The sequence below is a fragment of the Aquila chrysaetos genome, chromosome 3, assembly GCF_900496995.4.
Source record: "Aquila chrysaetos chrysaetos chromosome 3, bAquChr1.4, whole genome shotgun sequence".
Taxonomy (NCBI): domain Eukaryota; kingdom Metazoa; phylum Chordata; class Aves; order Accipitriformes; family Accipitridae; genus Aquila; species Aquila chrysaetos.
The window spans coordinates 48,210,678-48,354,856 of NC_044006.1; the positions used below are offsets into that span (position 1 = coordinate 48,210,678).

At 39.5% G+C, this 144,179-nt stretch overlaps 3 protein-coding genes across 13 annotated transcripts in view; 1 reads left to right on the forward strand and 2 right to left on the reverse strand.

The window, feature by feature from the left end:
- Positions 1-38,222: 38,222 nt before the first annotated feature.
- Positions 38,223-80,883, forward strand: VWDE (von Willebrand factor D and EGF domains). 10 transcript variants are annotated; one of them, XM_030009988.1, is made up of 31 exons: positions 38,223-38,707; positions 43,701-43,885; positions 46,756-46,987; positions 49,008-49,073; positions 49,793-50,052; positions 51,533-51,622; positions 52,974-53,118; positions 53,806-54,020; positions 54,345-54,418; positions 56,392-56,665; positions 58,081-58,289; positions 58,745-59,730; positions 60,963-61,099; positions 64,028-64,183; positions 64,788-64,892; positions 65,256-65,370; positions 67,291-67,541; positions 67,659-67,878; positions 68,424-68,561; positions 69,158-69,220; positions 70,745-71,425; positions 71,753-71,848; positions 71,933-72,028; positions 72,589-72,684; positions 74,000-74,095; positions 74,435-74,530; positions 75,036-75,131; positions 75,231-75,326; positions 76,614-76,709; positions 77,275-77,378; positions 78,954-80,883. In XM_030009988.1, the coding sequence occupies exons 1-31, from the start codon at positions 38,620-38,622 to the stop codon at positions 78,972-78,974; spliced, it is 5,583 nt and encodes a 1,860-aa protein (XP_029865848.1). In that variant the 5' UTR covers positions 38,223-38,619; the 3' UTR covers positions 78,975-80,883. The 10 variants fall into 10 exon arrangements, with proteins under 10 accessions (XP_029865848.1, XP_029865850.1, XP_029865851.1 ...); XM_030009990.1 differs by lacking the exon at positions 76,614-76,709; XM_030009991.1 differs by lacking the exons at positions 76,614-76,709; positions 77,275-77,378.
- Positions 80,884-85,203: 4,320 nt separating this feature from the next.
- LOC115339918 (von Willebrand factor D and EGF domain-containing protein-like) lies at positions 85,204-95,498 on the reverse strand. Its single transcript, XM_030010548.1, has 5 exons — positions 95,141-95,498; positions 92,166-92,261; positions 87,752-87,856; positions 87,241-87,336; positions 85,204-85,646 (listed from the first exon to the last, which is right to left on the reverse strand). The coding sequence occupies exons 1-5, from the start codon at positions 95,382-95,384 to the stop codon at positions 85,537-85,539; spliced, it is 651 nt and encodes a 216-aa protein (XP_029866408.1). The 5' UTR covers positions 95,385-95,498; the 3' UTR covers positions 85,204-85,536.
- Positions 95,499-130,536: 35,038 nt separating this feature from the next.
- TMEM106B (transmembrane protein 106B) overlaps positions 130,537-144,179 on the reverse strand; it is a 17,984-nt gene continuing 4,341 nt past the window's right edge. For both annotated transcript variants that reach the window (XM_030009225.1, XM_030009226.1), the window contains exons 3-8: positions 141,456-141,519; positions 140,027-140,186; positions 139,058-139,198; positions 138,910-138,959; positions 135,430-135,483; positions 130,537-134,684 (exon numbers count right to left, since the gene is read on the reverse strand). In XM_030009225.1, coding sequence (XP_029865085.1) covers positions 134,546-134,684; positions 135,430-135,483; positions 138,910-138,959; positions 139,058-139,198; positions 140,027-140,186; positions 141,456-141,519 — 608 coding nt within the window. In that variant the 3' untranslated portion in view covers positions 130,537-134,545. The remainder of the gene's footprint in view (positions 134,685-135,429; positions 135,484-138,909; positions 138,960-139,057; positions 139,199-140,026; positions 140,187-141,455; positions 141,520-144,179) is intronic.

The window sequence follows — 144,179 nt, forward strand, 5'->3', positions numbered from 1 at the left end:
TTCTGTGGGAAAACCCAAGTCCTGAAAGATATATTTATCAAGCTGGAAGTCACAATACAACCTTTACGTTCCTTTTAAATTCACTACAGGCTTTACACTATGTGAATTTAATTGAAAATTTTGAAATAAATCAACTATTTATTCCCCTTTCAAAGTTAGAAAGTTGTCTAGGTGTATCATGATCACTGGAATAGTCGAAGCTTACCTATGTCAAAGACCTTAAATTTAATTAATTTTGTTAAAACATTTATGGCAGGTCACTGGTTCACAACCCACTTCAGTTCACAGCTGAATAGTTCCTGTTCTTGCATATATGTGTACATAGCTGAAATCCACCTAACTAAGCCTTGTCAACATCAGAAAGCTTTTTACAGCTCCATGACAAAGGGCACTTGAAAAATTAGTTCTCAGTAACCAACGCCCCTGCCTGTTCTGACTTGGAACACCTGTGAAAATGCACTTAGTTTGTGATGGTAATGATGTATCTGTGATTTGCTTTTTCAGTGTCCTGAGGCCACTTTTTGATTTTTTAACAAAGTTGCAGATATATACTATGCCAAGAAAAAACACAGTTTAAGATATAAAATAGTAATCCTTCATTTTGTATAAAAGAATTAGTAATTTACTGAAAAATAGTCTTTGATATATCCCTAATTCTATCATAATTATGTAGTGTAACAATATACTTTGTTTTTTCTAATGGCTATTTTTCCAACTTTGTTTACAAAATTTAACCATGCATATATTTTAACACAAGGAGAAACCACTCTTCTTTGACCTGTTACATAAATAGGTCTCAAGAACTTCCTTGTTTTATTACTGCCTGTTAAAGCAAAGGGTTAAGATAATTATTTTACACTGCTTGTAATTTTCTGTTAGAGAATTCTGGTGTTTGCTATAAGGTAAGCTGCCTTAAAAAACGTAGTATCCTCCTTTATAAATGGTGTAAATAAAATACAGATCAGACTAACACAAATTCCTGCAGCAAGTCTGAGAAGGAACTGGGAATTTTAAATTTAGTTTTCAAGATGAAAGCAGCTGTTTGCTTTTAAGACTAAATGGCACATTTTAGAGGGAGCACAGGTGCTTGACTTACCAGCACAAATAACTAGATTGAGCAGAACATCACGCTAAAGCCACTGCAGGGTGTCCAGAACTACAGTCATTTGTTTTCACTTCTCTCTAATATATCAACACTTGGACATTTCTAATGCCTCAGTAAGACATCTACTACCAAATGTCACTGAGATTAAAATCTGCACTTTCTCACCAAAGCTTATCTCAAGCAAAGCCTGGACCCCTATTAGCATAAACCAATAGCAGCAGCCATATGGGGTTGCTCATTCACTCTTCGGTGTTTCCATCTGTAGTGTCTGACTGTCTTACACCTTACCATCATAAGGTGCCCCAAAGTCAGGGTATAACTGCCTACATTTTACATAAAAGCACTTGGGACACAGAATGTCTTGGTCAGGTAATGTAATTAGAATCATATGTTGAGGTTAAGTCTAAAGCAAGTTTTCAGCAAAATTAGGAATATATGCAGAAGAGTCTTGTTTCTAGCAGGAAAAATATGTTGTATTAAAAAAAAAAAGTGAAAGAATGGGATGAGTCTAAACTGGCACTTTCCTTGGTATATCCTCCTAGTTTTGGCAGTCCTAACGTTGGGTGATGCAGATGTCTTTAATAGTCCTCAGATAGCTCTTTCTTTGATGAATTTCTAAACTTCATTTTTTGAACTATTTAACCATTTGGTATGCCAAACATTCATTTTAATTATGTAGTTTGAAAAAAAGACTTTTTTTTTAAACTGGAAACTTGATTATTTGACCAAATGCTTTCTAGTCCTTGTTTTATGAGAAATATTTTTTTTTCCTATTTGTTTTCTTCATCCCACTCAAGTTTGATAAACCCCTATCATATTCCTCACCTGAGTCACTTTTCCTCCAAGCAGAAAAGTCCTACCTTCACAGGGACTCTCCCCTGACCTGGAAGCCATTCCTTACCATGGGTGTCTTCACCACCCTTCACTGTATATGAATGCACACAGACTCTGAAACATGTGAGCACCCCACAGACTCATGTAGGCTCATAGCAATGTTTCCTTTTCCCAGTAAAGCTAACCATTCTGCTTGCTGCTTTGTGATTGTAGCTAAGCTCTAAAAGTATGTTTTCAGAGAACCATCTACAATAACATGTTCTCTTTTCTGAGTGGCAGTAAGTGGTAAGAGCCCTTCATGTACAGTTAATTGCCTGGTCCCGTGTTCATTACTGCATATATCAAAGCAAAATTTCATCTGCCAGTTTACCATCCAGCCATTCCCTATACTTCTTCATGTTCCATTTCATTTTGACTACCCTGAATTATTTGGATCATCAGCAAATTGTCATCTTCCTATTCACTTTTTTTCCCAGCTCATTTATGCCTATATTGAAACCCATGCTACAGGTACAGATTCTGTTTCTTACTGATAACCTCTCTCTTTTATAATAACTACTAATTCCTGCCCAGTGTTTTTTCAAATATTTTAAACAGTTGTTATCCCATAAAAACTCCATTCCTGCAGGAACATCTGGAGCTAAGACCAGAACGTCAACCACAAGGACCCCATGCTCAGCTTCAATTGCCACATACTCCTAGGTGCCCAAGAAACTTCAAACAGCAATAAGCCTACAAATTTATGTCAGCATTTTCCCAGTCCTTTTGGAAATGAACAGCTGGGCATCCAAATCACATTATCAGAGTCCAGAAACACAGAACTATTACACCTAAGATACCAGTAGGCTTTATTTGCTGGGTACTCTCGCATGTGTCTAATAATCTTCTATGACACGGTTCCCTTTAAAATTCAGTAGCAGCTTCCACTTCCCTTAAGTGTGTGGCCAAAGGAAGAGATGAACATATTCTTGCACTTTTTTTATTTGATGAATATGTGGATTATATGTCTGTCACTGGACAAAAAATAGTGCAAGGTCCAGGGCAAGGATTAGGTGCTTTCAGGTGAGTGTTCACATAAGCATCAACAGTAAACCCAGGCTTGGACCTAACCCCTAGAATCATAAGGTTTTTCAGACAAAGTCCCATTTTCAGTGTTTTTCAGTGTCTCTAAGCTCAGTGCATTTCTCCCATGCAGAAGGGTCAACATGTCTTTTTTGCTTTTAGGGATTTCAGGCACAGCTCAACAGTCAGCACGGTAACAGTATTCAGCAGTATTCCAGGGTTACCTCTATGTTACTCCATTGATTTCCAGTAGTTTAGCCTATACCTTCTACCTGTATTCCATTAAGAAAGGGAAATGTTTTTGATGGAAGTAGAGATATTACTGGCCAAAAGTTTGCTCTCCTGCTGGCATCACACTAAATGAAACATGAAACCAATACTGAAGGGATGAGGGATAGAGATTGTCAGTTTCAAGGGGCAGTTTCTTATTAAATGTTCAAAAAAATGTTAAAAAATCACTTTTCCATTTCAAATGTTTACATTTTGCATTGGATGAGCCTGGTTCAGTGGAACAAACACTGTCTATCTAACAGGAGGTAGACTCCTCTTGTAAAGTATACTGGTAAAACAGACCTTATCTGAGAACCACGGGGTCCATCTACTTTGCTAATCCTTCATTCTTTCGTCTTTAACCAAAGAGAATGATTTTGTCCCAGCAAACACTATTCAATGAGCCTTTTCTTTGGGAGAGAGGTTATACAAAAGGAAAAAAACACCTTAATCCAAACCAAACATTCTTACTCTGTCAAATTCCTTCCTGCCATTGCTGTCAATGGCTGCTTTCACTAAATAAAGATTAGATATTACTTATATAGGGTAGGTGCAGAATTGTTTTCAATGAAGCCAGTGTACTTGGCATCTCAGAAAAGAAACTTATTCTGCATCTTATTTCAGTACAACTCTTCCAACTAAACTGTTGGAGCTGGGGAGCCAAGCTGTGCTATATACCTGAGGCACAATCAAAACTCTTCAATTTGTAGACAATATATGCAATTTGTAGATCAGCTTTTCTTAAATATGGGAGAACTTACAAATGTTGCAGAAGCGATAGAGAATTTACAGATTAGTACCAAAACAACACAGATTTAAAGATTAGGTGTTGTGAGTCTAGGAGGAAACCAGTATATCTGTTTGACCTACCAAGACCTTGGGTCCCAGTGTGAAGAAAAAATGTGTATTTTCTTTCCTCAGTGGTGACAGGGAAGGTGCTGCTACATTCTTGCTGACAAGCACACTTGAGAAGAGGCCAGTGGTATATTATTTACCTCTGGAGGGGGAAGGCTGCAAATGTCTCTTATGACTTACTACTGCTTCTGAATGACTGTGATTCCCACAGCTGCTAGAGTTGGTGACACACCTTGCTCCACAATGTAGCTCATTGTTTGTAAAGATGGTGCATAAATGACATTATAGCTTTTGGTTACAGCTTGTGATGTCATGTGATTACACTGCATTCCAGAAACTGCATATTAGCATGTATCAACTAAACATATTGCACATTAATTAACTAAGGAAAATATTGTCTGTTGGAAAAGAAAGCTGGACAATTAATGCTGTGGAAATCCAACCATAAAGAAAATTATTCTAGCTTAGGTGTTCCTGACTCAGACAAACAATTATTGAGTTAACAGGCCCTAATCAGCTGCTATTCCAGAATCAGAATGGTCCACAGGTCAGCACTGACCTGATGCAGTAATTTGGTGGGGTTTCTTTCCCATGTCTCTAGCCACCATCCTTACTACGGTACCTGTTTGTCACCTTGTCACCTACCTTTCTTTTCAACAAAATACAATGGCCTCTACCTCCCTTCCTTGCAGCAGCAACTCAGCTGCCTATTACCTCTTTGTCTACAGAGACCACCTACCTCTGAAGTCTGCGTGTCATGCAGCATGCAGAGACAAAGCTGTGGCTGACTCTCAGCTGCTCTGCCATCAGCTGTGACTGCCCAGTTGCAAGCTGCCTGGCTGAGCAGCAGTGCATTCCCTTGCTAGCCATTCCTGCCTACATTATCTGCTCAGAGTGGTAAGTGAAAGAAAATGCTCAGCAGGACATATGAGGCCCATCTGCCATATACCCTGCAGATACATTCTAAAGAAATGTGTAAAAACCATAAATTATGCATACAAACAAAAAGACTTCCCCCTAGGCACCTTTCCATAGTTCCATAGTCCATTAGATTTGGGTTTTTTTTCCCTGTCCCTTTGCAAGGCAAAACTTCTAAGAGTGTAAGGACTTTAGGAACAGACTAAAATATCCAGACAAATTTAGAAGCAATTTCTTAGTGCGAACTGCAAAGCTGAGGAGACTTCCTTATAATATTTCATATTTACACTGTAAATGAAATATTGTACCTTATGTGTTATTCTCCATATATCAACAGATGTGTTACCATAGTTTAAAAACTACAATAGGTCACTTAGATGAATTAACACTCACTTTGGAAAAACAGCAGGCCTGTAATTCAGTTTCTGTATATAAATAGTGCCAATATAGTGTTAATCTGTATTTCTTTGTTTCCACATACCGCCCTCCCATAACTGTTTTGAATTAATCTTATGATTGTATTTTCTGATTCTTTGTAAAGAGGAATAAAAGGTGCAAAGCATTGCACATATCCAACAATACAGACCCATGTTCCAACACTTTTACTTAGATTTAGTAAGATCTTATTTTGGAAGAATGTACATTAAAAATAGTAGAACTTGGTTCTTCATGACTGACTAATCACACACAAGCAACAGCTACAATTACAGTTACAAAGGAGTATGTGCAAAAGCATGAAAGAAAATGGACAATAAAGAAATACTCCAGGAAAAATTATGAAGTAAGTTCTTGAGCATCTCCAAATAAAATTTGCTCTCTATATATGTATTTATTAAAAGATGATGACATGAAACACAGGCCTTTCACAACATTACCATCCTTTAGGTTTGCAATCATAGAATCATTTAGGTTGGAAAAGACCTTCAAGATCATCGAGTCCAACCATCATCCATGCCCACTAAACCATGTTCTGGAGTGCCTTGTCTACCTGCTTTTTGAATACCTCCAGGGATGCTGACTAAACCACTTCCCTGGGCAGCCTATTCCAATGTCTGACAACCCTCTCAGTAAAGAAATTTTTCCTAATATCCAGTCTAAATCTCCCCTGCTGCAACTTGAGGCCATTTCCTCTCATCCTATCACCAGCCACCTGACAGAAGAGACAAGCACCCACCTCACTACAACCCCCCCTTCAGGTAGTTGTAGAGAGTGATAAGGTCTCCCCTCAGCCTCCTTTTCTCCAGACTAAACAACCCCAGTTCCCTCAGCCGCTCCTCATAAGACTTGTGCTCCAGGCCCCTCAGCAACTTGGTTGCCCTTCTCTGGACATGTTCCAGCAACCCAATGTCTTTCCTGTAGTGAGGGGCCCAAAACTGAACACAGTACTCGAGGTGCGGCCTCACTAGTGCTGAATACAGGGGAACAACCACCTCCTTGCTCCTGCTGGCCACACTATTTCTGATTGTCCTAGTTTCAGCTGGGATAGAGTTAACTGTCTTCCTAGTAGCTGGTACGGTGCTATGTTTTGAGTTCAGTATGTGAAGAATGTTGATAACACTGATGTTTTCAGTTGTTGCTAGTAGTGTTTAGACTAATGTCAAGGATTTTTCAGCTTCTCATGCCCAGCCAGTGAGAAAGCTGGAGGGGCACAAGAAGTTGGCACAGGACACAGCCAGGGCAGCTGACCCAAATTGGCCAACAGGGTATTCCATACCATGTGACGTCCCATCTAGTGTATAAACTGGGGGGAGTGGGGGCGGGGAATGGCCACTTGGGGGACTAGCTGGGTGCCGGTCGGCGGGTGGTGAGCAATTGCACTGCGCATCATTTGTACATTCCAATCCTTTCATTATTGCTGTTGTCATTTTATTAGTGTTATCATTATCATTATTAGTTTCTTCTTTTCTGTTCTATTAAACTGTTCTTATCTCAACCTGTGGGTTTTGCTTCTTTTTCCCGATTTTCTCCCCCATCCCACTGGGTGGGGGGGGAGTGAGTGAGCGGCTGCGTGGTGCTTAGTTGCTGGCTGGGGTTAAACCACGACACTGATACAGGCCAGGATGCCATTGGCCTTCTTGGCCACCTGGGCACACTGCTGGCTCATATTCAGCTGGCTGTCAACCAGCACCTGCAGGTCTTTTTCTGCTGGGCAGCTTTCCAGCCACTCTTCCCCAAGCCTGTAGCACTGCATGGGGTTCTTGTGACCCAAGTGCAGGACCTGGCACTTGGCCTTGTTGAACTTCATACTATTGGCCTCGGCCCATCGATCCAGCCTGTCCAGATCCCTCTGTAGAACCTTCCTACCCTCAAGCAGATCGACCCTGCCTCCCAACTTGGTGTCATCTGCAAAATTGCTGAGGGTGCACTTGATGCCCTCGTCAAAATCATTGATAAAGATATTAAACAGAACTGGCCGCAACACCGAGCCCTGAGGAACACCACTTGTGACCCGCCGCCAACTGGATTTCACCCCATTCACCACAACCCTCTGGGCTCATCCATCCAGCCAGTTTTTCACTCAGCGAAGAGTACACTTGTCCAAGTCATGAGACGCCAGCTTCTCAAGGAGTATGCCATGAGAGACAGTGTCAAAGGCCTTGCTGAAGTCAAGGTAGATAACATCCACAGCCTTTCCCTCATCCACTAGGCGGGTCACCCGGTCATAGAAGGAGATCAGGTTGGTCAAGCAGGACTTGCCTTTCATGAACCCATGCTGGCTGGGCTTGATCCCCTGGTTGTCCTGCACATGCCATGTGAGTGCTCTCAAGACAAACTGTTCCATAATCTTCCCTGGTACTGAGGTCAGGCTGACAGGCCTGTAGTTCCCTGGATCCTCCCTCCGACCCTTCTTGTAAATGGGCGTCACATTGGCAAGCCTCCAGTCCTCTGGGACTTCCCCTGTTGACTAGGATTGCTGATAGATGATGGAGAGTGGCTTGGCAAGCACCTCAGCGCCAGCTCCCTCAGTACTCTTGGATGGATCCCATCTGGTCCCATAGATTTGTGAGTGTCCAGACGGTGTAGTAGGTCACTAACTATTTCCTCCTGGATTAAGGGGGGTATATTCTGCTCTTCGTCCTTGCCTTCCAGCTCCAGGGGCAGAGTACCCTGAGGATAACTCATCTCCCTATTAAATACTGAGGCAAAGAAGGCATTAAGTACCTCAGCCTTTTCCTCATCTCTCGTGGCAACGTTCCCTTCTGTATCCATTAAAGAATAGATATTCTCCTTGGGTTTCTTTTTACTGTTAACATATTTGTAAAAACATTTTTTGTTGTCCCTTACAATAGTGGCCAGATTGAGTTCTAGCTGAGCTTTTGCCTTTCTAATTTCCTCTCTGTGTGACCTAACAAGATCCCTGTACTCCTCCCAAGTTGCCTGCCCTTTCTTCCAGAGATGATAAACTCTCATTTTTTTCCTTGAATCCCAGCAAAAGCTCCTGGTTGGTCATCTTCCTCGTCAGTTCAACTTGCAGCACATGGGAATAGCCTGGTCCTGAGCCATTAAGATTTCCTTCTTAAAGAATGTCCATCCCTCCTGGACCCCTTTGCCCTTCAGGACCATCTCCCAAGGGACTCTCTCAACCAGTGCCTCGAAGAGGCCAAAGTTTGCCCTCCAGAAGTCCACAGTGGTGGTTTTGCTGACCCCCTTCCTTGCCTCACCAAGAATTGAGAATTCTATCATTTCATGGTTGCTAAGCCCAAGACGGCCTCCGACCATCACACCTCCTATTAGTCCTTCCCTGTTCATGAACAGTAGATCTAGCAAGGCTCCTCTCCTGGTTGGCTCACCTACCAGCTGTGTCAGGAAGTTATCTTCCACACACTCCAGGAACCTCCTGGACTGTTTACTCTCTGCTGTGTTGTACTTCCAGCAGACGTCTGGAAAGTTGAAGTCCCCCACAAGAACAAGGGCACATGATTCTGAGACTACTGCCAGCCACTTGTAGAACGATTCATCCGTCTCTTCAACCTGGTTGGGCGGTCTATAACAGACTCCCAGCACAATATCTGCCTTGTTGGCCTTCCCTCTCATCCTTACCCATAAGCACTCCACCTTGTCATCACAATCATGTAGCTCTGTACGGTCAAAACACTCCCTAACATAAAGAGCCACCCCACCACCTCTTCTACCTTGCCTATCCCTTCTGAAGAGCTTATAGCTGTCCATTGCAGCATTCCAGTCATGGGAGTCATCCCACCATGTTTCCGTGATGGCAACTAAGTCATATCTATCCTGCTGCACAACAGCTTCCGGCTCCTCCTGTTTACTGCCCATGCTGCGTGCATTGGCATAGATGCATTTGAGCTGGCCTATCAAATCCACCCCTAACATTGGCACGCTGCCCCCAGGCTCATCTGTGGTGCACCTAGTTTTATCCCTTACCCCCTTCAAACCTAGTTTAAAGCCCTCTCTATGAGCCTCGCCATCTCACGAGCGAGGATTCTTTTACCCCTTTGAGACAGCTGGATACCATCTGTCGCTAGCAAGCCCGGTGCCGTGTAAACCTCCCCATGATCAAAAAACCCAAAATTCCACCAATGGCACCAGCCTCTGAGCCACGTATTAACCAGGTGTGTTTTCCTGTGTCTTTCAGTATATTTCCCTGCCACTGAAGGGATTGAGGAAAACACTACCTGTGCTCCCGATCCTTCCGCTAATCACCCCAGTGCCCTGAAGTCCCTTTTGATTGCCTTTGGATTTCTCTCTGCAATACTATCACTTCCAACCTGCACAACCAGCAATGGGTAATAATCAGAGAGAACCAGACCAGGGAGTTTCCTGGTAATGTCTTTTGCCCGGGCCCCAGGGAGGCAGCAGACTTCCCTGTGGGATGGGTCAGGTCTGCATATTGGGCCCTCCGTCCCCCTCAGAAGGGAGTCACCTATGACAATTACCCTCCTTTTTCTTTTTTCAGAGCATGGGAGAATGCATGGGGCTGCCCGACTGAGCCTAGGCACCTCCCTAGATAGGGCTTCATCTACAGCCTGATCTTCATTGACCTGGTCCTCAAGTTCCAGAGCCTCATACCTGTTGCGTAGGGGCAACTGGGAAGGTGAGGGAGACCGGGAGGGGATTCACCTGCCTCCCCAAGTAGGCACGTGTATCCATTCCCCTCCATCTCTTAGGTCCCCTCCTGCCTGGTGGCAAGCGGGCAGGGGAACATCCACTTCTTGCGGAGCCTCCATCTGCTGCCTCTGCCTCAGGGATGGCGGGGTGTGGGTCCACCAATCTATCTCCCTCTCACACTCCCTGATACTCCTCAAACTTTCGACTTCCTCCTTCAGCTCTGCCACCAGGCTGAGCAGATCATCCACCTGGTCACACCTCACACAGGAGGTGTCTCTGCTGCCCTCCAGCACCAGTGATAGACTCAGGCACTCCCTGCAGCCAGAGACATGGACAGCTGCACGTTTACATGGGAGCTCTGTCTGCATCACCACATTTTTCCTAGCAATGGCTTTCACCCAAATGGCAACCATACCTGGGTCTCCTTCTGGGCCAATGCCCACCGCTTGAGTAGCCTTCTCGAGTTGGGAAGAGGGGGGCTGCGCCCTACCTGCACTCCCTGCCTGCACAAATCCATATGATATGCAATCCAAGAGGCTTGCATGCTCCATATACTTGCTCCATATACGTGCTACGTACCACTTCACCACTGGTTAGATACTTTCTGCATACCTGCTATATAACCAACAAAAGATATAACTTTCAAGTCCACTAGGTAGGCATCAGCCTCTCATCCTACGACACAGAGCCACTCCTCCCAGCAGATCCATTCTTCGTTCCCAACCCAAATGACATCTTACTATTTTTCAATCTTTCCTCTCCACACCACAGACAGTCACCATCTTGCATAGTCCAGCACACCCCACACTTGTAAGTAATGCAAGAGCTACCATCCATTCAGACCTTTTCTCTGTTCTTTTACCTCTGAAACCTTTACTTCAGTTAACCAAGGACTTCTTCTGTCTGTTAGTAGGGATCTATTCACAAAATCTTGCAGAAAGCATGGAAATTAGGATTTTTTAAAAGCATTCAGTCGTGGCATTCAGTCCTGTCCCTACTGCAATCTATGGTAAAACTCACTTGGATTTCAATGCGCCCAAATTTATTTTGCCATAGTTTGAGAGATGTATAAGAAAAAAACAGGAGGGGCTGAAGTGATCCAGGATTTCAGAAAACTGAAAAGTCATGCAGAGTGGTAGAGATAAGGGGTACTGGAACCGATGTTCTCCCTAAATATGAGCCCATCATTGCACGCAACTGTGAATAACCACAAGTAGCAACTTCTCCCATGAATTTTAGAAAAGCCTTGTGCTGTTTTTACTATTGCTGCAAGAAATTGCCTAGCCAACAAAAGAGATTGTGACAGAAATCTTATGCTTAAAGAGATTATAGATGAGGTATTTAACATGCATAGCACCTGGGATCCAGTTAAATGAGGAATGTAGACTGCAAATGCTCGAGGGGATCTATTAGCAACAATGTCCTGCAGTGAGAGTACCCAGCAAGGTAACAAAATCATTTGTAATAAGGATATTCCCCAGAAAAAATAAATCATTAATGTGTTCCTGCTGTGCTAAGAGTATTCATGACTTATGGAGAGACAGCAGTGGTAACTGGGCCGGAAGAGGAAAACAAGGGGTCCTTTTTACAAGATTGATGGTGTTATTTTATACGAAGCAGGTATACAGGGGGAGTAAAACCAATATGTATAATGACAGCTCACTAGAGAGGTTATTTATGCTGTGCCAAAAGATTTCAGATGCTGAATTTAAACAGCCAACCACCAAGGAAAGGTGGAGTAAGAAAAATAAGTTATAAGACTTCAGACCTAGTTTTGTTTCCAGGCTAAAAAAGATGTTTCTTGATTTTGTATAAACAGTGAGATTTGATGGGTGTTTGATCTTTGAGTTTCTTTCTTAACCAGTAGCTTAAGATCATGGTGTAAAGACCAGAGTTCAGCAGAGGCTTGGCACATAACCCAGACACTGCAAAATTTTGGAAGGCTTCTACCTCACAGTCACTATTCCACTGTACATGACCAAGGGTGAGATTCCAGTTCTAGATTAAAAAAATGGCACCATTTCAGATGCTCTTATTGTATCGGTCAGACCAAATTTCAGAACTCTTTCTGAATGTGGGAGTCAAGTCCCATGAAAATGAGTGAGAGAATTCCTATCAACACTAATGAGCACTTAATCAGAACCTAAAAGGAAAGGAAACTAACTGCATACATCAGCTCTTTCTCAAGTTATACTCTTTTGACAGTAAGAGTCTGTGTAATCTGTGACTGACTTTCTTCTAACATACTCTATTTTTCACTGGCTTACTCTGGGATGCCCTTTGATAATAGAGAGTTAATGGATTTCCTGGCACTTACAGGCTTTTGAAAATTCTGACTATCTGCTTCACAGAGAATTACTTAGATTCCCTGATGTTTACTGAATGTTTTTGAATCCTCTGAAGGAAAGGATTCCTTTAGATAAGAGATGGTATTTGTTTTTTTCATCTCTGATAGTTTAACTTGGGATTTGCCTTGACGCTGAACAGAACATTCAGCATATAGCTATAAAGCTTCCGGACTTCGGAAAGATTCAATCTTACTTCTTAAGCAACAGAAGGAAAAAATGTTGGTATTCATTATTTTTAACCCCCTGATGATATATGCAGTTTAATCTTAAAGTTCTGAGAAACCAAACACTGATATTTGACAGCATCTCTCAATAGTGTCCTTTGAAAATGGTCCTGGGAGGGGGGACAAAATATTATTGATTTATCCCAGAAGCTCAGCATTTACATGAACAGGAAATATACCCCATGATGGTCTCTTATAAGCAACTACCTAGAGCCAGGAAATTGAATGCATTACTTTATGCTTTTCAACATGGGCTTTAGGAATTTAGATAAAGAGTGATTCTCTTTATGGAAGAACATGAAAATTTGTCATTTCCCATTCTTCTTGAGAATTTATTTTCCTTTTTTTCCAGTGCACTAGTGTTGTTGTTTTTCCTATTCATCCATTCTGTCATGTCAAAATATATTAGCATTCTTTTGAAAAATTATAAAAAAAATGAAAAGACAGATGCTTTTAGCATACTCATTAACTAGTTCAATAACTCATTTTATTCCTCTCTCAGGTTTTGCTTCCTGGGGTACAGTAGGTTAGCCATTGTCTTCTCCCCCCAGCCACTGCATCTGGAAAAGGGAAAATATTGAGTAAAAATGTTGATTAATTTTTTTTTTTTCAGCACCACAGCAGTATAATATAATTTCTAAACCTTTCTGTTGCAAAGATGATCCAAAATGTCCAATGCAGATTTCTGGTTTGCATTGATTTCTCTTAAAGAAAACAGTTATTTCACATTTTCTAACAGTCACTTTTGTTTAAGTTTTGCAGCCCTTGTAACCCACAGCTCTGGTACAGTAATTCAGGTGGTCACACATGATCATTTTGAAAAGTTGCTTTGGAGCTTCTGCTATATTTTCTTTCCTATCTGCCTTCTAGTTGTTAGTGATATAACAATACAGTGTCCACTTCTGACCTCCTCAATACAGGAGAGACAGGGACACACTGGAACAAACCCACTGAAGGGTCGTGAAGATGATTAAGGGGATGGAGCATCCTTGATGTGAGAAGCAGCTGAGAGCTGGGACTGTTTAGCCTGGAGAAAAAGCTCAGGCAGATCTTACCAGTGTGTAGATTATAGACTTGTTCTCCATGCAGCTTCAATGTTTCTTGCATCAGTGCTTCAGGGCTGCTTGTGGCAGTTAAAAGGTAAATGTTTAGTGTAGCTCTGATGTTTCTAAAGTAGTATCCCATCAACACCTTCTATTTTTTGACACTTCTGTGTTTAAGCGACTCTTCCATTCTGAAAAGTCCAAGACCCTGTGTCAGGATAGCCACATTGAAAAATTTAATCTAATCATTTAGCCACAAACAAAGCAAACTCTGTCTCCATGAGACAATGTGTTAAGGAATGCCTGTGAGCTGTGTGTGTAAAGTAATGTCCTGCAAATACCACAATAAGAGGCAGAGTGGAGACAAACGTAATTGAACCATATAGACTGGGGAAAAAAAGAAAGAAAGGAAGAAAGGAAGCAAGAAAAAGGAAGAAAGGAAGAAAGGAAGAAAGAAAGAGAAAGAAAGAAAGAAAGAAAGAAAAAGAAAGAAAAGAAAGAAAAGAAAGAAAGAAAGAAAGAAAGAAAAACTACTGGTTAAGCTTTCATTTTCTGTCTTACAGATTCACTTCATTTTAGAGTAAACATAACTGTCTTCCAGACAGCTATATCTTTCTTATTGTATTACAGGAACATGTGATCAGATGAAAACCTGTAGGCTAAGTGTCTTCTTTTGTATGACACTTTTAGCAACCCACTTGTTTATAGCTGTATTTGCAATCATATTTCTACAGACCATTTTTTCCCTTCTGTAATCTGAATGCATGTTCAGGGACTTAAATGGGAATTCTGTTCACAAGCAATTGCAGAATAAAGTCTCTAATGATAAAGTTGGAACACAGCTATCAAAAAAATTTCAAGTATATACAGAGCTGAGACTGAACTCTGGGCTGCCTTGTACTGTGTAAGGCATAAACCAGAGAGCAAAATAATGGATATTTCAGAACCTATCCAAGTTATCTGCTATTTGGTTTTCATCTGCTTTTGGTTTAATTTCTTAATCCTTTGGACCAGAAAGCTGTCTGATAATATGCCTAAGAGGTAAGTAACGCTCTGTATTGTAACAGTTATAAAACAAATTACAATTCTACATGGAAGGTTCTGCAAAGAATATTGTTTACTAAATTTTCAAAATTGCATCACAGGTACCACCAGAGAAACAAGAATAAGAAGGAAACGGCAAAATGTTAGGAACAAGAAAAGAGGACTGAAAACAGCTGTGGAAACAAATACCATCTCTACAAATAATATTTTTAATGTCATCTTCCAATTCTTTTATGTATAGCAATATCTGCTTGAGGCAGTGCAGAAGGGTGCAAATGAATATATCCTCAGCATGCCAGCTGTTGCTCCACAGTTAGATATGCTATTTTATGTCAGGCAATATTTAGGTTTATAAGAAACCTCCATGCGTTGTTTTGGAGTAGGTGGCTCAATGGGATTCCATTGCCAGGAGCAGCAAGATCAAATGTACTATCTTGGATTACAATTACCAACTCATATTGCAGAAGCAGGAATTAAACCCACAGTCAAGAATATTAGGATGCAAAGGCAATAATCCCACCCTATGAAGCCACCCTACTGTTCTTTTTAAGCAAAATTAAATGGGCAGATATTCATTAAACTGTTCAGAACGTGGTAACCTGCCAGGTCCACTGACCACACTTGATTTGGGTGGGTGGGCACCTCGGTGAGAAATCTGATTAGTAGGAGATAGCTCAAAAGCCTCAATGAAATGTTTTGTGAAAAGAGACAGCCCTGCTGTGCAATATTGTTATATCTCAGCCATGCCCTGCTGGGATAACAAATAAAACAGGAGTAGTTATAGCTATAAAAATTTACCATATGACTACAATGCAGCAAAAGGATTAAACTTCTTTCAGTGACGGCACTCAACTTTAATTTTACTAACATCACCAGAAGGGGGAAAGACTGCTGAACAGTGAAAAGAGCCATAGTTTTCACACAGTTTTCAACATGGCTACCAAATATGTGGCCCAACTCTGGTGTAACCAAGTTCTTGGCCATTTTGAGTTTTTATATCTGGGAAATTATTTGTTGCACATCAAGACAGTTATCCAATTGGTATGAATATGGCAGAATTCAGACTGTAAAAGAGTATAAACTTTTGAATATACACACTAACATGCTGATGTAAAAGTATGTCTTGCATACTTTCACCTGCAATGTGCTTTTTGTCCTAGGATAGGGTATATTAGGGTGCATATCAACAACTTTAACTCATCTCATCAAGTGCTTTGGCTTGATCTGTTTGAACAATGTCACTTGTAGTCCTGTACTGTCAAACCTCAGGGCTTTTGACACTCATTTTTGAAAATTTTTGAAGAAAACAATACAAAAATACCTCTGTGAAAAGCTATTTTAAAAGCTAGTGTCCCTTAGTGTCCCTCCTGCTACTGCTGATATGTCATTAAGAAAGATAAAGGCATAACCAAGAAAGAAAGTGCCTTAAGCTCCTAAAACCAATTTTACCTGTTGACACACAGCATCTGGGAGTATCAGTAACTCAGTGGGCCCTGTCCGAGTTCCGTCCTCCTTTAACTGACAATGTAGTCTGACATTTACTCTCAGATTAGATCCAGACTAGATAGGGCCAATTTTATATTCATTGCTTTGTTAGGTTCACTCTGAAGGAAATCACAGCAGTGATGAAAGCTTGAGTGAACACTACTTTATTATTGAAATCCAAACAGCTGCATCAAGGCAAAAAACACAGCAACCAGAAAATACTCTTACATATGTCTGTACTTCACTACAGACAAAAGAAAATTTTTCATGCATTGAAGTGTTGGAGCTTTAATTGCCTTAAGTTGCACAAGCAAAGCTGCTGAGAAAAATCAGGTTCTATAGAAGTACTGTTGGAATTTGACCCCCCCAAATGTCCCATTTAACAGCTTTTCTACATAATTTGTGCTATAGGATTCTAAACCTCAGCCCCTGAGGGTTAGCTTTTTTGTCTGTAATTTCTTCCTGCAGGAAATGAAAGTACAGACTTTTTTTAGCAAGGTACACAATACACTTGCAGACCTAGACACAGAGGAGAAATGTTAGAAATGTTGTCTTTAATAAGACGTGGAAAGTGACCTTAAGATCTGGGAACTCACTTTCCTCCTGAAGAGCTAGGATAAATCAGCAATGAAGAAAAAGTCCAAGACAGTAATCCCTAGGGAGACTGCTGAGTTTTCTTTATCTCTAGTTTGGCAACCTAATGAAGTATTTAAGCCACACTTTCCCTGCAGCAATTAATTAAGGGAACTCTATTCTAAAGAAAGAAGCCTACCCTATGAGCACTAAAACCTACATGTTCTAAATACTGCAAGTCTGTAAGCCATAACCACAAGGAACCCAAATGTATTTGGTTGATGCACCAGGTGAAGTAATGTCCTCATTTCATATTTAATGTCCATAAGAAATGTTTTCATGCTTCTTCAAACAACCAGAATCAATAATGTCGTATCTATTATGTATGCAGTCAAAGAAAGCATACAGAATATTGTATTAAAACCTACAGACATCCTCCTTTGGAACATGAAGACCAGCCGACCAGCCTATTAAGAACCTTGTCTGGGAGACTCCGTTTCAGGACTGACTAATTCAAACGTGTTTATGCCATTTACATGTAGATGTAATGTTAGATTGGTAGAAGCCCTAGGCATAAGTTAAAACCTGTCCCCTTTTCCTCCAAGCCACATTGCAGACGTCATACACAGTGCTATCTAGTTGTTCCTGAGAACCTTCTCTTCTTCCCTGTGTCTTGTGATTTGGTAGTTTGCTTCTAAATGCAACCTCAGCTTTTGTACATAAATAAAATAAGACTGTGGTTGCCACTGAGTTGGCAATCTGCAAAGTCAACAGGGAAACTGCTGAATCTTTCATTGACCCCTTCTCCTCAACTGTAGAGCTGGGCAACTTGCAACACCTTCTTGGGACTCTGGAAATTCAAGTATGTGCAATATGAGTTTCAGTAGAAGATTCAACTGTACCCACAGGAAATTCCTTGTAAAAGTGAGACTCTACTTTCCTCTTTCCCCCCTCTTTGATGTGTACATGAGAAGGTTAAACCCTAATGCATGGCACTTTCCACAGAAAACAGATGCGACATTAAATTACACAGTAGTGGAGGAGGTATTTCTGTGTGGTATGTTTCTTTCCTCCTCATTCAACAACATGAGCTGTATTGGCATCTATGACTAGTGCACTAGAAGGCTTAAAATACTCTTATAGAGTTATGTTTCCACTTATGAGAATCAAGAAGTAATTTTATTTTCCTTGAGGAGAGTAACTCTGATACTGTTTATAGTGATAAAATAGCTGTTCTGTTCATCCAGTACGGGAACTGAGGGATTATAATAAATGTCATTCTATGTATTATATCAGCTTATTTTTGTGATAGTACTTGTTTAAGTCTACTCCTCATGCTCTATTTTTTCTGTCAAGGTTAGCTTACATGCTACTAATTATACTTTTTAATTAAGTTAAATTTTTAACTGTGTCATCAATCAATTCTGAGAAATTTAATTTTCTGTAACAATGGCTTTAGGAAACTGGTACCATCTACAGACAGAATAGCCATTAGCATATGTAAATGGAAAAACATGGAAAAGAAGATGAGACCTGTCTGTGGGCTCTGAAATTATCAATCTCCAAGACAAGATAAAAGAACAGCTTCCCTGTGGGAGACAATGACTTACTTCTTCATGATAGTTATTTAATGTCAATGTACGTTATTCAGATAATAAATAAGAGGAGTTCCCCTGAGCCTGATTGCTTGTATAATGTGTTCTCATATATAATTATAAAAAGAATGAAAAGCCAAGCTTATGTGTGAGGAAGCAGACTAACTTCACCACCCACCAGCTCTTCCCATGTCATTGGCTGCTCACCTGGGCAATTAGCAATGTGTCTGTAGCTGATATAGAGTTTTTCATCTGCAGGCTGTATTTGTGACACATTTGTGAACTTCATTTCTCTAACAAAACAATCTTTAAAAAAAAAATCCATTAATTTGTCCTTAATAGAAGACATTATTAGTACATACCTGAAAAGCATGCAATAACCCCTAATTCAGGAAACTAAAAGAACATTTAAGGAATGACCCTATAGGACAATTAACAACAAGTTAGATAACCACTATTGCCTTCAGCAGATTTCAAGTGGGATTGATTCTGCTTTAAGATAAGAATACAATAATCTTAGCATCCCAATTCTGAAAGCCACATAGTAACAGATGTTTAAGACATACCAAAATAAATAAGATGCTAACATCCTCAAAAGCTGTTTAACTTCCAGTGAACAGCTAGGTGTTTATATTTAGCTAGAGATTCAAAATTTTAAGAGTCTGGCCCACAGTCCACAATGTGTGAAAGTCAGTACAAAGCTAGTGCATCATTTAAGTCCTATTAAACCATCCATCTGTAACTTTAATGATACACAAGCCTCATGCTGACTTCTGCAGAAATGATTCTCATGCTGCATTCCTTCCCTTTCTACACTACCAAGTTATGCAGGTACACATCAACTATACAGAAAAGGGGGTTGGAAACTCAGGCAGGGGAAAAATAGTGAATAGCATACAATAGCTAAACCTAAAAGCTGTAAATATAGGATAGTTTTCTTAACTTCTACCTTTTTGGAAAACATGCATGAGAAGGAGAAGTTACAACTAACAAACAGGTTATTTGCAAATATGAAGCTTTTACTGTTGCAAGCAATCACCATTTCCTAGTGAAAACTGGGGAAATTGGCAAAAGTGTTTTGATGTAATATCCTAGTATTTTCCTAGGGAGTTAGGGTGTTAGTACAGAACAAAAGTACTCTGTCTCCCCTAGAAAACAGTTACAACTGACACAGCACTTTTTTGTGGAATGCAGGGCCAAACACTTTTCAAAAATCTTGTTGTACAGGGGGTCATGAGGATGGAGTTAATTTTCTTCGTAGCAGCCTGTATGGTGCTGTGTTTTAGATTTGTGACCAAAACAGTGTTGTTAACACATCAGTGGTTTTTGGCTGTTGCTGAATAGTGCTTGCATAGTGTCAAGGCTCTCTTCCCAACTACCCCAGCAAAGGCCAGTAGGCTTGGGGTGGACAAGAGGTTGGGAGGGGACACAGCTGGGACAGCCAACCCCAACTGGCCAGAGGGTCCATACAACGTCATGTTCAGCAATAAAACTTCAGGATAGTTTTTCCAAAGTAGCTTTTGCTCAGAGACTGTCTGGACTTCAGTCAGCTGGTGATGAGTGATTGCTTTTGCATCACTTGGTTTTTTTCCTCTTTTTCCCCTTCACTTATTAAACTGTCTTTATCTCAACCCACAAATTTTCTCACTTTTGTTCTTCTGATTCTCTCTCCCATCCCACTGGGGGAGGACTGAGTGATCAAGTGGGTAGGGGCTTAGCTGCCAGCTGGGGTCAACCCACCACACTTAGCTAAAAGTCTTCTGTACTTCTAGCTTCCCTGTTTTATTGTTTGAGATTCTCAGCCTCAGAAGAAGTCATGATGAAGCTGTCAGGGACCACAGACTTAGGAAATCCGGTCTCCTAAGCAGCCGTGCCAGGCAAAGAACCAGATTATTGCTTCACTGAAATTTCACAGGAATTAAGGTATTTTTCATCAGGACAAACTGTTTTCTTGGAAGTTTTGCCAACCTGCTCTAATGTGGACTAGATTTTTCTTGTACCATGCATTCACAGACCTCCTGCTAGGAAAAGGAAAGAGCTGAAAATAGGCACAGTTGGGGACCTAATTACAGCATAATTGCAGACCTGTCCGTGTTGATATTTTGGGGAGCCTTAGGATGAATACAGCATAGTTATCTGTACTTCACTGGAATTTTATGTCATTCCCTCAGAATATTTCATCTGGCTTTTTGGCAAATAAAATCCTGAGCCCACTGCTATCCCACCCACACCAGATAGGAAGGAGCACACAGTGCTGTCCTGTGGTCTGATTTTTCCCCTTCCATACATTTCTGGATATGAAAGGCAGTAACAGTTCTAACAAAGGAGTCAGTACATATTATGCATCTCCTCATGAATCACATACAGCAACAATTAATGAAGCTCCTTTTCAAACAGAAATACACATGAGAATATGCATTCATTACTAATGAACAGATACAAGTTTAAGACGATTGAGTGGAATTAAAACATGTATATCCAAAGTTGAAGTCAGGGATATAACCAAAAGATTTCATAGACAAAGAAGTATCTATCTATCTACAAACAAAGGTACAAATCAGGTTTCAACAAAGATATTTTATTTTACCACACAACTCAAAATCAGAGAGAGACATTTTGACTGAGTAGAGACAAGAGAAAACTCTACAGTTGCTTCTAGCCTCAAAGCACTTCAGATGCAGTAATACTCACTGGAAGATTTGAGCTTTATTCTTAGATCTGCTAGATGTGCTATCATCTCATAAGTACAATACTTAGAGACAATAACCATGGGAGGACCATGACCATGACTTAGAGACAATGACCTCAGGGTTTGCTGGGGAGATAAATTCTTGTGATAATGTTTGTCAGTGTGGTTTACTACTAATACTTTTCAAAAGGCAAAAATATACTCTTGCTCTCATCAAAGGTAATACCAAAATTACCATTAATTTTAGCATAGATGGAAGTGTATTTAAGTAATGGAGAAGTCAGTGGTACATTCACAGTACGGCTCAACCAAGACACTACAAGAATAATCAATTACAAAAAGAAGTAACAGTTTACAAATCTTGAATCCTCTTAGACTTTTGTTGTTCAATTTAAAATAATTCCTTCATAAATAAGAATATGTCAAACTAGACATAAAAATGTATAAGACTGTAAGTTTAGGATATACTTTTCTTCATCTAGAAGAGCCCTTTAAAATCTTTTTTTCTGTCTTTCATCCAACAACTGGAGAATTGCAAATATTTTCTGTAACATCAAAGCATTTAAAAATTTTCACACTAAATTGTGAGTTTTTAAATCAATGTTTTAGACTTTCCCTGAAAGCCCAACTTAAATGCAACCCAAAACTTCAATAACGAAACTGTTTGGCGTGGCATAATACAAGTTAAAGAAAATACACCAGGTCAATCCTTTCTGGAAGATATCTATGTTAGCTAGCTGTCCATTTTATCCCAAAGGGACAGTGAGCCCTTCAGCTATTTCCAGTTTCACTGCAAAGCCAATTTTTTGCATATATAATAAATGTGAAGATGTATTTTATAAAACTTTGCAGATAAAGGATTTAACTTGCCCATTGATATTTCCAAGGTTTTATTTGCTGCAATATTCAAATTAAGCCTATCATGTCCATAAATGGCATAACAGGGGAACAGTTCTCTTCTCTTCTATGGGGACTCCATAAAAGGTACAGGCAAAGATCACTACAGTATGTAGAATCCTTTTACAGGGGCACCAGAGGCTGAACAAAGTTTTGTCCCCAGTAAATTCTGTTGCTGCTGGTGTTGTCGTAAAGGCAAGCAGTAACTAGGATATGCACTTCTTTTTGAGTAATACGAGCTGAATGCCAAGATAAGCTGTGAAGTACCGCATTGCTTCATTCAGTAAGCAGGTTTGCCCATTTGCTGAGCCACGTGTTAGAATCCTTCACAAACACACTGTTTTTCATTAGTGCTGGAAGCAAACCACCACTCAGTCTGTCTGTACTCATGGCCGAAAGAAAAGACCATCAGGAAAACGTGTGCCCTGGAGCAACATTCTGCATTTGACTTGGTCGAGAAAAGAAGCCAGTTTCAAAGCCATCATTATTGTCTAAAGAAGATCATCATTAAAGCTGTTTTTTAAATTGCATCCTTCACAAGAAGCTACTTATGCTCCAAATCCTTACAGCATTCTTCATGCCTTCTGCATTTCTACTTAGTCCTGTCCAGAAAGAGCTTTTGAGATATGTGAAAAGTTGTCATAGAATTTTGATTTTTTTTTTTTTTTAAGTATAACATCCTCAACTAGTTAAATACTGACATCTAAGTAAAAGAATGCTATAATATGTAAGGAATGGTTTTCATGTCTATCAAGTATTCAGACTTTTATTAAAACCAATTCCAGTTATAGCAATTCAGCATATTACGGTTTTGCTTTCTAGGAAAATGAAGTTACTATAGGGGGTGACCTCCACGCCCAGTCACTGCTTTCACCTAGATCTAGTTTAGAAAGTCACACAAAATTAGAGATATTGCTATACATATAATAAAAGAGGTCTTGTCTGAGTGACTTTAAAAAAACCTGTCTTTAAACTGAGTCATAATATTAAAAAAAAAAAAAAAGTGTTGTCTCACATCTCATATTTCATATGGGATTTTTATTGAACAGGATTTGTAGTCTTCCAAGATTCTTTCAAATATCCCATTCTTTAAATGATGGTAATACTTTACTCCATAAATGCTTAAAGTGAAGTAATCTAAATACCAAGGTGTGTGGGGGAAACATGTTGATACTGTTCCAGATTTGTGGCAGCTCTTTAAAGAGCCTGAGGATCCTCCAGGAGATGGTGTTTAGAAGGGAGGAAGAATTATTTCATGGCAGGATGCTGCTGGAGCTCTGTACACATGATTTGCATGAATTGGAAAGTTTGTAATCAAAATGTTTGTTCTTACATTTCTGTAGAATCTGGGCCTAAAGTGCTCTGTCTACTTGAGAAAACATGACAGAATTTGTCCTTGAGATATTTTGTTTGCAACTACTTCTAGAGACAACTAACCTTTCTGTCTGAAAGGTTCTCTTCTCTTCTACATTTTTACAGAGGAATATACATAAGAGACAAACATTTTAATAGGGGGAAAATCCTATCCTACTGATAACAAAAATGTAGCTTTTATTTCATTACCATGCTGCTATGAGTAATGGCATACATCCAGGTTTTTTTTGGTTTCTATTGTTTTGCTTTGGTTTTCTGAAGCGTATGTTTGAAAAACCCATGATAGCAGAGCTTTTAAAAAAATAAACATATGCTTTTATTTTCTAGTGCAAATGACTCTCAGTGGCTTACAGCTATCTCTTCTAGGGTTTTTAAAATGGCTTTAATGTTTATTCAGTAAGCTTTTATGGAACTATTTTTACTGAAAACTACCTGTAGAACTACCACTGAAACAACCACAAACACACATGCACACACGCACGCATGCAGCCCCCTCAGTCCTGCAGAGTTATGGTGTGGGACATCTTCAATCATGTCTACAGCACCAAAAGGTCATGCTACACAGTGTAAGGTTAATGCAGAGCCAAGGTCAGAGAGCACGTCTTTGTACTGAACTGCTGACAAAACACACCATTCTCAAGCAGCTGAGAAATGTTTCTCTAAATAGTTTTAATGATATCTATTAATCATTTGACCCCTCTAGAGCCCATGGGTTACAGTTACAAAAACTTCATGAGCAGGTAAAACAGTACATTCTTTGTGCTTATATTAGTGAAAATCTGTAAAACCTATCTACTTATTTATGATCAGTTTATTTAAAAACAAGCACTTTGCAGGTATATTCCAGTACTTTGTCTTCATTCATGGAGATATGACTAGACAGTTATTGCTATTCTGCAAGCTTTAAGAAAAATCAATCAAATTTATAAATAGTGTTAAAACTAATGAATTTGCACTTTTACATTAAACTTACAGTAAACTGTAAGCAATTTCTTGTGTTCATTTAAAGATGTGAATTTTGCCATGGAACAAGACAGAAGGTCTCATACATGAAGCTTGATTATTGTATTTACACATAGCAATGTTTTTCACCATTTTAAGTCACTACTATGCCCTATTAGACTGACAATATCTTGTTAGCTATATTTTGTTTTTACTTAGATAAATTTCCAAAGATTGGAAAAGCAGCCTTAATATTTACTGCACCAACCTGATGGCCTTGTGTAGCAAAATGACTATGGGAGAGCAGTGGATTTTGTGTATCTCACCTTTAGCAAAGCTTTCAACACTGTCTCCTTTTACCTCCTCATAGACAAGCTGACGAAGTATGAGCTAGATAAACAGACAGTGACATGGACTTAAAACTGTCTGGACTGCTGGGCTCAAAGTGTTGTGATCAGTGGCACAAAGTCCAGCTGGAGGCCAGTGATTAGTGGTGTATTCCAGGGCTCAATACTGGGGCCAATACTGTTTAATACCTTCATTCATGACCTGGATGATGGGACAGAGTGCACTGTCAGCAACTTTGCCATTGGGAAGAGTTCTTGATGAACCAGATGCTTGTGCTGTCATTCAAAGGGACCTCAGCAGGCTAAGAAAAATGGGCAAACAGGAATCTCATGTTCAACAAAGGGAAATGCAAAAGTCCTGCCCCTGGAAAGAATAATCCCATGTAGGGGGTGTAGGGTGGGGAGCACCTGGCTGAAAAGCAGCTTTGCAGAAAGGACCTGGAGGGTCCTGGTGGACAAAGTTTGGACATGAGCCAGCAATGTGCCCTGGAGGCAAAGGCAGCCAACAACCCCTGGGCTGCACTAGGCAAAGCGCCACCAGCAGGTCGAGAGAGATGATCCTTCCCTGCTACTTAGCACTGGTGAGACGTGGCTGGAGTGCTGGGTCCAGTTCTGGGCTCACTGGTGCAACAGAGACATGGACATACTGGATTGAGTCCAGTGAAAGGACAGGAAGATGACTAAGGGATTGGTGCATCTAACATATGAGGAGAGGCTGAGAGCTGGGACAGTTCAGTCTGGAGAAGGGAAGGCTCTGTGGGGATCTCCATGTGTACAGATACCCAACGGAGGGGGAGTAAAGAAGACAGAACCAGACTCTTTTCAGTGGTGCTCATTTAAAGGACAACAAGAAATGGGCACAAATTGAAATACAGGAAGTTGACAGTGTTCAAACACTGAAATAGTACTGAAGGACTTACTTCTCTCCTTTGCTTAGTGTGGCCACTTCAGAAGTCTTTCAGTCTTTGGTTTCTGTAGAGGCATTCAACTGAGTATTATCCCCTTCAAACCCCAGGATCTGGGAATCTTTCCAGAGAAGGCAACCTGCAGGACTGCAGGTAACAAGGAGAGGAAGACTGAACTGGTTCCGTGGTGCTACCACTGTTCTGTGATAAGGGCAAGGACTGAAACACTGGACAATACTTCCAGAGCTATCAATGTAACCTTTTTGTGATTCACAAAGCCTACACAAAGAAAAAGCTACAATTTTCTTACAGGGGGCTTAAAACATCTTTGCAGAGAATTGATAGTATCAGGTGATATATGTCATGAACACAACCCCCCTCCCCCCCATATATTAAAATTTGGTGTCTGTAATGTGACTTACACTCAACACAAAATTTCATGGCATCATGCAGTAAAAATTGTGCATAGATGCTCTAGGCAGATTTACAGTTTAAACCATAGGACAAAACAATAAACCTCTTACATCCACCAATATCATTATGTATCCTCTGTATGTGAAAGGCACATGTGTATATATTTACACACACACACACACACACACAGACACACACACATGTATATTCTTCATATGCATCTATAAACACATATATATACACACACACAAATATAAGTTATGACAAACTGCTTCAGACCAGCACTGGGGGGAGGCCCAAAGAAGTAAAGATGAAATTTCAGAAGAAAACAGAAAAGGAATATTTGGTGGGTTTGGTGGGTTGTTTTCTAGTTTGTACATTAAATGCTAATAAATGGTCCGGAATATTGAAAATTGCCCTGAGCTTTGCTAGGCAGACAAAATACAGGGAAGCAGTGGATAATTTATAGAGCTGGCCAGAAACCAAAATGTTTTAAAATTTCCACAAAATGTGGAGAAATGTTTTAAGGAATATTTGGCAATTCCTTCCCCTGCTTGCTTTTTTCCCTCAGCAAGCTTATTCTGGTCATTACCTTGTCTACATATTTAAGTGCCTGAGTACACACATACACACTAAGGAGATTAGATCACTTAAACAAGATGAGAAATCCCAGATGCAAGCCATGGATATTCTCCATTTATACATAAAAGACAACCCCTTGGGGAATCTAACCACTCTTCAATTGCAAATGGTGCAGAGAAGATGTGGATCTTGATCCTGCAAACACTTAAACATGTGCTGCAGTGTAAGCTGTTCAATAGTCCAAAGAAGTCAAGTGTGTAAAGCTAAGTACATAATTTAGTTGCAAATTGAAGGTCTTAAAACACTGCAGAATGTATTGCTTTTAAAACTTCCAGTATTTTTTTCCTTTAGCAATACCACACAGAGCAGGAAGAGATAATCACAGCTTCAAAATCTTTTAGCAGAATTCTTGTAAACCCAAAGATTACACTCAGAAGGGGCAACTGTCATAACCTTTATGTTCACAGATGCCGAAAAGATGCTGGTGGTCTAGGGATTATCTTCAAATACACAAAGCTAAGGCTCCAGTCAAACAGCAGGACGCTTGTTCTTAGCGTAGCAGCAAGTCTTGAAACAGAGAGGTAAAAGCATCACTAAGAGTCACAGAGCTGTAGAAGGGGAATTCCTAGTTTTACAAATCAGCAAATGCAGTATCTCTAGGTTAAATCTGCATCATCAAAGAGGAAAGATGTGAAATAAGGTCTGGCTGATTATACTGGCTTTGCAGAGGGCTTAGAGACTGAATGTTCTAACTTCAGTAAACCTGCTGTTAATGGCTTGTGGACTTTAAAATGACCCTTCATCCTCAAAATACAGATGAGCGGGCTTCTACATATGCAGGGGTACTCTGAAAAGAGAAGCCAAGGAGGTTATGAGGGACTGAGTGGGAAAGAAATGCTATAGAGGACATCTCCTGCTTAAAAATATGTTTTTAGTTCTAAGACTGTCATTACACACAAGGCAAATAATCATCTTTTTGCCTCCCCTACATTATCTTTCTTCTTCTTGATTGACAGTCCCTTTTCCTATGAAGAAGTCTATATCACTATGAGGACAAAAATGAACAGATTTTAAACAGCCTGTTCCTTTGTAACATATGTAAGCTCAGACCAGTCTAAATGCAGCAGAATGAAGCAAAGGAAATGTTTCATTGTATTGATCACTTTTAACTCTGAATATCTTCACTTCTGAGCAATAATCACTTTAGGTTAGTAACTAAGCAGATCACATTTGCTTTCCGACAGTTAAAGAACAGCATTGACCAGGATTATTAATCTTTTCACCTAAATGTAGAGGGCATCAGCTTGGAATAGTCCTGGTGGGACACAGTAGATGTGTTTGAGATACATGTTACCTGTCAATCTGTATGTGAAGCTTTAAACTGTGATATTTTACTTTTTCACAAGGGACTCATAAGCATTAATCTCCATCACATTTCAGGGCAGGTTACAAAACAAATTTCTGACAGGTGTTTGAGGACTGCTGAAGATATGAGAAGTTTTGTTATCTAGTGTTTTTCATTAGCTCCTGTTTTGATTTTATACTTGTGGACTGTATTTTGAATTCATGACAGTAGAACCTGCAGAAGTATTATATGCAATGGAAAACTAAAAACACACAGGCAGGGCTGAAAGAAAACCCACTTAAATGCAAAGTCTTCTCTCCCTAATTACTGGAACTGTATTAAAATTGTGTAAATCCTATGACCAACTTTTACCAGCACAAAGTCATGTAGTTCAGTGGGGCCCCACCAGTGTAACTGGGCCTACTACAACACCCAACCTTTTCCATTCTTTTCAAGATTTCTCCCCCAACTTGCATTCAGACATTGCTGTAGTATAACAGCATAATTTGCTTTTTACAGTTTTTTCTGGTATCTTTTGTGTTGATTTCATCTGACACTTTCAGCAATGACCTGCTGAAAGCATTCTCCAAGACCATGGGTGGTCTTTGAACCACACAGCAAAGGAGTTGAAACCTAAACAGTATTACAGACCAACAGGCCTAACAGGAGATTATTAGTAATAAGATACATTTATTTAATTTTATATTTTCATACCTCAGGCTCATAAAGAAGGACACTTAGAATACCAATAGTAGTAGGATGCTCTACTACTGACAGTAACAGAATATTTCTGTAGCTCCTTAAAGCACAGTAGCTCAAAGCTCTTCCAGCTGATGAATTTCACTTAATTGAAAAATGAGATACAGCAGGAAATAGGACTGTGTTTTACCTGCACTAGCCTTTCTACTGCTGACAGAAAAGACACAGAGATTCATGGCTTTGTTCTGTTTACCTATCAAAATTGTCAGGCATTTGTCAAAACCGTATTTCTTCATCAGAAAGAGCATGAGCTGCTGACATGTCTTCTGAATATTTTCAAGTTTGAAGGAGTGTTGTATGATACTAATTAGATGAGGACTTGACTTTAGTAATTATGTCAAGGACATCCATACTGTAAAATAAAGTATTACAATTCTAGCAATGGCGTTCAATATCTTCCTCTTTATCAGTTTTATATCCACACACGTACATTGTTTAATACATCCATTTATTTAATAATTAGTTTTATTGAACTAATACTTTGTTAATTCTAGATAGAAATCAGAGTTTTATATATCCTTATAAAATATTTGGTGCATTATAAAAATACCACCTATGACATCAGTTTAAAGATAATATCTTCTTTACTGCAAAGGAGGTAAGTTGCACCAACAGGTTGGAATAATGAGTCTTTGCTTAAGGGATGTGAAGAAGGTGTTCACCCTTAACTCACCCACTTACATGTTTTCTCAAACACAAACAATACCCTACCAAATGTAACAAGTTAATCATCATTTCCCTTTGTCCGGACCATAGATGTAAACATAGCAACTCTGAAGCCAGACAGCTACGATACAGCAAGAGTGCATTTTTAACTGGAAAATATAAGAAATTGTGTTATAATCATGGGTTTTGGGGAAGGATTAAGGCAGGGACAAATGTCTACAGATTGTGTAGGAGAGGCAACTTGGGGGAAGCTGATGCACTACAGCCTTGAGCTAGCTGGAGAAATGAAGTAGCTGGTTTCTTTGTTTTTTTCAGTAATAGTACCATCTCTGCCTAAATTGTATTGCAGAAGTTACCATTTTATTCATTCTTGACCTATGTAGTCATTGGAACAAAACTTGTATCATAAAGAAAGATGCCACAAGGATTTATTTTTTACCCACTGACCATTTGGCTTTCATTCTCAGATCTACTTACAATCTATTTCTAAAATGACAAAACTGAGATGATTAACAGTATTAAACATCAGAATACAGAAGTTACATTTTCTTTATCTTTACCCAAAGCACTGTCTCCATAAGCCGTCTCATTATCCCATACAGTTCATATCAGAACTCCTAACCACAGAGGAAGAAAGGTAATGGAACAGAAACTTCAAATTATAGTAAAACTGAAGAGAGTACTTAAATCAACATTATGCCAGAAAGACGTTCAATTAAAAAAATTACATAGCATTTTCCACAGTTCCTTATACTACCAATAAAATGTGAATTAATCTTTTAAACTACTCTAATTGAATTAGATTAGTTTCTCCCTTCCATTTCCAGCTGTCATCTGTAGGAAACTGAAGCTTATGTATCTGTACTGTTATCAATATACCTGTGCTATTTTGCATAGGTTTAGATTTGATCCATTACCTATAAAGCAGATTGCCTTCTGGCACTTAATTCATACAAATGTTGACACCTCATTACGAAAAGCTACCTTTTAAAATTTTATTTATAAAATTTTACATCACATAGGGAAACCACTTAATAAACTCTTCCTTTTTCCAGAATAAGATTTTCCTTGAAACAGATTCTTGACTGCATTTTCAGACCTCTATTTAAATGACTTAAATAAGGCTTTTGCAATTCTATGCTGAGATTTTTCTAGATTTATTTTTGCTCTCCCTTTCAGAACCTCTCTGTAGAGTTTTCCTTTCTCAACATTTCTGTTTCTTCCTACTGTTAGCTTCAAAACCTGAGGTTCTTTTGAAATGTAATGTTAAATGTAATGTTAAATGTTAAATTCAGATCTACTCACTTCAGTTGTTGAAATAGGTGTGCAAAAAATAAAGCCACTGCCTTGAACAAACTTGCTGACAGGAAGATCGGGCAACCACATAAAAGAGTTTTAGTCCAGAGGAATCCATTGAACGCTCAAGGGACTCTTTCCAATCTCCACTAACAAACTTATGATCTGTAGTGATAGCCGAAACTATAATGTTCCACAGGAAGGTACGAGGAGAGAATGAGGGACAGAGAGAAACCAAACCAAACCAAACAATAGCAGTTCATGATTCCTTGCAGTAGGGGATTGGTTGAGATCATTGCCTTCTATTTCTCTATTGTTTGAGTCATGTCTATATCCTAGGGTATCTCATTAACAATGTGACTCAAAGAAAAATCTTTCCTAACCTCAAATCTTGTGATTTGTTTAATACTGAAATTATGAGCAAAACACCCCAAGCCTGATCTTGGAGACATCAGTACCACCTTGCCTCTTTATCATCGGTTTCTACAGAGATTCTAGTAAATAAATTTTCTGTTTATGGAATCTACATCTTGTAAATTTGTTTTAATTAAGAAACACTTTGCGCTAGTAAACTTATCCAGTTTAGCCAGAAAATGTGGGAAAGTAAATAAAGTATAAATCTGACAAACTTGTAAAATGATAAACAGACCTGAGGCTGGAAGCTTTGCTGTGATTTCAGTGCCTGGCAGTTGAATGGTCCTCCTTTCCTTGGATACAGAAGTGTGAATATACACATGCATATACTTTGGAAAGATCTGGATGTTAGAATCAAATTCAGTCTCGGGTAAAGCCTATGCAAAGACTGTCACCTCTCCCAGGGGCACTGAAACAAACCATAGGAACTACTAATGTTGATCCCAACCTGCATTGGTTTGATTGGGGATTTTGTTAGTAGCTTGGCTTTGTTTTTCTTTTTCTCTCTTCAGATGCCCATGACTGATCTGATTCAGAAATACTAATTTGAAATTTTCAGGCTGACCCTCACTTTAGCTGAGGTTGGCTTGTAACTTCTCTCCTTTCCCGCCCTGTAATACTTCCTAGTATTACCTGGGCAGACTTCTCTTCCCACTCCATTTAGATCACAGTTTCTCCAGCCTCGCACTTTTATACCCTTTCCATTTTAAGACACATTTTTACAACTCCAAAGTAGTAAGTGTCCAGTAGTAAGGATCCATATGCACGTTTAATCTTAAACTCAAAGTCTGCCAGATGTCAATTAAATTATGTATCTGTCAACTAGGGAGAGAGAAAAGGTATAGATTCACAAGCCATCTAAGGTTTCCCACATAAATCTGGCAATGGTTAGGTAGCTGCTTGCCTTGTTATTTTATGTATCCCTATTTCTGTACTTCCACCCCTTGCTAAAGATTAAGAACATAAGAAAAGTCAAACCGTATAGCTCAGTACCAGTGCCTGAGAGTGACGAATACCACATTGCTAAGAGAAAACAGAACATACAAGTTAAGTAATTCCTTGTCCTGTTCTCAATTTTCTCCAGTCTGATGCTTAGCGCTTCCAGAGCCAGACACCGTAGCTGCATCATGTTTAACACCTCTTGAAATTAATAGCCCTCAAAAGAGTTCAGTGTAATTAATTTAGCACCAGGCTTTTAAATCTGGTGTACTGAAATAGTATGGTAGTGGATTTTCACATTGTTTGATTTTTTAGAAATCCAACTAGCAACACTACCTCGTACAGTTTTGTAAAATAGTTTTTGAACATTTTGTTTATTACTGCTTCAAAACAAGGTCTGTGCTTTGTTCCTGTGCCAAGAGATTTCTGTCAGATCAAGTCATGCTCTGTTCTTTTAACCATTGTAAAAACCAATGATCTTAACCTAAAAATTCAAATGGCCAAACTTCAGAGAGGAAAGTTAACAGGGCACCAGACAGAGATTGTCCTTCCAGTTTCTTCAAACTACAGATGATAAAAAACATTTTCATAATTCGTTGTGCCAAGAAAGTAGTATCTGCAGTGAGATATCTTACTCCTATCCAAGAAAAATACATAATTTTATCTGGGAAACAGACAGGAAACCTATTTTCCATTAGCGTGAGGCAGGGGGAATCTGTATTCCTCTAAATACTTGTTTAAAGCCTCAACAAAGCCCAATGAGAATTGGGAGGGGAAAAAAAAAAATCACATCTGCTTTTCTCTGTGAGAATGCTTCTCAGTTTCTTCTTAGTGTTTAAAGATATACATGAAAACAGGAATTCTGGGTGAAATCCTCAGCAAAAATCAGTGCAACTCCACCGAGCTAAAGCTAATTGATGATCGTTTTAGTCTTTAGACTAAATCCGAGAATTTGAGAAAAAAATTTAATTATTTGTTCATCATCTGAATAGGTTATATATTTTAAGAATATTTTTTCTCACCTGCTTTTTAGTAGAGCACATAATTTAGTCAAGACTTTTACCCAGTAATGTTAATTTTTATTTGACAAATAACAAAAATAGTAGTGCAAATACAAACAGGCTAAGGACAGTAAGACTATGAGTATGAAGTACATGGTTACCTACAATATCAATGCTTTGGACTTTACTCAAGTAAACTTTATTCTATATAGGCTAAAGAATTAATTCCATGGTTTTTCTACTTTTTTAAAATTACAACTTACTAAGTTGTACACACACAAAAACAAACCATGGGAGACAGAAAGAGAAGAAATAATATGTGACAGTTGTATCACATGCAAGTGATCAATGTAATTACATGTCAGTGCCACAGTTCAGTATGGGTAAACCCAAGATTACTCCATTAATATTCCACCAGCCAAGGGACATTCCAGACTTCAAAATATTCTGGCACTTTCTGAGTAAATACAGCTGATAGACCTTTGAGTTAAGTTTCAAGCCATTATGTAATAAAGGATATAAAAACACTTGAGAACCATAGAAGAGTAAGGGGCTGATCCAAAGACAACTGAAGTTAATGGAAAGCCTACCACTGATTTTATTTGGCTCTTAATAACACCTGGAGATAGACTTCCTGTGATTTATATTAAACGTCATACTGCTTATCCAAGCCAAGTTACATTAGATTTTTATACTGAAGTCATTTACTACATAAGTTGAATATAGTATATACAAGAGGTCAAATATGAAAGAGAATTAGGAGCTAAAACCTACTAAAGATGTCATTACTTCTGAAAGCTAAACAGACTGTCAAGACTGAGTACATTTACATGGCAGTTTAAAAAATACCCTCTACAAATTTTAAAAGCATTTTGAAAAACAAATGCCACTCAAAAGCCATGCAGTTTTCAGAAAAAGCTGCCAGCAGAGTAAACATGAGCAAATGTAACCTCTTGTAATGCTGTGATGTTAGCCACAGAATGACCAAAATAAATAAATGCATATGACCAATATTGATTCTCTGTTTCTATTTATTTGGTGGCAAAGATAGGGATGGGGGATGCCCCATCCCACTCAGTGGGCTCGGGGAGGTGATCCTTTAGATAGTCTGTTGCTGCACACAGGAGTCATGACAATGACTCAGGATGGACAGGGAAAATTTCAACACCCCGTTTCACTCGGTGAATCCCAGGGCAGGATTCATGACAATGGCTCCTAAATGCTCAAAATATGTTTTATTTAACATTGACTTATAACACCAGTGTGGCTAAATTTGGCATAGCAGACACTTGACACCTAACAGCTGTAGCAAAATATTCCTAACAACGAGGTAGGAGGAAGAGAAGAGAGAAGAAAGAGAAAAAAGGAGTGGTAAGTATCACCACCCTTGGATCCAGTGAGGAAAGGGTCTCGGTAGTAATTGTCCTGATTCCTCAGGTGGTGGGCCTGTGCCTCTCGGTCCCTCACAGGGGATAGAACCAAATATCTCATTCTGAACTGGAACTGGTAATGTGTCTTAGTGTGTCTTCCTGTCTTAGTGACGTTTCAGGACATTAGTTTCAGAGCTGTTAAACCATGTTTTTAAATAAATGAACCTCAGCTAAGTTAAAAGTCACACAACCCACAATTTGAAGGGAAGATTGGAATTTGACTTTATGGACAAAATTCATTAGATTAGACAAAGAATGTTAACAATTTATTGATCAGAAAGGACAAGTTCACTTACCATTCACATACGTGAACTGGCACAATCAAAAAGAAATTATTATTACAAACAGAAAAAACTAAAAACATTAAAGGGCAACTGCAAGAGAACTCACTCCTCTCTGATGCTTTTGGATCTGCCCAGAGCTGTGGGCTATCTCTCAGCCATCTGTACCTTACAGGAGGGGTGTTATCTGCTGAAGGCAACTCTTCCCAAACATTCAGCACTTGGCATTACTACAATAAACCTTTGAAGCTCTGCAGGGAAATTTCTCCCAGCTTCCAAGTTCTGCTCACAGCTTCATTCAGAGTTATCATCCATGCTCTATCTCTGCACTGATAACAAATACAGCAACATAGGTTTAAAGGGCTTTTTCAGATTTACCATGCCTACAATAGAGACAGGCTTAATGGTACAGCACAGAGGATTCATTTAAGAAAGACTTCCATTCATACTCTTAGCTACACAGTTTCAAAGAAAAGGCTTATAATAAATCAGATATAGTGGGCAATTTTAGTTTAAACTCAATCAGATTCTTCTCTAATTGTTTTCCTTAGTTTAAAAAATATCGCTAAGAATCTCTAAGTGTCAAAGCTGGGGATTCATTGTTCAGGACAGCATCTATCCACCCAGCTGCTGCCCTCAGCTCTCAACCTCTGCTTCCCCTCTCTCTGCACCCACATTCACACTAATTACTTGTTATTCCAAGTAGCCTACCACAAGCACTGCCTTTGTTCTAGGTGATCCCCTTATTTATCTTTAAGTTTAGGGCTTGGGTATGACTACAAAAAACATTTGTGGCTTTGTCTGGAGCCAAATACTTTTAAAACTCAAAGGTGATTTCTTATTTCCAGTTCACACCTGAACAGCTATGCGCACTTATTTGTGAATGTACGTATTTTGGCTAACACTGCTAATTGTTCTTCCTGACTTAGTTACCTAAAATACTAAGGCTATTACTGCTTTATCTTTAATCAGCCTGCTATCCGCTTGCCTGCTGCCCACTCTGGACTGTTTCCCCAAATGCAATTTGAGATAACGTCATCTTGTTAAATACTGTATAAGATGTGTATATCATATATATTAAGTTAATGATCTAAGGTGCACTGTTACAGAGATCACACTAGCATGTTGGCAATAGAAGTGACAGATGAAGTCAGAAGTTGCTATGTTGGCTGCATTTATGGGAAAGTTCCCTTTTTTCTCTTTCACATTTATTTTAGGATTCCTGTTATGCATAGACATACACTGGAGCTGCACAGTCACAAACTTATGCAGATAACCATTAAACCAGAACAATCTAGTAGCAGCAGCAAGGACTTAGCATCAGCAGAGCCACCTTGTTTTTCATTTGAATTTTTAAACTGCTGCAATGACTCTATTTTCAGCATTGTCCAAGTCCCTGCTCCTTGTCATCCAACACGTCTGTTTTCTCCGATTTATCACTATGCTCTTCCCTCCCTAATAAGTCAGTCCTCAGTCAGCAAAAGCACTTCTAGTCAGGCTTCGTTCAAAAAATAATTTATTTCATTCATAGACGAAACTTAAGAATCCACCTTAAATTAAATACATATTTAAAAGCTTTACTGAACAGACTGAGATTACTAAACTGGAATTTAGCCTTGGAATAATTTTCAAAACCAACCCTACATCTCTCTTTCTTTATTGTTATTCATAAAATCCACTCTGGGATATACTGCTCTGTGCTGCAATGTCTAAATGCTCCCTAGCATTGATACCATTGCTCCCTGTATTGTGTTTTCAGTTGAACTTTAAACTGTTTACAGTGGTAATGACTTGGACTAAATAATCATTTATAGTATCTTAAATTCTTCCTCCATTCGACAGTCTTGGTTTTTCCTCCCAAACACCCTGCTACTTAATAATATGTACATACAAAATTGTAATTTGACTTCATATTCCATTGTAAGTGAAAGAGGTATTTTCAGTCATGCAAACTGATTTTACATTGCCTGTGATTTACTTAACTAAAACTATGTAAATTACTGTCTAAAACTTTCTGGAATTGTAACCTGCTGGAAAGACCTAAACTCCTATTATAAGCATGAGGCTGCCCTAGAATTATTTTCATTTTTCATAAATTCACTGTCACTGACAAAACCCTGTGACCGACACAACCCTGTCACCGTGAGCGCCAAGTACTACTTTTGGCAAGTTGTCAGCTCTTTTAACCACAATATGCTCTTGCTCTGCTGTCACTGTAAGAGGCTACAAGGCTGATAGTAGCAGAGGGAGCTGGCAGAGGAAAACCAGTGCAGAAAAGATGAAAGGTATCTTTACTCCAGCAGCCCATATTGCCACCTCTTTTGGTCTCCTGCATGATCCGTGATGAAAGGTGTTAATCCTCCTGTAAATACCACTCCGTCATAACTAGCAGGGGTCAAAGAAGTAGCTCGATATTTAAATTTTGTCAAGGCTTCTCTCATCTCTCTTTCTAGGTCTTTATTTTGTAACTTGTTTTGTAAAATACACCTTTCTTTAGTTTTGTCTTCTTTACAAACATGCAGTTTGGGAAAAAAATAAAAATAAAACCCAAACTAATTTCAGTTGTATGCAGCTTTTCAGGACAAAAGTTCATCAGGTCCGGTAACAAATAACCCAGATAGTTGACTAAACAATTAAGACAACTCATTGTTAAAACTTCCCTGAATGCTTAGGAGAAAAGTAACTGCCTCAGAGAACTGACAGGAATCCAAGACTCTGAATTCAACTCTCAGGCTGTGCCAGCGATTCCTTTTAAAAACTCGCTGCTGTCATGGAGCTGAACTGCTTCTTGCAATGAAGAGGCTCAGGGTGTGTGAGCAAAAGAGGACTGAGGTTACCCACACAGCGCTGCTGTGTCTCTGCCTCGACTCCAAGCTCTGATAACGTCCTTCTGCAGGGAAACCTGCTCTGCAAAGAGCCACCCAGGTCAGTACCTCCTGGAAGCAGTCCTCACTGAACATTTTACGCTTGCAGATGTTCAGTGGATGGCAGTAAGCTGTGTTTTAGTGTCAGCAACATTTATTTGTTTGATTTAGGTCTACATATCCTACAGAGAATGTGAAACATTTCTGTGGACTGCTGTGCACCCTGGTGTGTGCGAAGTAGTTCAGTGCCTGCACAACCTCAGGCCTACAAAGAAAAATACCAGCATTACCAAATCTTAAATGCTGAGATTTGTCCTCTGCCAGCCATTTCTGAAGAGGAGCATGTCCCAGCAAGCCTTGAAACTTGGGTGCTTGAAACTGTTAAATATTTGCTAAACTCATTCTGCATTAATGGTATCAAACACAGCAGGTTGCAATTACTGCTAAAGCAGAAGTATAAAACACTCTTGGGTGATCTAAGGAAACGGCCAAAGGATTCACAGCAAACCGTTTGAAACTGGCTCTTTTTCAGCATTTTACTGCACATTAGAAAATAAATGCGACTAGGGGTCAGAGGACAGTAGGACGTTGCTCCTTCATGACGTCGACCAGCTTTGGGTCTCTCCGGGATCCAGAAAAGGATCTTCACAAAGCCCCCGACAAGAATCACTGCGTGTTTCAGTTGTTTTCTTGCTGAAAATCTCCCCCATGGAGCACCCGCCCAGAGGATGCCCAGGCGCACATAGGAACCGCTGCCGCCCAGGGCCCACGCCCCCCGCGCCGTGCCCGGGCGCAAGCCGTGGTCGCCCGCCGCCGCCCAAGCGCCGGGAGCGGACACCCCCACCGCGACCCCCGGCGGGGCCGAGCCGAAGCCGGCAGGGAGGCGGGCAGAGGGCCGGGCCCCGCCGCGCACCCCCCGAGGGAGGGGCTGCACTAAGGCGCGGGGTGGCCGCACGGAGCCGCCAGAAGAGCGCGGCGGCGGGGCGAGCGGGGCGGCGGAGGGGAGCCGAGCCGAGCCGGGCGGCCGGTCGGTCGGCGCGGCGGGGCCATGCCGGGGGCCGCCCCCGCAGCCTGCCGCCTCTGGCTCTGCGCGGCCGTGCTGGGGTGCCTGGCGGCGGCGAGGCCCCGCCGGCGAGGTAAGCGGGGCCGGGCCGGACACGGAGAACGGGCGAGCGGCTGCAGGCGGGGGCATCGCCGCCAGCAGGTGAACGGGAGGGTGCCGAGGCGGGCGGCTGCTGCGGGAGGCCTAGCGCAGGGAGGGGAGCCCTTGCCCCCGGCCCCTTGGCGGGGAGCGTTCTCCTTCTCCCGTCCCAGGGAACGGCTCGGGTCAGGCCCTTCCCCCGTGCCCGCACATCGCTTGTTTTCCAGCCGGATAGCTACATCTAACTAGTTTCGCTGGAAGAGGCTTGACTTTATGAACTGACAAAACAGGAATTGTCGCTGTCACAGCGCACCTGCAGGGAAAACCTACCCAGCGAAAATCGAGGACCCACTCTCTCTTCCTTGCTCTCTTCTCCCTGTGTGCTGGAGCACATGCGGTGCATCGGCACACTCTGCCCTGGGACCGCTGAAAAATGCTTTGCAAAACCTGTGCAAAACCCGTATCTGTATTGTTTCAAATTTCTGAGAGAAGGTCAGCATAAAGAGTAGATACAATTGCATATTACATTGAGAACTACTAGGAAATGCTCTATAAGCATGTATTTTACATTTTTTAAAGGTTATGCAGCTATTTACAACGTTTACAAAGCACCCCTTAGGGTGTGGACAGGAGGGATTGAAAAGTGTTTTAACACCCTTTCAAATAAGGTTATTTATCAAGATGTATTAATGTGTGCGTGTTGATTCTATTTTCTTCATTGTTCTGTGTAGAGGAGCATTCATATTGCTGTTCCATTGCATTGCAATACTGTCATTGCTACAGCGTTTGTGATCATGTTCTTTTATATGTCTCATCCAAACAAATGGTATCTTTTAGGTAGTTACAGTCATTTTTATATTTTGCTTTAAAAGTGTTACCCTAAATAATTAGTTTAGGATAACTTCTTCCAAAAAGTGAACTTCTTTCTATTTTAGCATTTTGGAAGAGTTTAAATCCACAAATACATCTGAGCACTTTTGTTAAATGCAGTCCTAGTTCTAATTTCTGCCTTGGGATGTTGATATGCTGCATCCTTTGCAGACAGTAGATGCAAGAAAAATCACATTGAGGATCAGAGTGGGCACTGACTAATGGCACTATTTGTTTATCTGTAGTCATTTGCCAGACCCTGGCCTTTGGACAGCAGGGACTTATAAACTGATGAGCTGTTGGTACCTGAGGAACTGAGTTGCCAGTCCCGCCACTCTGCCCTTGCCTGCCTGTATTCCGCAAGTGGCTCCTTTTCCTGTCTCTGCTCTGGTTTGCGCCCAGCAGTCCTCAGTCCCTGACTGCTCTGTATGCTGGAAACATGGACAGATGGAAAATCATCGGCCCCTATCTGCACATGGATTGGAACAGAGATGTGAACAGGGAATTGAAAAGTCCTTCCTTTGTGGAACTCCTTTTCCTCCAGAGTGTCTCAGAGGCAGTCATCAGGAGCCACTTAAATATCTCTTTGTGGAAAATGACCTCCTGTGTTGATTTCAAGAACCAGTTTGACTTTTGGTTAAAGTGTGGTGTTCAGAGTACCTATTGCCTGACCCAGTCATGGTACAAACTCCAATGTGTTGGCAGAGATTTTGTCTATATCTCTCCCAAAAGGCTCATCCACCAGCACAGTGCTATCCTTGTGTTTAAGATGTTGCAAAAGTTGAATTCTTTTCCCGCTTAGGGTCACATTTCTCAGTATCTGGCAGGACCAAGTAGCTCTGGGGTGGATCCAGGAAAAGCTCACTGTATTAACCCTGAAGACAGTCAGGAAAAAGCAAATATGGAATCAAATTCTTCCTGGCATGCAGAGACCTCAGTTAAAGAACAGTAGAGAGCCATATACAATGTATAGGGTGTTTGTGGAAACAAGCACAGAGTAAGAGAAGTAAACTCAAATTCTAGGGAAACAGTTGCATATTCTCCCGTGATGGATTGCTTTTTCAGCAGACAGTATGTAGTATCTGGACCTCCAAACAAAATGTGAGAGTTTGACTTTCTAGAAATCAGTCTCCCCTCACAGCCTATCGCATGTGTCTCCGCTAGGTTAAGTTAAACCAGTGGTGCACAATCTACAAAGGAGGCTGAACTTCATGGTCTTAATTCTCAAGTATTCATTTATGTATTTTATAATTAGAATTTCATTATTCTAAAGCAAGTATTTAAAGTTATTAAATCACTAATACATTTAAAGGTCCAAAAAGAAATAATTAAAAAGAATATTCCGATATATATGGAAAGATTTCCATCAAGAATAATCATGCTTAAATGATAAATTCTGTTAAAACTAACATGAGTTTCCATTTTGTGTTAGAGATTGTGGATGAAGTCAACAGTAGCACATACAGCTTCCCATGCTTTAATGTCCCTCCCATACTAGGCAGAGCTGGTAGGTAAACGTGGCCTGTAGGTAGCACTTTCAAGTTACCAGGCCCTGTTTTCAGTTCCTTATTTTTTTGCCAGCCTTGACTCATTGGGCTGAAAATTGCTGGATGTTAGACACAGGCAAAGCTTTTCTGGAGCATTGCAGCAAAATCGGTATTCTTCATTCTGAGAATGAATTTTGAAAGAATGCTTATATCAAAATTACTCTTTTTAATACATCCTGAATAAGGAAATCATGATTTCAGTGGAAAATTTGGCCAACTCCCCTCTTAAATGCCTGTGATTTGAGCAGATCTGGTCTGCAGGGATAACTTTTTAACAGAGAACACAACATTCATTTCTTGTGTATGTGTACATAAATATGATAGTTTTATTTGTTTCTGCGGTTGCTAGAGTTAGACAGCACCATCAGTTACACTCAGATGTGTAATAAAATATTTTAATTTGTATTATTGATGATGGCAGTTAGTTTCAGTTGTTTTGCAGAATGGGTAAGGAAAAGAAAAGAAAGAAAAAAAAATATCAACCAGTGTTACACACAATATGAGATTTCCAAGCAATAACTATGGAAATATTAGCATACTTCTAAAAAGAAAGAAAGAATACACAAAGAGCTGGGTGACATTTTAAAGTGATGTGCATAATAAGAAGAAACGTATAATTTGATCTTTAGTGGAATTTACAAGTGAGTACAGTCAGCTGTTTTAAAGATCTATCAAACGATGATCTAATTAAACTGTGGAGGAAAAGAAAATAAAGACTTGTCTCATGTCTAGCTTGATTTATTAATGGAAAAGGTAACAGATACTAATTGTTTCAGGAGTGATTCAGTTACAGGAAAGAAAACTAATGAGGGTGCTATATGAAAGGGAGAATTCCAATAAAAAATAGAAGACAGAAAGAAACTTTCACCATGGTTCATAAACTGCTTGTGCTGTAGCTTGCTTGGGAAACATTTCAATAACACACATGACTGACCTGTGATTTTTCAAGGGCTTTTCTTCAGATTCCAATGAAGGATAAATTCTCAATAAGGTCAGCTTGTATGGACACGAATAGCCTACAGGCTACTACAAGCAACTCAGAAGCACAGTGGTGGCACAGTCAATCACATTGACTTCCATCTGCCCTTAGAGGATAGAAGATAAAGCTATTGTTACCTGCCTGGGTAGCCTAAAGCCATATCAGATTAAATCTTCAGGTTTTGAAAGACTATAGGATTCTCATACTGTGCTTGAAAGAGATGAAGTCTGTTCTTTCACTGGGGCATCTTCTCCATTTAAAGGAGGGGAATTACCTGATTTTGAAACTGTTTTATAATTGTTGTTATCTGGACAATGGCATGAAAAATGTGGAAGATATTGTATTATTGCATGATTTGAACCAAAATATGTTTGTAATCAGTGACACAATTACACCATGCAAAATATGGGACAAATACAGAAAAACCTGGGAGTGAAAACCGAAAATTGGAGTATTAATATTCAAAATGTAATGTCATAGAGCTTTGCAGGTGGCTGCATTTTTTTAATTCATTAGTAGCATAGTAGAGGCAAGAATTAACTGTGTCATGCAATATAATCTGAAATTACATTCACAGTCAGCATCAGTCAGTATCCATTTTTAAAAGCAAGATAAATAGATATATTGTAAATCTTATTTATTTATAAACATTATCTGATTTTATTTTCCCCTACTTTCACTTCCCACGCACATTCTTGGGCAAGAATGGCCATTCAGTACCTTGCATGCAAATATGCCATTAGCGAGAACTTTTACTGTCACTGTCTTTGACAGGATTCAACTCAGCTGCCAGATCAGACTCAGAAATTCTGACATTCTGCTTGATTTCTGAATGAGTCTGGATTTTAAAAAAGACTGTCATAAAGCCTTCTTCAGATTCTGATCCTTCATTTTACCTATCAGCAATTTTGAGATTTTTTTTTTGAGGCCACAAGGTCACTTAGATGTCCCAAAATATGTTTGTCAGTTGTCTTTATTAAAATTTAGCATGTCAGTCATGCAAATTGACTTAAAATGTGTATCTAAGTATCTACCCATTTCCATACACACTTGCTATGATCGGCGTGTATACTTGCAAACTGTATGCAACTACCTCTCATCCATTTGAAGGAGCTCTTCCATTTCATGCATAGGAACCCTGTAAAGTGGTAGCCTATTTACAAAAGACATAATCCTTACTCCTCTTGAGGTGAGATTTTGATCCTCTCATATATCTGACACCCCATTTTTATTCAGGTTGTTAGGTTTCATAAACATCAGTGGAACTAAAAAGTCAAAATCCAGAGAGAAAGTATAAACATAGTCCTTTCCACTGTTTTTACATCTAGGGTAAATACCTAATGTGGTTATTAATTTACATTTATTGTCCACTTAAAGAAGGGAAGGTTACCACATGATGAATTCTATTAAATTTTAGAGTGCTAACATACCTATTTGTTGTTGTTACTAAGACTTCAATATGTTTTTCAGTAAAAGTAGCTTCACATCATATTGTGATATATCCATATTTTCCTGTTAAAAATACTTACCGTCTTTTCTAACATACTTATTAGGCATTCCATCTTGATACTCGAAATACTCTTGCTCCACAGTTCTTGAATGCTCTCCTGGTGGACATCAGATCCTGCAGAGCCCTTACCGAAGCATTGATTTTGATTCATCCCACCTCCAGCAATCAGCTATTCAGGATTTAATATGTGACCATTCCCTAACACCAGGATGGTATCGCTTTATGATTTTTGACAAGCCTGCTGAGATGCCGACCAAGTGCGTGGAGGTATTGTTACAACTCATTTGATTATGAGAAATACATATTTTTTCTTAAGAATTTTTCGGTAGGAAGTGTAAAAAAAGAATACGGTTATGGAGACTGATGTGGAGGAGTACAGAGTACCTATTCTCTCTAAATACTTGAGTATATTAAAATGTGTTAACTGGACAATTAGGTCTTAAGTGTTGAAAATTTTACAGTGAATGGGCAATAGCAGAGGATGATAAATTACATCCCTTTTCAAGCACTCAAAAACTGTCATTTGTAGTCACTGCTAAAGAAGATTTTCTCAGTGGCAGCATAGCAGGGATATCATGTTGTAAAGCTGCAACTGTGTGATGGTCAGTCTGTTAGGAAGGCCATGTGAAAGCCGTATAAAGACTTGGAGCCACATGAATCCAGTAATTGTGGACCTTTTAAAGTGAGCATATTAGAGAGAAGAGATTACTCCTAAAATGACTTGAACTAACAGAGCTAACTGAAGATTAGTTGCCTTGTCATCTGCAAGTCCCCTAAGACTCAAGAATTACGTGGAATATTTAATACTTTAGACTTGTAATGCTTTATTTTGGAACGTAACAACATCTCTGTAATTGTTATATTCTAAGGCGGTATATCTTTTTAGTTTCCCACTTTAACACATTTCCTTGTTTAAAAAAAAGAGAAATGTCATTAGAATATTTTAGCCGTGATTTTTCTAATGAATTGAAATTGCCTGGTCACAGTCTCTTAAAAAAAAAAAAAAAGAAAGAAAAGAAAAGCCCAACAATGAAACACTTTTAAAGGAATACAAAACAGTTAAAACATACTAATAAAATTAAATTGAGTTTATAGCAGGCCCTCTTTATTTATTTATTTATTTATTTAAGTTTAGTTTTTATTAATTTTTTACAGCAGTATAAAGCCACTGAAGTACCTTTAATGTGCAGGTGACTCAAGGACTCAGAAAGCTGTGTTGCAGAGGCTACTGTTATCCACGCTTTCATACTGCAAAAAACTAGCAAAAAGTATGATTTCTGAAGACCTTCCTCTCAGTTAGATTTAATACAAAGAAATTAATTAACTAGTATATTTTTGCAAAATGGATACTTTCTATGCAAAGAACCAGCATGATAACCAGGGGAAAAAACAATGTGTTTTTCAGAACAGAGGTTAGGCTAGCAAGATACCTGCTCAGATCATCTAGGAAAGTTTTAGAAATCTGACCGAAGTTCTCAGTGCTTAGTAAGTATTTGGTAAAAGTAGGCTACCATCCTAATACAGAGGAGTCCAGATGATTACAGTTGGAAAGAGATTGATTCAAAACCTATTCAGCAAATGAAATTTATGCATTGACATCTGCTTCTTTGCATCTGTTGACAAAAACAAGACATTTATTTTGAAATCTCAAAACATTAAAACCAAACTAAAATGGATGTCTTGTTTGGGAAGCTTTCTTCTTTCTTTCCCTTTAGGAGAACTTCTATTATAGCTATATTTAATCCTTGTCAAAGATTCAGACTCTGTTAAACAATCCATCCCATTAATTCTGTCTGTCTGATGGATTGATGGTGGGCTCGGATATTCTAGATTAAGAAAGAAAAGTGTACTTTTGAGATGAGTAATTGCTTAATGAGTCTGCAGTAGTCTTTAGACCAAGAGGTCTAAAGACAAGATGATCTGAGACCTTGTTTCACTATCAGGTCAAAGAAAGGAATACTTGATACAATGTATGAAGGAGGAGAGGTTCTCAAAATCTCACAATTTCAGATTATAGTTTTCATGTAAATATTTTCCAAATTCTGACTTTAACACGCCGTGTCCTAGGTGTTTCTCCTCAGTTTGCCTTCTGCAGCACATGAAAGGCAGGGGGTGATCTTTAACTCATTCTGGTAACCCAAGAACCAGATTCCTTCTTTGTCTCCTTTTCTCAGGATTCATTTTTCTGTATTCCCCTGGTAAACTCTGCTCTATGCTAAATCAGACTTAGGCTTCGGTTACCATGATTGGTGCTACTGTTAAGTTGTGACCTGTGTGGCGGCTTCCTTGGCCTGAAGACCTCACATAGCCACAGTGGTGAGGGGTGAAGGAGACTATTCCACAGTGCACTTCTCAATCTGTGAGGAAAAGCACTGAACAAGGCTTTTGCTTGCAAGGGAGGGAACGAGAGCCCTCTTAAATCACCTGTTGAACCAGCATCTGAACCACAGACCTTGTGAAGCCCACTGCTTTGTAAACACCAAAGGATTTAGGGTTGCTACAAACTCACTGTGGTGGTTACAGGCGGTGCTACAAGCATATCTATTTCTAAAGGTGGGGAATTGAAAGACAGACAGGGCTTATCGGGTGTCTTGCATTTTTGGCTAGGGCTGCAAGTCAGTAACCTTGCATCAGCTGGCCACATCTCTTAGAAGTCCAGGAGGTTAGCTGAGCCTTCAGTCCATGGCAAAGGGCAGATAAAATGTGTCAGCTTTAGCACCTTTAGTTGATACTCAGTGTAAGTATGTTCTGCCCTGTATTTGCTGTGCTCTGATAGTGTTCACACAGTCACTTACTGAAGGTTAATGGATGTAGTGTAACTCACTAAGCCATAACACAGCTGTTAGCTTTTTTGGGCAAAACACTCAGGTGTGGCTCCCAGTTAAGTTCTTCAGGCTTTAAATTATAGCCTGTCTTTAGAAACACAAATTCATCAGACTCAAGGACTTGAGTCTCTTTTGTGTGGATTTGTAGTCAACCTTGAGGAGGAAAATAAGCAAGCCCTCAATTATACTGTCTAAAGTTTGCTAAAAGCTCATGCAGGAAATTAATTGAATACATATGTACCTCTCATTAAAGCACAGCAACAGTTTGATATAGCATTAACCATTTTCTGATGTTTTTCTCTGGTGCTGAAGATGAATCACTGTGGTACTCAAGCCCCTGTCTGGTTGTCTCTGAGGGAGTCAGAATCCATGCCTGGACCCGGTGAGATCAAACAGTTAACGGCTTGTGCTACATGGCGGTTTTTCTTCAGCACTTCAGAAGACTGCTGTCTTTTCCGAATCCCTGTCAGTGTGAGGAACTGTGGAAATTTCTTTGTTTACTTACTGCAGCCCACCCAAGGATGCATGGGGTATTGTGCAGAAGGTGAGAAAATGCATGCTCTAACTCAGCTAAGTGTGTGTGTTTATGACTAAGTGTGTTTCTCTGATATTGGGCTGAGAGGAAATGTCTGGAAGTACTTATACATGCTAAAATGTCTTGCAATCCTTACTTTTAATATTGATACTATAGAAAAATGATTTGGTATGGTAAGGTGGGTTCACACTACCCCTTTTTAACTTACATTTAGCACTCCAGTGTTGTTGAAAGCCCAGAAACTTAAGAATTGAAATCTTCCATATAAGACACATCTAGAAATCAAAACTCAGAGTACCTGCAATGGCACTCATACTCTGCAAATACCCATTACTGAATATACGTAAAGTTATGTATCAGAGTAAATTTTGTTTAAGAACTTGACCAAACTGTATTTTTATAGATTATTGTTTAGCATCATCAGGAATATTTTTCTTACTGTAAATCTTTTATCATCTTTCTGGAGAGTATACATGTTGTTGCTAGAAGAAAATTCAACACAGAAATAAATGCTCTACTGGTAAGTACTTTATTAGTACTATGAGAAAGAGCTGAAGTGGAGTCCTTTTGCAATGCCCTGCGTTGTCTTGGACCCTTGTGCTGCAAAAGTGCGTTGGTGTTCACAGCTCAAAACTTCAGTATTTAATTATTCATGCCAGATGTTTTAGATAACTTAAGGAAAGCATGGTTAAATCCTTACAGTTATAAATACTGTGAAATAGTGACAAATTAGTGTAGTCGGAAATTCTTATTAGCTTGTATAACACACTATTGTGAAAATACTAGCAGTATTTTTATGCATCATATACTGTATTGCTCTAAATCATATCCTCTAGTACTGACTGCCTTCAAAAGTTTAATAGCAGACTATCAGTGGGTTTTCTGGTGCTTTATTGGCCCATCACTATACCTTTAGGTCCAATTGTTAAGGCATTATCCAAGGGTTTATTGACAGAAGAAAAATACCAAAAATGGGACATTTGAGCATGCAAGTGACTGAAGCAGTGAAGAACTTCTGCACTATAGAACTTTGCATTTACTTCGGATGATGGCTTATGAAGAGGAAAGAGGATATAAAAACCACAGGCAGCCAGCTAGCAAATTTTTACTGCTTCAAAACAAAGTAGGCAAGAAACATAACTCTGGTTTGGCTCCGCTGAATACTGTAAATCTGAAACACATTTTGAGTTTAAAAGCCCTCTTTTAAGATGATGTTTTCATTCGAAGTGTATTGTACTCTTGTGCTGCTTTTTGTGTCTAGGTTACCATGTGTACTGTGTTTTCTCTTTAACACTTGATAGCTGTAAACACTTGATGCAAATTTTCAAATAGTCTCTTTTCTACATGCTGAGGAAGTCAAATGTATCACTGAAATGTGGAACATCAAAATCTGCTCTTCGTTCTTCTTGCTGAATGGGATTTCCAGTGTTGCTGCTGCCCTTTTGACTTAGTTTGAGTGGGGTGACTAACCTCTTTCTACTCCTGTTACAAATGCACTGGTATTTTCATGTTTAATCAAAGTTCCACTTTTTTTTTTTTTTATAATGATATTCAAAGTACCAAACAATAGCAGTGCACAAGCACTTTTTCTTAGGCCCCTGTAGGAAAGATGATTTTTTTTCAAAGCAGGTCTGCACTGAATTTGGCTGTCCAGGGTTACAGTTAATGAATAAGCATTCAGATGTGGATTTGGGGAGACAAAATAAATATTCAAGAGAATAGTTTAATTCCTTTTTATTCACTAAGAACCCCTATAAGTATTGGCTGGGTACATCTGCAGTAAAAGATATAGAGGTGGTAGAATGTTCTGTATCCTTCCACCTAGGTATAGCCAATCTACTTGTGATTTCCAACCCAAGGCTTTGTACTGACTGGTACCATAATTGTATATGGATTGGATTACAACAGTGCTTCTGTTCTGCTAATTTACTCTTCCATTAGTGTCTTGTGATATTTGGGCATTAATTTAAAAGCATTGGTGTGCATACTCTGTATGCATGTGAATATACAATTTAAGAACAACCCGTAGTTCTTTCAGATGCAAAGCCACAGACCTGTGATCCTGAGGGAATGGAAGTTCAAGGCATCTGTAGCAGTGAGTATTTTGTTTTGATTTTCAAGTTCTTCTCTGCATCTATGACCCAATAATGTCAACATTTAGTCATATTCTGTCTTGAATAAAAACATGTTCGTGTTATCAACAATATTGCTCGGTCTGTTGCAAAATGAGCAGTTTGGAGGTGATTTCAGACCTTGGATTACAAAAGTACTTTCTCAGCATAATGTTCAGAATAAGTACCAAAATATTAAAAAGTAATTTTAATAATGCTGATTTATAGATACTTTGATTCTTTGGAAGTCAAATATAAAATGAATCTACAAATCATACTGTTGCTTATTCTGTTCCTTTTTTTTCTCCCCCCGCCCCCCCCCCCCCCCCCCCCCCCTTTCTTCATATGTAGAGAAAATATTCTTCTGTCAGGCAAATTCCCTTGCATGTTGCTCTCTCCTGTGTGGTAAAATAATTAATTGTATTTTATTCCCTTGATTTTGTTGGGGTTTTTTTTCCCCTCTTCAGCACCTTCCTATAGGCTAGAATATAACCAAAGGCTGATAAAGAATTTTTTGTCCTTTTAATAATTCATAAAAGGAACATACACATTTTCTCTGATTCTCTAAGCAATTATGTAATGTTTCCACATATGAAAAAAATAGTATTAGTGTATTAATTGGCAAAATACATGTAAATGTCATTTCATCCGATACTGGTTTTGCACAGAATAAAAAGCACAAACCACACTTCTGTTTGACTAGGTAACCTGGCTCCTTCATCATCTCCATCTGTGTCACCACCACTACCAGCCATTCCTGAAGTTGTAGCGGAGCTGATCAAAGGCAGCATTTACCTAAGGTGTACCTTTGGCATTCCTTTTGCAAACAGCTCAGTCGGATTCATTGTCACTTGGTCAATACTTTCTCCTGAAGGTATCAAAGAAGAACTGAAACATGAAACTGCAGTTCATACGTTCTCACTTCTAGAACTAGATGGGATAAACGTCAGACTTGGAGACAGAGTATGTTAAAACATAATCTCTTTGTATCTTTGTAAATATGGCTCAGTAGACATAAACAGTTGTTAGAAATGGAGTTCCAGCACGCTGCTGTATAATTTTTCTTGGCAGAAGCATACTGCCTCTCGTTGTTGTTTACACTAACAGTGCCCATATGAATGTGGAAATACCACAGAATATATCACTAATTTACTGCTGTTAAGGTTTTGAGACTGTCTCAGTACAGTATAGTGTGCCTCCAGGAGATAAATGTTTATTCAAGTTGCGTCTTCTTCACCCTCTACTGTGATTCTGTTTGATACTGTAAATGAAGAGGATTTTTGGGTGCAACTGCATCTAAGTGGGAGGCTGTAAGAGCCACAGGTTGTGAGAAGCTGTGTTGTTGATTCATTAGACAGATTTCTTTTCTCTGAATCAGTAATGAGCTGCTGCTTGATGGTTTTGTCTCTAGGATCGGATTTAAATGGTTTAATCTCTGCCATCAAAAGCAGTGGGAGTACCTGCATTACCTTCCATGGTAGCAGAATCAAGACCTAGGCTCTCATGGTAACTTTGAGAAGCTTAAGCATTGGAAAGTCAATAAGCTTTCTACCTGTATATACCAAAATACAGGTTAATTTTTCCTGGCCAAAATAAAAACCCAAAAAGCACATGGCTGGTGTGTGTGTGCATGTGTGTTCAAGCCAAAGCCAGGCTGCTTGGACAGCAATAGCAATTGCTAACCCTCAAAAATCCTGTGGGGACTTTGTGATTACTTGCCTGACAGTGTTAGCTCAGTGACAGTCAAAAGGAAAGGCACAGTCTCAAACTACCTGCTGCTGCTATGAATCTTGGGTTTTGTCAGGATCTGAAATATTGCATGTGTGGTCAACACATCTAAAAAGGGATACAGCAACATAAAAGAAAAAATGCAAAACCACAGTGTCTAGTAGCATGGAACTGGTTCAGTGGAGGGAAATCACAGTAAGTTCTTCAGCTTGAAAAAGATTGTCCAGGCCCATAACACCAGGAAAAAAGTATAGTACGAAGAGGAGGAGGAGGAGGAGGAGGAGGGGATGGTTGTTTTGCATAATCTAACATTTCATGGGCACTCAAGAAAATTAAAAGGCAAAAAATGTGAAATGGACAAAAAGAAGTAAACAACATGCAATGAAGTATAGAATGCATTTCCACAAGATGGGCTCCAGAAGGGATTTATTAAATCCGTGGAGACTTAGGTGCTTGTTAAACATGCTGGTTTGTATGTGGCCTTTAGTTCAAGAAGTCTGCACCACTGGTGGAGTATGTCAGGAAAAGGTCTTAGGATGCTCGACCTGTTTCTATGTTTTTCTTAAGCAGCACCACTGGCAATTGGTAACTTCTGGTGCAAACAGAAGACTGGGTGTGATGAATCCATCAAACCGACCCATGATGGCTGGGTTTTGTCTTCAAGTGACCACTTCATACCAAAAATGTATTTTATGATGCTGGTTTTGCCCTTCAGGTCTATTGTAGCAGTTCTGCTTTTTTCATGGAGAAGCCGGATATACAAAGCTCTTCTGTTGAGAGCAAGGAATTTTTTGCTGGCATTAAGGTAATTTTGAAAGAAAATAATGTTTTACTTTATTGTACTAGGAATCTTTCTGAGTATTGCTACAGCAGTCAGTCCTCTGAATAGAAGGCACTCAAAATGTATTAATTGTGAATTAATAGAGCCTGTTGTTGGCTGTAGTGAGCTTAAATTTGTCAAAAAGCAGAAGGGTCAAAGTTGTTTCTATGCTGCCCATGTACTCAAGGTGCAGGAAGGCTGAATCGGCAACTCACACATGTAGTGAAAGCCTTGATTTCCAGCAGCTGGAGTAGACTCTGACACTGTATTTGTAAACTAGGAGGGCCACGGCTCAGACCTGAGCTCTGGCACACTGTTGTCCATTATGTTTAACTGCTGCTGCCTTTTCTGACATGGTATTGGCCTATGCCAGTAGTCTCTCCCAGCACATGGCTCGTGGGATAGCCCAGGTCAGGGCCTCTTCCCAGCTGTCCATGGGGGTAGGGGAAGGGTGAGGCCAACCTGGTCTGGGCTTAGAGAGGGAAACTGGGACATGAGCCACTTGGTCAGAGGCCAAGCTCCAAACTCATTTTAATTCCTACTATGGCTGTAGCTAAAGGGACCCATTCGCTGGCTGGGAATGGGACCCCAGTCCCAGAAAGACATACTGCATGTCATTACATGTTGGGAATAGTCCTGTTGACTTAGGGTTCTGCACTTCATAAAGTTAAGTCTGAGCTTATGTTTCTGCAGGATCAGGGCACAGATTTATCTCATGTAAGTGCAAGTCTGTAGTGCACACTGCAAAGTGTGAATGCATTATTTTTGTTTTCCTGTGAGGCTGTGTTCGGGATTTCACCCAGTGTACAACGCTCAGTTGTAGGCCTCTGTTACTGATGTCTCGTTGCATTTTTGATTATGTATCTATGGTGAGCTGTGATGGAGGTTTACGGAGAGGAATCCCGGGAGAAATACGGGGCTTCCAAATTCTTTTGGGATATTGTTGCTTGTAGGTAGCTTCCCCCTCCCTTCTCCCCAGACAATACACCAAACTGTTTGTATTTTAGCTTCCAGAAGTTACCCAGAGAATACATTTTTGTGGTGTTAATGTGGTTTGCCAATTCCTTACCTTTCTAGCTAGCCTTTACTCTTGCCTTTACATTATCCTTGCCCCTTATTCCCACCTCTTCAAGACTCTTGCTGCTGTGTCCTCATCTGCTCCCTAGTATGCTGTTGCTCTTCAGACCATCTAAATAAGCCTGATCGAGTGCAGCAGGCCATGCACCGTGCCATTCCATCTCTTTAGTTTTTTATATTGTACTCCAAGCTGGTTAGTAAGCAGTGCTGTAGTTTACTCACAAAGCTTGCATTTTAAGTACAATTTCTTCTGTGCTAGATACATACAGAAACATATGATATATCAGAAGATGGGAAGGAATACAGACTGACAATAGAAAGTAGCATTCCTGTTCCTTGTCCTGAGTTTAGCCAGCTTGAAAGTGACTGCAAAATCTCACTAACATTAAATACTGTTGATGAAGGTAAGTAGTATCCTGATCTGTTGCATTTTGTATGTTTAATGTGTTTTTCTAAATATTCCCACTGGTATCCTTCTTGCAGAAGCTGTTACATTGCAAAATACTTTCTAAAATGTTAAAACAAAATATTCACAGGCTGTATATATGGCTGCTGAAAGTATGGAATAATGTGTCCATAATACATTACTTGTTGAAGTTAGCACGTGTTTTTGGAAGCTATGGATATTGGAGTCATATTCTTTAACTTGAATAGACAGAATACCATAATACCTACAAAGTTCGTAATTCAGTTAATTTTGTTGACTTGTTTTGTTGCAAGTATTGTATATGCAGTCATGAAGTCCTCATTTTTTACTATTCTTACTGTTTTCTGTAGTACTTTCTCAAGCACAAGTCCTGTGAACCCCAGGAGGAGCCTTGCCTATGCAGACAACCATTTTTATGTCACATTAGCAAGCCTATAATGATTTCCATTTGTCTATCAAACTGGAAAATTCAAAACCATTTTCTTGCGCGTGTGTATGAAGATGTAGAGAGGGCGTTTTGCATGACCAAACCCAAGAAAAATGCATAATTATTTTAATTTATGAAAATGTTTGTAAATCATTTATGTATCTACCTTAACAGTAGTATACAAAATGTGACTTATTTAGAGGAAAACTCACTAACGATGTGTTTTCATTAAAACAGGTAAAGAGCAGTTAGGTTTAAACTTGGCTCTTTCTTCTTGTCACGTGGATCTTCTCCAGAAACCCTGCAATAATGGAATCTGTAGTCAAGCTGTAATTTATTTCACTGCTGTGACAGACTTTATGCAGGATGGAGACAGGATTACCAGAATTGCAGTCGAACCTATATCCAGTGAGAATTTCCTGTGGAATGGCTATGTTCCAGAAAGCACACAGGTTGAAAATCTTCATGTTAAGCCCTGTAAACTGGCCAGAAATGTGGCTGATGTTAATGAAGCTTCTATTTCAGTTGTGACTTGCTGACTCACACCAAGATTTTTAAGTGGTCGATTTTCTTTTGTTTTATTTTCATTGAAATGCTGCGTTTTCATTTGAATTAATTTTTTACATTTTAATACTGATATAACTACTCAGATTGATTAAAAGTATAATATAATATATTTATTAGAATGTAAACTAGTATCATAAGATAAATAATGCACCTGAGTCTGTTTATTTCCTAATCTGACATGGCTCACTATGTGCTGCTTTGTTTTGAAGATTACAGTAAAGGATCTACCCACTGCCTACTGCTACTCATTTACTGACCCTCATATAATTACATTTGATGGAAGGTAATCACTGGATTGCTGCTCTTAATTTTAAGTGTGTTGGGATTTTCTGTGGGTGTTTTTTGCAGGGTTGTTTGTTTTATTTATTTTAAATCTGTGCTGGTGATACCCGTTAGCTGTAGTTTTCTATAACTGCACTTGGTATTTTACATTCTTTCTCAGACAATAAGGATAAATGTGCTTTAGTTAGTAAAAGCTTGCCAGTCATGATGATGTTTATAGTATTTGTATTTCTAAATGCAAGTTTTGGGGTTGTGGCAAAAGAGTGAAGCAAATGGACTATTTTCCTTTTTAGAAGAGTATGCCAAGAGAGGAGTGGTTGCTGTACATTCTGTTGACTATGAAAGATAGAAATGTTATTAAATATGAACAATGATAAAATGATTGATTAGGCAAAACTCTTTTAATGCAAAGGTGTTTCCAACCTACAGCATAGTTTCCCTGTTTCTGGATGTCAGTATCTGAATCCTTGTGAGGATCAAGTTGCTAAAAGCTATCTGCTGTCTGTGTAACATTGTGCTGAGCTCATTAATGGCATTGAAAGCGACTTATTCACTGCTGCCACTTGCACATCACTAACCTTCTTTCTAAAGTGAAGACAGCTTCCCTGGCCACAGCTGGCATGTTTTTGGTATGCCTCTGTGTTTCAAAGTGTTTCTAATTCATGGAAGGTGTCAGAACAAACACAAGTTCCACACCTGGGACTTTTATATTCTCTGCTCAGCAGAAGCACATTTCTTTAAGTGGCAGGATGAGAAGAAGAGGATAGGTTGCCTCCAAATAAGGATGTTCAGCCCACTACCCCACTTTTCTTCTGAACTTGATAACAAAAAGGAAAAGACAACTTGTAATTGCTTCTCTGATAGCACTGTGACTAGTAATAATAATAATAATAAAGTTACTGGGGTTATCCTGAGCTTGCAGTTCCTCCTTCAGTGGAAGTTATAGGGATGACTTCACTGGGCATTTTGACCATCGATACGTTGTGATCAAGCTTTCTTATGAAGCAGTGATTTACTGTGATATGGTCTGGCTGGAAGCATGATGCTGCAGGGAAAGAACTTTCTTTTTAAGGATAAAGTCTGTTGCTACTTTATTTTACAAATTGAGGAAACAAATAGAAAAGGAACTGTCCTTACTGAATCATGGGTAATCCTGTGCAGTCCCAGTAGGGTAGCCATCTGCAGTTTGTCTGCTGGCCCATTATACACAAAGCAAATCAGATTCTGCAATTAACTGTCAAATGCCATTTATAGCCAAGAGGCTGTTAAACTTCCAGCAAAAGTTTGAAGTTTTTTCTTCCTCTCCTCTCCTCTCCTCTCCTCTCCTCTCCTCTCCTCTCCTCTCCTCTCCTCTCCTCTCCTCTCCTCTCCTCTCCTCTCCTCTCCTCTCCTCTAATTTTCAAATCTCAGGGAATAAGCACTCCCCATCTTCATCTTAATAAAGCAGACCTTTTTAAAAGCATGTGACTTTCTAAATCATTTTGTCAAGGGTACTTAAGCAGTTTTCAGCAGCTGCCCCCCACATGCACACTGCTGTGCATCTTGTTGCTCTTGCTGCATAGGTGTACTACCATAGGAACACAAAGGTTGAGAAGTACTCTCCAGTTCTCTGTCATAAGCACTGTTAAAATGTCAAAGAATGGCAGTGGCTTCATGGTTTTGTTTCCATTCACAACCTTTGTCTACATATAATCCAGTCATGATCCTTCTTTTATTCCTTATTTTTCTGCTGTGAAACAGGTTTAATTTTTTCAATTCAGAGCTGCACAGAGGAAGATATGATGGTGTTTGTTCAGAACAAGGTTGTGTGTTCGTTTGTGGGCTGTAGTGTTTGGTTTTTCTGATGCAGGAAAATTAGTTGCAGTATCAAAGATCACCAAATATCAGAAATTTGTTTTAAGATAAAGTTGCTGATCTGGTGATACAGTTATTTTATAACCAAAGTGATATCACATGCTATTCTTTTGATTCCAGACTCTATGACAATTTTAAAACAGGAACATTTGTTCTCTATAAGAGTACATCTCGAGATTTTGAAGTTCATGTTCGCCAGTGGGACTGTGGAAGTCTTCGCTACCCAGCATCCTGTAACTGTGGCTTTGTTGCCAAAGAAGGAAGTGATATAATTGCATTGGACATGTGCAGTGGTCAGCTACGTGAGTCACAGCCACACTTATCTGTAATAAATAGAGACACAACAGGAAGCAATGTTAGAATCACTGAATCCTACCTGGGAAGAAAAGTAACAGTAAGTAGTAAATAATTGCTTGCAGATGTAATGGTTATCTCAGCAATTATTTTTACCAATTCACACCAATTTCAGAACTAAAACATGTTTTATTTTCTGCAGTTAAGCAATAGCATAATGTTTATTTTACAGCCGTAGTCCTTTGGCCAGTGTTTTGCTTGTAAGTGAAGGATGTTGTCCTCAAAAACAAGGATGTGTCAACATGCATACCTTTCTGGAACCATGTTGTCAATCACAGTGTACAACCCTTGTGTGGAAGGTGCAGTTTTCAGATTCAGATATGAGCTTATTTAGCAGCCCTGGTGTTCCAGAATGAGATCTCTGTGGGCTCTTTTTCACTCATGCCAGTGCAATATAGGAAGGCTGTGCATGCAGATAATTAAGTATGCCAAATGACATCCATAGAATTAGAAGTGTAGATGGTTTCCCTAGAGAATGTGGCCCTCAGATAAAACATTCATGTTTACTTTTGTAATTTCCTGTAGATTTTCTGTTGTAGATAGAGTTGCTGTAGGACTCCACTGAACTTCAAGTGAAGCAGAATGTGAAAATGAAGCCCTCATCTGCTCTTTTATCACTCTGTTGGTCTGGAAGGCAAGCCATAAAAACAGATAACGCCTTTTCAACTTGGGTTTGGCTATCAGTATAAGACTATTTTAAATATTTAACTTTTATCTGAAGCACTTAATCTGAAGACCTCATATGTGAAATATTAAGATGACTAGGCAATAGAGAAATTAAAAGGACACTGAGGAACCAGAAAAATTAAGTCACTTGCTGAGATTTGTACAGCAAGTTATAATAGAAACAGCATTTAAACTTGCAGTGGATTTTGTTCTTGAGACTTCTAGTATTTCTTTCAAGAGATTGTAAAGTTGCCTAAAATTAAATAGTAAATATTTGAGGCTATTCTGAGGTATCTAGAACAATGAGGATCAGCTTTGCAGGTAGAAAGTGACTCTATATTAAGCTACTAACACAGGGAATCCTGTAGCTGACAAAAAGTAAGTTGAGAAGGGTGCTGTCAAAGAGTCTATTCATATTAGCAGAATCATCCCTTTCCATATGCTAGCGTGTGAAGAGTGAGCAGCCTAGCTGATTTTTGATTCTCTGTGGTTTTGCCATCACTGACCTTCCACAACATACCTGCTAATGATGGATGAAGTTTATGGACCTATAGTGCACCATCTAGCTGCCTGCTAAGGTTGAGATGTATAGGGTTTTTATTTACAGGGCTTCACATGAAGAAGAAATAGTGAAATTTGTCTGATCCAGAATAGTTAGAGCAAGAGTTTAATGGGATGTCTTTATATTCCTGGCCTTTTCCAATTGTTCCTTGCCAACAAGCACACCCGGTTTTATTAGGTAAAATAAAAATCATGTTTCTCATGATGATATCATCGATCTCTTTCTAGGTTTTGTTTTCTTCTGGAGCTTTCGTTCGTGCTGATGTGAGTGAATGGGGAATGAGCATAACACTTAGGGCACCCAGTTCAGATTACAGACATACAATGGGACTCTGTGGCACCTTTGACGGAATTGCAGAGAATGACTATCACACTGCAAGTGGGGTGGAAATCCCAAACCATGCTAATGTTCCTTTTTCTTTTATTAAGGAATGGAGGTAACAAAATACTGTTTCAGTCAAATGTCATCATTTTTGGTTCAACCTTTCCTTCACTCTCTTAAAAACTTGTCAAAATGATAATAATAAAAAATCTTCCTAAGTTTTTAAGTTAATGTTAGAATGCCATCATTACATTCCATAATTAATTTCAGAGAAAATTGAAATTGAAGTGCCAAATTAATATTTAAGTGGTATGATATAAGATGAGTTTGAGTAGGTTTTGAACAAAGTATCAAGGTATACAGAAAATATCCACTCTTCTCGATTCTTCTATTGTAAGTTACCCTCATGGTTTTGTGATTTAACTGGTCTTTAAATATAGCTGTATGCTGCAGATTCTGTGATCTATGCTGTAGAAGTATGAAACGACAAAAAGCAAAAGAAATGTTAAAGCTTTACTAAAACAATGAAAATAGTTCAGATACAGTTTCATCTTTTTCTTTCTTCTCTAGAATTTCACCGGGAGATAGCTTGTTTGACAAGACACCTGCTTCTTTAACATCATCTAGAAAAATAGTCTTCTGCGACTGTGCACTTGAAAATACTAGATTATATCCATCAGTGAATAAACTAGAGACAGTTTCTCAGTCAGAACTTCCTCTGTCTTGTAAAGAAAGTGAAAATGGTAGATTTCTTTCTTTGATACCAGGACTGGATGTCACTGCTGAGTTTCTTGGTCCTGTCGATCTTGTCAGAGGGTTAGAGAAACGTTCGTCTGCGCATGAAATGGATTCATCTACACTTCTGCAGAGGGAGGATAATCAAACCGAACTTCACAAAACATCACTAGTAAATACACGTGTCTCTGCAACCTCAGTGGGAAATACTGGTGTAGGAAGAAAAGGAACTTCAAGCTCAGGCATTAGAAGAGATTCTCACCGTTACAGTAGTGATCTTCACAAAAGTCAGTCTGTTACAAGTAGGGGGAAGCGCCAAAATTATTATGAATACCATCCAGTATTTCTATTCCAAAGTCTTAGCCAAACAGACTTAGAGGGATATAGTTATTTTTTCCCAGAGGACCATGCCACTGACACAGACCAAAAGTTTCTTCCTTCTTGGCCCACACCTTCTGGCCTCACTGAGTCTAGCACTTTGTTACTATGCCAGCAGGCAATAGCTAATTCCAGTATAGGAAGATCTTGTCGTGGCCTTCTTGGCCGGCGAATAGAGGATGCGATCAATATATGTGTTAAAGATTTGCTGCTGAAAGATGACCTCAGTTGGGCAGAAGCTTCCTTAGCTCTTCTAGAGAATGAATGTGAGAAAAGAGTTTTAGAAGAAATAAATTACAACCAACAGGAACTTGAAGGGTCGGTTGAGAGCCTACTTATTGCATTAAAGTGTCCCAGTCTCTGCAGTGGTAACGGGGAATGTACAGAATGGGGCTGTGCATGTTTTCAAGGCTACAGCTCATATGACTGCAGCATACTGTCTGGTAAGTGGGGGGAGAAAAAGAGATTTACTTAAATAATGTTCTCAATGTTTGTGCAACATACATTTATTTTTCTGCCTTTCTCTCCTGCTTTTGTATGCTGACAAGGGTTCCTTACAGTGGCCCTGTTCGTTATCCAGCAATTTAGTTCCAGTTTAATGCAGCCATAATTGTTTTCTATTCAGCTTTCTTGTTTCTGAAGGGCAAAACATGGGCTTAGTTTTTGGTATGTCAGATTTAAAATATTTACCACTTGGCAACTTTGCAGTCCAGAACATTGCCCCAAGAGATTAGAAATGTTTCCATACTCTGTCTTCTTCAGGGAAGATCTGCCACATCCATCCATTCCCTAATTTTTTATAGTCTATGTGATCCTGTTTATTAACTGTAAGTGGGATGTTTTTCTCTTTGGTGATGTTACATCTCTGTAAGCTAACTGTGTCAGAAGTGGTGGGAGCAGAATTGATGGTGAAGAAAAAAGTAGTGCAGCAAATAGAGGTGGACAGGGTTGTTTGTTTGTTTTTCTTTAATAAATAAGGCATTCACTAAAAATTCAGTTAAGCAGGTACACTGGAAAAATATGAGAAGTACTACAAAAATCAAAACTCTTTCAAAACAGAACCTGTTAATATTTTGTTTTGCAATGGTGTTTTTGTTTTAGTGACCCATTTAAAAGCAAATAGAGAAAGAGGTAAGAGAATAATAAAAAGAAATATTTTATTCCTCTTGAAGTCAAATAAACTGGTTTTACTTCATAAAAACTATTTTGGAGTGTTCTAATCTTTGTCAGTTTATTTCCTGAAATAACTTCCACTTGAGATGTTTTTGTTTAGTCTCTAAACAAATATTTCCCATTATAAATTATTGCATAACTGTAACCTTTCCAGTTCCTATTACTAGGGCCTGAGTTTCATTTAGATTTTATTCTGCAAGTGTGATGTAAAGAACCATAAATGAGAAAGCAAAACACATATTCACAAGTGTTTGTTACCAGATGAATGTTTTCTCTGCTTCATAACACTCAAGTTCCAAGAGAAGACAAAAGCTTAGCTTTAAAGTTAAGGTTCATTTTAACAATAAAAAATGTTTCTGTTTATGCCTTTCTTCAGCTGGGTCCAGATTTCATTGTTTACATAGTTTTCTTAGTTGGATAGAGAAATAAACATACTGCTTAATGTCAGTGCATATGAACGAGTTAATATACTGACATTCATTGTGTAATCTCTATTTCAAAGACCAGGCTCCAGAAATTACAGAGCTGGAGAATGCTGGGCTGTGCAATATTCGACAGTATGACTGCACATCGGTAAGAGCTTTTGGACATGGCTTCAGGGAGTCATTGAATCTGAAATGTGAAATTATCAAATTACAGGTAGGTCTGCCTGAATAGTAACAATTACATTTTAAACTTCTCAGAGAACGAGGGAAAAAATGCCTAACATATTATTCATCGATGTGGGTACAACCCAATGCTTTAGTAGAAGCTAAAAGCAAAGGCACTCAGCACTTTGCAGCAGACACTCAAGTCTTTGCAAGATTGCTGTTTCCTCCATGATAAGAGAAATACAAAACATAATGGGAATGTTCAGCAGCCGAGAGGGAGATAACAGCATATGGCAGCTATCCATCAGAAAAGGGCAAGGGCAGCCCTATTAGCAGCAACCAGTACATCATTGTTCGGTTTTTTAAGTGCTTATGGAGAGGAATTGAAGTACCGGCTCTTTGAAAAAGGACAGCAAGGTTAAAGACATTGTTGCTAGATTTCTGTCTCAAATCTAATGCTTGAAGTAGCCCTTTTATAAACATAATAAATCTGTTACGAAAAGAGAAAGGCATTTTTGATGTGTTGTCCATTTCCCTGGAGTAGAATACCACGGCTATTTAGTGATGTATGTGAGCTCTATACCCCAGGTTTGAACAGGAGATTAAAAATGTTGCACTGTAAACTAAGAGGAATCTGTACAGAGAGACTGTTGTTACTCAGACCTAGAATTTGCTCAAGGCAAATTTACAGGAAGTTTACAAGTGTTAGCCTGGAATAAACAATTGGCAATTGTTTTTATGTCAGGTTAAACACGAGAATAAAAAAAGCTTCAAAGTAAAATTGGGTTTCATTGATGTGATGATGGTGGGGGGTGAGGGGGGAGGAGATGGTGAAAGGGAAACCATTCAATGGGAAAATTTTGTTCTTGAGGCAAAAGCTTTCCTTAGCTAGTTCCAGCAGATACTAAATTTATTTGACAGATTAAGCAATGCTGGCTATAGATTTTTCTTAAACACAACATGTATCCGCTTATCTGCAAGTTGGCAAAGTTGAGAGTAAGTTCACACTCCATCAGGTTAAAAGACTTTTAGACCAAGATCACAGTGAGACAATTATTGGGAGTTCACTTATCACAGTTTGAAATGTCTCAGTTTTAACTCAAGGCAAGATATTCTGATATAACACTCTTTGTGGTGGTGTATTTGGCTCCCAACTACAAAAACTTTCTATTTGATCACATTCATTGATGATCTTCTCACTGACAAGAGCCAGGTAAGAAAATGAACACTACTGCTGTTATCTGTAGTTGAGGAGGAAGCTGAGACAAAAGAAAGGATGTTTGGGTTTTGGGGTTTTTGGGGTGGGGGGTGTTTGTTTGGATGTTTTTTTGTGTGTTTAGTTTCGTTTGTTTAATTTTCAGGCTGGAGTAATAGTGACTTTATGCAGATGTCAATGGACTTGCAACAGTATAGAACTCTACGTATTTTGAGATTAAACTTAAATGATCAAAATTTCATAGAAGAGGCATTTTGGCAGAATTTAGAGCTAATACACACTGAATTTCTTATTTTTTATATTTCCACTTTTGAAAATTTAAATCAAATCCATTGTCCATGGACTGTCCTACCATGTTAGGAAGGATGTAGGTCTCATGGATGATGCTAAAAGAGGTGATTCAGAGAATTCTATATTGAAGTACCTCACAGATGCAGGACTACGGCACACCTTTTGGTAGAGGTTTGGGTAGGACATGGCCAAGGAACCTATGGTTACACAGATCCAGAATTTACTAAGATTTTTGTAAAGGATGAGAGTGTGTTTAACCTCCCCCAAACAAAAATACCATTTTAGTTCCTTATTTATGTTGAACTGCAGAAGTTTTTCTATGAACCTAATAAATGCTAGTAGATCTAGAAGGTTTTTTAATTGGTTTTTGAAAGGTTAATTTGTTTCTGAAAAAATTATCTGAACTTGCCTCCAGCTAGTAACAAAATGTTTCTGGAGAAATAGACTGCATCATATTTCAAAAGTTACGGTACTAAATGCACTCAAAATGACACATTTAGAAATATTTAGCTGTTACACTTTTACTCACCCTTGCTGTGAATTCCTTAACTGAGTGTGGGGTGAAAGAAGAACAAAATGTTTGGTTGGAACAAAAATTGCTCATATGTCTCTTCAGCAAAAGATTTTATTTTTCTGTCATTTTACTGTTTGTAAAAATAAATAAATAAATACAAGGCCTATCAGAAGATGACTCCCCATGTCAGGATTGGTATTGAATAAATGTCTTGATTGACTCCAGTAGTTGAAAAAATGTGCCACTCAGTAAAACCTAGTCAAACTCAGATTTATTTTGATTTTGCTGTTCTCTTGATTCTTAAGTCTGTCTGTATTCTTACTTCCATCTAACTTTATTTTCAGTATGCTTATGCCTGCTTCCACATCAATACTTCAGTCAAATAGTATTATCATCCCTATTCTGTTACCTTGAACTCTCAAGATAGATCCTTGGATGACTTGTCCTCACTGCAGTTTAGAAGTCTACAGGGTTAATGGTGTAATCTATTGGCTTGTGCAAGGGCTTAATGGCTGACTGCCAGTATTCCCCCAGCACCCAGAATGATACCTGAGCCCTGCCAAAAACCTCATCTGTTCCTTGGACTAAAGGTTGTCCTCTCATGGGAGCAGAGATGGAGAGGGATAGAGGCACTTATACATCAGATCAGTGCTGTTAGAGCATCACCCACTGCTTAACCCTCCTGTTACCCTCTAGCTGGAAGAACTGTTTGTCCTTGGCAATGCAGTGCCAAAGGGCCGTGCAGCAGGAAAGACTTCTCTGCCTTTTCTTCCACAGTAGCAGGCTTAGGTAGAAATCTATGTGGGCAAATAATGGCATTTAATATTTCCCACTGCGTTCTAATCCAGAGACATTAGACTTGTTCAAACACCGTGTAGTACATGTTTTTTTTCTCTGATAAAAATATTTTCATTATGTATTTCACTGAAAAACAGATTTTCTGTCTTAACTTTTAGTATAGTGATAGACAATGGATTCCTGGAGAACCTCTAACTATGCCAGCTGCCTTCCAAAATGCCAGGACTGTCGAGTGCCAGTTACCAAATGATGGCCGGCAGTCTGATGTCATGGATCTGGTTGATGATAAACCCATTGCCAAGTGGCAAATAAAGGTACTTGCAGAAATTTCAAATATTCACTTACAGGTATTCCTATTAAGATGAAAATATATTACATAGATATTATCGGTTTTTTAATCGTACTAAATGTGGAACTCAGCTTGCTTAACTTGGAGTCTCAGTTTCATCACCTATGCTTAAGTGTTGAGTGCCATTTGAGAGTGTTCTTCTGCAAGGGGACTGGTAGATACGACCTAGGACCTACAGAGACACATGTTCTTCAAGAGTAGAAGTTAAAGGCCAGGTGGTTACCCTAGAGCATTTCAAATGACATTAGACACATTTATGGGAAAAATGAGTTGAGCCCAGTCTACACGTACAAATCCCTGTGTGAGATAGATGTCTGAGCTCTCATACAGATTGAGTTAATGAAGACAATAGAGCCTACACACTCTTCAGTTTACCCTAAAGTAGACACCTACATGTGGTTGGTCAAATATCTGCCTAGACTTATTGGCAGGATTAATTAGGTTTCTGATGACTATTATGAGAGTTTAAACGGCTAAATGTAGGTTGAGTCGAAGCTCATGCTAGCAGTCGATGCGGTGATACTTTGATACCTGGATGGGTTAATCAATTTTTATTTTACATCTTTCAGATTTCTAATGATGGATTCATTTATAGCAACTCTAAAACAATGATATTATATGACGGAGCCTGTCAGGCATGTGAACCACAGGAATCTGGTTTATGTGCATTAAGGGTATGTATTTCCATCACTCTCTGTTATGAACATATGCATCTTTTCAGGCAGAAAAAAATCTAGAAAAATCAGCAGAACGTACCCTGTTCTTGTTTCCAACAGGGATTTTCCATGCACAGAAATAAGCACAGAAAGAGAAGCTGGGATGAGGCAATTTTGAATTAAAAAAATCAACCCAAAACCACTTCATATAATTACCAAATAAAAACAAACATGCTGTCAGTTGTTTAGATTTAAAAACAACCTTAGTCATTTAGTGGAAGTGCAGAATAGATTAGATTTTATCTGACACTTTAAAAATTCATCCAGATTTATTGTTTGATAACCAAAAATTAATGAATCACATTGTCATTTCTCTAAAAGGAGAAAACATGCAACATAGATGGACTCTGTTACGGTGAAGGTGACACAAATCCAACCAGCCCTTGCTTACTCTGCAGACCTGACATATCAAAGTTAACTTGGTCAGTTGTTGAAAGTAAGTTCTAAATAGTTTTTGGGTTTTTTTTTAGTAGCAAGAAGTTGAAAATCGACTAAGTTTTTAAATTTATGGAAATAGTGAAGTTTTAAGTTTAACTAGTTAAGTGTTTCATTTAAAGCTTAGTACCCGCTATTTTAGCCTGTAATTTGATTTTGGTTTTCATCTGACATTTCTCCTAATTTCTGAAAATGATATTTTGTTTTCCAGACCATACATGTAAAAGTCATGCTTTTTTTTTTTTTCTTGCCCAGCTCCCCCCAGTAGCCGTTACAAATAACTAATGAAAATTAACAGCTCTCAGCCTAATTGGCACTTTGAATTCTTTTGATATTTGGCACAGCTACATCCACAAATGTTTGTCTTCAACATTTTGGAACAAAAGATATTTTCCAACAAATGACTGATAGCAAACAAGAGGAGAACACAAACTGAATTAAATGGCATGTCATATTTATTATCCACTTAATATTTGGACATAATCCACATTGATGGCATAGATACGTGGCCTAAACAAATACTTGAAAGTATATCCAAGGCTGTCATGCTTCCATCCAGTTAGAAACCACACTATGAAAAGAAGACCCAAGTCTAGATTCTTCGTTTTCCTTCTCCATAGTACAAAGTTCTAGCCTAGAAGTTGTAGCTCTTTTGGCTCAGATCTTAGTCTTTGCATATGCAAATCATATTCGTCCCTTCACCAAATGGGACATCTTTTGGGGCTTTACTAGTAGCCATCCAGCCTGCCCCATCAACCCCAGTCTATAACATCTCAAATACAAGTGTTCCATCAGTGTTTTCATGGGTGAATGTGCTGGCAAGACTCTGCCTGGATTGGGAGGGGTCCTGTATGAGTGGGACTTCTGGTGCCTGTCTTGCTGAATCTTTTCCTAGTTCAAACTTGTACTGAAAGCCAAGGTAGCTATACCTATTCCAAAAGAATGAAACCTGAATGAAATGAAACTCATCCAGCAGTCAGGGAGTCAAGGGGTTTCCGTGTTACAGCCACAGACTGGAATTCAATATTGCCAGAGTCAGAAATGGGAGAAGAATGTAAACCAGAGGCAATTCCCCAAAACCAAGGAGCACCTCTTCTCCAGAGTGGATGACATTAGGAACGGGGTGTCAGAATCTAACTGCTGAGACACCGATTACAGCTGCTTCTCCCTTCATGGTTTCTGCCACAGTGGGTGGGTTCCTGCTTGGAGTTGTCACTTCACTGTAACCCAAAACTTAGCAATCTTAATCACCTTTCTATGTCCCACCTTCAAAACCTACACTATCCTCAGGGCTTCTGCTTCTTTCTTTCACAGAACTTGTCCTGGTGCTGGGGTTTTGTTTGTTTGTTTTCACCTGGTATCTCTAGAAATCTAGCTATTCCTGCCAAATAGGTTAGAGCTCAACAGTGCAGTCTAAATAGACTTAAGGCTTACTAGTAAGTTGTTGTGTGGTTGAAATCCTTCCTAGGAATCGTGCATGAATAACTTATTCCATCACCTCATGCTCAGTTTTGCCAAGATAGTCACAGCAGCCCATTACCAAGTATCGCTTAACAATATCTATTCATTTGTTAAAGGAAACCGCAGTCACCTCTGAGTTTTATGTCTTCCTGTACTTTAATCTGCAAACTATCTCTGCATAGGTAAAGTATAGTGGTTAAATTTGATAAATTCTGAGTTCTTTCTATGTATATAGATGCGCTGCATCTTTACAAGCTCTTGCGTAGTATAAGTAATTTCTTGGTTATGTTGTTACAGTTATCATGACAATATCTAGTGTTTTTCCTGTGCCATTCAAATGACATTAGAATTTAAGAGAAGTAATTACATGACTTCCTTAATAGAAAGATAGGCTCCTTTTAATTTTTATAAGTATATTGCAACTTTTGCTTAAAAAAGGAAAATATCTCCTTTGTTACAGACAACCAGCCTCCAGTGCTTGAAACTTTTCAGGGTATGCTACAGACTTTTTATGGAGAAGATTTTGTATATCAGTTTTTGGCTTCAGATCCAGAGGGCTCTGCTATTCAATTCACATTGGATTCTGGTCCAGAAGGTGCCAGTCTATCCCCATCAGGTCTCCTTTTGTGGAAAGCTGTGTCAATGAATCTCCAGAAAATAACATTTTCTTTGACAGATGACTGCAACGCAAAGACTAAGGTAGAAATAGAGGTAATGAATATTACAGTAAAATGACACCTACTAGTAAGATGTTTAAGATACCTGATTACAAAACTCATTGCTAGTTCATTAAAAAAAGAAAACTGTCTTATTGGGCATGTCTTGTAGGTCAGTGTAAAATCGTGTGATTGCCTAAATAATGGCTCATGTGTGACAAACATTAATTTCCCACCTGGAAGTGGAAGATATCTTTGTGTGTGTGTGGCTGGATTTGAAGGTGATCTCTGTCAAGTGAATACTGATGACTGTAAACTTAACCAGTGTGGTATTGGCAGATGTGTGGATGGAATAAACAGCTATTACTGTGAATGTCCACCTGAACTTCAAGGTAAATTACTACTTTATTTACACACATATATCACATTTAGTGATAAATAGGAGTTTCTAATTTTATGTCAACAATTTTTGTAAAAAATTTTTGACTATAAATAGCTTGCTGCTAGGGTTTGAGGAAATTTTATGGTCTTGTGATAAAATTATAAGATATACTTCAAGATTTTTCTGGCATGAATACAATGGTTGTTCATATTATGAGAGCAAATTTCGTCTGCAGAGGTAAACTCAGCAACATGGTGAAACATAGGAGTGATGAATTTCATTACAGTGTGATTCCTCCTATGCCTGCAGATAAAAATGTAGTCCCCACAGACCATCTTCTCCGTATTCCGCAATAAGCAAGATACTTGATATAAGATGTAAAAATGTGAATAGCAAACCTAGTCAGCTGTACTTATTAGATGTACTGAAATAGTTTGCACTTGATAGATGCCCTTTTTGTATTCAGCACCTGCATACATTCTACTTTTATAAACACACTGTCAAAGTCTAGTGACACGAAATTACAAAAAAACCCAAATCTGTATTTCATTGCAGGTAAAAATTGTCAAGATGATGTGGATGAATGTGTATCCAGTCCTTGCTTCCCTGGAGTATTTTGCTTCAATACTTTCAGTTCTTACTATTGTGGTCCATGCCCAAATAATCTGCAAGGAGATGGGAAGTCATGTTATGGTAAAATTATTTGTTTTTCAGAAGAATGCTATTACCTTATTGTCATTCAGATAAGGTATCTTTGGTTGTGCTTCATGTTTCTAACAGTAACTTAGAACTCTTTTCAGTAGTCAGCAAAACAGGACTGTGTCTCTGATTGTGGATGGCTGGGACAGGATCTCAGTTGATGACAACATCAGACTGCACTGAGTCACATAGTTGTAAAACACTTTTTCAGGTGACTGGAAAAAATAGATACAAAATAGCCAAATTCTTTTATATCAAAGTAGAATACAATGAAATGTTGGGGTTTTTCTGCATTATTTTCATAATATGAACAATTATTGACAAAATATTTTTCTATCAGATTGCTTAACATAGAACCCAAATCAAGGCACTTGCCAAATAAGGTGCCCAAACATTTATTTAAAATGCAATTACTGAATAACTTGTATTTTTAAAATACTCTACTGAAAACTTTTAAGAAGCAATTTTTACTCTTCATCTGCTTTCTGAATTTTGAGTTATTTTTATGTATTAAAACTTTTAACTCTGTAATTTATTTGCAGTTGAAACAAAAGTAACTACTAATGTGTTTTCACATCTTTTGTTTTTAGGAAGCTTTGAGGACACTAATGTTGAAAGAAAGGATTCCTCAGGAGAAACTGGAGGGAACAAAGGTGATTTTTTTGTGAAGAAAATGGAATTTCTGATTCACATACTGTTAAGAATATAGCTGGGAAATAAAGGTTCTAGTCAGTTTTATGTTATTCACTTTAATTTTTCAGTTTGACTCAGTTTAATTCATTATTGGCGTTGTATTCTGATGTGAAAAATGAGACTGAAATGTCAATATCAACAAATCCCTTAGGTCAGTCAAGTCATTTTATTGACAGTGTGATGTATGACGTTCTTATCGTTGCCTTTTGTTTTTGTGACTAACCACTGACATGAAATAGGTAACGTGGGGATAGGGACATCTGTTATATGAGATAAGCAAGAGTTTATGGCATTATGTTGAATGCCATTTTCCTGCTTTAACTCAAAGGAAAGGTGAAGGGTATGGCAAGTGAATGTCTTAATTCCAAAACTCCATAAACGCTGTTGCTGGCATTTCTAGCTCTGTGCCTGCTGGGGCTTTCTTTGCAGGAAATTTTTGTGTGTCTTTTCCCTTTAGCTCTGAATTGTTAGTGGGGGAGGAGGAAAACTCTCACTCTGCTGCCAGTGCTGGATAATTCTTCATCGGCTGCAAAATGGTTTGCTTTTCAGCAGTGGGAGACAGCACTCTGTGATAAGATTCAGTGAAGTTTAACCTTTTGTAGACCATTTTCTAGTACAATTCTAAATGGAGTTAGGGACAGAGGTTAAGTTAGGTTGGATAATCTCCTCCAGTTTCATTCCTCCTCTGCCCCATAATGCTAAAAGCCCATATATGGCATTCTGCTGTTCTGGGATTACAGTGCCATCCTCCTTCCCACAACCCATCAGACCACCTGCTTTTTCTGGGCAGAATATGAAGAACTTTTCATTCTCTTTGCACTCCTTTGAATGAGGAGACTGAGTCAGTCTCTGTTGTTATAAAACACATGAAATATCCCACTAATAAAACCCATGCAGAAACTTTAAGAAAGTTTGGAGAGTAAAACATGGTAATACTTTTTCTACAAGGTGGTGGATTATTCACCTAAAATACTGTCCATGGTGCATCAGTAAGTATAAGATGCACATACTTGTGATTAAATATCTGCTTCTAGACTCTAGGTTTATTACTAGCAGTTAGACATACTGGTGAACCATAAGAAGTATCTTTTCTTTAAACTCTGTTTCAGTTTTCTAGTTGGAAGCAGTATATGGAGCTGGTAATTTGCTCTGACAGTAAAGCTGTTTATTGACCCAGTATGGGAAAATCTCTGCTGTCTGCCTCATATATATGGTGCTTTCTCCTTATCTTCCAGCCAAGAAAAGGCCATGGTGAAGGGTGGGAAAGGACATACCCAGAATACCTTGATGTCTCCAATTCTGCCAGTTAGGAGTTAGGTTCTACTGCATATGTTCTGATGTAGCACACAGAGAGAATTCCTGAAGCACAGAATGAATGGGCTGTATGTTTTCTGATCAGAAGACATTCCCCACCTTCAGAAGCAAAAAAAAGTCTCATAATATTCCCATACTTTTTTCCCCTCTTTCTTTCTAACATGCTGTAGGTTTTCAACAATCATCCTTTGAGAAGGTTTTAAGCATCTCAGGCTATATTCCCAGTTCTACAGATGTCCCTGAGAGATTTATTTCTACAGAAACAGTCAGTAGCAGCAATCTGCTAGGCTCCACTGTAAAAACAATCGCCACTTGGAAGTCACTTAATTCTCAGAGAAGTGCTTCTGTACAACCTGCTGTTACTGGAAACATTGCTCATGCTCTCAGCGCCATCAGTGGTCACCTTGCTAACATTGAGGAGAGTTCTTCAGTACATGCTGTGATGACTGCATCTTCAAGGAGCCATGCTGTATCACCTGAGAAGAAAACAAGGGCACAAGTTGAGGCCTACAGCTATTTTGAGACCAGCAAGAAGACTTCTCCTAGCAGCAGAACAAATATAAGCAAAGGGCTTGCTTTGCCAAGCAAAGTGTTCAAAGGTGGAAGTGCTCAGAGAGTTCAGCACCTATTAGCCAAGCATAAAGCGAGTCCTTTACCTTTTGTCCTTGTTGAAGTCACTGTCCCACCAAAAATGCTTCCTGAAGAGCTGAGTGAAATAGTGATTCCTAAAGCAGTAACCTGTACTGATTTACCCTGTTTTCCTGGTGTACCTTGTGAGCCAAGTCAGGATGGGAGCATCAAGTGTGGTCATTGTCCTTATGGTTATTATGGAGATGGCTTCACTTGCAGAGGTATTTCAAATGACTGCACTAAATGCTTTGCAGAAAAGAATCTTGCGACATCTTTATAACTTGAGAGTACATTGTTACTGTGCGATTAGTGAAATGCATAGAGTATTGAATTTTCTCATTTTCATTATTAACGTTGCCATAGCCTACAGGCTTTTAGTTTTGTGGATGCACTTAAAATATTTTTTGGATTTGTCTCAGGATCCCCACTTATGGGCAGGGACCTAATGGATTCTATGTGATCTGTTCATTATGTTAGGCAAGACACAGTTGTGCTGAAATGCCACTTTCGTTTTCTTTATTCCTTTCTTTTTCTTCATTGCCTTTCAGCAAGATGTAGACAAACATGTGGCAAAAATATGGAGTGTGTGGCACCCAATATTTGCAAATGCAAGCCTGGTTATGCTGGTTATAACTGTCAGGCCGGTGAGTATGGCATTTTGATTTAGCCTGTGGTAACTTGTATCCACAAATTAATGATTTGAAGATCACTGTTGATTTTTTGCACAGCTCTATGCAGACCTGATTGCAAAAACCATGGGAAGTGCATTAAGCCCAATGTATGTGAATGCCTACCAGGATACAGTGGCTCCACTTGTGAGGAAGGTAAATAGAAGATTTTTCAGTTTTGAATCCATAAATACCCAAAGGATGCTGTAAATAACTTCCATGACTGTTCATTCTGACAGCGAAAAGGTGTGTTCATTTTACTTTAACAGAAACTCTGTTCTCTCAGAATCTCTGAATCTCTGAGAGATTCTCTCAGAATCTCTGAGTTACATGTTGGTATATACCCTGCTTTTTTTGATATACACTGTAAAAGTTGCTTGTGATTGGATATTTCTAAATTTAGCTTTCACAGTAAGTAGAGGAGTTGACCAGTGAATGTAGATGCTTCTAAGCTAAACACTCCCAAAGAGTGGGAAGTCCTGTCTGGAAATTGTCTCAGATTTCTTTTCTTCAGGATGACTGTTGGGCCTCTCTGTACTCTGTTGGAATTAAGTTGTTCTTGTTACTTATTCTTGTCAAAAGGCACTGCATACGTCTCATTATTTCCAGTTCTTTGCTCACTGTCAATTATTAACACTTCCCTTTTTCTAAAGCATAACCAAACCATGCATCTTTTTAGAGGTGATTTCTTGAACAACATAATTCTATATCTGCAGCACATTGTAAACCACCCTGCCAAAATGGAGGCACATGCTTGGCCAGAAATCTCTGCACCTGCCCGTATGGTTTTGTGGGACCAAGATGTGATACAAGTAAGCAAAAAAGGCATAAAGGAAGAATACAGAACATTTCTCCTGTTCTTCAGGAGCAAGAAAGCAAATTATGGCTTAAGTTTTTGATGCACTCTGTCTAATGCTAGCAAATGCCATAATACCCGTGCCACTTTGAAGGCTCCCATACTTGGGCTTTTCAAACATTAGTTAGATAGTATTTGCACGTAACTTTGAAAACATAACGTACTATAAAAATCGCAGATAGTTTATTATTTATGATTCATGAATGTGGAAACATTGAGCACATTGCATGTGTGATACTACCTTCAGAACGAACACAGTTGTTTAATATGTCCTTACAGCTTTTTAACTTCTATCATCTTAAATTGGTTACATGCTGGGGTACATTCAGAAGTTGGTATCAGTGAATGGTGGGTCAGAAAAACTGGGATACAGGAAAACTGAATTCAGAACCACATTATGGGGTCTTTTCTTTTTACTTGACATGAAAATTGGAAACTTTGCTGCGATCATAGCTGAAAAATTGGAGTTAGTCTCATGTAAATTGTCTTTTATGTATCAAATTCTACATGCTGCAATTTGGCAACTCCAGATTTTGGGTAGATGTCATACTGGTAATTTTTATCATTCAGAGAGTCCAAATTTAGACATGCTGTTTATATGTCATTCACCTGAATGTGCCACTGCATTATTGACCCCAAATTGAGAAAATCCTTTGTTCATCTCCTCCTCAAATCCCAGGACTCTTCATTCTTAGTTTTTCTTGTTCTGGTTTCACTTGTGACACACACAAAAAATTGGTGCTCTTTGTTAAGCAATACTAAAGAGAATGAGATGTTGTCTTGAAGAAGTGATTCATGGTTTTCCACAGCAAATGTCTTTGCTTGTTAGTCTTGTGTCACTCTATGCATGCAGCTGCACTTGCTGAAGTGATGGAGGACACTGGAGTGAACTTTCTTGGAGTCCATCAAATCCATCATGTAACATGGTCCATTTGTCTCTTGGTATTGAATTTCCCATTTTTTTTAGAATTTATATTTGACACTTTCTAGATTTTTAACACTGAATATAACCAGACTGTGGATAATTACATGGAAATGTAGTTACATTTTATTTACCTTTATAGTCTGGTGCTAGCTTTTTATGGCTTTGAGACTGGATTAATCTATTCAGCAATTCCTCTTCAACTAGTGGAATTGTATGTTATTTCCAGTGTTAATATTTGGGAAAGAACTGAAGGATGAATCAAGCATGATTTGTAACATAGCTCTTTCTCTCCCCCCACACCCCGCTTCCCTCCTTCTTTGTTTCTGCCCAACTTCTTGGATGGTAGTGGTTTGCAACAGACACTGTGAAAATGGTGGTGAATGTCTTACTCCAGATATCTGCCAGTGTAAACCTGGGTGGTACGGACCTACATGCAGTACAGGTAACACTCCTGCAACTTCCATGTTCCTGGGAAAGCATCCATAGGACCTCCCATAGTTTGAAATTTGGAACTGTGTGGCTCAGACAGCAGCGGTGGGCAGCTGCTTACTGCCGCAGAGCCCCCACACTCTCTCTTGTCTCTGCATGTTAGTTCTGCTGCCAGCAGCACCTCCAGAAAGTCTAATACTGATCCTAAAATTCTGGGTAAAGATTTTATGTGAATGGTGTTACCTGCAGTTATCTTAGGTGTTTAATTCCTGTCCTTGCAACAGAAGCACATATTTTGTAGAGTTTTATTTGGGTGTCATGCTTCCCACTCTTCCTGACCCTGTTTCTGCAGCAATTTGTGACCCTGTGTGTCTCAATGGTGGTTCGTGTGCTAAGCCAGATGTTTGCCTCTGTCCACATGGATTCTTTGGTGCCCAGTGTCAGAATGGTAATCTTTTTTTTTTTTTTCCCCCCTCCTCCCTGCTTAGCTGCTGTTATGAGGAAATCTGTGAGAAAACATTGTTACCTTAAGACACAAAATTCACAATCAAGTCAGGTACCTGAGAAGTGGTGCAAAACAGAGATTACATTATTTTTTAGATTTTATGGCTGATTCAGTGAATGTCCAAGGAGAAAGGAGACTCAAAATTTGCCGTGTCTTCCACTCAACTTTTGAGCAGTGTTCAGCCAGTTCCATTGTATATTCTGTAGTCTGGTTACTCATGTACACGTACAGTTGCCAGCCTTGACCACTTTTTATCCGATTTTGTCTTTACTGTTGACATAGGCACCAATCACAGTAATATGATTTTTACAAGACCTGGCCTGATAGTGCTGAACATTTGTATAAGCTATCAGAATTTTAGTGTTGCACTCTTGTTTCCTAGAAGTATATTGCTAAAAGTAAAACAAAATGCAAACTACAGCCTTTTCCTCCTGTTTGTATCTTTTAGCTGTCTGCAGCCCGCCTTGTAAGAATGGTGGTCATTGCATGAGAAATAATGTCTGTACTTGTCCTGATGGGTACACAGGCAGAAGATGTGAAAAAAGTAAGCCAGTGTTAAAATCCTTCCAGGATCCGAAAGTAACCAGTAAATTACTCTGTAATCAGTTAAATGTATTAAACAGCAGATGTTTTTTATTTTAAGGTGTCTGTGAGCCAAGATGTATGAATGGAGGAAGGTGCGTAGGGCCAAATGTTTGCTCTTGTCCTTCAGGATGGAGAGGAAAAAGATGTAACACTCGTAAGTATCTTGTAGCTAACAGCAGAACCATACCTCAGAAGTAATATATGACTAAAGGACACCTCTGTCCACACAAGTAATATGAAGTTAGTGCCAAAGAACTCAAGAATATACACACATTGAAAAAATAGTGGTCTATAACTTGGCAGCAAAATTTAGCATGGAGAACTAATACTGTGCAGTTCTTAGGCTAAATCATGAGACCAAAATATCTTTTAAATTTTTGTATAGCAAATAATACTTGTTTCTTTCTTAATTCTTGTCTAAGTAAGAAACATCTGTATTTCTGCAAAGAGCTGAGTCATACAAGTGAAAGAATCTCAATTTGTACTGGAGGATATAAAAGTAGATATAATAGAAAAAGAAGTACAGTGAAAGACTGGAAAACTGTGGAAACATAGTGGGAAATGATTGGAATAGAAGATGCAAAGGACACAAGCTCTTTAGGAAAGGTAGAATACCATCACAAGTCTGTGATGGTAGTACAGCTGTGGGTCACATTGTATCTTAATGAAGATATTGATGGTGCATAAATAAAATGTGGCAGCGTGGATAAAAGCACAGTCTGCATGAAAATCAACATGAGGATGAGTGGTAGAAATCCAATAGATAAAGTGTTAGTGTCTGTCATAGTACCCACCCGAGGCTCGGATATTGATACGGCCAATGAGCTCTCTAATGGCATGGAGGAAAAACAAATTTCCCTGTATTACTTTCTGTAATTATTGGAAAGTTTTCTTGAAAAAAATATTACCCATATTGACAGGGGTGAGATATTCTTGGACACTATGGAAGAGAGATTTGATTATGAAACAGTCGATTAACCAATGAGAAATAATAGTGGTTTCAATTATGGCTTAATAAGCAGGGATGAATGTGCAGAAAAATGTGTCATAGAAAAGAACTTTGGATCAAATGTTCATGAGCTGATTCACCATGTGTTAAGTTGCATGACAAACAAAAGATCTCTCACTAAGGTGTGGGTTTTAGAATGGTAAATTTGGAAAAAAAATGCTATTTAGTGGTGCTGACTTAATTCAGTATTTCGGGCTTTTGTAGCAATCTGTGATGCATCAGAACATCTCAATGCGTGCTTTGGCTGTAGGGCTTTTTGTTTCTAGTTGCCCTTCTTTAATATCTTGTTGATCTTAGACGGATTTTCAGTGAAGATGATGTGACTCTTGTGTATGGAAAGCACTCAACCTCTCATGGGCATCCTGAAATGTAAATAATAAGTAAAAGTAATCACTTGGGATATAAAAAAACTTTGTGATGATGTTTGTGCAGCAATCTGTCTTCAGGAATGTAAGAACGGTGGGGAGTGTATTGGACCGAGTACATGTCATTGTCTTCCGCAGTGGGAAGGAATCCAGTGTCAAACACGTAAGAATGATGTGACCTGTAAACCTTGTGCTTCAGCACAATTAAGACTGCTTCAGCAATACATAGTACCTCGAAGTCCTACACCTCAGTTATATTTTAACCCAAATCTGTGTCAAAGGCAGGATAAAGAGTAGAGACTCCTCTGCCCCTTCTGAAGCCCTCCAGAATACGATGGTAGTCTGGGACCATGGCAGTATGTGGTGGCTTGCTCCAACACCATATGCTGCTGCAACAGCCCTGAGAGGCTGTTGCAATAGCTTGAAATAGTAGGATGCCTTAAGAACCACCTTACTCATGTCCCTATTTGTGTCTCATTCATGCCCTCAGCATGTTCCCATGTCAAATCTGCATCAAAGCGTAAGGGGGATGGGATAGGCATAAGAACATCGTTGGCTCCACATGACTCTGAAGTCATCTTACACTGAGGGATGCTTCCCTGTGAAAATACCTTCCAAGTTCTCAGCTCCTATAAGCAGGCAGAATAAGTATATAGAGATAGCAGTTGCTTTTCCTTCACCAAGTTGTTTTTCTGAATAAAACCACGTATGTACCTCTCTTGCTTTAGCTGTGTGCAACCAGAAGTGTCTGTTTGGAGGCAAGTGTATATTGCCTAATGTATGCTTTTGTCGTCCTGGTTATACCGGAGTCCTCTGTGGGAAGAAAATTCAGGTAATTGTAGAGTCAAGACACCATCACAGATACAGCTATTTGGGAGTCATTATCTAGTCTACCCTTGTCCAATGAAGCAGCACGAAATACACCACATGTGGTTGTCTAATTTCTTCTTTCAGTCTCCAGTGAGGGAAAGTTCATAAAATTCCTAAGAGCTATTCCAGTAATTTATAGGCTCTAATACTTAAAGAATTGTTCTCAATACCTAAAGTAAATTCCCTTTGTTTCAAATTAAGCTGGTGAGCTCTTGTCATTCCCTAAGCAGCTGCAGCAGGAATTGATAACTATCTTCTTCCTAACAACCACTATTCTCTTTACCAGCATCTGGCCCCATTTTGGGGAAGAGCATCCCACTGCTGACTTTCTTAGCTTGCATCAAATCAAGTCCTGATCTTTGTCAACTAACTCACTACACTGTCAGTCAGTTCATCCTTGTTTTATACAAACATTCCTTATCCCCAAGTATTACGTTGGGAACAGCTTTACTTTATTGCAATATAGTGAATGATGAACATTTCTCTGTTCTGTCACATAATCTTCTGTTGTATTACTTTGCTTGAGTGCTGACAGTCATTCACTGAAGTAACTCAATTAAACATTTCATTGCAGCTAACTATTTTGTGACATGTGAAGTAGAAAGCATTCTACTCTTCTTGCGTCACCTTCTCCTATTTTCATTTCAATGTATTTAGACACTTTTCTGGTGCCAGCAGAATTCATTTGGTGGAGTTGGGACATAGCTTAGCTGATTTTAGCACTGCATGCTGGTGCTGTTCCTTTACGTTCATCTTTAATTACATACCACTGTTCACACGGGTACCATTTTCCTTTAAAAGCAATTTAGTTCTTTGGTCTCCTGCTGCAGCCAAAATAGCATATTCTATCCTTCACATCTTTCCTTTCTTTTTAGTACTTTGCCACATTATGTCTTTTAATGTAAAACCTATAATGTGACTGCTAGATGTGCAGGCATTTTTAGTGAGAAATGGGTAAAAAACAGGGAAGATGGCAATGGTTTAACTTTCATCCAGCCTCAGTTTCTCCCAGTTGAAACTACTGTGAGTTCAGATCTTTTTCCTACTTTATCAAGTCCAATATACCATGTCAATACCATTTGTGGTCAGATAGCAGATAACTTGCTAGAGGGGCAAATATGTTTAAGAAATTGAAATTATTAATAAATGCTCATACACATTCTTAAAATACAAAACTACACATCCTATAAAGATAAGACTACAATGTTTGCAATGAATTTCCAAAATGTGGCCAAAAAAAAAAAAAATTTGGTTTAAATGTTTACATAAATATATACTGCAAAGCACTAGTATATTTTTAATCTAGAAAATACATTGCTGATCAGCCAGACAGTGCTGTATCATACACTGACCAAAATGGCACATTTTCTTAAAGAAAGAAACATGCTGTATGCAGAAGTTTAATGTAATGTTGTGTTTCTGCGTATCAGGAAAGCAGAGATACATTAAAATTATTTCTTAAACTTTATCATAAAAACAGGCTGTGTTGTTAAAGTATCTTTTTACAATTATTTATTTATTTATTTTTCTCTCCAAGGTACAAAGGCATCACAGTTGAAGAAAAGAAGTGTATCAATTAAATTGCAATGCTGCATGGATGTATGAGACTTGAAAATAGCAAGAGCATTGAAGGCAATTACAGAGTTTATTTAAATGAAGGGAATATCCAGAAGCATTATTTTAAAAGATTCATATTGCTGTCATGAATTTGATGAGCTTCAAAACAACAATCTTGTAGTCATTAAAACATATGTATATTTCTATAATTTTTTGCTACCTCATGCACAAACCCCACAGCCTCTGATTCTTCACTGGGCTTCCGGGTTTGATGAATGATGCAACCCCAAAATTCTGCAGTTTGTTGATGTAGTCAACTGGACAATGAGATTTCCTTTGTGGGAACAAGATTGTAATAGCTGCTGAGTGACTCTAGGAAAGAAGGCATTTCATCACTTGTGAATGGTACCTTCTGATTTTAAACATTGTTTACATACACACTATTTGGCTGCCTACAGAAGAAAAACCAGAACTATTTTTTTCTTCTTTGTCTTGTATTTATGTCAGTCTGTTACAATGACTAGCTAGTAGTGAGGAAAGAGGGGGAAATTAAACCAAGGCTTGGTTACTAACAGTGGAGACAAAGCCACATGTCTTGTTAACAGGCAACCAGATACAGAATAATTCTGGTTTATCTACGGTAAGCCTTTGTAGCCAGGAGCCAGATGCTGACTATTCTGTTTGACTTCATTACTTATGCTGAGGAAGTACTGAAAGATTTCTGTGTCTGTAAGACTTTTATGCCCCTGTTTTGAGATAGCATTCAGTAATATGAGGAAATTTTGTCCCTGAGTGTCGTAGAGAAATTTGGCAATGCTTTTAGCCTTGCTGAATCTTAAAATAGGAACTAATAAGAGGAGGAATTTGCTGTACATCATGTCATCTGTATACATCAAATCAGGAAGTATTTGTAAAAATGTCTTAGAGGAGTTTTTTCCATTACCTATTGCTCCAATGAACTGTTAGCACCTACCAGCTGCCAGATAGTTTTTGAAAAAATAAAATTCCAGTTTTCCTGAAGTTTCCTACAGAGGACCACCATCTTCTTCCCCTAGAGCTGGGAAAGACATTTCAGTTCCTGCTGCAACCAGCTGAGCTCTGGTAATAGATACAGTCGTCCCTTTAGCTAAGCCATTGAAGTTTACTGTTTTGTTTTGGTTTTTTTAAACCAAAAATAAACATCATGACTTCCTATTCTCCTCTCAATTTACATACACTAATTCTGAATGGGAAGAAAATAGAGCTCATTTTGCCATTTACTGCCACTGTGGGATGCTGATTGCCAAATCATAGCTGTTAGCAGCTTTGTGCCTAGATTTCTCCTCACCTTTTGATAGTCCTCTTAAGTCATTTTGCAAAGTAAGCTGGCATTTTGAGAAGTCAGCGTCATTCCAGAACGATACCTGATGGATTTCCAAGTGCCTGACTGGTGTATTTTAAAACTGTTTTCCATTTCCCACTTGCATTTTAAGTTTCAGTGTTTCCATAGTTTCTTTCAATCAAGCATCCAAGTGGCTCATAGCCTGATCTTCTGGGAACTGTTCTCTTATTTAAAACCTACTCCACTTGAATTGTTTCCTTTCTCACAACTCGCAAAGATCTCTGTGAACAAAACCTGACTAGCTACGGGAACTGATGCCTCAGGATGATGCTTTGAATACACAAGGTTCTGAAAATGTTTTTAAAATGCAAACACACCAATATCGCATAATCTCATATTGTAATAACCCCAATTCCATGTGTCAGTTACAGAAGTGGTATGCTAAAGAGAGAGATAACATCTGCCAGGAATGCTGTTAATAGTAGTTTGGTTAATAGGATTTTGCAACCTTCCATTCACAAAACTGAACTGATATATATATGCCTTTCAGAGATTTCAGGCTGAATAAAGGGGGTTTTTTTAATCGTAACTATTAGTATTTCCCATTTATTTTCAGTGTTTCTAAAGGCAGAAATGATTTCTTTTACATTTTCCAAATGCAAGCTGTGCAAACAAAAGCACATCCAGAGTTTTGCTGCAGTAGTTAAAAATGCTCAGTGCTAAGCTGTGCTATTTTCCAGCAAGTGCATGAAGCAGAAAAATTACTAGTAGATGCATACACAGGCAGCTACTTCAAAACTGCCCAGTAATTACGTGATTAATTGAAACTATTGTGTTCCTAGATTGTCCGTCATACACATGAAACAGAATTCACTGTAATTAGAAAGCACATTGCAACAATGCATTAAAATTGCTCAGTTTAACAAGAGGCAGAAGCATATAGAGGGCTTGAGTACGCAGGTTAACAAAATTGTTCTAAAATTGCATAATGCAATCTGAAATTAGGCCCAAAAGAGTTAGGGGATTTGGAAGGGGTGAGAAGGGCTGCATACTGCAGGAGTTGCCACGGTCCCACTCTGATGGAAGGAAAGGCAACTTGTGCCAAACTGAAGATCTTGCAGTGATTTGTAGCACATTATACAGAATGTAGGTACTTTCACTGAATTTTCTTGCATTTCTTTAAATACTAAACAGTGCTGGAAGGTACCTAATGTACATCATCCATTTATTATGTGGTTGCACTGAAGTTGCTCTGTCAGCCAGCAGAAATTCTCCCAAGTGCAGATTGACTTTTGGCCATGACCTTGAAAAGATCTTTAAAATGCAGTATAATGAATGTTTCTGAAGGAAGGACTGGTATCACAGAAGATACCACAGATGATCTTAGCAAGGACTCAGTTTCCTGGGTTTATATCCATGTTGGCTGTGGTTAAAAAAAAAAAAAAAAAGTGGGCCCCATGTGAAAGGCTCTTTCTTTTTACAAAAGTTAGCTATATATTCTTATAGCTGAGAATAGAAAGCGAGTTAACATTTCCATCTCCCAAAAGCAAATCCTAAAGTAAATCAGTATAAAAGCTTAAGCTACTGGACAAATTGGCTATATCCACTCCATTACTTGCCCGAATGGGAAAAATCCAAAGTTTGAAGTCTCGATCAAATGTAACACCTGGTTACACATACAAAACCAAAAGGCAGAGATTAGAAACTGTTACTAATTACTAAAGACGTTTATGTAGTTTCTCTTGTATACAGGTATCACATGGCAAAGTTGGGTCATTTTTTTTACTCAACTTCCACCCACAGCTCAGTTTAGCCAATAAAGAATATTTTACAGATAAACCAAGTAACTCCATTCTTGCTGCAACCACTTTCAGTAAAAGAGAAAATATAAATGGTCAAATGTTCATGCAAGTAAATCAAAAAGAAGAAATACTTCTCAGCTTTCCACGCATGCTCTAAAAAGACAGAGTATCAAAACCACAACCAATGCACTACCCCTACAATTTTTTCAGTTTTTAGTGAAAATCAGAGCATCTGTATAAGGTGTTACAGTTAGCTCTAATAAATAAGGGAGGTAACCTGTTTTGTGTCGTTTTTCTTGACCTTTGAGCTGCATGCGTAACTAGCCTTTCACAGGAAGACACATCTAGGTCCAAAAATGACGTGCTGCAACTAGTATGTTCAATGCACCAGTGAATGGGAAACAAACACAAGACAAGGAATACTCACAGCTCTTTTAGCAAGTATAGGTGGAACTGTGGAAATAATAATTTGGGGACCTGAACTGGCATTAGTAATACATACTGAGACTGTTCTACTTTAAAATAACTACTAGAAAATTCACTTTTAAACTCACTTAAAATATTGTGGACATTTAAATATTTCTTAAAACCAAAAAACCTCAACGAAAAACCCTGTAGCCAGTAGATGGTGCTACATTCAAGCAGTATTTCTAAAATATGCTGTCAGATTCTGTGTGCCATCAAATTACTGCTTGCTTACTTCAATCACTTCTAAACAGGGAACTATTCAAATTAGCATTTGTTCTGGCCTGCCCAGAAACACCAATTACAGGTCTCTCACTGACTGCTCCTGGTCTTATGCTCCTAATGATGCTAATACCTCTTTTGGCTTCTAATCACCGTTATTGTCTCTTCTGGCTTTATTAGTAGAAGTCAGTCATTTCAGGAACAATGGTGAGATGATATGCCTCTTCACGTTTACATACTTCTGCTCATTTACTCTGAAATCTTGGGTCTGAGGCAATTTTTTCTCCAACCACTTCCCTGCAACCAGTATGTCATCTAAGGCATTCAACTTAACTCCTGAATTTCTGAATTATGGCTTGATTATTGTAGTGAACTATGACACAGACACCAAATTTCATCATCATAATAAAGCCTACTCCAGAACTGTTGATGAAATCGTCTTGTTCCGTGCGTGAAAAACCAAATTTTTCACCAGCATGTCTGAAATATCCAGTGTATCACAGCAAAAGCAGCACAAAAAACATACACTCCTCTTACTCTGTCCCCTGCCCCTGGCAACAAAACCTGCACAACCCGTGTCCATAGCAGGTTTCACCTGAACCAAATGCAACAGCCTCCAAAGGAAGGGCAGAGGCTGGCTTCTCAATTGCTCATAACAGAAAACAGGAGTCTCATGAACTATACCAGTGTCTTTCATTTGCCCTCCATATGCTTGGGTTCTCTCTTTTACAGAAGACTGGTAACTGAGAAGACCCCATTTCCTTTCCTTCTTGTCAATGCTTGGTGGCTTGTAATCCCTGGAGAAACATGTCCATGTAAATCACTCTGCCTATGAAGCTGCATGTTGTGGTAGGGGAGGTTATAGACAAATACAATGTTATTCCATCAAATGGATTAAAATAATGCATAGGCAAATGGATTAATGTAATGCATAGTTAAAATTCTCCCACTAAAAAAAAATCCAGTTTCACCTAGAAGACAATGAAGCTCAATCTATCTCTCAAGAAAAAATTGATTTGGGCATCATTCAGAAAGTTGACAGATTCAACTTGCATGCTTTGGCAAAACCTTCCTCAACTGTAGCCTTCAAGAAAGAGCACAAATGAAACGTGGAACAATGAACGTAGGAGTCTCGGTCCAATCTGCAGCCTGTTTAAAAGGCTGCAAAACCTCAATGAGGCGAAACTGGAACATGCCCCGAAGACAAGCCTCAGCATCCTCCACACAGGTGATTTGTCACAGACACAGTTTTTCCTCACCGCCAGTCTGTAGCCTCCCATTATATTGCTCCTGTAACAACACAGTCTTGAATAGGAATGAATCGTCAATGTCTATATGTCCAGAAGTGTCCTGGTTTCAGCTGGGATAGAGTTAATTGTCTTCCTAATAGCTGGTACGGTGCTATGTTTTGAGTTCAGTATGTGAAGAATGTTGGTAACACTGATGTTTTCAGTTGTTGGTAAGTAGTGTTTAGTCTAAAGTCAAGGATTTTTCAGCTTCTCATGCCCAGCCAGCGAGAAAGCTGGAGGGGCACAAGAAGTTGGCACAGGACACAGCCAGGGCACCTGACCCAAACTGGCCAACGGCGTATTCCATACTATGTGATGTCACATCTAGTATAGAAACTGGGGGGAGTGGGGGCGGGGGATTGCCGCTCGGGAACTAACTGGGTGTCGACTGGTGGGTGGGGAGCAATTGCACTGCGCATCATTTGTACATTCCAATCCTTTTATTATTGCTGTTTTCATTTTATTAGTGTTATCATTATTAGTTTCTTATTTTCTGTTCTATTAAACCATTCTTCTCTCAACCCACGAGTTTTACTTCTTTTCCCGGTTTTCTCCCCCATCCCACTGGGTGGGGGGGAGAGCGAGTGAGCGGCTGTATGGTGCTTAGTTGCTGGCTGGGGTTAAACCACGACAAGAAGGGAGATAAATGCATTTCCCTATCTTACTGGGATAAGGAAAAGAAGTAATTGTAAGTTGAGAGATGATCAGATAATATGATTGTAGAAGTAGTCAAGATAAGGACTCTTTTAGAGTATCAGTATGGACTAAGCTTTTAAAAAGTAACAGTAGAACTGTCTGAACAAGTACTGTGCTTGGGGTTTTTTAATACTGTTTAACTGATCAAGATCCAAATCTGATTGGGAGGGAGGGGCAGGAAGCATACATAAAACGATATCCAGGATTTTAATCAGATGCTTTGCAGTTTGCTGACGTTCCAGAAAGATGCAAACTCTGCAAGTTTCCTCTTGCAACTGTGTAATCTTATTGAAGGTAAATTATACTTAAACTAACATCCACTTCTGATGATCTGAATTAAGGACGTTTTGTTTCATGTGCTTTTTAAAAACACATCATTAATATAACACAATAATTCTAGTCAAAGGGGGAAAAAATCAAAAAGAAGAGCATAGATCTATTCTGAAGTACTTTATTTGAAGAGTAAATTTTATTTCAAGGTCAGCTGTATTAACCAAGACATAATACTTCTGCTTACGAAGGAAAAATGAGAACAGAAGAAAATGTGTGCCATACACTACACACACTTGGATACTTATAACAGCTTTGTTACAATCAGCAATACTTTTCTTTCATACAGAAAAGCGTTTACTTAATATACTGAAGACAGAAAGCTATCTGAAATCAATTAGTTACCGTGTTTGTTTTAAGGTCCCCCACTGCTGCAGACTTCATCTCTGTATGAAGAGTTACATGAAGAAAATGCAGCTTATCTTTGCTGAAGTTGCTTCATTCCTTCCTTTTCTTTGTACACTGTAGACCAGAGTACGGCAGTCGACATCTGCACACGTTTGGAGCTATGCATTTTCCTCCATGTTGACAAGGTAGTTTACATACAGCTGAAATGAGACACCAGATACATAGTATGTCTTCAGCCCAACACAGGATCATTTTTCTTCTTTGTCTCGCTGTGCTAGCAGAATTGTTCCCTGGTGACCGCACTGGGACAGTATAAATAAAAGCATAATGGAAGAACTGAAAAGCACAGCCTCTCAATTTATGGCATCATGGCCTTCACTGGAATACAGCCCCAGTATGTCTAGTCTTATTCGTGCTCTATTCCCCTGTTAAAATACTATAATTTCTGTTGTTCTTTAAGGCACAGGCTATTTTTGAGATGGATGCCTCCATGAAAGTGAGGGAACAATAAAAATTCCTGCTGAAACTTATTCAAGCTGGTTCTTGGATCCACATCCATGAGGGAATGCCACATACTAGCTGTTGCTCACACACTGCCCTTCGTTCCCCTACAAGAAGGGCAGAGGAGGACTGCGGGGGCACAGCTTTAGTTGTCCCCTAGCTACTACACACCCGTTCAGTTAACAAGCCAGGGGCTGCAATTTGCTCATGAACATCTGCACCAACAGAAGTCAAACTGGATGCAGATCTAGTTAGTTCAGGAACAGTGATATTTTGACATTAAGAACCTGAACACTTCTGCCATTATTGCTGGTGCAGGGAATGGAGCTAAGCATTTTGTAAGTTCTCTGCATCTCCCATACTTACCTTTTCATATCACCCTCTGTCTCGATACACTGATGAATAAAAAGGATAAGCATTTTGCTGGTCAAATGGGAATGTTAACGTATTATTTGTTAATGGCAGCTTGACTATATATATTGCAGAAGAACTAACACTACCTGATTTGGACTCCCACAGCCACACAAAAATTTCAAATGCAGAGAACTTAATCCAGAGACCTTGCACCCATGACATCCAGTTCAAAAGCAACATTTAAATGAGCTTTCTCTCAGTCTCCCAGAGAGCAAACAAAAATCTTTTTACAGTCTCAGGATTATTGCCTTTTAGCATCAGGGCAGTGCTGTTATGAGCATACAAGGCCCTGCCAGAGAAGGGTAGATTAAAGTTTTTATAATCATCTGCTTTTGTGAATCAAAATTTGGGAAAATGCAAGTGGTTATTCAGCAAGAGTGTCAGTCAGTACTGATCTTGATTAGAGCCGGCTTCCTCTTACTCTTTTAAGAGCACCTGGAGTTGATTCTGCCAACTTATCCTCAAAGTGAGAAGCAAGTTTCAATTTTCCATGTCCATAAAATTTAATGAAGCTTCTAACCCACATCAGTAGTGATAGTGTTTCTGTAATGACCATTTTCAGTTCTTTATACTGGCGTCTCGGTTTATAGAAAATATTTCAGAAATACTGACAAGACATACCGATCAATGAATTTGGTGACAACCAAAATCTGAATCTGAATTTACTTAAAGTGGAAAAGTTCTGCTTTCTGACCAAACTGAAAAGCCATCTACTCCTTATGCATACTTGTAAGATCCCCAGTATGCAGAAGCAGCTCTCATTTATTATTCTAAGATACTTTCCTAGCAGCTTTGTTCAGCACTGAAGATCTGAGCACTATATTGGTAAATCAAACAAGTAGAGAAAAGAATAAACAAAAAATGTCAGAAGTCATTTACCTAAGTGACATGCTCCACCGACCCATCCAGCTGGACAGCTACAAATCCCAGGAGCCACACAAGCTCCATTATTCCGACAACCTTGAGGACAAATTGCTAGTGGAAAAGAATGGGTAAGTCAGCAGGATTTATAAAACTGATATAAAAGAATCCTGACAGAATGAAAGATTCAGGATGATACAAATCAAAATGGCAAAACACATTTTCTTCCAGGCCAGATGATCAACTGGTATAACTCTAAAGGCATTTCCAGGACCATGGAAATGGAAAAAAATATTTATGTACTGTGTTAAGAATTTTGGTTTAAATGTTAACAGACGTACACTTTAATGCAAAATAATTTGACACTATTTTATCTGAGTATGTACCAATAATGCAGGTCCTTCATTTTTATAGTAATGCAATGACATTTCCATAGTTATTAGTTTCTTAATACTTTTAAAATGTTTTCTTTACTGCAGTTGTATTTTTAATCAATATAAATATTTTCATGAATGTAGTAGATAGCCACCTTCTTGGCATCTTGATCCTGTCCAACCAGAAGCACAAAGGCACTTCACAACTCCATTGACAGAGATGCATTCCCCACCATTTTGACAGCCTCCTTCACAGCTTACTGCGGAAGAACAGCATACACATTACATTTCAGAAGCAGCATAGGACTTCAAATAATTATCTTTAAACAGCTGGTCTACCATCAACTACTTGTTTTATCACATCTGCAAAGACTAAAATTTCAACTATTCAGAGCAAGGTACAGTTCTATGAGTGAGTGAAGATGACAGAACCACGTCTGCAAATGCCAATTCAAAATGCAGTTAAAATTTAGCATGTGCTTAAAAGCTTGCTGACCATTTAGCCTGAGAGTACCAACAAACAAACATGATTATTGCTATGGCACAGCTCCTCCCCTCCTCAACTGTGAACCAACTGTTCATCAGCTACACCACTGTTCATCAGCTACACCACAGTAACTACTAACATGCATATTCTTATCGATCTTGCCAAATCACAGCTGGTAAGCCAGTAACATGTGGTCAAGGATTCACATATTTCCTTACCAGACAGGACCTATACATAACAAGAGGAAGAAGAGAAGGGGATATTACTTTGACAAATGAACATATGACTATAGTCGAGTGGTGCTTTCCCAAAGGCCAACCATCTAAGTCAGCCTCCTCATTCCAGAATCATTCTACATGTCAAAGCCCTGAAGACCTCATTAATGAAGCATTATTTATGCCAGACGTGATTGGTGTCAACTATGGTGTGCACCACCTTTGAAATACGGCATAATCATGTTCTGTACAACCAAATGCATCCTTTCACAAGCACGAATGTAAATGTATACACCACCTTCACTGTACTGAGGAGAAACAACTATCCTTCATTATAACAATAGACAGTTGGAATGTCTGCTTGATACTTGGTGGAAAAAAGTCCAAATCTCTGTTCTACCACAAGTTTTGAGCACGATTTCAGCTAACAGATTTTTGGCACAAATGCTGAACACGCAAGGACACACAAGTCAACTCCAGCACAGCTAGAAAAGCTCTTCAAAGCTTGTTTGCATATTTCTTTGTCACACAGTATAAGTTAATGTATTTAATATTGATTGTATTTGATCGATCGTGGTGACAGGGACAAGTGCCTGAAGACTGGAGGAAAGCAAATAGCACTCCAATCTTCAAGAAGGGCAAGGAGGACCCAAGGAACTACAGGCTGTGGCTAGTCTCACCTCAATCCCTGGTAAGGTAGTGGAACAACTGATCCTGGAAACCATTTCCAGGCACATTCAAGACAAGCAAATCATCAGGAATAGTCAGCATGGCTTCACAGTGAAGGTGACCAAGCACTGGCACAGGTTGTCCTGAGAAGTTGTGGAGTCTCCTTCCTTGGAGATACTCAGAAGCCATCTGTATAAGGTCCTTGGCAACTGGCTTTAGGTGGCCCTGCTTGAGCAGGGGGGTTACATAAGATGACCGCCAGAGGTCCCTTCCAACCTCAACAATTTTGTGATTCTGTGTGATTCTGTAATAGCACATTGCACCACACTGCAAGTTTGTACATCCAGGCTCCATATGCCACAGTACTCCACCTTAAAGGTGAGCACACGCACATCCTTCACCTTACAGGGATAACATGATAACAAATGCAAGTAGGACTTTTACTCAGATACAAATCCAAGTCTAGACTGTAGTATTAGCATAAACCAAATCCTCACTCTGCTTTTTCTATTTAAGTAGTACTTCTCATGTTGCTTCTGGTTTAGGCTCTTCTGAGAACGACAAGTTCCCCTTTCTTGTGGGGTTCCTGTCAAGACCCCACAAACCTACACTTCCAGTTAGCTTTTAAGAAATTAAAAAAAAAAATTTTTAAAAAATCCTTTTGCTGGAACATGAAGCTGACCATGCTCCAGTTTACCACATAGCTCTCAACACTGTTATGTCTACTGAGAATGAATAGTTATTTCCCAATGCATTACACAACAGTACCGTGTTATACAGATCTTCATTAGAAGACACTTCATCTTTTTTATTAACATTATAGTTAACAATTTTGATATCAGATTATTATCACTGGCAGTTGAATTCCCATTCAGTATTGTTAACATCCCAGAGCTACAGTTTAAGCTGCTGCAAACTTAGATGTTACCACGTTAGGTACACTCAGGTCATGCTTTCTTCATAAAATACCAAATACAGCTTTATTAAAAAAATAAAACAAACAAACAAACCAAAAAACCCCAAACCCAGACAACCCAACAACAACAAGACTCCAGAGAGCTGCAGACGCTAGCTGAGTTCCTTCCCCAAGTACCCATTAAGTTACACTCCAAGTAAACTCTTGTAGCTATTTCACATTTGAAGGAAATAAAGAAAATGCCCTCAGAATAAACATCAAGCATAAATAGAGAATCCTGTGAGGTGTTGCCAGCTGCTGTGACCACAGTCAGACAGAATGCTTATTAAGTTCTCAACACAGTGACAACTGCCCAACTAATCTACCAGTGTCTTTCCAAAAAGAACTTATAGAAATTTTTTAAGTGCCAGGTTGAGGCTTTTCTTCTGAAAGGAAAACAATGCTTTCTTTTCCTTCACTCTCTGGGGATATCTTACATACTACATCATTTCCCCCTCAAACTATTTCAAGTTTGCTTCCCCTTTTATCCCAGAACTCAAGTCATCCTCAGTAGTCTGATCAGTTCATAACAACATAACAATATTTTCTTGGATTGCCTTTTCCAATCCATCCATATATTCAATAGGCTTCACAAACCCATAAAAATCGGTCTTTGCTACTCATGATCTCTGTCATCTCCCATCACCTATCAACCATACATTGCCATGCATATCTTTAGTGACTTGACCTCAATATTACCATCTTGCAGATACTACACAAAAGTTTCAACCACTTAATATAGAAATATGTATCTATACAAGTCATCTCATTAAATTATTTAGAAAGAGTCTGTTATAGAGCTAACCAGAATATTTATGTAACTCATAAACAAGGTATTTTCCAAGGGACAAAATTTTCTCAGACTCTCACAACACATTTCAGTACATATACTCCACCCCATTCTCCTGCAAGCATGCACATCCTCTAGGCCATGCATTTTTTGACAGTAAGGTCAGAGGTCTAAGGAATTAAGGTCATTATTTCAAAGTGCATTAGATCCTGGACTTGAGGAGTCCCAAATTAATTTTGTCTGTTTTCAAACTCCTTGTTGTGGTGGGTTGACCCTGGCTGGACGCCAGGTGCCCACCAAAGCCGTTCTATCACTCCCCCTCCTCAGCTGGACAGGGGAGAGAAAATATAACAAAGAGCTTGTGGGTCAAGATAAGGACAGGAGAGATCACTCACCACTTACCGTCACGGGCAAAACAGACTCAGATTGGGGAAAATTAACTCACTTTATTACAAATCAACCAGAGTAGGGTAATGAGAAATAAAACCAAATCTCAGAACACCTTCCCTCCACCCCTCCCTTCTTCCCGGGCACAACTTCACTCCCGGCTTCTCTACCAACCCCCCCCAGCGGCACAGGGGGATGGGGAATGGGGTTTACGGTCAGTTCATCACACGTTATTTTCTGCCGCTTCATCGTCCTCAGGGGGAGGACTCATCACATTCTTCCCCTGCTCCAGCGTGGGGTGCCTCCCACAGAAGACAGTCCTCCACGAACTTCTCCAACGTGGGCCCTTCCCACGGGCTGCAGTTCTTCACGAACTGCTCCAGCATGGGTCCCTTCCACGGCGTGCAGTCCTTCAGGCACAGACTGCTCCAGCGTGGGTCCCCCATGGGGTCACAAGTCCTGCCAGAAAACCTGCTCCGTGAGCTCCTCTCTCCACAGATCCGCAGGTCCTGCCAGGAGCCTGCTCCAGCGCAGGGTTTCCATGGGGTCACAGCCTCCTTCGGGAACCCACCTGCTCTGGCGTGGGGTCCTCCACGGGCTGCAGGTGGATATCTGCTCCACCATGGACCTCCACGGACTGCAGGGGGACAGCCTGCCTCACCAAGGTCTTCACCACTGGCCGCAGGGGAATCTCTGCTCTGGTGCCTGGAGCATCTCCTCCCCCTCCTTCTTCACTGACCTTGGTGTCTGCAGGGTTGTTTCTCTTACATGTTCTCACTCCTCTCTCCGGCTACTGCTTTTCATCTGTCCCAACTTTTTTTCCCTTCTTAAAAACGTTATCACAGAGGCGTTACCACTATTGCTGATTGGCTCGGCCTTGGCCGGCGGTGGGTCCATCTTAGAGCCGGCTGGTATTGGCTCTCTCGAACACAGGGGAAGCTTCCAGCAGCTTCTTACAGAAGCCACCCCTGTAACGCCCCCCCCCCCCCCCCCGCTACCAAAACCTTGCCACACAAAGCCAATACACTTGTATTTCCAAGCTGTCACTTGTTAGGGTCTTACTCACCTTTATGACAGTATCTACCCCCATAGCCAGGTGGACATCTGCATTTTCCAGGTCTGAGGCACTCCCCACCATTTTTGCATTTTGGATAACATGTTGCTGTAAGACAGACAACAAACAAAGCTTGGATAAATATTGGTAAAGCTTACCAAAATTACTACTTAAGTACATAAGAAATTTGCGTTGTTTTAGTCTCTGAGTACTCAGCTTGTCTTCACATTTCCTAAGATATATTTGCCCTGCCATCCTACATTGCCGATCAGGTGAAACAGTTTCCCTGCACAGAGAGCACTCCACCATTTTAAGCTTTTAAACACTCAAAACTAAGGAAGCTTTTGGACCCTAGACAGAACAGGCAGAAGAAAGAGCCATATTAAAAAGGAACAAAGGAACACAGCTGGACTGCCAAAGAAGCTTTTGATAATTGAAGTCAAGAAATGACAGGTGAGAAAAGAGCTGATAGGAAGAAATGATTTAATAAAAAATGCTGCAACTTCAGGGGCATCTTCTGATTCTTATGATGAAATATCAGACTTCACTCTTTACTGGATTCCTACACACCTCTTCAGAAAAACTACATGCTCATTTCCTCATACCTCTTCTCTAAAATGTTTCCAGAAGTCAGTATTTCCTTCTCCTCCACTCTCTTTTTTTGCCTCAGCTTGCCTCTCAGAGACCTTTCTGAAATGTACAGTGTTTGTTTAGAAATCATCTGAGATAAATGTAACTTTTGTCATAACTGTAATTATCTGTTGGGAGAAAAGCATCTATGATCATCACAGATTCTGCAACTTTTTCATTGCCAACAGGTTGGATAAGGCACAAATTAAAATCTTCATTTTGCAAAATTCTGAGTAAGTCCAGTCAGATTGAAAATAAATTACCTATTACATAGGCCTCCTTACTACTCATAAATCATTCCTCAATCAGCCCTGGTGTCTGTGAAAACATTTGTTTATTCACGCACAGATTTTAGGAACCCATGTGTTTCAGAGAGTCTCATCTGAACTAACTGCAGGTGTGAGATGAGTTCTCTACACCACATTGCTTTATCCTTTGACTGGATGGGCAAGAAGTCCGAAACAGAGGAAAGGGAAAAGATGAGCAGCAAGTAACACCACACTGATTTTTCCCTCATATCCTTACAGGACTCTCAAGCAACCCAACTGAAGAATAGAGGATTCTTCACATTAGTATCTGCAGAATGAGTATTTGCATGCAAATAAAGGACACAGACATGTATGAAAGAACCATTCAGCACTCAGCTCTGCATAACACTTCCACCAGGTGCTTTCAGTTCATTGGAAATACCATACAAGAGCTCTCAATTTAAGAAAAAACTCTATTTCTGTGTTATTTCACATAGTTTTCAGTTCAGTTTTCTTGACAGAACAAGGGATAAAGCTTCATTTATCCAATTTTTTTCTACATTGATGAGCTTATCAGAACAAGCATTCAGTGGCTCCCTTAACAATTCCAGACAGTTCACCTCTGTAGTTGAAAAACGGATCTGCATTTCCAACAATCCTTCACATCTCCCCTAAACCCAAAAATGTCTAGGATCCAACAGTTGTTTGGAACAGTGTATACAGCATAGCTATTCATCCCCACTACGCAGTGCATTAGCTATACATCATTTGTCACCACCTGCTAGCCTTAGCTTCTAAATAAAACAACGCTCCATGAATGATTACAGTGCTGAATGAAATTTTCAGCATCCCATTTAAGAGTTTAAAAAAAAAAAAAACATTTTAAATGAAGGGCATTCAGAACTAGAACAAATATTGTATAAATTATAACACCTCTTCAAATAGGACAACATGTGAAGAAAAGAATTGCTGATATTGAGTGATTTTTACCAATTAATAGCCACAATGCTCTGCAGTTAAATTTTTGATGAAAGGAATTAGAAATCAGGCGTGTTATATTAAACAGGGTTTAAACTAAAACTCTTCTCCTCAGTGTTTACTTTTGCATGTTGGGTGACATTTTCAAAAATACTGTCTCCCTTTGGAAACCAACAGGAACAGACTTCGGTTCACCCTAGCTTTACACCTCCTACCATGGAAACGGGATGTACAAATGACTCTGTGGGTCAGGTAACATCTAAGAAGTAAATTCCAGTATTTTTACAAGTCCTAATTTCTACACAATTTTTTGATCTTTCTGTTAGTACTATTATCACTAATCGCACCTAGAAATACCAGTTTAACATTGCTGAGGCTTGGAAAGCTGTCAAGCCTCTAAAAGCATCATTCCTTACTCAGGCAAGTATTTAAACAGGCACAGTGAAAATGATAAGAGGAAGTCGATGCAGAAGCCTGTCCAGTAGGTGGTCGTTTACCCAATGTTCAAGTGGTAAAACGCTATCTAGTGACAATATTGCCTTTTCCGATGGCTGGATCTGCTCACCTACGTCAGCATCTTCATAGAGGAGCGGGCTCTTGGTTGTGCTCTATCAGTTTGCTATCATTGCCTCGCCTCACCAGAAACCGGGTGTCTTTACCCCTCTTCTTCCACCGCACCTTACTTACGTCCTCCCTGGCATCTAACCACCAACCTCGCACACCAGATCCGAACCCCAGCTCTTCAGACCTTCCCGGAGGGATTACTTACAGGAAGGCTGACAGGTCAGAGAGCTAACACAGGTACCTGTGCCCAGCCCTGTTCAGGCCGAGACGCGTCCCCAGGGACCACCACCAACGAAGAGGTCCCCACAGCCCCGGGCAGGCGACGCACGGCGGGCCGCCCCGCCGCCGGGCTCTCCGGCCCGCGGCCGGCCGCCGCCCTGCCCGCGGCGCTTCTCACCTTTCCCCCACGGCGACGCGACGGGCTGAGCGGCCTCTCCCCGCCCGCCGTTCTTCCGCGGCCGCCCCACAGCGGCTCCCCGCCGGGGGGCCGCACCGCAACCCGCCGCCACCTGCCCGCCCGCCGGCACGTCCGAGCGCCCCTCCCGCGGTGCGAGGCCGGGCCGTTACCGTGCTGGCAGAGCTCGCCCTCGTAGCCCTTGGAGCAGAGGCAGGTGCCGTTACCGAGGCAGAGCCCGCCGTGCTGGCAGCGCGGGCTACAGGCCGCCGGCGGGCCCGCGCCGAAGGGCCGGGCCTCCCCGCGGGCGGGCAGGGCGCCGGCGTCGCCGCCGCGCCACAGTCCCCACAGCGCCAGCCAGAGCAGCAGGCGGGGCACCCCCCCGCCGCCGCCGCCGCCGCCGTCCCGCTGCGCCATGGCCCGGGCGCCTCGCCCGCCGGCAGCCGCTGGCTCGGGCAGCCGCTGGCTCGGGCAGCTCGCCGCCGTCCCGCTACGCTCCCGCGGCCGCCTCCTTTCCGCTCACTCCCCTTTCACCCCTCCTCGCTTTTCCCCTCTCGGTTCTTTTCTACTCCTCCTCCTCCTCACCCCCCACCGCAGCGCCGGCCTCCCCCCGCCTCGCCGCCCCCCGCGGCATGTCGCGGCGGGTGGAAGCCCCACCCGGGTGTCCGTGACAGCCAGCGGGTTACCCGTGCGCGGCCAAGGCCAGGGGTGCCCCCCGCCGCCGCAGTGGCTGCCATCAACCGGGCCCGGGGGGGTCTGCAGGCCGCAGCCCGGCCCAGAGCCTGCCGCAGGCGGAGGACCAGCCACGAGGTAGTCATTTCTCAGGACTTAACTGTAGGTAGGCCGAGGAGTCCGCCTGAGCACGAAGCCTAGCCGCAGGCCCTGCTGCCTTTTGGCCCTTCCACCCCTTTCAGGTGGCATGGCAAGACTGACCTCCCTCCGTCCCTCTTTGCAACCTTACAGACTTCGACGTTTCTATTCGCTTTCAAGTCACCATACAATGTGAATATCGTGGCACAATATTTGAAGGGTGATTGGGGAGAGAGGACTGACGTACTGAACTCACTGCCACTGTGCGGATGGGAAAACGGGAGGAATATAGGTTTCATGCTGCTGCCTCATCCAGCGTGCCTTCTCTGGGAATGGCTTGAATATAATTCTGTGACAAATGAAATGGCAATTTATTTCAGTTCAGTTGTGAAAATACCTGCAGTTGTGAGAACAGAAACACAGATGATCAGAAAACATTTCCCCCTTCATTATTTACCATCTTTCACAAGTGTTTCCTACCATTTTAGATATTTGCCAGAGAAAGAACACTTTCAATGCCAAGACTGAGCCCAAGGGAATTTTTTCAGATGAGTTTGACCAATAGTGATAAAAGGATAGTATAAGCACCTATACAAAGCATCTACCGAAAAGTGAAATAAACTTCATGCCTTTTGAAAAACTAAGGAAAAAACAAGTCTGTCTTCAACAGTGAGACTACACTTTGAATTAGTTTTGTGAGTGGCATAAAACAGCTTAATTTGTTGTCTAGATGAAGCAGTAGTATGATCTAGTAACTGCATTCACTTTCGAAATTAAAACTTGTGTAATTGCCTGATAGAATAAAAGGCAAAAGTACTTCTGCTGGAAAACTGGCTTTGAACCCTTTTCACACCTACAGAGTGGAACATACCATTCCTAGAGGGAGTAGAATACAAGGCAAATCTGTTGCTGGTAGCATGAGGTGCTGTCTGGCTTCTTGCACAGGTTAAGGCACATGTAAGGTGATCTTTGCAAGACTGTATTTAGCCTTTCAAGGAGCAAAGTAACATGTTAAATGATTAAAGAAGAGAAGCCTAGAAGTGCAATACTAAATAATTGCCTGAAACAGGCATAATTCCCGCCTTGCTTGTGCCTAGGCAACCAAAGAAACTTTTAGATGATACATACATACAATTACATTTCATCCTGTGCAAACCCATGTTGCAAATATCCTTTCATGTAGTACTGATGCTGAAAAAAAAGTAGGGATCTAATTACTCATGCATAACTTGCCATGGTCTGTTAATTTGCTATCTTGAATAAAAACATCCAAGCCCTGTTCATATTGCAGTTGTGGTGGAGAGAACAGGGTCTCCTGCTTTCGTATACAGTATTCCCTCTTGCAAGTATGAGGGTAATTGGATTGTGCAGTGAGAGCACTCGTGGTAAAATTGCTTGCCAGAAATATATTGAGGAATAAATTCTTCCCAAAAGGAATAGCTTGCTTTATGCCAACCCCACAAGAGCAAAACGAGAAAAGAAAAGAACTGAGATGGTGACTCTGGGCTGTATTGTTCTGTTTTCCCCTCTCGGTTCTTTTCTACTCCTCCTCCTCCTCACCCCCACCGCAGCGCCGGCCTCCCCCCGCCTCGCCGCCCCCCGCGGCATGTCGCGGCGGGTGGAAGCCCCACCCGGGTGTCCGTGACAGCCAGCGGGTTACCCGTGCGCGGCCAAGGCCAGGGGTGCCCCCCGCCGCCGCAGTGGCTGCCATCAACCGGCCCGGGGGCGTCTGTCATCATAATTTTCATCATAATTGGGTATTGGGTATCCTTGACTTCTGCAAATAATTTTGACTATATTGAGTTCTTCACAGTATAATTTTTTCTATTTTTGTCTTTTCTCCATAAGACAGTTTAATGTGTAAGTGTGCCTTTCTGATATTAATGCCTAGCAACAATTCATTCATACAGAATTATTTTCAGGTTTTAACAGCTATTATTCATTATTCATGTAGAGGGTCTGATTTTTAAAGTACTATTTATTTTCAGTCCCATATCCCAGCTTCCCTGTTCCAAAAAGATGACTTCTGGTGGCTCAGGTTAATTAAGAGCCCCCTTTTTTTATTTCTCTCCATGTTTCCTTTGAGGATCTTAAAATAATTAATATGAAAGAAAAGAATCCTATTTTGAAATATGGCAAGTGCCCCTTCAGCGTAGATAATTAAATGCAAAGACTATATTAAATAAGCTTGCCCAGGTGTTTCACTGAATGAAATAAATTTGTTTAAACATTATCTTCTGTAGCAAGGGTTAGGCTGCTTCACCATCTTTGTGCATCTAAATTCATCTCAGGGCTTATCAAATTTGCTGAGTGCATGTCTGCATTTTAAAGGGATTGTGTCATGTTAGCAGAGGTTCTCACTGAAAACTGAAATGCTTCAGGCATCCAACGTGCTTTAGCCTTAGAGGCACAATCTGATTTTATATATATATATAAACATATATATATATATGACAGCTGTTAATGGAGTTGCTAAGTAGAGAGTTAGACAAAGAGAATTCACATTCATTCATTCACGTCACTGGTTATATTTGGTACTTAGTTTCAAACTAAAACCAAAATAAAGCAGTTTTAGGATTAGGACATTCACAGTCTCATTTTTTGCTTATATAAACAGTATAGGAAGGAGTGTTAACATCCTTCTGCTATAGTGGCTAGCTGTATCATAGACAGCAATATGTAATAACCTCTTGAGGGGCACTGCTGTCCAGTCCAGAGAAGAAATGAAACGTGCATTATAATTGGAGCTACGGTACTCGGTGATATATTGTGGGAATAAGGTTGCTCGCCTGGAGTTTGGGATTCTGTTCCGTGTAAGGCAGAGCAGGTACAAGGACTGGGCTCTCCCACAACCCTATGGGAATACCCCACTTCTGGGAATCCCAGAGTGTGCACATGTGTCTCTTGCCTATTTCAAAGACTTTTATTTCATTACAGCATGAAAAATATTCAAGAAGCATAAGCTCAGATCTTCATGTGCCATGGGATTTCATGAGTCAGCCAGCTGTAATACAATCTGCTCTCAAAAGTAGTGACTTGTAAGAAAATGGTAAGCCTAGAAATCAGGATATGAAATTGTAGAGGGTGCTTGTGCAGTGGTGATGCACAATAATCCAATAAAATGTCAGTATCTCATTAATCAGGTAGATTTACTGGGGTGGGAGGTAATGTTAGGAGGTGTATTATACAGCTAACCTCTTTCCTAGCACTGTGCAGTATGTATGGTTCCAAGCTCTGACACAATCATAGCTGCACTGTTACAGCTGGACTGGGTGCTGTACTTAAGTACATCTCATAACGCGTCATCCAGAGCCAACATGCTATCAGTGTAGCATCACAATTAGCACCCATATTTATAAGTACTTTTCAGCATAATTTGATCTCTATTCTACCATGTGTAGATGAGCCGTCAGGTTACGATACAGTTAAATAGCATTGATCAAAGCTGTATCCCAACTCAAGTCCACGTCAACTCTTTCAGATAATAGGGACTTATGACCAACATCAGTCTTCTCTGTTGACAGTTTGAATACTGATCTGTCTTCCAGTGCAATTGGGCTACAGTGGCATTTGAGAAATATGTATGAAAGTCACTATAATTCTGCTGAAAGAAGGAAAATGATATATGGGTTTATTTTTAAACATGTCCATGTGTGAATTAGGTGAGCAGAAATATTGTATATGTACAGGCTGTGTACATACATTCATCCACAAATGCCATGCACATCTCTTGTTGGTGTCCAAAATTAAGGGCCTCTATGGATTGCACATACAGATTGTCTCCATTAGTGCCCCTAGCCCTGATTTTGTAATATAAAACCCTACTTTAATTTATCTGAAACAAATACATTAATCCAAAGGATGCCAGCCCTGTATGCAACTTTCAAAACCATTATTCTAATAAGTAATTTTCTTCACATAGCAGCAAACTCTCAATATGTGATGTTTAGTCAACATGACTGATGTGCATTGAAGTCCTTGTTCACAGATTTATCTTGCTTACTAGATAGAAACGTGAAAATGGTATATGTTAGTGAGATACTTCAGAATTAACACTTTAATCATTGCAATTAGTTATAAATCTCTCAGATTGTCACCTTTTCTAGGCAATTCTAATTAGGGCGCAGAATAAATCTGTGCCTGGGGACTCTGGGTATCCCAAAGCAATGCAAGAGTATTGCCAAAAGACCGGCCAGGCTCACTAGAAACAGTTTAGCTCTGTTTGAAGCTCTGTTTTATGCAAGCCAAGGTCACCCAGTCACTACTCCCTCCTTTGAATCCTGGATGTAAATTACCTGACAGGAAAAGAAATGATGTTTCTTTTGCCCATTAAAAGATTACTGAGCAAAAAGATCAAGGCTTGTCTTACTCCCTGGCAAACAGCTCAGCTTTCAGCTGAAACCTTAATTCCTTGTTGGATCTGATTTTGTCTTTTGGGAACATTTGGTGATGTCTAAGCTAAGACACCTTCCATTTCTACAAAGCGGGTGGGCCAGTGACCCTTAATCTGATTTCACAGACATAAAGCGATACTTCAAAATTGCAATTTTATAAAACAAGGTCCTACTCTTACACTGCAGATAACTTTGGTTAGTCGCTGCAACAAGGAGGGACCAAAAGTTTACACAATTATTGCCCAATTCAATTTTGAAAGCTGAGGCCAGTCTCGCTATAACTAAGGAATTTTCTGCTCATGATATAGGTCTTAAGGTCAGCCCCATTCTATAGATGCACCATCTGAAAGATGCTGAGCAGATACCCATCAACGGAAACCAAATCTGTGATTCATATACAAAAACTACTCTTAAGGACTAAAGTCCAGATAAAGCAAGACTGAGAGACACTTTTAAGTATCACAACCAGCTTCCTTTAGAGCCATCTGGAAACCTCCTTATTTTCATCAGCACTGTGGTATCAGGCCCTACATTCCAGCAAATAAAGCGCATGATATCATAAGGCACCAGGTACCTTGAATTTTTATTTGGCCTGGAGTTTAAAGGGCTCAGTATCTCACAATGCCACAAAGTCAAACTGAAATAGTCCTCTTCCCATACTCTTTTGTTTCTGTACTGTACTCTGCTGACTTGCTGAAGTGGGCTTGCAAGCAAATGAAAATAATTTGATTTCCTCACCACTCGTGGGCTCTCAACTATGTCCCTCATAAATAAATGATTTTTTTTTTGGTCACTGAATCTTATATTTTGCCCTCAAAGAAATTTGGCATAATATCCAATGAAAAGAATAATTGAATAGTACTTGGTATAACTGTTGACTATAACTCAGATATCACACCACTGCACACAGTATAAATACCAGGGGCCTAATGTTCTGTAAATTAATTGAAGTGAAAAGTCCATATTCACAATTCATTGAGGAAAATACCCAAGAGGGTAAATACTAATTCTAAGATAGGGTTTTTTTAGTATTGAGTAGTGAATTTTATATTGTTCCAGTAGTTAAATCTCTGCCTCACAGGATACAGCTTTATATCCATCAACTGTCCACAGTATCAAATATTACTAATCATTTGATATTTATATAGTTATTATTGTATCATAATCCCTACACAGACTTGCGCTGCTGTAAGCCAAAGCAACACTACTCAAGCTGCCCCAGAGCAAAACCAGTCTCTGTGGAAGCATTCAGGGAATCATCCTTGAGACATAAAGATATCACTTTGTCTGCCACAAAAATGTTGCCAACTTTAGGGTGAATGTAGCTACTGTTCAACAGGGCACAGCAACACAACCCAGCAATGTGGAACAGGAAGCGAATAAAAAAAGACCACATCTAATTGATATTTAGGTATGGTAGGATGTAATTACTCATGCTGGAATTCATTCAAAGCATCAGCACTCTGAATGCTCCCTTATTAAAAAAAAAAAAAAAAAAAAAAGTACAATCAGTTCTTTACTGTCCACCAACAGAAAAGACTGTAGTTTGGCAGCTGATGGTTAAAAAATTGGTTTAATACATAGTTCTATGTTTTTCATATAATTTTTATGTTTTTTAAGTTATATTACATCAAATCTACCTCTGAACAAAGAAAGTGGTAGCTCAAGTAAATAGTAAATAGTACTCAGAAGTTTAGCAGCACTTTGTGAGTTTAAAGTTCATTATAAATGTTGCTTGCTTGTGCTACTTTCACAGCATTCCTGAGGGAAAATTAAATAGCAGAACCACTTTACAAATGGTGAGGCACAGAAAGTTGTTAGGCAATTCACTTTTAGAGCTAATAGCAAAGCTGGAGTATACACGGTATTATTTGTTTGGTTCACATTTCAAATCCTGACAGCATGTCTAATGCAAATGTGTCTTCATGCGATCTGTGCAAGTCTGGCCAGGAAATGAATATGTGAAATGAAGGAAGTCAGATAATAGTTTATTTCTGAAGAACTCTGTCATTCATCTGAAAACCCCTGGTAGACATCATCTTTCCTAACTTCATAGGTATGATCATGTTGAGGGATCACACCTCTAATTTGAATAGAGCTGGAATCTGGGCCTAAGAAACTTAAGAAGTAAGAGTTGCTAACCTAAATCCTTAATGACAACAGAACAAACAGGTTGACACTGAATTAAAATCTGTAGAAAAAACCCAGCATCTTTGTCATTGTCATCTGCCTCTAAACAACCCATTAAATAGGCAATCTCCAGTGGCTCAGCTCAGCTCTCTGCCATTTATGTGCTGTGCTCCCAGTTAAACTCAACCCCTTGATGGACACTAACTCTGATAGATGCTTTTGTCTGCACTGACTGTGAAGACTTTTCATGTTGTATTTAGTAGTAACTGTCATATTTGTGTACTGACAGTATTGCCAATTGTGAAGGGTTTTCACAGTTTGTGGGTTCGGGTTTGGTTTTTTTTTTCCTCCCCTAAATCTTCAGATTCTGGAATCCTGTGAGGAGTTTTAATACTCAGTTATAATTTTAAAAGCTGTGAAAAAGAGCTAAGAATATGATCCTAGAAAAATCAAGCAGATAGATAAATGTCTTAACTTCTGCCAGCTTCTTAAAAAAATATTTTTTTTAACTAGTATTTTTTTGTGTCTATCTTTTGAGCTCCTAGGGTAGGTAATACTCTCCTTAATTTAACTTCTTATAAATGTAAAATGGCAAGTTTGTACATACACGCACACCTTGAAACACATGTTCATGAAACCAGACCCTGAGGTGCCCTGACATTCTAGCACAGTCCCAGTCCAAAAATCCTGAAAAACAGACTTTCAAGACAAGACTCTCCATCTGCTAATTTAGACATCACATCTGCAAGCATTAATAATGCAATCTCTTGCATTACCTTAGGTGATTTTAACATTTGACATTTTTCTAATCTAGTTTCTTAGGCTGTGGCTCTTCTGGAAAACTTCCTTCTCCTTGTTACAAAACAACAATTACAAGTTATATTTGAATCTCAAGTGTGGATAGAGGACATCCATGCTTTCTCATTTTATCACCCATATTATTCCAAGCTGGTTTAAATCCAGCACTGACAAAGGTGGCACTAATCAAAGTCTGGTGTCCTGACCACCACAACTGGTAATTCAATGTAAATAAAAGAGATATTTTTCTGCACCTAATTGTCAACCATTGGGATACTTAAAACTCAGACGTCCTTGGGTGAAATGTGCCCACAGGCACAAAATGATCACATCACCTTGTATATGCTGAGCCTACCTGTAGGTGTATAATGGATGTTGTACCGCATATATAGGACTTAGATGCTGAACAGTGGAGTGCAGAGCTGCTGCAAACACCACTTTGGCTTGAAACATGGTAGAAATAAGCTCAGCAAAAATGTTTCATACAATTGAAAACAAAACATTGACTGTATAAATTTAACTGAGTATACTTGATGAAGATGACCATAACAAAAGCCCAGGTGCTTAGCCCTTTAGACTTTCAGCTCACACTGCTTATGTGTAAGATGATTTTGCTTCCAAATTGAATGTTGCTGGCTGAAGATTTATAGGTAAACTGGACATATGCACTATGTTTTATTTTAGGAGAAAAGAATAACAGAAGTTAAAAAAATGAAATCTGAAAACCAGCCTCAATAATGCAAACAGATTGTAAGACAGTCTTTTCCTCTGCAATGGTTAATATTAATATTGAAGTCTTGCATTTTTACTGATTTCAGTGATGAAAAAAGTCCAGTCCTGCACTACTTAGCCTCTCCTGTGCCTTAAACAAGACAACCAGACAATGCCAGAACAGGCCTTCCCCTTTTTAACATTTTTTTTTTGTCAAACTTTCATTAAGGGTCTTAGCAATTTTTCTAAGGCAAAATGGAATGAAACAGCATAAATACGATTTAATTAATACTGTCAGATTATAATATCTCCATCCTCTCTTTAGAATTACGCCCAGTGGCAGCAGTTTCCATATATAAAAATAATTTCTAATCCATAATTTTATTTCACCACAGTGACAACTGGTAAAAAACATGGCACGGATAATATTTACCAGCAAAATCTTTCAAAAGGTATCTTATCTCCATAAACAATTGTGTGACAATCCTCTCTTATACATATTTGCTCATTCTTGGAGACATGTGGTTATGTTTTATGACCCTATATTTGTTGACTATAGAGGTTGGCAAAAAATACTTCAGTAGAGGATGTCAAATGTTGCTTTGCAAAGTTATTATAGGGGCCTACTAACACGGATTGCAGAGTTAATGTAGGTTGCAAGACCCTGTTTTAAGACAAATCATTGTTAGAAGGTGCTTGACAATTTTTCTGGGGCTGATATTTTCGTGCTTTATACTGTATTAGTTTATGGGCTAAAACAAACTGCATGGCTTATGAAGTAAAGGATGAAACTTCTGTTTTCTGCTGTCTACTAGAACTTCTAAAGTTGGTTGCTCGCTTTGATCAACTTGGTATCCTACTGCCCTGACACCTTAAAATAAGCCTGCCCTGTAAGTGCAAATCAATACGTATTTGCAAGGAAGAAGGTGACAAAACAGTCATGCTCTTTTCTACAAATCATACATCCTCCATTTCACTTCCTTTTTAATGGCACTCAGAGGAGCAGATGGGCTGAAGATCACAAATGAAGGGCCAGTGCTTCCCTCCTCAGCCAGCTCAGGGGTGGCATTCAAGTGTTCCAGGCATGATTCATACTGACCTTTACACTCAGTAATCAATATGAAACATCAGTGATGTTTGACTCACCCTTAAGAGTGTTGTTTTTGTTACACTGCTGAAAGAAGATGAGGCTGATGGGAATCTGCACCATCCCAACAGCTCCAAGGACACCTGGTCCCTGCACGCCTCCTTAGCACCCTGAGCCATCCAGCACCAACACCCTGCACAAACTAAAACTCCTAATGCGTAACATCAGCCTCTTAAGAAAAGTGTGTTGCTTCTCAGAAAGAAGGCAAAGCTTTGGCAATGTTTTTCATATCTTTTATTTGTTTAAACCTGCATGGAATTTTCTTAGTGAAAACTTAGATAAGACAAATAACCCTAAGAAGGAAACATTTCCCATCATAAAAAAAACCCCAACCCACCAGTGGCTCCCTGCCAGCCCAATCTGCGAGAAGAAAAGGAGGACACCAGCTCTTCTTAAGCAGCACAGTCAAAGCCAGGTAGCAATCGTTTTGCCTACACAAAAATCATCCCACTGGAGTCTACTCAGTGCAAAACCAGCATTACTGCCTCGGTACTGGCCAATAGCAGGCCAATGCTACTGTTCCTGGGTGTACTTATGGCTATTATTTTTGTGAGTTACTTTCATTGCTGCAAAGGCAATGAGGCTAGTCACGGAAGTAAAATAAGCGGTATATAGTCAAAGCCAAGCAAGACTGATTTTAAAGTAGTACCAAACAAGGGAAGTTGCAAAAATTACAATTGTAAAAGCTTGGGTTATATTTCTATTTTATAATAAGAATAAAAATAATCTAATAGTGGTCTGGAATAAGAAAGTTTTATTTCCTAATTTCAGTGCTAAGAACACCTAATGGAATAACACCATATTCATAGCTATTTTTCCTCCACCACTATTATCTGTAAGCTGACATGGAAGTCAATGCACAATACAGTCTAGTGCAGTGAATGGAGTTATTATGAGACTAAGAATTTGCATCTCCTTTGCAATCCTCGCATTCAGTATTGGCCATTATGGATTTGCAATAGAAGGAGATGACCCAGCAATCTGTACAGCCCATATAGTACATCACATTGTCTCACTGGGACTTGGTGAGTTTTCACATCTAAGCTGTTCACAGTTTATGTATACAACAGAGCTAAAATGGAGTGTAAATACCTTAATGTCTTCCTGCATATGTCATTCCTCAGCATTAGCTCTCCACCTGTAGAGTATTGTCCAAGCTGCTACAGATACATATATACAAATATGTCTTAATTTTCAGCTGACTGTGACTTTTTGACATGTCCCATCAAATAGCCAATAATGATGTATTTTTTGGTATTCCTAAAACTGCTTCCCATGTCTCTCAATTACTTGCCCCCAGCAGAATGGCTGCAGTTATTAGCTTGTGCTTCACTGTGTCATTTGTGTTATTCTAGTTCCATGTGAAGTATGACTTCCTCCCATTTATTTGCTAATAGCGACTAGCTGCCTTTTCCCCCCGAGTTTTTTTTTTCCTCTCCAAAATGTACTAAATTATTTGGTGGCAAGAAGTATAATTATTCTCCATTGTCAGTACATTCCCCAGTTTCTTCAGGTTCTGTTCACATCCAGCAATATAGATACTAGAATTACTTGGCAACAATTAAACTTCTAGAGTATAATTAAGAGGTATTTTCAAAGTACAAAATCCAAACAGCATATAATATACTATCTGACATGGACAAAAAATACAACCTAGAAAAATGCCTTGGGCCTTATGATTATGATTTTTTTTTGTGATCATCTTAGATGTTGTCTTTAATTCCAAAATACAATTCCATATTAACATATGCACAGTAATGAAGCAAACAGCCTTGGCAGATTATTTTAAATTTGGTTTTGTGAAGAAGAATGAATGTTTAATTTAATCTGCTTGGAATCAGCCAAAACTAAAGCCGACTGAAACTCACTCCTCTCTGTGTTATTTCCATTTGCCAGAAAAAAAAAAATCACAATTTTGTAGATTTTGTTTATTTAACCTCCACTAAATACAGGTTACCGAAAAAGTATTTTGTGCTTTTCTGGGCATCACAGATTGCTAACCTGGAGTTTGCTGATGAACTAGTGGTGGTGGATTGTAAACCTCTAACAAGGAATGAAAACAAAAAACCCCAAACAAACAGGAAAAAAAAAAAGCTGAAGTCAGGATAGAAAGCAGTCAAAGCATGGAGGCAACAGAAGAGTGTCTGTCTTATACAAACCCATGATATGGCCTACTTCATTATTCCCTTTACTGTTTTGTGTATACTGTATTTCCAAACTGTGCAATTAGAAGATGCTCTGGCACTGTTTGTTACCTGTATATATTACAGGTGGGACTTTAGTATCCTAATATTTCCTGGTCTGTTCAAACAACAAAGCGTGCCCAGATCTCTCAGTGTTCAGCCATGAATCCCCCTGACCAGCCAGCCTTCCTCTCCATACTCTATTTGGGAAAGCAACGCCTTTAATCATTCAAATCACAAATGGTGACAAGGTGAATTTGGGATGAGGTGAACAAAATCTACAACTAAACAGCAAGAACCAGTATGAAAACAGCATGAAAATCATGTTAAACATGTAATTTTGCATTAAACAGTGCCAGGGACTATTACTGGGAAATCAGTAAATTCTGTGTTGGTAAGCTGTTCGCACGATCTGCCTTGCTCTTGGCCATACCAGCCAGCACTGTCCCAGGCCACCCCTAAGGACGCTTACAGAGCCTGAACTCCTCAAGTACCTTTCCCAGCAGGCAGCTTGTGCCTAACCATGTTGTTTTGTAGGGTAAGACAGTTTACATGGGCAGGGTACCTCATGCTTGTTGGTCTCTCTACCAGTGAATGGACTTGGATGCTTTTAATATCCTAGTCTAGATGTAGCTTCACAGTCCTAGCATCTCCCTAACACACCGTAGGGGTATCTGCCCTATGACCTTTGCCAAGCAGATTCACTGTTATCCAGTATGTCACCACAGTAGGATTTGGAAACAGAAGAAGTACCCAATTCTGATCCATCTCTGACCAAAAGAGCCTTTTAATTCAGTGGAATGGCAGCCAGCAGTTTAATTATATGTCAAATGCTATTATATTTGTATCTTAAATACACAAGCACAATATTGGGTTAGATGTGTAAAGTACTAACTCCACATGTTGTCAAGAAAGAATTGCTCAGCATTCAGATGGCGAAGTGTTTTATAAAATACTCAGGTTAAAAGTTTAATATGATGAGAAGTGTGAGAGAAAGTGCTATAAACAGATTATTAGAGAATGGTTTAGAATAAGTTGTATTAAGTGTAGCATCCATATGGATATTTGCTTTAATATGACTGCAGGCAATATTCTCTCATACTTTTTTAGCTAAAAATATTCTATTTCTGCCTGGTCTGTCTATTTCAGACTAGATAGGAAAAACATTGGAAGTACATTTTCTTTATTACTATGACAACTTTGAGAGGGACTCCATGGTTTGACATGATTTGGGAAAGGGAAGACATCCACAAGGAAGCTTATGGAAGAATGAGGGACCTGTGATTTACCAGCTATTAACTTGGTAATAGATGCAGGAGGAAAAAACCACTGGACTGTCCATCACAGCTTTTTAATTTCCAGTCTGTCCTCACAGTAACACATACTCCACTTATGCTTTGCTCCTAAAATCAGGTTTACAGTCTGCAGCCTAACATATAAGCAACACAGTTATAGTTGCAATCTTTACAGAAGAACACAAATTACTACTCACAACATTAATCAATCATCCTATGTTTTACTGGGGGGAAGTCATCAGTGTAGACAATAACTGTTAAAAAAAGAAAATGAATCTGTCTCTCCAGCAGTTTCAGAATTGTTAAAAAGCACAGAAATGAGAACACAAAACCAAACATTGTAACAACTGTTTATAACAAAGATAGTTGGGAAAAACAAGCAATTTGAATACATTCTGAATGCAGTAAATGTCCCTCTAAATTGTGGGCATCTGAGGGTTCACACGTATATCCAATTCACACTGATTTCTATGTAAAGAAGTACAGTCCTGCTAAGTGTTAAGAAAGAAACCTTCGTGTCACCTCTGAAACAGCCTAAAACAACCATCATCAAGAGGAAACCTTGCATCAACAGCACTTACCTTACTCTTTCCAGGGTAAGGCCATGTAACAACTCTGAAGCAAATGCAGCAAAATTTGGCTTCACTTTTAACATGTGACAAGTAACATGCCGTAGAACTGAAGTCACCCTCCTGATCTGTAAGTGGGTGGTTTAGCCCCACTTACTTACACCCAGAGTGAGCCCCAGTGCTTCGAGCATTTCCACGTGATGGTACCAAGGGAAAAATTGTTGGTAAGCGCTTCTGAACAAGCACCTCTGATTGAAGCCCACAGAAGCTCATTACAAGCCATGCTAAATAAAGAGGATCAGATGGTGAAGTGGGGAAAGGTTAAATCATTTTAAAGCTACGATGGTAAGTTTTCCTATTTCCTAAAAAGTTCCTGTCTATAATGCTGCAAGGGATGGAAAAATCTGCTTTTCTCTTGGCAGATTATTTCAGCTGTTAATTAATATCATGAGTAAAACTTTGCACCTTACCTTTACTGTGATTTTTTGGGGTCTTAAATATTTTCTTTTGAGAAGACTCTTTTGGAATCCTTTTTGCAGCTAGAAAAAAGCCAGACAAGATCTGATTTTATATTGATATAGGCCTTGAAATTACTCCTAGGCAAAGCCCCTGCCTAGTTACACAGGCAGTATACATGTAGCCTTTAAAGTCAAGGCATCTGGCTGCAAGGATTGCTCCTGTTTCTAAAAGACACACTGTTAAGTAAACTAAAGGTTTAGGGCTGGGCATGAAATAATGCAAGAACTAGAAACTCCCTGGCACAGCTGTGTTGCAAACAGCCTTCAATACAGTGAAGTTTCAGTCAGAAAAATGCACCATTTTTGTGCACGGTACCAATGGTAAGAGGGAAGGGTAATAAGAAGGAGGCTGAGAGCTGCCCCTGACTGATGAGTGGAGCACTTCTCTGCTGTCTAGGAAGCCAGCAGAAACTGAGGTGTTAACCCTGAACATCAACGGTGTCTGTGAAATGGCTACAGCTCCTTGCCTGTGCAGGGGAGGGCTCCTGTATCCCAGTACATAATATGATGCAATCGGCAAGACAGTGCAGACCACAATGCACACCTTGTCCTTATTAATGCTCTTTGGGCACAATATAATGGAAGGACCATGCAAACATGAGATTGAGAAATGAGTTTCCCAGAGTTAACTGCAAAAGAACAGGATTTATATTGCCTGCCACTAGCATTTTAACTTACTGCCCCTGTGTCTGTGATAACGCTTTGACATGGTTACCCGTGACGCTCTCACCGGGAGGCGAGGGAAATGTGCTGGGGGAGACGAGGCTGCCGTGGAGTGAGAACAGAACTGGTTAGAAACACCCTGAGCCCTTACCAAGAGCTCTGTGGCAGAGTGGGAGGATATTTTGCAGAGGGTTCATCAGCATTACAGATCATAGGTCTGTACCTTAACCTAACCCACATAAGCAGCTGTCATAGCCTGAAGGGAATCAGCTATCCTAAAAGATGTGCAAGAAAATTATACACATGTAAATTGGTGAAACAGTGGGATTTTGTGTGTCTGGTTGAATTTCAAATAAATAAATGAATAATGTTTTTGGTTGTGTTGTGTGGTTTGGCTGATGTAGTTTATGGCTACCAGCACATCCAGCAGCTCCTGACACTGCAGAAACAGTCCTTGTAATTCTATAGCAGTGTCCAAGTGACAGTGGGTGACAGCAAGCGGAGCACATTTTAGAAGCCTGCTTATGCTCCACTTGGGACTGCTGACTGCTTCAGCCCCTAGCACAGTACAGATTTGGAAAAGCACAGCTATGCCTTAAGGCCACCTTAGCCCACGTTCCCTTGAATCTCATCCACATGTCCCAAGGAATCTAGTTGGTGCTTCCCCTCTTAATACTAAAATTAGGATGAGACCTGATTAACCTGCTCCTGGTGGATATTCCCCCTCATTTCAATGATTCAAAACAGGTCCAGCAGCTGTGGCTTGCACAGTGAGGAGGAAGCAGGCAGTATCTTTCATGTTTAAGGGAGACTGTATGTTTGTTCTTCTGAAGCAGTGGGTATTTCTGAACTTAAAAATAAAACATGGTGCCATGAAAAATGTGCATGTCCCACATTACTCGATAGCTTTTCCATCACTCTATGAATACAGGGAACACTTTCAGCCCATTTACACCTTTGTGGCTCAGTAATGAAAGTCTATGTGAAGAAAAAAAAGCCTAGAAGAGTTAAGCCTAGAAGCTAGTCATTACTCTTCTTGTCAGTGGCTGTATCTCAGTGAACTTTATAAGTAATTCATGATATTCCTTTTTTTTTTTTTTTTTCTTACTCCACAGTATAGTGGGAGTATCCATTGAGACTGTGATTCCTTGTTAGGCTTCACAAAGAATCGGTGGTTGACCAAGAAGGGACAAAGGAGGCTTGTGAATCTGTGTTGAAATGAGGGGCTATTACATTTTTTAGCTAAGTTTGAGAGGATGAAAATGTCATCTAAAAACAAAAGGAGCATACTCGATCCATATGTCAAAGCCTAATAAATCCTGTCTTTCATTTTGTGATTGTGAATAGATCAATTAAATGGATGTTACATTCCTGAATGAACCCTTGTAGTTTTTATCTGTTTGTGGCACGAACACACTTTCCTGAGTGGGAACCAGGGGTGCAGGAAACAAAGGGCTCTTGAACCTACTTTCGTTTCCTTTTCCCAAAGACCCCAATTCTGAAGTGGTCTTCAGATGAAACCAGAAATTAGGACTCCACGCTTAAACAAAATAATAAATGAAGCCCCTCCACAACAGTCACACATCTGGCTAAATAATAACAAATGTAGACAAAAGCTTTTCATTTGGAGCATTTCATGAGAGTATTTCTGAGAGGTAAGAGCACTTCAGAAGTTGAGGAACATTTGTTTCCTCCCTCTCACAAGCTATAATTCTTTTGTAGAATATGGAAAAGTGGCCGGGTACATCACTTGCCTTCCCACCCTCAGAGGGCGGTAGCCACAGAACTGGGAAGACAGGTGAAGCCAAACGCTGACAAAGTGTCTGCAGCTCTGATTCACCTTGACAGAGTTACGACATAAACTGAGGAGTCACAAAGGCCAGAGGAGATGAGCATGCCAGGACCAGCATGACTTCCACTTCACACAATCAAGATGGAAGAGGAGGCTTCAACTGCTGCAGCATTGGCCAGCGTTGACTTGTGTCTAACGGAAACTGAGCTGAGAAAAAGAACGGAAAAGCAGAGGGCATCGCAGCGAGGCTCTGCCGAGACGCCTGGCGCCGTGAGCCAGCGAGCTGGGTGCTCTGCCCCGGCGGCCACCTGCCTCAGCAGGGTGTGCGCGGCAGGTCAGGGAGCTCAGGTTTTCTGAAACTAACTGGGAGTGCAACAGTCCCCAAAGGAATATGTTGTTAAGGACAGCAACCATACTCCTGGCAGCATTGCAGTTTCTCCCTCCTCTCCATGGCTGATAACACATCTCAAAGGCAGAGATTGCAGTTCCTGCCAGTTGTCGACCCTCTGCCTTCCACCCTCCTTCCCCAGACTGGCAAAACACCAGCCACCTCCTTCTCATCTAAGAGCTAAAATTGGTACAGCACATCGATACTTGTACACTGCAGTGACAAACACAGATGAAGTCAACTTTAATTTTGCTTATTTGTGTGACTGTCTGCTCACCTACGTGATGTCATTAACAACAGCTGGGCTCTGTAGCTCCAAAAAAGTCACCAAGAGAACAGAAATTTCAGCAGTTCCCGTAAGAGTCAAGTTGATCAGGATGTTGGAGAAGAAAGATTAGTCATACATTGCATTTACATAAGGCTCTTCCCAAGCATCCAGGTACCAGAAAAGGTGGGTTCATCTTCACCCCTCCCTTTTTCAGGCGTGGGAATACTATAATATAGAGAGAGCAAAACACTTTGCTGAGGTTAGTTTTGAGTCACCAGTGGAGTAGGACACAAATCCCTGGTGCTAGGGCTTATTCATACCACCCTCTGCCACCAACACACAGTGACTCAGCAGTGAGGCCAGCTTCAGAAACCAGATCCAAATCCGGTTCATCAAAGTCACACAAACTCTAGTGAAAGATGCCTATGTATCTCATGAATAATCTTGTTCATTCATGCTCCCTTCATCACCATGTCCTGTATCTGCAGGGCACAGTGCAGAGAGATTGCCAGGTTTCACACATTCACATGGCACTCATTTATTTGACTACTGCATCATGCAGAGCCCCATCTACAAAGGAGCTTTGCAAGGCTTCTCCAAATCAAAATCATGTGAATCAAATCTGTGGGTGAAGCAGCTAGTAAGTACAGACTTAATAAAACAGGGACTATTGGCTTTTAGATGGTTCTAGAGAAACAAAGCTGAAGCATACACTTAGTCTATCTGTCTGACCCCAACCTGCCTATTACCTTTGAACCCATTAAACACCACCAATCAAATATAGAAATGAAGTCAGTTGAGATATCAGGTCCTTGCAAGTGCTGCAAAAATTGACGGTTGTGTAAAAAAGAGATCTCAAAAATACCCCTGTTGTAGGAAGGGTACACCTTTTATGGGACACTGAAGAATCCACATTGGAACGGTCCCATTGCTAAATATCTAGTCTAAAGTATCTGCTGATTTATCTGACAGGGTAATCACTCCTTAAAAAAAAAAAAAAAATTGGAAAAGAGAAAGTTCCTGACAGTGTTATAAGAGTTTTAAGGGAAGGAAAATTAGAGGTGCCTATATTTTCAAAACCAGCACCCTTCTAAGAAATAAATCCCAAATTAGCCAGTGCCATAAATAACCCCATAAGAACCTATGCTTCTGAGACTGTGGGCTCAATTATTTTTGCCACGAGAGTTAGAACAGATTAAAAGGATAGGGGCACAGCATGCTGATTAAGGAAAAAGAAAAGTGGTTTGCTCAGCAGATGTCTTGTCAAAACCACATCCTTTAATCTGAAGTACAAACACTAAGACCAGAATTGCAATGATCTGTTTTAGCCATTAGAGCATATAGTATTCTGGGGCACAGCAGTGGGGAAGAAGAAGGAAGTACGGTCATTAGGGTGCAGAGGAACTGCAAGGAACTGAAAGGATAAACATCGTTGTCTGGACAGTTTCCCATCAGGAGGAACTCAGCAGCTGGGCACAGCCCTCCCCAGTTGTTAACACTCCAGCAGAGAGGGAAGCACGGTCCCCGGGGAGGCCCCAGGGATGGGCTGGTCTCTCTGCTAGACCTTTTGCAGAGAAAGGATGCTTCGTGCAGGGCCCATGAGCCAAGCAGCAGGCTGCGAGCAGGATCAGTGGTGCGACTCCGACAGAGACCACCACGATGCCTGGGAAGCTAGAGATAGAACAAACTCATCACTCTCCGGAGAGTGTTGATAAGGGTAGCAAATTGGCTTGCATGTTGAGCTCAACTCCATGGCCAAGACTTGGTGGTCTGAAGAAATCTGTGGCTTGTGAGACTGAAGATGGGGCTAAGAAAGAGGAAATCTTCAGTTCTGTCAATGTTGTTACTTTCATGACATGTAAAATTGTTCACATCAGAAAATCTTCACCTTTCATTTTCGCTGTCAGCTGTACCAAAGTGCTTTAAAGTGTTTGTTCACACAAAATTAAAGATAGCAATTTTTCTTTTGTCCAAACACTGGATAGATTTAACATGCTCTTCCACAGTTCAACAGTTCAGAGGGGGCTTTCTGCAAACATTACCTGTACAGTCAGGAACCAGAGACTATAGACAGTCTTTTGCAATGTTAATTCACAGTTCAATCATGGTGTTGAAAACATAACAGCAAGAAAAGCGCCTTTTCCAGCAAGAGACCTGGGAAAAAAGCCCATTGACATATATATACACAAACGACTCCAAGACTTGGTTCTGGCTGCAGATGGCATGTTGCATAAAGCTAGCCCAATCAGGGGTGGAACCTATGGCTCTTTGCAAACCTTTAGCTTAAGAAATGTCTTTGTTTCTCCCCCTAATGTAATTAAATTACATTTACAATTTCTCAGAATTTGCCTGAAGGCTTGAATTTATGATGGGACACTAACTTATCCAAGCATATGTTGTTTAACAATATAAAACAGAGTGGGAATTGTATCCGCAGTGTGAGTCCCCACAACTTTGTCATTTGTCATTTATGAAAATGCAGATACATGGCAAAGAATATGTTCTCTACAGTATTTTTGTCATCATATGTAACAGTGCAGAAACCTAATTCACTTGGGGCTTTACAAAATAACCCAATTTATGACAGTTGTCTTTTTTATTTTTTTTAATCTGTTCAGTTTTCTGAACATTAGCTTGGTGGAAATCTTACTAGGGAGTTTGATTAAATATTAACAGCATATTACACATACATGTATTTTTCTAGCTAAGTGTACAATGACCTAAGGGTACAAGGATGTGAGCGTGCATATAAGAGCAAGTAAACACCATACACAAAGTCACCGCCTTGAATGCAGGCATGGAATTAAGATTAAATAAACAAATAACTTCTGTCTATGGACATCAAATCCCCAAACTGACGGGGCCTGACAAGTGGGGTTTGTCACACTGAGTATAGCAGTCTCCCGAGGAAAGGCTCGAGGGACTTTGCTGCAGGATGCGCACAAGGCATGCAAGAGAGCACGTCTCTCCTGCCACCCCACATCCGTGGACCATCTGCAGGCACATCCAGAGCACTTGCTGGGCAAAGGCAGAAGCCTGCGAAAAGCTATGGGCACTCAGGGAGAAGGCACAAAGTAGTGCAAGATGCATCTTAACACATGCCCCTGTGGGTGCTGTGTGCGCCTGAAACTGAATGGACACTCTGAAACCCTGGCAATGCTGCCCTGTCCTTCAGTCCCTGCACTTCCAACAGTGAACTTGGCTGACAAGTTCACCAGATCAGCAGGCTTGAAGGTCCTTCCAACAACCGCAAAGCTAAGGGCTATTTTCGAGTTGTCTAACAGGACTGTCACATCCAGCATGCGACCAAATGGAATGGGTCAGAGTGTCCGGACAGTACTTCACGTTACATTACAACCCTTGGGTATTATTTGGAGCATCTCCTGTTTCCCTACTCCCCAGTTCCAGCTCTATGCTGCTTCTGATCAGAAAGCAAATGTCATCATAGCTCTAGAGATGCCAGCCTTTCCAGATCACATTAAAATCATTGGCAGAATGATGATTGCCCACAACAAAAATTTAAGTAAGCATATTTATCTAATCTACAACATTCATTTTGGCTTCAAAAGAAAAAAAGCAACTTTTTTTTTTCTATTTAAATTATGTTAAAAACTTTCAGTAATTTTTTTACATAACTTTGGACCAAAGATCTCAAAAAAAAATTCATAAACCTCACAAAACTCTTTGTTTAGTAAAAGTTATCTTTAAAATTTTAACAAAATAAATGAACAAAATTTTAACCAAAAAAATTTCCTCCATTCAGGTAAAGTCTGCTCCAAAATCCCAGTTCAGTGGGATTCCTCTACTGACTATATTGAGGCTTGCACCTAGTCCTTAGCTAGTTTCTAGTAGAGCAATGAACATTTTTTTTCATCTATTCACTGTTTAACTTGGTGTTTGCAGAATGTGACACAAAAAGATGTTTCTGACTGAATACTGTAGGTTTGCCAGAGGTGCAGGAATAAGTTTTGCTAACAATTTTTTAATGAATATTATTGGCCTCATATTGTTATTCTTGTTTGTTGCTACAGAACCCTCCACAATCTTGTGTATAAGTTGTGCATTGTGAATATGTGCACAGGCATACATATTCACAAGAATAAATGGAAACAAACAATATGGGAAACAATGTTTTAAGCAATCTCCTGCCAGCAAAATGTATAATTATTTTCCCTGGAAATGACAAAAATTTAATGTAAGAAAACTAATCATGAGTCTGCTCTGTTGGAAAACGCCCCAGCACAGAGGTGAACTGGGAGGTTAGAAACCGGTAAGGAGGAACATCTCTTTTCTAATTTCACTTTTTCCTTCAAGTCTGTTCATGTGTTTTGTGGATATCAAGTAATTAATTCCCAGAACAAATAAGTTTTTAATGTTTGCTCCTTCCTCCTTCACAGTCCTGCTCCAGCTGCCTGCCTGGGCTGCCACTGCTGACCATCTGAAACTATCATCAGGTCCTTCATCTTTGTGAGTTAGGCACAGAAAGTCTGCCTACATACGACAGTGTAAGGCCTGCAATGTAGTAAGACACATTTCATACACAGATACATGGAAAGTTTTGTTCTGTTTATCCCAAGAAAATACATGGGTTACTTACATAAACGTTTACTATTCACTTTCAATGCATCTCAAATGACAGTTAAACTAGAAACTGTATTTCCAGCGTCGTCCACCTCATGTCCAGGGTTATGGCCTCCAGGCATTATTGTGTTTTTGCTTAATATGCTTTCGGATACAGCCTTCAAGCCAGACATTTCCATCACACATGTTATGAATGGCTGCTGCACCGTTTGTAGCCAGAAATAAGATCAGAGGAAAGTGGGAAAGGCTGAATAAACTATATCAGAAAATGATTTGGATAACAACACACCGAGGAGGGGTGATGTGTATCAATATACAGAACCTGCCTTTCGCTTGATATACTGTCATATGAAAACTTCAGTCTGTATGTCAATTCAGTTTAGGCCATTAGCCATTTTTTTCCCCAGTCACGCTGTTCCAGCGGGAACATCGCTCTAGAGACAACACTGGATGATACAGTCATTATTTATCATCATGACATCCCTCCTGGGACTGTTAACAAATGAGTCCCACATGCCTCCTGAAAAATCTGTCAAGACCATGAATATATTACAAAGAAGGCAGACAGTCATTATGTAATAATTCTTCTGCAAAAATATAGTTTAAACGAGGTAATATTAAAGCATAATAGCCTATTCATCAGCAAAACCCAGAATAATCTTTAGACTCATTGATACCATCAATGTTTATGTCTTCTATCATGAGCCTTCAGTGCTTAATAACTCAAATATGTGTTCATGTATGTGTATATGTACACATATACACGCTTTTTCATGTGCCGGAGGTCAAAATTACAGTGCACTTTTACTCACTGAAGAGAAACAAACTCTACGGGTGAAAGCTGTCAGAATGTCCATAGTACCGGTACTATTGCTCTTCCCATGCAGAGGTTTAATGTCTAGTCTCATAGCTTTTATTTTTATTAGTAGACAAACCAATCATAATGATTGGTCTCATATTGAAGCCTTTACTAAATTCAAATTACTCTCATCTTGATTTAACCAGCTTTAGGTCTCCAAAATCCTGGGTTCAGCTATGCCTAAGAGATTCCACAGAAACTCTGGTGTCTCTTTGTATGGCAGATCCCCCGCACACAAACCACAACAGGGACTGAAGCTGCCTATGGGACCCTGCTCCTACAGCAGAGTAAAATGCATTACCTGATAACATCCTCATAGTTTAAGTTTCCAAATTATGTTTTAATCAGAATATTGCTTACTGGAAAATTCCTAATTTTTTTCTGATTCAAAATAAAATATAAATCTTACCATGGATACCAAATTTCAGCCAGCACTAATACTTTAATGCTAAGACTTAGGCATTTGAGCAGTAATCTGTAAATGTCTATGGAAGGAAAAATAAAGGATAAATAAGCCTATAAAAGAAAAATCAAGATACTAAAGTAATAAAAAGCAGATATGTCTCTGGAAAATTGTTTTGGACTTTGAGTTTTGTACTAAACTAATAAAGCAGCACTTAATGCATTTGGAGGGACTCAGTTTAAAAAAAAATCAAGCAATTTTCAGATAAAATCGTAACAGTTTGGGAGTGCTTTAAGCTTTGAACTGTCCAAAATGCATTTTCAAGATATGTGACATTGCTTCCTTGGTATCCTGATTATTTTATATTACTTTTTAATAGAATTAGGCATGCAAGAGATAAATCATCCTTTCACCCCACCATGGAAAAGCTGTGTATCTTTCTATTCAACTACTTGAAATTCTACTAAAATTATCTTAATTACACTCTAATTCTTGCTGCATTTGAATGACTGCTTTTCTTATGCATGGAACATTTAATATTTCATTAGCAGGGCCTTCAATTTTTCAAAATGACTTAAAATAATTTGTTTTATACTTCTAATTTAATGATTAAGTTGACAAAGGAAAACAGCAAGGTATTTTTAACAGGCAAAAAATATTAAGCTACTACATGATTCTTCTTTCTATGGAAAAAAATACAGAAAAAATGAAAAGATGAGATGAGGATTAGATGAGTTGTTTTGCTAAACAATGCTGTAAAGTTGATTTTTATATCTAATTTACAATTCCTCCCTCTGACACCTACATGCTGATAGTACTGTTACACAGGAGCTCATTTTATTTTTGAGGGTTTTTTATTTTTTAGTCACTTCATTGGCAGTGATTCTTTGCACAGTATAATTTCTCCAGGTTGCACTGTTTCCTATCACCGCCTGCCAAATGGAGAAGGTGAGAATTTAAATCTGTTAAATAAGAGGTAATATTCTTGCCCAAGAATAAAGCACAGAAGCCAGAAGTTGGATCAGACATCTATTCATTCATCTTCTAAATGAATGGCTTCATTTCAGAAGGTACTACACAGATGCAAATCTCATTAGCTTTCCAGGGGATACTTAAAAACTGGTCTACTTTATCAATATATCATATATACAGTCAGCATTTCAGTGTAAAGTACTAGCATAAGTAACACGTCTGTTCTTCCTTCCTGGTAGTTTCTATTGTGATATTGAAATATATATATGTACACATATACACACACACACATATATTTTTTGTGTGTATTAATATATATTTTATATATGTATCTTATATAAAATATATATGTGTATATACATTTTTTACATATCTATATTATATTTCTTTTTTGACAACTGACATCTTGTTTTCTAAAAGGATTCACCAAAGCACTTATTACACAATGTATCACATCAACTCTGAGGGAGTTAGTTTTCTATTTGAGAGAGGGATTTATTTTTATTTATAAAAACTTAATGTTTCAGTGACATAGTATGTACTTACATATTCAGATATTTCATTAATTATGACTATACTTTGCTAGTTAGACAAAGATTCGATATTTGTCATTTTTTATGGTTTTTTTTCCAGGGATGCTCAATGTTATCCAATGAAAGTGCTCACGGATCTTGCAGCACTGCATGACCAGTGGTGATGAGTAGAAGTAAAGATCTGCTGTGATTTCTATACCATCATCAGTTGTAAAGTCAGTTCTAAACTCCCCTGATGACATCACCATTTAGCATTCATACAATTTGAATGGATTTTTTCAGAGCAGAGTTTGTTTACTTCAGCTAAAGAATAGTCAAAGGGAAAAATGAGAAGTATTGTTTTACCTTCAAACGACTGACCCCAAGCCATCATTTTTTGAATGGTTTTGAACAGCTAATGATAAATTCGATTACCATGAGTTTTCAGCATAGTATTCACAGGTTTAAAGGGGAGACTGCAAATGCAATGGATCAGTAGCCCACATGGGAGAAGTGTATGCATGTGTGAAGGCTCGTGCTCACACGCACACAGGCTGAATCACCAATCATCTCATATACCTCCATAATAAAGTAATTGCTCTTCTTGACACTTCAGATGAGATTTGGGCCAGATTCTGTACAGCCCCAACTGATGTCTCCTGGCAGTTACTTGCCCACCTCCATGCTTCGCACACCTCCCACTATCAATCAGCCATCCTAATGGAGTGACCACTGCTGCTGCAAGGCAACAGCACTATTTGCAGTGTGCTCTCCCGCAGGAAACCAAACCCCAGGAACCTGGGTACATTCATTTGTAAGTCTCTTCAGTAATTAGTTCAAATGATCAGATCAGGCTTGGGAAACAAAAACAACAAAAAAACCACTGCACTACAGCAATTCATCAGACGTCATGGCCACACTGTCTAGCAATATGACCACATCTGCTACAGTCTCAAAGTAGAGGCTGCAAACCTAGATTCCAATTTTCCTGAAGACAAAATGGCAAAGAAATTCTGGATTGCTGGAAGTAGTTAATTGCACATGCTTGGACTGTAGGTGTTGAACAATTATCCAGAAGGAGTAACGCATGAGATTCCACCCACTCACGGTTGGTTCACTATCACAATATTAGTAGCATGAAAAGGCTGCCCAGATGACTTTCCCAAAATAAAATAAAATAGGTAAGTTAGATCCAGGAATGTATTTAGTGAAGCGCATCATGAGTGCAGTACATTGTCAGATCAAGGCTATACTGATTACCCTGTAAGGTAATACTACTAACAGCAGCTATTATTCAAATAGCTCAGGAGACTAAGAAAAGAAACAAATTCAAGCAAAACACCATCCTTATTAACCTAAAATCCCAGACCAGTTTGTCTGTTGCATGGTCACTGCAAATATCTCCTGCATTGTCGGAGATGTTCTTCAATGCCTTATAGACATAAAAAGTATGGAGGAACATGGATGTGAAACACTAGCAAATCTGTTCACTGCATTTGTTGTTATATTAAACTTTTGCACCCTCCCAGTGAATTTCCCCTCCCTCAGCTATTAAGACATGACTCAGTCACCCCAGGCTATTTTTATTGACCAGATATCCATTTACCACAAAGTTAAGTGTCTACAGAGAATAGACGCAACTGCAGATACGCTGGTGCATGTAACTCTCAAACATACTCTTGTTCATACCATGAGAAAATTGCTTTTCAAAATCTGATTTGCAGTGATGATTAACATACATATCTTGAAGATATTATATCCTAATAAGTCTCTCTGTAGCGATGGGGTAAGAGTATCTGCATTTTCAAAATAAGTAAAGCAGTTTGCTCTTTAAAGGTCACAATTTGAGACCCTGGGAATGAATTCAGGAATTTTTTGTTTTTGAATGCTGGGTCCAAGCCATTAAGCAATACAACTGATTTTAAATAAATAACTAGATACAAACTTCAAGTCTATTATGTGACTGTGCTAAGAACAGGGAGGCATGTCTGAGAAATAAGATTTTTCCCAGGCATGTGTTAGAGGCTGAATTTGGGATAGGTTTCTCAGCGTACTATTAACAACTTGCTATCTAAGGATGATCATATGGTAAAACTCAAAAGTCTGAACAGGTACCTTTTGTATTTCATTCCCTAAGTAGCAGCACAAAGTACCTTTAAAAGTTTAATATTAATTTTATCTACTTTAAAATACTGATGAAGACATCTAGTGGAGAACAGGGTCAGAAATTGATACCAAGATAGGTACATTTGCACAATGCAAAACAGTTTTTTTCCATACTAGTGCTCTATAACACAATATATATTTAAAGCTATCACTCTGACATATTAAGGGAAACATGCATAGCAATGAGGTCTTGAAGCCGCCTCAGTAATAGCAGAGGTGCCCCTGGGACAGAGTCCACAGCTATTGTTTTTAATCAAGAACAACTCTTAACAATGCTTTTTTAGTCCAGAAATCTGAACAGGACATCTCACATAAGCACCTCTAAGTCTCTCACACATTTATCTGGTTCTGCCAATGTTCATGTTAATATGATGCTAGTGATATTAATTGCTGTGCTGGTACCATCCCCTCCCATGGATTTATAGTGACCTTGCGCAGAGCTAGGTTTAGGAACAATCCAAACCTACTGAATTCAGAGGCAGCCAAGAGTCACAGTTTCAGCGGGATAAGAGGTAATGATGATTTACAGGGAATTAAAATATTACATCAGTCTCTTTTAGAGTCATTTTGAAATTGATAATTGTATAATTCAAACATTTCTGCCTGAAAGCAAGTCCGTGCTTTGGCAATCAATTGTGACTATCCCAACTATTCCCACACTCAAATTTTCCCTTTTCTCAAGTGTGTACTTCTTTTATGAGCCTGAAGGAGTACTGGGACTCTTTCCCTGTCAGAGACTTGAAGAGAACATTTTTGGCAGGGAGAGGTAGAGAACACAAACGGAGAATACATTTCCATACAGACAGGTCTTACAGCTACGAGATCCAAGGTTAACTGGCGGAAGCGCACGCCGAGTCAGTATGAAGTGGTTTGTACACATCTGCACAGACATGCCCTGCTCCCCGCCGGCTCAGACTTCCCTTCCAGACTTCCCAAGGGAACTCGAGTCCCACACCTAACCCCCAGCTAGACATGAGGAAAAGGCAGAAAAGTATCACAGCAGTTACTAGAAGGTCCCAGATCCTGCCAGCCTGACCTACTGCGTCTTCTTGAAAGGGTTTGGAAACCCCTTCCTGGTGGTAGGAGAGCTTCTACAAAAGCTTTCCTTCCGCCTGGGGCCTTTCACCCAGTGCTTGCTTCCCCCCATGCTCGGTCCCTTGCTGCCATTCCAGAGCCACGGGCTCGCCTTCCACATTCCTGCATCCAGGGGTACTGGGAGAAGTGGCTGACACCCTTGCAAGGCTACTCTGCTATCTTTGAAAGATTGTGGAGATCCAGAGAGGTCCAAAACAACTGGAGAAAGGAAAACGTTGCCTCCACCTTCAGAAAAGGCCAAAAGGCAAATCCAGGAGCTACATACCAGTGCAGCCTCACTGGGAAAATCATGAAGCAAGTCCTTCTGGATGACACTCCTGGGAAGGAGGAGCGGGTGGAATGGGAGCAGTTGGAGGGGATTTATGAAGGGGATATCATGAGCACCATGACTGGATTTGGGGATGAAGGGAGAGTAGTAGATGTCATTTATCTCCACTTTAGCTTGACTTTTGAGACAATCTCTCACAATATTCTTGTACCCAGCAGGGACATTATGTTCTGGATAGGTGGACAGATAAATCAGTTTAAAAACTGGCTGGGTGATTGGGCTCAGAGGGTAGTGCTTAACAGGCACTGCTCTGACTGGGGGCAGGGACTGTCCTAGGACCTGTCCTGTTTAAAACTGTATCAGTGACCTTAAGGTGACAGAGCGTACTCTCATCAAGTTTGCAGATGACACCAGACTGGGGGGGGCCAGCTGATACACTCAAGAGGAAGGCCACCATTCGGAGTGACGTGGACAGGCTAGAGGGATGGGCCACAGGGACCTAACTAAATTTGACAAGGACAAACACAAAGCCCTGCACCTGCAAAAGAATAACCCCTGCAACGAGACAGCCTGGGTGCTGTGGGACTGGGGAGCTGCTCTGCTGAAAAGGATTAACACCCCCCCCCCCCAAAGAAATTCAGCTTGAATGTCAAAGTAGGCTATGGTTACCAGGCCATCACAAGAAGACCAAGAGAAGGGAAAACAGATTTTGAGTTTGGTAAGCGTTATATAGCTACACACATACAAACAGGTCTTGCTCAACATCTTTCATTGAATTCAACTTCTCGGCATCGACACTCTGTATTCTCACTGCTACTCAGTTAATACATACTCAGGTCTTTTACATTTCAAAATCCAAAATAGAACTCTGAATAGGAATATTTCACACATTCAGAAAGAAAGTCATATACTGGATTTATTAGATTGACACTCTATTCCACCTGAACAGTTCAACCGGGACAGCTCCGCTCTTTTCTGGAACGTTATTTTTGCTCCTGGTTGCACATAAATGCTGGGGTGGGCTAGGCGGTGAAAGGCTGGGAAGCGGAAACCCGCTTTTAACCAGGTTCCCCTCCTCAGCTCCTCAAGCATCACCTGAACGACACCCATCCCGCTACGGAGGCTGCTGCCGCCGGCCCACGCTGCAGGCTCCGGGCACCACGTGTTGAGGGAAGGCAGCCGTGCCGGCCAGCCTCGGCAGAGGGGTCTTCTACGTACACACAAAAGATGAAACAGCACCAGAATGGGAACCGGGGTGCCTCAGACCATGCTGTAAGTAGCAATCAGTTCTATCTATGAATAAATTGGCAATAACAGCGGGGGAGGTGGGGTTGGAGGGGGGTGGCTTAGGGGCTGGGGAGGGGGGCTGTCTGCTTTTTAAATAAAGGACTCTGCACGCTCCTTCCCCTGGGTTTAGCTGGTCTCATCAAGGTTACTAAGTAACCTTGAGTTGTATTCAGCATTTTTACAGCTCTTTTGAGAAGGAAATTGAATCCCTCCCATGTTTGAGAAGCCCAGCTTTCAGTTTAAATAGGATTTTTCAAGTATTAGCATATCAAACAGCATAGTTGTCAGCATGCAACATAAGATTAGCACATTTTATTTTTTTCTAAGTCTCAGTTTCCTTCCGTCCTAGCATTTTGCATTTTTAGTGAGGACAAACCAAAGACAAGCTTGGTAGCCATCTGCAGGAGCAAGACATAAAGTATGTCTACACAACCGCGTAATTTGCTTCCAGAAATCAAAAAGTGGCTTAAATCTGTTGGGTCCCTCCATGAACACTGCTGGCCCTCCTAAAGTCTACAAGGCAACACTTCGGTCCTGACCCCTGAGAATATTTACCAATACCAAAGAGCTGGATCCTGGCATGCCATACAAGGTGGCAGATATTAAAGTAGCCAGGATCATCTCCTGATTGTAAATAATTTTCCTGGTTTTGGCTGGGATAGAGTTAATTCTCTTGTCTTGTATAGTGTTGTCTTGGATTCAGTATGAGAAGAATGTTGGTAACACACTGATGTTTGCAGTTGTTGCCAAGTAGTGTTTAGTCAAGGATTTTTCAGCTTCTCATGCCCAGCCAGCAAGAAGGCTGGAGGGGCACAAGAAGTTGGCACAGGACACAGCCAGGGCACCTGACCCAAACGGGCCAAAGGGGTGGTCCATACCATGTGATGTCATGTCTACTATATATACTGGGGGGGAATGGGGCTGGGGGCTGATCACTGCTTGGGAACTAACTGGGCATCGTTTGGCGAGCTGTGAGAAATTGCACTGTGCATCACTTGTTTTGTATATTCCAATTCTTTTATTAGTATTGTCATTTTATTATTGTTATTATTATCATTATTAGTTTCTTCCTTTCTGTTCCTTTGAACTGTTCTTATCTCAACCCATGGGTTTTACCTTTTTCCTTCCGATTCTCTCCACCATCCCACTGGGTGGGGAGGGAGTGAGCGAGCAGCTGTGTGGTGCTTAGTTGCTGGCTGGGGTTAAACCACCACAATCATTCAGAAGGAAGTCAGGCATGTCAGGCCAGGTAGCACGTTAAAAGTGGCATGGAAATAGCAACTCTGCCCCATCTCTGGGCCAGGACTGGCAGCAAGCCAAAACAGTTGTAGATGATACAAGTTTTAGAATCTCTATTCTGCAGCAATATTTTGGACTTCTAAGGCTTATTTTAGTATTTCTTGGCATATATTTTATGAAAAGTTCACAAATTTAGTGTCAGCATGAAAGTGAAATAGTTGTACTGATTCTGTGTCAACATGTTTAAACACACTGAATGTAAAATTTGGTCACAAGTTTATGGTGGGTGAATTCAATCACTTAAATAGATCCCCATGCAGACAGCTGCTAATATTCCCAAAACCTAAACTATCCAGTAGGATAAAAGCCTCCAAACCTCATGAAAAACAGTCAGCAGGTCTTTACCTAGTTTTTCTAGATGTTGTCATCTATCGAGGTAACCCTTAGATCACTCCTCTGACCAGTACCAGAACAACAGTCTTGTGGTACGATCGTCAAAAGAAGTCAAAGGCAAATTACGTTCATTTCTCAACCTCAACTATATTGCTAGGGCTGCTAGAAAAATTGCCTCCTAAAAACCTCTCAGGAATGATATACATCATTACTTTTCAGATATTTGTAACTGCACTCAGTGAAATGTTACATTACAGTGATGCCGAAGCTCCTTAATCAAGTTCTAGTTTTACTGTATTAAGTCATTCACTGGTTCATGAAAAAGCAGCTCCATTAGGGAGCAGCGTCAGCTCCATAGTGCACATGACAGCTCATTAAACTGTGTGGCACCTGCTACCCATACACAGGAAACACCAGTGAGGCATCTCAGCTCTCAGGCTTAAGAGGCAGGGATTCCTGAAGAAGACAACAAAAAAAGGGAAAAAAAAAAAATCAAACCAGAAATGTAGAGGGATCTTTACCTCATCTGACATCAAGAGACTTCTAGCAAAATTAAATGTGTGATTTGGTATTCTTTAAATTGCCAGATAGACATCATCTTCACACTGGAAGGCAATTAGTGTCATTCATCACAAGTGTACCTGAAGTTCTCAGGTGAATGTATTAGCACAATAACATATCCCAAGTATGCGCTGAGTTACACAGTTACATAGAAAGCTGTATGAAATTTTGAGAAGTAAAAGGAAAGCAACCTACAGCCAGCCAGGGAAACCTCCAAAACCTTTCAGAAGTTTCTGTCATTGTTGGGTCTTTGAAACTAGGCCATTTTAGATGTCAGATCTTTCAGTAGTTAGCGCTCAAACACATCTTCTTTGGGTATCCCAGAACAGCCATTTTTAGGTCTTTAAACCTGTCCAAATTCACATTTGTTTACCTATTCCCATCTGTCAGTGTATTCCCTTTCAATCCTTTTCACACTCTCCAGAGGGACAAAGCGATGTTTGAAGTTTGCCTGGTAGGAATTCACCTTTGTACTCCCCTACCTGCTCCAGATGGAAAAAACAGGAAAGGAATCCAAATCCTGAAGCATTTGGATCAAATAAAACTGTTCACTGCTGAAGGCAAAGTTTTGCCTACCTATTCTCAGACAGGTAGAACAAGAGAGAAGCAGTTCTTCACGTCTTCAAGCTTTTATTTATATATAGTGAAATAGTGCTTAAAGGTTATTGTTCTCCAATTTACAATGTTCAATAAAGGGCTTGTCTAAATAGGAAAGTTTGGACAACAGTTGCAACAACTCTGGGAAGGAGAAAGGACTGTATGAGAAAGAAAATAGTGAGCATGACTAACTTTCCCACCTAAACTTAGCTTTTAAAAAAATAAGCATTTTTAAAGACAGCCACAAGCTGAAACAAAACAGCCTAAAAAAACTCCCACACCCTAAGCCCTCATTACTTATCCATTAGAAGTCATACCAGAAAACCAATGTAGCAGTTACAAATATACAATAGGTTTCTCCAGGAGAAACCTTAATAAACCTCACTAACGTGTTCCAAAACATCTGTAACAGACTACCTGTAACATTTGAACATTATGAATGTTTTGAATGCTTCAAATAAAGCCATGTTCTTTGTTGTCCAGCTTTTAAAGATTAAAGCTTTTAGGCAATAATGGTTCTTTAAAGTAAGTTTGTAAATAGCTGTACTGGGTCTGGCTGGGATAGAGTTAATTTTCTTCATAGCAGCGCACATAGCACTGTTTCACTGTTTTGGGTTTGCAGCTAAAACAGTGCTAGTAACACACCAGTGTCTTGGTTAATGCTGAGCAGTGCTCCTACAGCACAGAGGTTTCCTTTTTCATTGCCACGTCCTTCCCCCCCCCCCCCCCCCCCCCCCCCCCCCCCCCCCCCCCCCCCCCGCCCCAAGTCTGCAGTGACTCAGCTGGGGGTAGTCAAGAAGCTGGGAGGGGACACAGCCAGGACAGATGCTCCTAACCAACCAATGGGATATTCCATATGGGATCATGCTCCAGCAATAAAAGCTCAGGGAAAGGAGGATGAAAGAGGGACATTTGGGGTTATAGTGTTTGTCTTCCCATTGTAAACACCTGCCTGCTGACAGGAAATGAATTCCTTATATTGCTTTGCCTGTGCACACAGCTTTGCTCCCCTATTATGCTGTCTTAATCCTTATGCATGAGTTTTCTTGCTTTTGTCCTGATGCTCTCCACTATCCCACCAGGGGGAAAAGTGTCTGAGCAACTGGGTGGGGGCTCACCTGCTGGCTGGGGTCAACCCACCAAAACAGCCTAGATTTTTAACTCAGTTACTTTAATAGTCCAGTCCGACAACAGTAATACGTTCACAGACACTGCTTCGCTTTCAGATACTCCAGTTTATTACAGACTTAAAATAAAACATATTATAAAAAAAAAGTAGATTGCAAAGTTTTCACATCATGGAAAGCTAATACTTACAAAAATTGAAATCATACCATTGAAAATACATGAAAGCTTGTGGAAAAAATATGGGAGATAGGGGAAAACTTATGGGAGATAGGGAAGGAGACAAAAGTATTGTCAGTTTAAAAAAAAAAGAAAAAAAAAAGATACATGACCCAAGCTTTTTTTAATAGAAAATTTAATATCATTCTTTGAGTCAAACAATCCTGTCTAGAAACATATTCATAATGAAGATTTTGAACCTCTAAATAACAAGGTCCCTTGCCCCAGTTAACTTATATTAAGATGACTTCTGTGTCCTACAAGTCATTCCCAAATACCCCTTGACTTATAAAGCGTGTATCATGCTTAAATTGATAGATTGTTTGCTACACAGTCACAAGAACAACAGTTTACAATTCTTAAGTTACAAAAATAGTTATCACTCATTAGTATTTCTATACATATCTCAAGCTATTATATTCACACTCTGTACAGTGAATGTTAACAGTGGTTAAGTTTGCTTCCTTAAACAAAACAAAAATAACTAAATGACTGACAGTCAGACCCAAAATATTCAGGCACCATAATATACTTGCATGTCTGGCACTAAATATCCCTGCCCATGCAAAGCAAAAGCAGTTTCAGTACCCAAAAGATATGCATCCAAGTTGTAAGACCCTTATGATGGTTGATGGAAGAGGACAGCATCAGGATCAGTATATGTTACTGCCACCAAACAGTCTCACGCTGCACTGTAGGGCCTGACGCTAATTGTACAGATTCTTTGCAGCCAACTGTTCCTGTCCAACAGGCCTTCCTACAGGCAAAAAAGCAGGTTTACATGGCAAAAGCTGTAGGACAGCAAACTACCCCAAACTACCCCTCTGGTAATGACCAGAATTCCCCAGCTAAAGGTAAAATAGGAAGGTGACTTCTCAAGTAGGCAAACACTGGATGTTTTTGCCATACCCAAATTATTGTTTTCAACATGTTTTGGTCGGGTTTTGGCTTGGGTTTTATTCTCTGCCCCCCAAGCCAAAAAAACAATCTAGATTTTTTTGGCATTATCAGCGCCAACACTTAACAGGTGTTTTGCTGGTTGCAGTAGTCCATTATTGAAGTACATTGGTTGAACTTGCATTACTTATCCTTCCCTTCCAGAAGTAACAGTAAGCCTGGAAGCATTGCTAGGGTTGTGGCATTTTGTTAGACAGGCAAGTAAAAAATTTAGTTCTTAGAGGTATTAGTGCTAGTCTTACTTATCTCTTAACTCTCAAAGTCCAGTCCAGCTGATGTTAAGCTTCACATAGCTGCCCAACTGTGAAACAAGTCACTCATTTCAGAAGATGCTGTCTGGGAACAGACAGATGTCCCACTACAGATTTGGGGGGTGGGAAGAGAAGCAAAACCACAACTAATCCCCACATCATCACCACCACAGGAGAAAAAAAAAAAAAAAAAAAAGGAAGCCTTAAATGCTGAGTAAGAAATAACACTATTTTTCTTTTAACATTTCTGAATCTAGAAATCTCTCTCATACTACTCCAAGCACCATCCTTTCCATCATGACGGCACAGCACTTCAATCAGATGTTTAAAGACCCTAATGTTTCAATCCAAGCACTTCAAGATTCAGTGCTCAAATGGTTAGCTTTATACACCACATGCTAAAACACCAAGAGTCATGTTTGCAGTGTACTACTATGAAAAAATTTATTCACTTGCAGAACTTCAAGGACAATTTGGAGCAAGGTCAACTGAAGCATGTACTTAAGTTTGCCAACATAAGGCTGCAAAATATAAACACCACCATGTTAATATCAAGGTCATGCACACCTCAGAAGCACATTAAGAACTTCAAAGCTATACCACACAGGAAAAAGATAGTTATGCTTGTCTTTATAAACAGCAGCAACCATCCCCTAAATATCAAGATGAATGACGAACAAATTATAAATGAACTTCTATAGGCTTTTCCCCACACCAGGAATTCAAGAGTAAGCATCAGGTACTACATCTTTTAGTAAGAGCACTTCCGTTTAAATCTCTCCAAATGGATATTTGATGGTTAGATCTTTGAGTTAGTTTGGTGGTTTTATTCATTCATTTATTTTTAAAGCATCATATTTAAAATGTAAAATAATTTTGTTGTCCAGGTCAGAATGGCCAAAGCGCCATCATCTTTATGCATTTAAGTGTTCCACATTAATTTACCTTAAGTTGTAATTTTGAAATTTTACAGTTATTCTATACAGAATACATTAAATTTTGCTTTTCAATTGTGCCATTACAGTACAACATCTGGACCACTGTTTTAAGAGATAACTAACAGAGCTTCCACTTTAAAGTGCAACAGGTTTTGGTTCGGGAATTGCTACAAAGAACTCAAATGACAAGAATTATATAGAAATAAATCCCTTGAAGCACAACACTACAATGCCAGTATATATGTATTTGATAGTATTCCAAGATTGTGGGGAAGTTACAAGTGAAATATGAATCACTTCAGAAAAAGTCCTTCAGAAACCATCTTACATACAGGAAAACAGACCAGAAAAAAATTACAATTCTTCAAGCTGGCCTTCTGGGAGAGAATTTGTACTTATTGATTTACAGTGAACCAAAAAGACTGCCTTTTTTATTTTAAAAATCAAGATAAAAAATGTGAAATAATTACAGGTCTGTCACTTGGATCTATTCTCATACCTTGTTTACAAAGTTATACAAGTTAATACTGACTTCCCTTGCTCCCTTCGCATGTTTCCAAGCTCAGCCACAGAAATCAAGTCTAAGTTAAGTATTCAAACAGATGCTTGCCTGCTTATCTGATCAGATCTTATATTAAAAGTAGTAGTTAAATTCAAATACTTGCCTTGTTTGGTTAGTAAAATGCTGACAGTTTTGCAAGGACATACAAGCACATGCAGAATCTTAAGCCTTTGATTCTCCTGTAACTGACTTAATTTGAGGATTCATCAATCGGATCTTCACCCCACCCTTTAAGATGAGAACTCTTAGTCATTCCATAAGTCTACTACACATTGATGGTGTTAAAGTTCACATCCATTAGAAATCCCAGATGACAGACATTAAGAGCTGTATCTTCCCCCTTCTGCCACAGACATGGAAAGAATAATTCCACTTATAATTCTTTATTTTAAATTAGCCAATACCAATCATTTCATGCAACGTAAGACCAACGGATTTAGGTACGTATTTTGCTCAGCATGTCTGCCAGACTTTCAAAGGTCAGTTTGAGTCTCAACACTGTGTAACAGTGTAACCTCCCCCCGCCATGCCTGTTTAAGTGGCATTTGTTACTGTCACCAAATAATTTTATCATTGTGCCATTCAGTTACTTTAGATTAGCTTTTATCCTTTGAAGAAAAATTTGTTTTAAATTGATAAAAATATCTGCCTAGAGCCATTTTCTTCTTTTTCTACTTAAAAAAAAACAAACAAAAAAACAACCCCAAACAAACAAAACCAACACTCTAGTTGTAAATACTTAGGCCTAGCAGAAAAAATCTGTATCACTTGCTGGCTGACTTCAGATCTGGCACGATTTAAACCAGAATTCTCTCCCTAATCTCCAATACAAGCAAATCTTTCTACAACAGGTAACATAGAAGAGTTTACCCCTCTGCTTCTACCCAGCTCCCCACTATCCTGGTCTTTAGTCATCACTTGTACCTTTTCAGACTATCACACAAGTTTCTGCATGCATTTTATCAGCCACAGGACTAAACCTCATCTATACTCTAGGAAGACTAGAGTCAATTGTGAACTAGCTTCCGCCATGATTGTAAGCTGTAATAAAGAGTGTTTACTTTTAAGTGCCCAGATTCAAGAATAATTTTCAGAACGTAACTACAGTAAGTCATCAGAATTGACTATTCCAGTTCTAGAAGTTCTCCAAAGCCAAAGGCTGACATCTTCATCTTATCAACAGTTATATGAAACTGACAGTTTAGGTTCCAAAATTTTTCATAGACATTCAGAATAAGTGCTTATAGCAATTCAAAGAGAGAAGGGTTTTTTTGTATGGTTACTTAATTTCTTTTAAATCAGCCTTACATCATCAATATTCTTTTCACCACCCACCCAGTTAGGTCCACCTAAGAAAGGCTGACAAAGAAAAGTGTAATATAGACATGCACCTCCACTGAAGTACTGGAGCAAAAGAGATTGTTAGTTGAAAGAAGTTACTCAGCAGCCTTTTTCCATAGTGTTTATTGCCAATTCATTTTATATAGCTTATTTCCAGGAGATGGGCAGCATAAAAACCGCAACATCTATTTTAAAAAAATATGTTGTTCATTACAATGCAACAGTCTCAATAGTACCTTCTTACAGCTGCATCTTATCTAATTCAGAAATAAAACAATCCTGATCTAGTTAATTAAAAAAAAGTCTCGTACCTAACCCTTAGAACAGTCAGCCTTCAGAAGTCAAGCAACTCTGGAACCAAAATTTACAATCACCACATTTGATAACCCCAGAAATTCTCACTGTGCAAACTATCCTACTGAAAATATTTAATAGCTTTGTTATAAGTCAGTCATGATTACATCAGCATTTACTCTTACAGAAAGAACTGCTTTATTCTCCCTTACATAACTTTGATGTGAACTGTGAGTGCTCTGGAGATTCAGGCAACTACTGCATTGCTTACTGAGCCTGTGCACTAAATATACACACCTCAACATATTAACACTTAGAAGTAGCTTAGATACACAGTATATTAAAACAATAAAAATTATGAAAATTTACATCAAGCTGCCCAAACCCATGGCTCAAATAGTTTCCCATTTAGTTCCAACTGCACAATCTTGATTTTAATAGCTGTACTCAAAAGTTTACTAAAAAAAAAGTAGAAAAAACACTGTCAAAGTCTTTACCCATTCGTTTTCTAGAGTCTTGAATTTTTCCTTTGTCAGTAATGATTCTGGGAGTTGGTTTTTGTTTTGTTTTTAAACCCAACTTTAAATCTAACAGCATACATTCTCCTTACAACATCCCAGAGGTAGTAGGAGGCAGTATGAATGAAAAGATGCCAGATTCTAGAGTTGCACATTCAAGTATAGTGTCATCCAAGAGAGCTTTCCTAGCTTTCACAGACTGCACGTCACCTCTAATCATGTACAGCAAACAAGAAGTAGAATCCCAAAAATAAAGAACTATGGCCACTGGGTTACTAACAGAAGTTTCACACGCAGATACCTCAAAGTAATCTTGTTACTTACGTAGTAATACTGCCAGTTTCAATAGTCAAATATCAATAACTGAAGTATAAACTTAAAATTTATGAGTATCAATTTTTCTAAAATGCTCATTAGTGACACATTTCACCTAAACACAGACATACACACAGTTACTCTAAGTTGATGTACCACACTGTAAGGAAAGGTCCCATTTCAGTTCAAGAATCTGATATTCCCCCTCTCCCTCCCACCACACAACTTGACAGAAGTGCTTACAGTAATAGAAAGCAAACAGAAGGGGAAAACACAACATTTAACAAGTGCATCTATATACATTTTGCACCTTTTCCCTCCTTGCATCTAAAGTGAATGGGTCACCATGTTCGCTATGCTTTACATGCACATACTCTCCCCTTCACACAGTACCAGTCCTATTCAAAGGATCTCTGCAAGCATCAACAGCAGTCATTCCACACTAACCAACAGGTGCTTTTATTGCGGAGGCTGAAGTACATTTAAATATTCTGACTGGCCCAGCTGGTAGGTGGTGTTTCCTCCACAGTCCACATACTGGTATCTCTCCTGGGATATCTGCTCAGAGTGGCCAAAGTAAGAGGTTGTCACTGTCACTCTTAAAAAAGACAAAACATAAGAGATTTGTTTTGTGAGAGGCTTGAGTTTGCCATTCTAAAGCTCAGTGTTTTTACATTGCTAGGGTTTTTTAAGGAAAAAGTTTTGGAACAAAATAAGTTTTAAATAAGTTAAAAACAATACTAGTTTACCACTATAGATCTTCTCCATTAACCTGAGCAGACTTCTTTTTCTAAAGAAGATAGTAAAGCTGAGGTTTACTCATTAATACCTTGCTTTGTGAGGAGAAAGCAAATCATTAGAGAAGCTACAGCCATGGTTGGTCTACACCCCCCCTCTTCAAGCCCTCTTAAAAAAAAAAAAAAAAAAAAAAGACCCCACCATGCTGCTATTTATGCAATCAGTCACAAAAAGTAGACTCTGGCTACATACTACAGCCTGTAACTGTTTCAAAATCACAAAGATCTCGGCAATTTTTGAACAGTGGCTGATACACAAACTCATTTCAAAGTATTTGAGACCTTAATAACTCCATGGCTACAGCCCAACTGCAGAGCAGATACAGTAGTAACAGTTCCACCTATTCAAGTACCTTTACACAACCAGAACCTGTAAAAAGACACAGTTCTGTTTCAAGAACCATGAAGTTACTACACTAGAAAGCAAGCTGATTTCATTTTATCTGTGATGCAGACTCCAGGATTAAGTATTTCTGAGTAATATTTCAACAATAATTACATAGCTTTTAAAGTTGTTTCCAACAAATAGGAAGTTTCCATACTTACTGCATCATCACTACTATGTTATGGACTTTGATAGATACTAAAGTACAGAAGTCACTGCAAAAAAGAAAAACAACTGTTAGCATTTGCATCCAGCTTTTACAGGTAATTATCCAAAAAGCAAGAATCGTGGCTTCAACTGGAAATTCTGCTGTCTGGGTATATACAGACTATAGAGTTGCTAGCAATGGCAACTAAAACACTTGTTGAAAAACATTGCCAGCAACTGTATACTCACCTAGGTCTACTTTTATATACATAGTCTTGCTCTCACATGAACTGTATTCAAAAGTGCTTGCTTACATGTAATGCTTGCCAACAAGTGTCCTCTGAAACAGTGTTCACACCATCTTTCAGAAGCTAACCAAAGTTAACCTGAACCACTACCTTAAAGCATGTCAACATCACTTCATCACTGATGAAGACTTTTACTATGAAGGGATATAGACATGATTTGCTGCAATTTCACTTCACATGAAATTGATATATAGAAAGGAAAATTTACAACAAAAGGTCAATGTTATGCCAATCTCAGCATCTTTTCAAGTAAAAGCAGCAATTTCTATGAAAAAAAAAAAAAGAAGTCTTGAAGGCTTGCTATTCTTGCTCAAAAAGTATCAAGAACTTAGGAAAGTGTCCCCCCCCCCCCCTTTTTTTTTTTTTCACTCATCCACTTCTGTAGTATCCACGGTAGCCTTTAACCAATCTGCAGAGATCTCAAGTCGGAGTTATTGTTCTCTTGTCAGATGCCCTTTTCAGACTTACATCTTCTGACATGCACCTACATATCAGTTATACAGAGCACTATGTAAATGTATACTTCCCCCCTGCTTAAATCAATTGCTCTTGGTCACAAATTTGTCAGCTCTGGAATGAAAGGCATGTGATCAGTGCAATAAGATTGCATGGCAGCCACACGCAATATTTGCATGCCATTGTCATTCTTTTCCCCAGCACCAAACACATGATGAAGTATTAAACAGTAAATGAGCACAGGTGATCCAAATTGTATGAAAATACAAATAAAACAGTCCAGTATTAAAAGTTGGTTTATACTGATATCTGTAGTAATAACAAATATTTGGATTTTTTTCCCTGCTAGGCTTAAAACAGGATTTAGCTAAACCATAATGCCAGATAGTTACTGTAATTTTCTAATCCAAAATATAGACAACCTGTAACATAACATAAAGCCAGCTCATATCCAACAGCACATACTGGCTGACAAGCAGAAAGGTACACCACCAACATAATCTGGACTTAAAAATCCCCGGTATCTGGAAATAAATCTGTTTAAAAAAAAAACCCAAACACACAAGCCAACCAACCAAAAAAAATCCCCGTAAAAAACAGACACACACCACACAGCGGAAAACTGTCGCTAGGAAACTACATTGAAGGTGAACTCCACATTGAGCCAGCTCTCCAAAATTAATGTGTGAAAATGCCCTGTATGATGTGGATTTCATCATACAGGTCTGCTGAATCCAGATGACTGTATGCAGACACTTCAGGTCTCTAAGATCTCCTGCATTCAACCTAAGCTGATTTTACAGGACATACTCTCCAGGATCCAAACAACTAGCTAGTTAAGACTAACACAAGACCTAAATTGACTAGCTGGGGAAACACCGAAATGTGATCCACTACAAACTCCAATGCTATAACCCACAATACTATCTGTATTACAAATATCCCAGGGCCTTCACTGGAGTCAAGTTAGATATCTGTGTGTGGAGAAAAAACCCAAACACAGTAAAAAATACAAAACTCCACTAAGACCAGCTGAAGCTATGTTGGCTGGTTATTCAAACTAAGGAAGCTCACTTGCTGTCTCCAGGGTTGCTCCATACAGTGAGCTCAGGCTTCCCAGGCTTTCAAGACTCACAATACAGTGAAAGAGCAGAAACCCATCAGCGACAATAACTGTCAACAGGTCAGGAAGGTCAACTAATACTAACTGTGTAACATACAGAAAATCTGGAGAAAATGAACAACTACAGTTTTGTGTCTGGGTCAAATTCTGTTTAGTACATTCTGAACACATCACAACAAAGCTAGTGAGTGCTACTCACAAGCACTAGGACCTTGTATCAGCCTATACAAGAACTTAGATCCCTAACTGACACAAACTTCCATAGTTATGGGTCTCTTATTATCAGTTATAGCCCATGCTTAGCATCACTGTGATGAAGCAACGATTATTTTCACATGCGTACAAATCACCTATCAGTCTGCTCTTCTAGTAACATTCACAAACACTCGCTGTCCTGAAGGAGGGCAAGTGCACATTACAGACTACTGGCACTGACGCATGACCGTGTCTCTGCCTCTACTCCAAGACTGCACAATCTACCTCCGAGCTGGACCAGTGAGCACATCGTTGTTCCACACTGTTGCCAAGGCTGCAGCTATCAAGCAGAAAAGCCTGAAATCCATTCAGTTCAATCCACAGGCAGAGCAGCTTTTGCCTGTCCACATCCAAAGTCATCCAGGTTTTCTAAGGTTAGTCACCAGCTTGCAAGTGAAAGTTGCAGCAATTGTTGGGAACATTCAACAGCATTACTGAAATTAAGGCCACAATACTGACCATGAAAGAAGTATCAACGCGTTATTGCACAAAAAGCACAACCAGGTAGGCATTAGCATGAGTTCTGTGAAGGCCACATTTATTTATTCCTCATGCATCCAAAGGGTAAGCAGATCCACAGGATTCAGCATTTACATAAAGCTAACTTACATGCTTTTAAGAGGTGACAGAAGTACAACACTTTCTGCTTATTTAAAGTTAGTGCCCACCTTTGCTCTTTCATATCTATTTCAATTTATTCCAATACTTCAAAGCCGTAAGTTTCTCTTCCACCCCAAAGGTGCTAGCATCACTGAACCTGCACAGAGACCTGAAGTCTCAATAGTTAACCCTTTCTGTTCAGTCTGCATTTCAGTGTAAGAACTAATACTTGGTTTTGTTACCATGATATATTGAGCTAATAGTCTGTTGGTCAAATGAACTTTCAGAAGCTATGAATAAAACCGCTTACAGGACAGGCTGTAAACACTGCTTACCTTTGTATACACATGGTCTGAAGAAAAGTAATACAAATTAGCCTCTAATTTGTATAGAATTAAACACAAATTCCCTCTACCGTCAGAGAAATTTGTGGGAAAGTTACTAAAGAATGTGTTAGGGGAACACACCCACACCTTCACCCCCCAAAGCAGCAGGTCTTAGCTATTGCCAAAGCCTAAAACATTGGGATAGAGATACCATTCAAAGTGCTGAGAACCAGGTACAGCAAGCCAGTATATGAAACTCTTGAAACAACCGTGGTTTCAGTATTTTTCAGTACTATTAAACTCACACAAAGAAAATGCCACAACATCTCTCCAAATACATTTCTGCTGACTTTGAAAAAAATTTTTTTTAGCACCATTGTAATTTTTAATAAGATCCATGTGACATTTAGAGGTTAATACACTTACAACATGTAGCTCATTTCATCTTGTATGACTGTGGGCACCATATAGTCAATCTGGAAAAAAAAAAAAAAAAAAGCAGTGCAAACACAAATGAGTAGATTTATATATGAACATTAACAGGTATTCAACTTTGAAAGCCTATCCTATTTACCTGTTTCATATCCAGAGGACCAATGTTGGTGATGTTGTTTAGCCGTGCTTTGCCAATAACTGTTTTTGAAAATTGAACTTGGGCTGTGATATTTGCCACTTCAACAGAATAATAGTTGTTGTTCGTTATATTTAGTGTGTTCTGAAAAAAAACCAACCCCAAACATAGAACATTAACAGCTATCCATTCTGTGTATCCTGATGAGCACACATTTTGAACTTTGTGCCTGAGACAGTAATACCTGAAATTATGCAAGTATATTTTCCTGCCTTCTAGGATTGGGGGCGGGGTGGGGCATAAGGGACCATCACTTAACCCCTTGCTCAGTTTTTTGTGCCAATATATTGAGTAGCACAAACTTCTGCACAACTTCCCTGGTGCCCCCCCTCCACTGCAAATACTGCATTTCTTTCTATCCTCCATTATTCCTCCCTGGAAATTTAGCTATCACAGGACCCTTTTCTCCATAGCTGCTTTGCTTTATTTAAAAGGAGGAACACCACCACAAGTCTTTAGGCAATCCTCTATTGACTGCATTACCAAGAAATCAAGAAGCATGTGGAAAGAACCCCTTTGAGTTTTAAGGTGGATAAGAAATCATTTTTCCTCAAACCCAATTTTGACAGATGCATGATACCAGGGCATCGTTTAATAACATCCATGCATACACACACTGCATTTCACTCACATTCCAAAAATAATGCAGAGAACTCCAAAGTCACTGGTCCCATGAAAACAGAAGACTCAATAGTAGCTTGCAACTACACCTCTATTAGCTATAGCTACAGGAACCAGCCACAGCATGTCCAGTCACATTTTTCAAACTGGTCATTGTATCTGCTGGTATTTCTTAAGGCAGTAACTAAGCTTCCCAGCCAGACCACAATTTCTATGTATATTAAACTCTCACAGTAGTATCTCTTGTTGCATTTATCCATTACAAACATCCAAACAGATAGCTAGACTTACCGTAATATTTAGATATATTATACGTCTACCCTGTTCATAAGTGACATATACTGACTTCACACCAATGTATTCAACGTCAATTGAGCGAGGAAACAAGAAGAATACAGCCAGCCCAGAAAGTAGTAAACATACAATTACAGAAGCAGTCACGTAGAGCTTTCTGGAGAAAAAAAGAGCACATTTCAGAGTCAAAAGCACAGTAAACAGTAGTGGAATGTTTTTTTCTTTTACGTGATAAGGAGCATGACCAGTCAATACAACTAGTTCAGTCTATTTCTAGCTTCCATTAGCTTCCAAAGGGAAAAAAACAGCTATGCTGCACTTCACATCTATGTCTGAAACAGAGATGTTACTCTTGTTTTGAAACTTGATTTCTGATGTATATACATGTGGTTATCCCAACATTTGTAACAAAGACGAAAATGGAAGAGGTAACTACATATGTGGTTTGAAACATAAGCACTTCTTCTTAAAATTTATTTATAGCAGAACTTTTGTCATTCTGTGGGATTCTTGCACAACACACCCAGAAAGCAGAATAAAACTCTTATGTGCCTTACACGGGATTCTTCGTCATAAGAGACTTTCAGGGAAAGTGTTAGACTCCTACTAAGGAACAGGAAATTCACAATTAACTTAATATAAAAGGGGGGAAGGGTTGTATGTTAATTAAAAAATACACAAATTAAAGGCTCAACTGCAGCTCCATTTTCTCAAAATTAGAACACTAAAGGAATATGTTTCAAATTTGTACTACTATTACATCAGATGTATGATCCAGGATAGTATTACATGAAGTTACTGTATTTTTTTTTCTTGGCACTCATTTCTCTTTACTACGGAAACATCCAAACACTAAGGAAAAAGAAAAAACAAAGTGTCAGAACAAGAAGCCCTGAGCGCTGTAATTAAACCTTTAAGTAGATCCTAGAAAAAAAAAAAATTAAATATGCTGTAACAGAATGATAATATGTTGATTTTGCTAGCTGTTCAGAGCTTTACAAATGAATTTCTAGGTGACTTATTTTGTAGTAGTAACCCAAAGAAGTTATCACTTTACTCCAGACTTTAACACTGAGGATATATCTGCTTAGATCAATTAAGATGCTACAGAGATTGAGAAATACTTGCATAATTACTGTAGACATTCAGATAAATATCTACACGAAGAGATCATACAGCATTACTTAGTTTTGTATGAGATACTGTGATGGGAGTATGTACACCTGTTAATAAATAACTCTCCAAGAGTTAAAGGTTGAGGCTGATATCACTCACAAGCAGGATTCTTTCAATACTGAATGCAAGAAAACATTCCAGTGATTTTTGCTTGATTCTTCTTAACACTATCTCCTTTAAATTGCTGAATTTTAACTAGAAGAGAAGAATTAACTGTAGATTCATGTATCACAACTAACTATTAACTTACGTTCTTCTTGGCCTCAGTCTCTGATCACTGTATGGAATTAAGGCTACCAGCTGATTTTCCTGCCCTGGAAACAAAAACACCCTTTCAGAATTTAAACAAACAAAGAATACATACTTCTGCAGTTATTTCAAACAAAGAGTACCCCTTATAACTTAATGGCAACAAAGAATAAACACTAAAGTTAAACATTTAAATTCCAGATAACAACCCAAGTGGAATACTACTGTAGCTTACGTCACTTTCTGAAATAGAGCACAGCTTATACAACATGGAGAGGAAAAAAACACCAAGCCCACAAAGACCGAAACAGCAACAAATTCTGTGCTGCATACATAAACAGGAGACAGCATGCCTCTGGCACCGTTTCCTGGAGAGAAATGGAGGTACATTAACAGCTTCCAGTTCTCTATGCCAGACCATATAAAGTCATACGACAAAACATTTGGAAGTTCAGACAGGAAGAATTGATCCAGAAAGCATTCTACATGCGCTCTTCTGAAAAGCAAAAGTCAGGTTTGTTTAAAAAAAAAAAAAAAAAAAAAAAATTGGGGTGACTGGCAACATAAATTATATATACAGTGCATTCTGGAAATCACTGGTATATACAACCATTTCTCATGGGACTGAGCTGCAGCACCCTGGAAGTCAAAAAAGTATCTACTGGAATTCCTCCAAGCAACAAGTTACTTCACTAGAGAGCATTTTTAAAAGGGGGATATCTTAACAGTAGAAATAAAGAACACAAGCACAGATGAGTTGTTGAAAATACACAGACTACATCTGCCTGTATAGCTGTTGCTATTTGCTGTACAAGAAAATGGAATTGAGATTCATCCATATGAGCACAGAGAGGCCTCAAGACCAAGTCAGATTTGTATTTTTTAAGCCAAATGCAGAATTTGACCAGCACTATCACTTAGCTAATCAGCCACTTAGAAGTGATTCCACGCTGAATCACTAAGCTGAGCAAAGCATGCTGACTAAGCAGGCAGCAGTATGTAACATCAACCTTCTAAAAAACCTCTACCAATTTAAAACAGTTCTTCATCTCAGCTTCAATGAAGCATCTTCAACTTTTGAACAAAACAGCCCAGTCCTACTTTCATACTTTACCATACTGAAAAGCTAAAGCTGTCCAAGTACAACACAATTCCACGTGTTTATTACACGCTTTAGCCATCACACCACATTATGTATCTTCCCTACTAGTCATTCAGTCATTCTGTGAACACTTAATTTTTCCCCTACTCCCATCAGAAAATCCCAAACATGATTTTTTTTTCTAAAGTAATGAGGAATAATTAGACAGCCCTATTTGTTCTAACAACTCATTTAAAGTTCTAGCTTTAATCACATTATTTCATTAGAATGTACAGACAACATGCATTTTTAATAGTTATTGCAAAATGGTTAACAAATTAACCACATCTGTTTAAGTATCACTGTCCTAGTTTCAGCTGGGATAGAGTTAACTGTCTTCCTAGTAGCTGGTACAGTGCTATGTTTTGAGTTCAGTATGTGAAGAATGTTGATAACACTGATGTCTTCAGTTGCTGCTAGTAGTGTTTAGACTAATGTCAAGGATTTTTCAGCTTCTCATGCCCAGCCAGTGAGAAAGCTGGAGGGGCACAAGAAGTTGGCACAGGACACAGCCAGGGCACCTGACCCAAACTGGCCAACAGGGTATTCCATACCATGGGACGTCCCATCTAGTATAGGAACTGGGAAGTGGGGGCAGGGAATCGCCGCTCGGGGACTAGCTGGGTGCTGGTCGGTGGGTGGTGAGCAATTGCACTGCGCATCATTTGTACATTCCAATCCTTTTATTATTGCTGTTGTCATTTTATTAGTGTTATCATTATCATTATTTGTTTCTTCTTTTCTGTTCTATTAAACTGTTCTTATCTCAACCCGTGGGTTTTGCTTCTTTTTCCCGATTTTCTCCCCCATCCCACTGGGTGGGGGGGAGTGAGTGAGCGGCTGCATGGTGCTTAGTTGCTGGCTGGGGTTAAACCACGACAATCACATTCAAGAATCCTATAGTCAAAGAAATAAGCTTTTGAACATAAGAATTGCGCTATTATTAAATTTTAGCTAGCACCATTGTGAGTAAGACTTGCTATTGATATTATCAAGTATTTCAAGTTAGCAAGCTAACAGAACAAACTTCCTTCTCGTCTTTCAGTTAATTTTTAGTTGCCTAGCTTTTCCACACTTCAAGTTTACTGAATTCACAGGTACTCAAAGAACACATCATAGTATAAAGTTTAACAGCTAAACCACAAATCTCTTACGATATTTGCAACCGTTTAAATATCCTCTGCCCCCTGCCACTTATTCACAGGTGAGACAGAAGTATTTGTGAACTATACCAGAACCTAATCTGACTGAAGCCCATGTACAAGGACAATATGGCACAGACATCAGTCAATTTTCCCAAGTTGCTGGTCAAAATCAGTTCTGAGAGATTTTACACCCAATAATCTATCTTGGATAAGAGTTCTGGCAAAAGCAAAGCAGTCCCAAACATGAAACCTTCTCATCAGTTCCTCCCCTGCTCATCAAAGGGAAAATTTTACAGCTGAAGCAGAAGGCTGTGCCTTGGCACACTGCATTTGCCACTCTCTCCTTTTGCCCAGTTTCAGACACCCTGCATCTTTCTTTCAAAGGTCTATTCCTAAATAGCTATTGAGGTGGCTTATTGTATAGAAGTGTAATAACACA

What these genes read in the sequence shown, in the direction of transcription:
- VWDE (XM_030009987.2), top strand. Translation starts at nt 38,620, where the DNA reads ATGCCGGGGGCCGCCCCCGCAGCCTGCCGCCTCTGGCTCTGCGCGGCC. An exon ending in GGCGAGGCCCCGCCGGCGAG is followed by an intron (nt 38,708 to 43,700) that starts GTAAGCGGGGCC and finishes CTTGCTCCACAG; the next exon opens with TTCTTGAATGCTCTCCTGGT. An exon ending in GGGACCAAGATGTGATACAA is followed by an intron (nt 72,685 to 73,999) that starts GTAAGCAAAAAA and finishes CTTGGATGGTAG; the next exon opens with TGGTTTGCAACAGACACTGT.
- LOC115339918 (XM_030010548.1), bottom strand. Translation starts at nt 95,384, where the DNA reads ATGGCGCAGCGGGACGGCGGCGGCGGCGGCGGCGGGGGGGTGCCCCGC. An exon ending in GGGCGAGCTCTGCCAGCACG is followed by an intron (nt 92,262 to 95,140) that starts GTAACGGCCCGG and finishes TCTGTCTTACAG; the next exon opens with CAACATGTTATCCAAAATGC. An exon ending in CGGTGGAGCATGTCACTTAG is followed by an intron (nt 85,647 to 87,240) that starts GTAAATGACTTC and finishes GTCTCATTTCAG; the next exon opens with CTGTATGTAAACTACCTTGT.